The sequence below is a fragment of the Pempheris klunzingeri genome, chromosome 7 (assembly GCF_042242105.1).
Source record: "Pempheris klunzingeri isolate RE-2024b chromosome 7, fPemKlu1.hap1, whole genome shotgun sequence".
NCBI classification, from domain to species: domain Eukaryota; kingdom Metazoa; phylum Chordata; class Actinopteri; order Acropomatiformes; family Pempheridae; genus Pempheris; species Pempheris klunzingeri.
Window position 1 is genome coordinate 9,282,189 of NC_092018.1, and position 140,340 is coordinate 9,422,528.

Sequence of the window (140,340 nt, forward strand, 5' to 3'; positions counted from 1 at the left end):
GCTGACGTTTAACGAGCTACTCAACTTATATAGGGCAGGAAACTGGTCTTGAACATTCAAGAAACATTTATAATACTATTTAACACATCTCTGCCTCAGAAAACATAGTTTGTTGTAACATTTCATGGTTAGTTGTCATGATTACAAGAGGGTATGAAAAAATTTGGACGTAGTGATTTTTTGTTATTGCACTCTAAAAGGTGTTTGTGTAGTAATTCAAAATTAAATGGTGTGTGGCTGTAGACCTTCTTATATTATCTACCTATCGGCTTTGTCGGGTGGAGAGCTACTGTATAAATTAGAAAAATCAAAAACTCCTTAAAATTGACAAGGGTATGAATAATTTCAGGCTTAACTGTATGTATGGTTTCCCCAGATAGCCTCGTCTATAGATCTACTCTTTGAATCCTATTGTACAAATAAGTTATCAACAGAGGTGAAAAACTCAATTCCAAATACAATTTTATTCATTCAACACTTGAGTCCTTGATGGCTACGTGATGTTGATCTGTATCTTTCTGACAAACAACTGCTAAACAATCATCACTGCTTCTACTCTGGGGACACACAGAAATATCAAAAGAAAAAACAACACAGAAATCACATTTTACAGAGATTGGTCTTTTTTTATTTTATTTTACAGTGATTGTATAAATGTGGTAGAGGAAAAGGTATTCCCATCATTTACTGAAGTAAAAGGTGGTGGAGGTAGAGATGAGCTTAACCACTTTATGCACTGTTGTGCTTTCTTTATGGAAAATCTAATGTGAAAAGTAATTCCAGCTGTCACATTGTGTAGTTAAGTAGAAGTTTACAATAAAATGATAATACTCAAGTAAAGTACCTTCACATTGTGGGCCATTTAAGTACAGTACTTGAGTAAATATATTTTCCACCACTGCATAAATGTAGCAGGTTTCTGCTTTTAACAAGTTCATCTGGATATTTTACATAATCAATAAAAAGAAACAACCATAAGAGCTTCTGTATGACACAAACCCTTGAAACCAACTGTAGAAAAAAGGTGATACAAGGAGACATTTAATGAAACTGTTCATTCCACAGTTCAGTAAGATGCTTTCTGCCTGTTCTGCTTTATCCTCTCCTGAAGCCTCATCAGGACTGTCTTCACCTTGGGATGAGCACATATGGGCCTCCTCATGTCCCTTCCATACAGTCTGTGGACCCACAAGGACAGGGGAGTATGTGTCAGTGTTAGATAGCAGCAGAAATATACCATACATGCAGACATATATTCTGGAAATTATCCTTGAATTTAACTCAAGAAGTGACAGCTACTCAACAGCCTGGTGCAAGTCATGTGACCCAGTGTCAATGTTGTTATTAAAGGTAAGTCTGTCCTAGATTACAATGAACCTGTCCTGACCATATTTTATGAAAAGGTTGATATGGAACAACTTAAATTAACTTAATTAACTTAACTTAAATAATGCTGTGGAATATATTTAACATTTCAGATCTTGGACAGTAGGGGTAGTATCTCAAAAATAAGTTCAGAAATGTGTTCCTTGTGGTCCATTTAGTCTGTTTTATATCTCCCATAATTTTACTTAAAGGAGAAAAGGCTCCAGGGTATTATGGGTTAACCAAAGGTTACAGTTAAAGCATTTAATGTAATGCGTAGACTGTGTCTGCCTGTGCTGCTCTCATTCCTCTGGCTGAGCACTTCACTTGATTGCTAGTTTTCCACCAAGTGTAGGCAGAACAAACATTGTTGAAATAAGATATTTGATAACTACAAATCACTCACATCAGGGCAGGGATGTCACAGGCGCCGCTGCTTTGCTGCATCTCCCATCTCTGCACCTTCTGCAGCACTCGTGGATGGATGTATCTTTTTGTTGTGATGCAGCATCTTGGGATGCCAGCTGGAACGTGTGATTTAGAGCCATTATCATAATGTTGGAAACAAGGTAGAATGACATAATGTGGTGACTGACAAAGAAACTCTGTTCTTAGATTTGATGATGACAGATGAATTGTGTCTCTGCGCTATCAGTGCTCTGCAGACAACTTAAATCTTCAAAAATGAGCATTTTTAGGATTGGAGAATTATTACCATTTCAATTCGTACAAAACAATTTCAGTGGTTTGCCTTTTTTGCAAAATTATATTATTTGGCACTTAAGTTTGGCTTTTTTTTTTCTAAAGACAATATCAGATAAAATGGAAAAAATAATCCAAATATTGATGCAGGATACCATAAAACTAAAAAGGATTGAAAGATTTAGAGTGCAGGATGACAGTATAGTGAGGATTAAAATCATTAGGCCAGTTCACATGGAGGAACAGGTTTAATGTTATCTTTATAATTGAGGCAGTAAATCTAAAAAGCAAGCTAGATGAAATCAATTAAAAAAAAACTGTAACGGCTGCAAAATTATTCATTTACATTCTGTGCTTTTCCTACAGCACATGCATGTGCTCTTTTTTTTTTTTTTTACTTTGTAGGTTAAGAAATATACAGCTCAATAACTGTTTACAACACTACAGCTCTTTACATTTCATCTGTATTTGCACCATGCAGCCCTCAAAACATCTCTGATTGTCTGCTTTTATACTTATGCAAGCAATAAGTATAAAAACAATTCAGTCAGTACAATTGTACTTACCTTCAGTAGAGATGATGGCCAAAGCACACAGACAGACAACCGCAAATGCAACCTTCAGATCCATGATGGCAGAGCAAGTGAAGAGAGGGAATGTGTCCCTGCTACTTAAATACACACTGAGGGCATACACACAACTGTGCACCCACCCATCCACACACGCCGCCAAGTGTATGAGCATGACAAAGAAACTAACCCATGGCAGGTTAAAAGTCCTCATGAAAGCAAATGCTACTTTCATATTTTTTTCAAACTGTTGATACTGGATGAGTGTGTGCTACAGGTATGCTCCATCAGACAGGCTCCAACATGTTTAACAACCACTTTTTCCACGGGATCTTATGTGATTGACGGATGCAGAATGAGAGCTCGGCATGTGCCACACCCAGAGTCACGAAAGTTAGGGAATATCAGATAAGTACAGCGATGGAGATCTTTACACAGCTGAGTCAAACATCAGAATAAAAAGGAAAGGGGGAAATATTATGTTTTATTGTCAAAGTTATATTAGTATGTGAGGGTAGTGTGAGGCTGTGTAATAACGGGCAGCACTTTGGAGGACTGATCATGGCAACAATCCTTCAACCAGATGACCTGAACTCAAAAACAATCCATCAATAAGGGCCAAAGAAAACTGACTTTTGGCAACATAGTCCTCAAACAGTTGTAGAGAAAAATATTGCAGGTATTGACATGGACAAAATATTGTGTTGACATAACAATGCAGAAGCTGCAGCTTAGCAGTAAAAATCACATTTCACATTCACTGTGTGCTCAGGTGTGGCTTATACTTTCACATGTTGTGCAATTTACCTGAGAGTGTAACTGCACAGTGTAATTATTAGCCGTGAAAAAAACGTCAAACTGGTCCCCAGGGGATTTTTCGGTGGCACAGACTGACTTCTTATGTGTTTATCTAAAGCTGGGAAAGTTGGAGATGTGGTAACATTCAAAACAGTGTCTTTAGGTTGTTTCTTTAGCTTTTTATTCTGCATGAAACACGAAGTACCTGATCCCATACAAAGCCTTCAAATCACAGGACTTATTTTGTTTCCCTCCTCCCTGAGCCAGTTTGACAGAGATAGTAGTAATCTGAGGCTTGAAACACTCCGACATGTTTCTTTTTCAGCAATGAAATCTCAAGGATTTGTTTTGGACTTTAAAATGAGCCACTGTGGTCTGGTTTGATTACATTGGTAAAATAAATGATAAAAATATAGACAGCTCTCTTTAACCATTTAAATGTGTTAATACTAGATTTTGGATGTGTATAAAAGAAAGAAAGAAAGGTGTTCATTGGAGGTTTTGAGATACAGAACAGTAAATGCAGGTGTGCCCCTACTGACAGACAGCTTTTTTGACTGCCTCCATCTGAACATTGAATTTCACTCTTTCCTTTTGATTTATACTCGTTTCATCATCTGTAGTCATCAATCTTTTCTTTAGTTTGTTAGTTAGTACTTGCAATGCTAACAGAGACCAGCAAAAACTCACAAGTGAGTTGAGGAGTGAGTCCATTGCGTTCGTCACAGGTCAAATCACAGTTGTGTTACCTCATTTTGCAATATAAAGTGATTTAACAGACATTTATTTAAATAAAAACGTTCGATATGATCACTTTAATTTGTTTGAGTACACCATGAGATTATATTTATCTATAATTTGCGTCACTGATGCCACACTGGCATGGTGAACACATGTGCCAGAAACAAATCATTATGCGGTGCACTTATTGGAAAATAAAAGGAAACATAAAACACATCTGACAAACTTTTCAGACCTTTTTTTTTTTATGTGCCACACAGGAATTGAAATACTTAAAACATCTAACTGTCAAAATCTGGGAAGTCCTGCATCCTGTTCCAGCTGGATCTGGAACAGGTTACAGACAACCCGCCATCACACACACCGTCCTGGCACAAACATCAGCCCTCAATCATTACACACGATTAATCGAAAGTCGCTGTCTTTCAGCTACGTAGACTGGACAAGTTGATACACAGCAGAGAAAGTTATGCGCTCAAAGGGGATGAATGAACTGATTCCACATCTATGCCGTAAATCTGTGGTATCTCTGCAACTGAGTGACGCGTGTGCTGGGCTACTCAGTGAAAGATTTATAACAAGCTTAAAACACCAAATATTCTTTATCCAGCCTTTGTTTTCCCTCTCTTGACTGTCATACAAGTGTTAACATTAACTTTAGTTTGCTGTTAATGATGGCTCCCAAATAAACAGTTGCTTCTGGAAAAATAAGATGACAAAAGCTCAAGTAATTAGAACTAATCAAATAATCTACAACAATTATTATGGCTGATTTTACACAAGTAGTCATTTATGTACACACACACACACACACACACACACACAGACAGATGATAAGCAAGTTTTATCAGTGAAACATCTGTTAAAAGTATAATTATTTTGAGACTGGGAATAATGACAACAGACAGCAAAAGCTTTTTTTTTTTTTAGCAGTGATACATTCTGTATTTTTCTCACATTTTCAATGTACAAGTAATATTTGTACTACACAAGAAGAAACTGCTTAAGCATTGTCATTCAGCTGTTTTACACAGATGCCTGTAGCGACCTTAATCTCCAATCTCTGACTTATTTACAGTGATTTCTGCTGTAACTCGTTTATTTGAGGGTTATATATATTGTGGGTTATATCCGTTCATATAGAATACAATTTTGTTTACAGTATGTGCATCTTTATATACATTTCGAAGGAGGGAGAAAAAAAAAATGAAATCTACTTTTTTCATACCCACTGTCACGATTCATGTTCCCCAAGATCTGGACTTTAAAAAAGCCAATTACTTACGATAAGAATGGTTCTCTTTCTGTCTTTACAGATACAGAAATATCACAACAGCGGGGGGGCTAAGAGAGAACAAAGTTTAACTTGGCATTTCATTGGTTTAGGGTTCAAATCTCAAGGTTGTAGTGGAACAGGGATGATCTTCATTGTGGACCTCCAGGTCCTGAGGTGCAGAGGGAGCTCCACAGTCAACAGTATCAGTACTCAGTCTGTCCTCTGGTGGCCACGTGAAGCAGGCGCAGCAGCATCTCTGCAGGCAAACTCCCCACAGAGCTGTCGGCTGGATCCGAGGCCTCGCTCTCAGCCAGGCAGTCAGAGTCCACTGCACAGCTCTCTGAAAGGAACAATTTCATATCATAGTACTTACTTATTATATCAGTTATTAGCTTGCCTGAACACGACTAACATAAACAATCACAGCAGACCGCACCTGAGTTACAGCAGAGTCCTGAGGCGGCGCAGCGTCCTCCCTCAGATCCACAGGGTCTCCCTCCTGCCTGGCAGGGGGTGAGCAGGTAGTTCTCTTCCACACAGTGAGCCGTTTCTGGGGAGCCCAGCAGGCAGCCGAGGCCCTCCCCACAGCAGATACTGGGGCCGAAGCAGCGGCCCCTGTCTCTGGGGCCACAAGACATGCACTGGGGGAGAATTATGGCAGTAATAGATTTAAGATTTAAGCATCAAAAACAGGTACTTTGTTAGTTTTGTTTTGTCCACTGTTACTCTCTCTTTTGAAATGTTTTCTGATGTATATTTATTCTGACAGACCATTTTCTCAGATGATACTGACCTCTTATATTCAAACAGCATTAGTGATGGACGTGGTATTAGCTGAAAAGTGGATTCTTAAACACTGGACAGCAAATGGCTGCATGATTTCTTTTGCACTTCCAATTCACTATGTTTGCATATATATTATTGTTTAAGTGTTAACTTGCTGCTACACTAAATGTTGTAAGAATAATACATCAAATTCTGCAGCTTTTGTTTCTCTTATAAGCAACAATGGAAATTCATGTTTATCATAACCGCACATGCTTTTTAATACAAATATATTTAGATGATTTTATGCTACATAAAAAAAGAAAATATCCTCTGGAAAAACCTTGTCCTACACGCTCTGTACAATTTTACATTGTTTTTTATTGTTATTGATCATATTGACTTTTACTATGGTTTACTATGGTAGTTTTGTTCAGTTTACACTAAGTAAAATTGCTTGGCTGGTCTTTATGCATTTTGAACCCAATTCACGAAACCAATTATGTCATTATCAGTTTCCCATGTTTTACACTAAAAATGTCCTTATTTTGCACAGATAATTACATATTACTAGAATGTGCTCAAAGAAAGATTGTGAAATTTCCAAGTCACGACTTCCAAAGAAATGTGAGAAGAGAATCTAAGAAAGTCAAAGATGATTGTCCAAAAAAGAAAAGTAAGGATTTTGATCCTCACCTGTCTGAGCCCAGTTTCCGGCAGCGCTCGTTTCCCTCCTCGAGGGCAGTTCTGGATGTAGCAGGCAGACGAGAGGGCGACGAGTGCCAGGACGCACAGCGGGAGCAGGGAGTGAGACATGGCTGCTGGCTTTGGATGAGCACCGCGCACCGGTATGTCCTCCGCCTGGGTGGCTGTCTGACTGACGTCCCGGTCGGTCCCTCACTTATAAACGGACGGACATGATCGGACAAAGCGACTGACACTCGTGTCTGACGTCAGTGTCGCGCTGTTCTGCTCTCCACACGCACGCGCGCACGAAGGCCACCGGCGTGCGCGAGCGCGCGCGAGAGAGAGAGGTCGCAGCAGATATGGCTCTGCATCAGATGTGTGCCATCTAACAAATGTACACAAGAAAACAGCAATGAGCGCAGAAGATGCCCTTTTCTGTATTCAAGACTGCGCCACACTTATTTGGAATAAGTTTTGTGAATAATTTCAGGCTGGACGGCCCGCACTAAAAATGACAGAACGTGAAGAACTAATGAGGCTGGTGGACAACTAATTAGATTCACTGCAATAAGCGCACTGATTAAGTTCATTTCATGGTGATCATGCACAATCCAGCTGTAAAGCTAATCACTGTTGATCACTATGGGACACACATTTTTACTTCGGTCACATGAAGGCAACTGTGCTCCCATCATGACAACCTCCAGGTCACACAAATTATCCCCCCTGAAACTATTAATGAGCAAAACAAAATTAGCATGCCATTTAAACATAAATATCTTAAGTTCATTATTCGTCCAGTGTCTTGTTGCATGCTTGGGGTCGTATCTCACCAATTAGCTGTTGTGATGATGTAAATGATAAATGGCAAAATTGAGCATCAGAGGCTGCAAGTTAAAGGTGTAAAGCAGGTCTTTAATTATCATCACAGCAGTCAAGCTTGATCTTTCAATAAACACAAAGCCTGCTCTCATTTTGCACTGCCGTACCCAACAATACGAAATAAAAAAAAGTTTAACAAGCATTTCTTTTCACCAACAGAAAGAACTTATGATACCTGTAATAAATCTTGAAATAAACGTACTTTTCACAAGTACTGAAGTAAATTTCTGATATAAAAAGCAGAAAAATAAGATTGATAATAAGATGAGCATATATAGTCAGTTTAGAGGCAGTAGTTAATATCACTCCAGTACACAGTCTGATTTACTATCATTTGAGTGCTTTATTTACCCCTTGTAGCTGAAACAGTGAAGCTGATGTCTCCATTTCCAATGCAGACCAGTTCATTCCAGCTTTTTCCCTTACTGAGCGGATACAGGATCACGACCTTGGTTAAGCTTAATGTTGTCAGGGAAACCAACATATAAATTATTCTGTATGATTGCAAAGCCCAATAAATGTTGTTTTTCCTGACTTTGGTCTGTTTAACCCTTTAGTGTACATGATAACACACTCATCAGGGGTAGTTAGGGTGAAATATTAAGAGGTAGAAAATGAATGTGGCCAACAACACTCTGGAGGACTTATAGCTTCTGCTGGGAAACACTGTGCTAAAGAAATACTGTAAAAAGTAATAGGAAATAAAAAATAAAAATACAGAATCTAATAGGAGACAGACGCAGTCAATGGTGTAACAGGAACATGACTGAATTAGAACAAACAACAAATTCAGCTTTTCAATATCATCCAATTTAGTGTGAGAACTCAAAAATGTATAAATCAGTTTCCAAGAAGTCCTTATAGTGTTCTGCCTGGATTTACCTTCTTAAGACGAACCAGCCGATACAAAAGTGTAGGGAATGTAAAGTGGTGAATATTGTGAAGGAGGACGGAGTGGACGGCTGAGCACGACCCCGTCTGTTTCTCCATAATAACAGCAGCCTTGGGTTGACTTGGTTTCCTTTGTAACACCTCTGGCCTTTTGCTTTTGGTGCTTATGTCCCCCAACCTTTTCTTCATGCATCCTCAACACATCTAAACATCCAGGGTCTGTGCAAACTGGCTGCAGCACCAAGGCTGCAACAGCACTTGAGCGCTCAGTGAAAAGGCTAAGACGAGGAGAGGGGGTGGAGGACAAGAGAACAAGGTGTTTATTTGTTTTTAACATTCTTTTAGACACGCTTGTTAAAGGTCTTTGCTTTCAGTGATGTCGTTTATGCAGAGGTGGACAATAAAGTAATAAAAATAATAATTCGCTGCTAGACTTGAAGGTCTTATAATGCATGTGAATAAGAAATGATGCAAAAATATGACCAAATAATGCAAATATACACGATAAACGAGGAATGAATGAATAATGAGAATGAATACAGTAATGAAAAGTTGTTTTCATTACAAATTTGAAAATTGTTTAGAAAGAATTAGCCTCCTAAGCAGTTATTATATAATCCAACAACCCTCAGATACACAGTATGACACATCTGTAGGATGGAGGATTAACTCATCTCACTCCGAGTTCATCACGGTCACACGTCACATCTGGACTGGGATGCCGTGTTCTCACCTTGAGAACAATCCTCCTCGCTTCCCTACAGGCTTTGAAGACGTGGTTTCGCCTTTTAGGGCGTCTTGTCAGTGATGCACACGCATGACGTCACTGCGTGGGGTAGGCCTTTGGCAGGCGGGACACAAGATGTGATTGGATGCTGATATAGCGACAGAGTTTAGTGGTTGCGATTCCCTCCGCAGACAGGAACGGCAGAGCAAGTGACCGCAGGTTAGACGGTAGATGGACGATGCAGATTTAGAGTAAACGGAGACCGAGCAGGAACAGGCAGAGCAGATTTTCTCACCTGGCAAGCAAATGTGAGGGAAAATTGATTCATACTGATGTAACATTAGACATTGGAAAGCCTGAACACATTTGAATATTACTGTTAGAAAGACAGGAATGTGAGTTTTTGTTAAGTGCTGTAAATTACCTTCCCTTTATCTTAAACAACATCTTCAGTTTTTGATTTCCACCCTAGAAGTGTTTTGCACTTACATTTGTGAGAAAGAATGGGAATTTTTCCAGATAAAAACTCAACATATCTTTTAGTTGTACTAATTTTTTGTCTACCCAGGCCCCTAGTTAGTGTAAAAATTAAGTTACATTTTAAAAGGATCCTTTTGAAGCCTGACAAACCCCGTACTCTTACAAGCACCAAAAAGAATGTTGAGGCATTAGATACAATCCAGGAAGTCTAGTTTGAGTCACAGAACCGTGAATGTGTCTGTGGTCAATCTGATATCACTACTTTTCTAAATCCTACCTGTTAGCCTGCTTGGAGCGCCTGCAGTTTGTCGGTGCTGTGAGGTGTTCGGTGCTTCAGAGTCGGGAGTAACCCGTCTCTGCTGGGACAAGTTTGAGGTGAAGGTGGGTCGGCCCTGCAAGGCGGAGAAGAGGGCCTCGTCCAGGCTGGCTGACAAACGCTGCTCATGAGAGCTGCAGCTTGGGACTGAAGGAGTAAGAAAAACATCAAGACAAGACAAGTCCGCAGGAAAAAAAAACCCCAGCAGAGATGTATTTTAGAAACACTCTTACAGAACACAATACATTTACCTGAAACGCCATCATTCCTTGGTCTTTTTGTTTGAGGGAGTAGTTGCTGCTCAGCTGTTCTAGCTTCTGATGAATCTTTGGAAATTCCACTTAGACCTCGTTTCTTTCTTCTCTCTAATTCTGACTTACTATCGGTAGTAAGAGGATGGGGGTTAGAGGTGTGATTCCCATTATCTGATGAATGTACCAATTCCTCCATTTGTGTAGTCCTGTTTGTGTGCCTGGTGCCAGCATTACATTGATTAACAGTACTATTTATTGAGCTTTGACTGAAACATTTAGAGTTCTTCTCTTCATCTACATTTGAGGCCAGGAGCCTCGAGGCCTGTGGATTCTCTCCGCCCCCTTGTCTCCCCAACATCCCGTCTCTACCCATAATCCCTTTCTGCAGGAGGAAGTGGTCAATTCGGCTTTTCAGTTGGGGGTTAGGAAGAGGCTGGGAGGTTGAGGTGAACGGCACGCCAGTGAAGGGGTCGTTCGGGGGTCGACCCCAAGTGGCTTCCCTCTTCTGGTGTTCCTTCAGAGTGCTGTTGTCTACTGACACACCACTGGGCAGCAACATGGGCAGCATCATCACTTCCTGGGTTATCGGGTCAAGAAACTCTTCTGGGATGGAAAGATTGCTGGAGTCAGACAAAAAGCCGACAGATAAGTATGAACACTGGGAGAAAATGATTATGTTTTATTATTATAAGCTCTGTTTAATCAACAAGAACAGAAATTCCATTTTTAAAGGCTGCTTTAGAAACACGTACCTTGTCTCTGTAGCTCCTTGCAGGGGTGGTTTTGTCTGGCTGACTGAAGGGGCAAAAAACACAGGTCGTGGCACCCGTCTTTCACTGGCCTCGTGGAGTCTTTTAATCCTCTCCACTTCTTCTGCACGGCAGCAGCGAGCAGGTTGTCCCCACACGGCCAAAGCCTTGAGCCCCAGAGCAGACGCTGAACCGCCAAATGGCACAGTCACGCGAAGCTGTGTGACAGCGCCTAATGAGAGCAGACCCCGGCTCCACAGCTCCTCTTGCCGACAGTTTGCGCGCTGTGGGGGAGGTGGGGAAAGGAACGGGGGTCGGGGGCTGCAATTTGAGCGTGTGAAATAGACTAGGGTTTCCTCCCTTAGTTCACAACGACCTACCAGTTTAAACTCTGGTTCAGGATTACCGGATTCAGTCTTTGACTGATAGTTAAACACACGGCCTCTTTGTTCTGGCTGATTTAGAGCCTCTTCATCCCACTGCTGCACCTGAAGTCTCCACTGGTGGCCATTGCTCTGGAAAGACTTACTGTCATGCTCTTGTTGTTTTTCTCTGATCTGTTCACTCTGGTCCTTTACCTGCATCTGCATTTGTTCCTTTTGCTGAACCTGTTTGTGGCCTTGACCAAAATTCTGGGAGGGTAGCGAATCAGAGCTGGTGCTGATCTCCAGTTTCTTGCAGGTCTGTCCTCGGTCCATACCCCAGGGCCACAGCTCCACATCCACCCTGCACAGCTCCACTTGGAAGCCAAACTTCAATGTCACCTGGAGGGAATAGGGGAAGAAATATTGATAGATATTAGATATTAATTCATTAACTGTAGGGATGAAGGTATTATCAATGTTGCAACAGATCCTACCCACTTTTAAAGGTTTTGGAAATATTAAGATGCTAAAAAAATATAGTATAGACGTTGTTAAAATTATAAGTGCTACTGCACTCTGTCTCAAGAGTACTCGTGCCTTATGCCTGGGACACACTGCCTACCTGAGCAGCACATGTGCATTACATCATACACCTTTCAGTACAGTTTCAATGTCTGTACCTGTAAAATATATCATGAAAAAAAATGAAAAAACATTTTTTTTTTTTTTTTTAGAAATCAATAATTTCTGTATCCATTTAGAATTAAAAGCCCATTAGTGTTTCTGAGGACAGAATCCCCTCATTTGCAAACAAGCTTTTCATTTGATGGCCATAAACATAGGCAATGTACAAAGACAGGCTGGCTGACCTGACCCGCAGAGGCCTGTGTGGACACCACATGCATGAGGCAGTATGGCCCATGTATTAGGCTTTTAACTTGAATACTATAGAAAGTGACATTTTTAAAGACTGGAATGATATTCATTTTACAGTAAATTGTCTGATAATATGAGATATGAGTGTAGCCGCCTCTGTGAAAAATGATAATTAGGAACTTTATTGGCATAAGCTACAAATATCTTTAAATATTTGGTGTTACAGGAGACATTTGCTTTAGACACACCACAGTAGTGAAGATAAACTAGATAAGAAAAAAATTAAGATATCTAAATAGTTAAGTCCAGACCACAAGAGAAAAATTAGGTGCTCTTCTTTAATATATAACGGCTCATTGTCATTTTCCAAAATTCATGTTTTATAACACAAAGCAGGTGGTACCTCTTAGCAGTGACCACATTAGTGTCACACAGGACAGGACCTTTTCATATGTGAGGCTACAGGTGAGCATCTTTTAAAGGAATTCAACATTAGAAAATATGCTCAGTCACTTTCTTGCCATGAATTAAATGAGCATATTTACCAATCCTGTCTGTATGCTAAATATGAAGTTAGAGACATGAGAGAGCCATCAGTCTTCGCAAAAACTTCCAAGTACGACAGAGTCATTTTACCTGAACAGGCGGACGTAGGAAATACTCCAGCTTGAAGCCCCGCCTCCGGATAACAGGGTCAGCTGACACAAGGTTTGTGACATCATAGCCATCTGCACACAGCTGCCATTGAAAATAAATCAAATAAGTATTTATATTCTTAAGTGAAAGCTTAAAAATGATTTGCCTTTAATGGACAGTAGACAGTAAAGAGACAGGAAACAATGAAAAAATGTCAGCAAACATATGTCTCCACTGCTCCCAAGTGGTATCAAAGACATCAAAATAGTATAATTTTAATTCATTCATTTTTCATTCAATCATTTTAAAATGTCAGCTGCAGGTTTATCTGTTGTAATGCATTGTTTATTCAAGGCATGTTGTTAATACCAATTAACTTTTGTGGGCTTTTTGTGGCACATTCAAATCATACTTGACAACATGTATGCTGCAGACACCTGTGTAGAACATCACATGAAAGGAGATGTGAAAGGTTACAGTAGATGAGGAGTAGAAAAATATCATTAAAAAAAGAGGAGAAAGAACATCTTTCATGCCGTCTGTGGAGAAAAAAATCCAGCCAAATTACAAAATACCGGCAAAAAGAACATAACAAGGCCAGCTCTGATTCAGTCTCCCACACACCACTTTGCCCCTCTGCTTCTTACATCTTTGTTCTCCACCTCTATCCTTTCCTATTTTTGTGTCTATGTATGTTGATTCTTCCTGTTTGTCCAAGCACTTGTTGGACCTATTCTTTAACTTTTTCAAAGGGAAAATAAGGTACATGAAAAAATAAATAGGTTGAGGAAGGTTACGGTTACGTGATTGGTCCATGAGATGTGTCGCACCTTGTTGCAATGAACTGATGTATGAAAGTGTGGCAGACAGAGATCCACAACCATGTTCTCCAACCTGGAATGACACAAAAATCAATTTTAGAGCTACATAGATTCCCTTTTGTCACCTATAATTTAGCCTATAGGTCAAGGCAAAATGACACGTTCAGTGAATACAACTGTTGTCACATTGACATCCTACAATGTCCTGCATTATTCACAGAAAAGCACATTTCTGTTGCATTTACACCATTTAATTTAACCTTTCACCTCGTAAGCGAGTGACTGACTGACTCATTTCTCATCAACAATTTTCAACAGTGACTTCAAGGACTCACTCTCATACAATATTATAGTGTGTTAAGTAATGTAGTGATACAAAAAAGGAGATACAGGAAGATACTTATTTGACACGTGGGCAGTTAGTTATGATTCATGAGTGTGTGAAAAAGTCAACAGAGAAATAAAACTAACCGTGACGCAAAACATTCACTTCTGTGGCTGCTACTATGGTTAGTGCTGGAATGATTAGTTGATTACTGAGTTAGTCAATCAACATAAAGTTAACAAAAATTCTGATAACCAGATAAACAATTAAGTAATCAAAGGAGACTGCCAAACATTTACTGTTGCCAGCTTCTCAAAAGCTGCATTTCTGTGTTTTATATAACTGTATGTCTGCATAATATGTTTGGGTTTTACGGTGCTATATTGAACAAAAAAAAACCTGAATACCTGAAGACATTTTTTACAATTATCTGGCATTTTATTGTGTAAACTACTCTTGTCTACATGCATCAGATAATTAATGAAAGACACAATAAGTTAAAATGAGATCTTATTTTATTTATTAAACAATTAAAACCAAACGTACTCAATGCTACAATTATGAACATTTATAGTTATATGAAAATTATAAGAGAAAACATTATTATATCTGATATTCCATTAATTCATTTGTCAAGCTGTAATGTCAAATGTTTGATGGCTCCTGTTTTTCAGATGTGAGGATTTGCTGTTGTTATTCGTCATCTCTGATAATTAATTCAATTCACCTTTATTGATCCCCCCAAGGGGAGAAATTCCATTCCAAGGGGAGAAATTCCATTATTATCTGATTATCTAGATCTATGGGTTTTAGACTGTTGGTCAGACGAGACAAGCAGCTTGAATACATCACCTCTGTTGTACATAATTTAAGATTTTTACACTCGTTGTGAAAATTAACCTGCAAGATATAAAGAATATGACTCGAGAAAGTAACTGAAAGTGTAACAGATAATGAAAATGACTGCAGCCATAACTAAGTTCATTTCTTACAAGTGATACTGTGAATATATCATGATGGCTTATTTCTTTTACAACTAAAATACAAAGTTCAGAACTTCACCAAAGACACAGACTGATTGTAAATCATCACAGAAAAATATTATAGTCCCTACAGTAGCTACTTCACACACAGCGGTGAAAACATTACATTTTGAATCCTATCTCAAAGCTAAATGTTTGTATGGATCCTACCTGCTGTAATAGTATACGGACAGAGATGTTACTCAAAGCTATAGCTAACAATATAATGATAGCTAATATGTCTAATGCGGGCTAGACTCGCATTATTAACACTCGTTTAAGAAGGCAATACTTACTTTGCTTGTTTGTTGACGAACGTGAATGTTTTTACTTTTTATTTGGCCGCTCTGACCAAATATAGAAGGTAGCTAACAGCTACTAGCCGCCACCACCTAGCTTAGCCGGCACAACTAGGGAAGCCGAGGAGGGACATGCTTCATATGCGCAAACGCGAAATCCGTCAGTGTACAAGCCAGGCAACAGGCATTGAGCAGCATAAATTAAAGTGGTGACAGGCTGGATATATTTGCTTGTCCGCTGACATTTATGCCCCAATTACATTTTACACTGGTTAAAGTCTATGTTAAGTCTTTTAAAAATTTAACAGGTATGCCTTGACCATCTCTAATTATATCATTTTGTTTTGTCCTTTTCAGAGAAGTATCTCCTCCTACACTGGAGATCAATAAGGTCGCTCATCTTTATAAGACGCAATCCTGCAGCTTCCAACATCTCAAGGGCTCTGTAGGATGTTTGCTATACCCAGGAAAGAATACAGACTTCTGTGGTTTGAGTATTTACTCACTATTACACTTGTCCTTTTTAATTTATTAATTTCAGTGCCCAGCGTCCCCATTCTGCTGCATCAGCCTAGAGGACGTTTAGTCCAAATGGTATGAGGACTTGTGAGGGTGATACACATTTTACTGTATAATAAAAAATGGCTTCCCAAATGTTTTGGTTTTGGTGTCCCCATAAAACAATGCTATGTCATTTTGCAACCTCTCCTAAGAGGTTATATATGTTTAAGGATTTTATACAGCCGGGTCCAGGTCCATTTACTCAAGTACTGTAAATACAGTAGGTACAGTTTTGAGGTGCTTGAGCTTTTTGATTTTGTGGTACTTGATAATTCTATTTCACTACATTTCAGACAGAAACACTGTAGTTTTTATTTCACTACATTTATGTGACAACTGTAGTTCGTTGTCACGTTGAGGATTAAGATTTTACATACACATCATATAACTAGTCTATAGATGCATTACTACAGACTAAACTACTCATTAACAGACAAATACATAAGAACATAAACATAGTATAATAAAAATGGACTAAAAGAGACCTAACTATTAATACTTACTTACTGATAATTCTTCTGTACTTTTACTTAAGTAAGATCTTCAATGCGGGACTTACTTCCTCTAATGGAATATTTCGCCAGGGTCTTATTGCTACTTTTATCAAAGTACAAGATCTGACTGCCTCCCCACCTACCTAAAATTTACAGTAGTGCTTTTTATATAATGCTTTTCAGACGTGTGGAGGGGTAAAATTGCAGTAATTCATGAGAAATGGAATCAAACAATCAGTGATTAGACAGAAGTCTGAAAAGAAACCTAATTTTGTGTAGAAGAAGAAGAAGTAAACTGAGGGTGTCATTCTGAAAATACGTTCCTTTCATCTTTTTGTTTTTTTTGAGTAATACATATCCTGTGGCCAGTCTTTTCAAAACTGTTTGCCAGAATCAAATCTTAAAATCCAGCTGAGTCTGAACACCAGAACAAACAATTTGCTCAAAGACAAACAGTGCTGAATTATTCACATAACTTTATTAGTTCTGCTGAATTTTAACAAAGGGGTGGTTTTAATCAAGCCAGAACAGTACTAATAACATAAACGCAAACAATAATTTTGAAACATGTATAAAATTGGTAGCATTTTGTTCTCTAAACAATGCAATACTGTAACTACATTTATCACCTACATCAAAAGGAACATCATTTTTGGACAGGGTTGCTATGATTGCACCATTAATGGTAGGTCGAAAGGCTATCTACACAGTTAAAAAAAAACACATAAAGGAAAGCTCAAATGGCACATATTTTGTCTGTCAGTTCACCATAATATAATAACAGTAATAAAGATGATAATACTATGTAATACCTTAGAGATAAGTTAATATTCTTGAGCAACATCTTTGTATGCTGGCATAAACAACACATATAAAAGCCATGATATTCACATCTGAGTCTACTGTACATCATAACTTGTGTGTAGGACACTACATAGTGCAGTTAGCCTGAATGCTCCCTTTAATGAGGCAGACTCTCCACTTTTCAGATTTTTTTTTTTACTTCCTTTCCTCCTGCTTTGTCTAAATGATCTATACAGAAAAAAGTAGAGTTTTCCAGTTTGAATCTTCAGTCTCACTGCCCTTGTGTCAAGCTTTGATGTACATCTTATTGTACTTAAAGCCTCCGCAAAAAAAAAACCCCACTTGCTCCTAATATATCTTCACTTGCTGTATTGCCACTAGTCCCTCTATCCTCAATCTCATAAGCTGAAGCTTTTCATATGTATACACACATGCACACACACCCGGTCTCTCTCTCTCTCACACACTCACACACTCACGCATTTACAATCTATAACTATTATAAGTATTTCTTTCTAGTATATCATACATTCTATAAATTTGTTTCAACTTTGGGGATACTGACTGATTTCTCAGATTTCTTGGCTGTTAATGCACAAAGTGAATGACACAATTATCATAATAACTAAATTCAAATTGTGTGCTTCCATTCACATTCTCCTTGCAAATCAGTAACAAGAAAGTAGAGTTGGGAGTGCTGTGAAAGCTCTCTAACAACCTCTAGTGTTTGTATTTAGTCACCGCAGACATCCTGCAGTGAAGGCGAAACAGGTTCTCCCACATCTTAAAACTTATTCTATATTCAGTCGGGGCTGATTATCTACTAAACATATCTATTTAATTCAATTTGTAGAAAATATAAACTCTGTTGGTCTTAATGACGTGTTTAAATGGCTCATGCATGTTGGACCCTTTTGCATGAAATGAATCAAGAATCTGAGTCTGTGTGACCTTGTCAAGATCCGCTGGCATTTAAATGAAATAGTCCAGCCATGTGCAATGATGTTGTGTACACCGGTTTTCTGATATCATAATTAAAGCACTGAAAATGATAATCACACTCTTGATATTTTTTTTTCTCATCTATTCCCAGCATTAATTATTCTCTTATACATGCTGGACAGAATAGAGTAAGGCGCTCTCTGGCCAAAAAGTTAACATCACACACTCTGACCACTAATTCTACTTTCACATTACCAGTGACACAGACTTACAATGAATAAATACCGCGTAATATTCTTGTTGATAATTTCTGACAATATCCCTGATTGTCTTGGTCCTTTTCTGGAATGGGCATTAAATTACCCCTGTAGTAGTGCTGTAATCTAAACATTGTCATTTAACAAATTGTTTTTCTGCCATCCATCAGTGTGGCACACTTTTCATGAACACTGATTATGCAGGATGTAGTAGTGTGCAACTAGTGAGAGAAAGGCTGGTTAGGAGGCTGAAATAATCATTGATGGATTGAATGGAGGTCAGCTTCTGTTTAGATGATCTGCCGGCACTGATAATGTTGGATTTTGCAGTCGAATCTTTGTCACTGTTTAGTGTCTACAGTTAGAAAAGTATGTCAGACTGTACTGATTTATTCTATTGTAGACTGAAATGTTTTTCAGCTGTATGCTGAAGTGGTTTTGTGTGAGAGGCCTTGTCACTGTGAGTGTATTGAACTGGACAATTTGTTTCATGGAGCTGTCTCTATATCTCAGTGGACTCTATCCTCTCCAGGCGTGAGGGTCCTGCCCAGGGAGGGGCAAGCTGGTGGAGAGAAGGAGGGCCCTTCTGGTCTTCACAAGGTGGGGAGATGGTGAGGGCGATGGGGCCTGTGAGAGAGGGTGGGGGTTGAGGGGACAGAGGTGAGAGGGCTGGTGGTGGTGGTGGAGAATTGGAAGAGGTGGGCGAGGTGGTGGTGGTAGTGGTAATAGTGGTGGTGGTGGATGTGGTGGTGGGTTTGGCTCCCAACTGGCTCATTCGTTTTTCCAAAGCTTGGTTCTTCTGCAGCGTTTCCACGTAGCTGAGCTGCAGCTGTGCCTGGTATTTCAAAACCCGTTCTTTCTCGTCCTGCCAGGTGTGCCGCTCCTGGTCAAAGTTGAGGGCCTGACGTTCCCGTTGCTGCCGCTCCAGGCGCAGTGCGGCCTGCAGCTGCTCTAGTTGCCTGCGCAGCTCCCCTGCCTCGTCCCAGTGACCATCCTGGACTCTCTGTGGCTGGTGGGCATCCTGTCGCAGTTGCACCTCCTGGCAAAGTTGGGCCTCGTGACGCAGCTGGGCCTCTTGACGCATTTGGGCCTCATGGCAGAGCTGGGCCTCCTGACGGAGCTGGGCCTCCTGACGCAGTTGGGCCTCCTGACGGTGCTGCACCTCTTGGCGCAGCTGTGCTTCTTGGCGTATTTGGGCTTCATGGCGGAGATGAGCCTCCTGACGGAGCTGAGCCTCCTGGCGGAGTTGAGCCTCTGGACGAATTCTCATGTCCTGCTGCATGTGGGCATCTTGCCTATGCTCGCGCCATTGGGCTTCTTCACGTTGCTGCCTCTCCTGTCTTTGAGCTTCCTGCCTTTGAGCTTTGGCCTCATCACTTTGAAGGCTCAGCAGGGTGTCAGATGTGGGGGTGAGGGAGTTGGTTGAGGGCTCAGTGGGGTTGCGTGGGCAGTGGACAACTCCCCAGGGTGGCAACAGACCTGCAGCAGCTAAGTTAGGGCTCACGACAACTTCTGCCCCTCTGCTCACTTCATTCAGAGCCCGCTTTAAACTGAGCACCTCTGCCTCAAATACACCCAGCTTCTCTCTGAGGATGGACACCTGTAGAGACGAAAATATATATCACAGGAAAAAAAATCATTTGGAGTTATATGTAGTGTCAAATCAAGATGCACAATCACACACATGGAGTCTCCTACATTATTACAGAATAAAAGAACAAAACAGGACACAAAAACATTCGGCATAAATAGTGTACATAGTCATTAATGGGTAATGTGTAAAACGACAAAGACGTTTAAATAAATAAACATCCAGCTGCGTTCGTTGTACATACACACACGACTGCAAACCTGTTTAAGTATGCACATTCACTGTATACAGGCAGACTCTAATTGGGATTACATGGCTGATAGCCGTGACGAATTATTGTACCTTTATTTGTTGAACCAGTCGGTTGAATCAGGTGAGATGGTACCACTTTACAATAAGATTGCCCTTAGGTTCTAAGCAGTTCATACATCATTAATAAACAATTATTAACATGTTATACCACAGGTTTCATCAATGCAGGCTCACTATTTGGCAAGATACAGTTACTGCTTACTACTCATTAATCTTTCCAATGAACAAACAGGAGCCTTATTGCAAACCGTAAAACACATCGATTTATTAATGACTTGTGCGGATACTTTTTCTGTCGATGCTTGTGAAATGTTCACATATTTTACTGAGGCATAACTTGTAAATTGTACTTAACAGAAGAGGAGTACTTCTGTTAAACCTGCTGACTCTGGTAATGGAATTCCTAACTAATATACATATTATAGTATGTGTGTGAGCTGCTAATGAGTTCATACAGCACAAAGGAAAAAATGGTTGCAGCTGTAGCATAAAATGTTGCCGAATCCCCAATTTGTCCTAGTCTCCACGCCAAGTTTTTGGAATCCCTCCGAAGGATTTGGGGGATTAAACGCTCAACAATCTAGCTTTAGTGGTAAACATCCCAATCCTGCAATCTCACTTGTTGTAAACTATATTTTGATTGCTTCAGTTGTAATCAGCATTCTGCTGCTCTTTTCATAGGCCGCTCTACAGCTTTTGATAAAGTTATCCATTCCCTGCAACTACAAAAGCTTTTGATTCAAAGCCTAAAATAATGTAAGCTTTACCTCCTATAGCTTGGGGTGAATTTCATGCAGTTTTGGATGATGTATGACCACCGTTTTATTAACATAGCTGAGGGAGATGCACAAAATCCAGTCTTGTTCACCGTAGAGTGATGTGGTATGGTATATGGTATATTCTGTCTTGTCCATACATACTACAAAGGCACAATTCTACACTGATCACATAGATCTGACTTTTTTGTCGTCATCCTTCAGTCCCTGGTTGCTGTTTAGCCTATGGTGATTTAGGGTGAAAGTAAACATACTGGAACTGATGTTTTCAGGCGCTGGGCTGACACCGGGCTTTGTTCACTTGTAAATTCCCATCATGTCTTAAATCTCATAGTGATAGAGTTTTATAAGAGACACCTGCACAATGAAGTGGAGGAAACGGTGAAGCCCTACGTTTTGCTCGCAATGCTAGTTCAGAAATCTTATAAAGACCCTGACTAATTGTAAACTATTTCTAACATGTTTGAAAACCATTTGTTGCTGCTATCTGCTAATTGCAGTCCTCACTGTTTAAAGTCCTCCGCTTTGAGTGTCAATCAAAGTGTAATTGGAAACCTACCTCTGACAGCGTCCTCCTCAGCTCCACCTCACACTTCTCCAGCTCCAGACTCTTGGTGCTATAGGAGTCCTTCAGGCCCAGCATGGTCTCCTCCCGCTCCCTCAGCTGGGCGTTGAGCTCCTTCAGCTGGGTTCTCAGGGCCACCATCTCTCCAGCACGCTGGGTCACTTCAGCCTGACTCTCCCTCAGCTGCTGCTTCAGCAGGGAGATCTCTCCTGCCTTCTGACACACCTGCCACATGAAGAATGAGTGAGTGATATTTTTTTTTGTATATAAGTATTGTGTTAAATCTACTCCCTATCTCATTGTTTACAAGTGGGTTGCTTGTACACGCACACTTACAGACATAGCAGTTTCACATGCACCCTTATACTCCACTGCTCAGTCTACCATGATGTAAACCTGATAACATTTTACTGAACTAGTCAAGCGCAGCAACTCATATACTCATATCTCACCTCCCACTTGGTCTCCTCCAGACGAGGCAAGATGTCAGCCTGCTCCTTCCTATAATCCAGACACTTTCTCTCCAGATCCTCTCTCTGGGCCAACAGAGCTGCCATCTCCTCCTGGAGCCTCCTCTTGTCCTGGGACAGGCGGGTTATCTGGGCCTGCAGGGCAGTCTGGGAACGCTGAGCACGACGTGTAACCTGCAGACAAAATGTGCATATACGGGGTAGATTTGATGGTCTCCATCTATACATGGAACCTAGATGTAAAGATCCTGCAGTAACACTTCTGGTTTTGGGGGCAGCATATTTTACTTCCAATTTCTTAGACTTTTAAACTGTACTGTAAACTGGATGCAGGAATGAAATAAAACTTTGGCAGATACAACTTTAAGCCATTAACGTTATTTGTGGCCAATAATGCGATTTTCATCAAAGCTGGAATAGCCAATGTGGCTATTTAAACCCATGTGTGTGTTGGAGAACATTTTTACCCACATCTATGTGTTGTGTGTATGCTGCAGGGCCGGCCCTAGCACATTCGCTGCCCAAAATATGTGGTGACCTCACCTGCTGCAAGCGCGAGGCATAGTTCTGTCTCAGCTCGTCCATCTGTCGCTCCCAGACGCGTTGCTTCTCCTCAAACACCTGAATGATTGCTGCCTCACTTTGGTCCAGGTTTCTGCGCATGTGCTGCACCTAAAAGGAAAGAAGAAAGTTAAATAGTAAAAGCAGAAGAAATCCAACTTGCATGACAAAATGTGGGATGAGGAATAAGCCTTTTGTAGCCAACAGCCAAAAAAAAACAAGATACAAGATACAATTTTCCCAGAACAACACGCAAACTACATGAAGGCCATAATTTGTTTAGTGAGCAGCCTTTTCTCATCTGATATCACTGTTTTGAAAATTAAAAAGTGATAACAAAGTGTAACTTGAAGCTTGTTAGCATGTCTCTCTGACTTATGTACATTATTTGTGGGTTAAATGCATAGAATGCATTTACTGAGAGGCACAGTGATGTTAAAGGGTCATTTCACACAAATCAAACAATGTTCATTTTCTCTTAAAACGTAGTGGTGGCTAGCCATACGCATAGTTTGTATATGTTTGACAGAAAATGTTTTTGTTGGGATGACAAACAAATCCTGATCAATCTGTTTGTCTAACTTTCACTTTAATAAGTCAAGCAATGTTTGACTGGAATTAAACAACAGTAAATTGCCACATTTTTCAATACAAAAAGAAATGTTGTAAACAGAAACCTTAATACCTGGGAAAATTAGACCAAAATGTTCTATATTGTTGTAGTTTGGGTGAACTAACCCTTTAAATGCTGGGAAACTACCTTTTAAAAAATCCATATTTTTGTGCCCACTAGTGTGAAACAACTGCAAATCAGACATTTCTGAATGGCCTCTGACCTCTTGCTCTTTCTCCCATAAGCGGTCCTCGAGGTCCTGGATGATGTCATCAGAGGAGGGGGAGGGGCGAAGAGGTGCTGGGGCATCGCTCAGGTGGCTCAGCCTCTGATAGGACGAGGAGCTTTTTCCCGAGGACGACCGGCCACTGTCTGAGGCGCTGAGCCCGTTCTGGAGGAAAGAACCACATTACGTTTAAGATGATCATGGCAAGATGAATTGAGCACAAGACTAAGTGAGTATGGATGATGGCCTCACCTGGTAGCCAGGCTTTTCCAGCTTGTCCAGGCCTGCGGCTGCCCCGACCATGCCCAACCTGTTGATGTGGCTGGTGGAAGCACTGAGAGGCCCCAGGACTGCTGGGGGCCCACAACCAGACCCTGAGCCAGTATAGGTGGGCAGGCTGGTCAGGGAGTTCCTCCCTGAGTCAGACATCCCTCCCTGAACCACTTCATTACCATTTCCCCCGCCCTCACTCCTGCTGACCCTCACTGGGCTGTCCTGGTCCAGGAGCAGGGCCTCTGGGACCTCTCCTGATTCTCCTCCTGCTCCATCCCTGCCTCTCCTGCCTCCTCTGCTCTCACTGAACCCATCACTCCTTGCCTCAGTCTTGCCCTCGCTCCCTGCCCCTCCTGCCTGGCCTACCAGGTTCTGCATGGAGTGGAAGCTCTTGGGAACCACTGGCTTGAAGGCAGAGGGACGAACGAGGCCTGAGTTGTTCTGCATCGCCTACATAAGATGAGGGAAGAAAGACGTAAGAGAAATAGGAGGTACATTAATGTGCACATTGTGATGTGTAAACAGAACAACAGAATATGGGACATGCATTATACATATTATGATATATTTGCTTGAGATGCATTTGGTTTCTTTCTAAAGCACTTTAATCCTTGCAAACACATAAATATGCCACATAAATAACATTTTATAGAGTAGGTTTTAGAGATTTGCAAGTATCTTTTAATGCAATACTCATATGTCCATGAAGTACTTCAAGTGGCTAAAATCATCGCTCCTATCCACCCTGGTCATGAGATGATCCCTTTCTGATGTGAATCCATTGTAAGAGCCTGGGGACGAGGTTCACAGTTCTTGGTCTGTGCAAAAATGTATCCTTAGGTCCAGCCAAAGCTAATATGTAGCTTCAGTAGTCGTACATCACCAAATAAAGTGGGTATCTTTCAAATTTATAGTCTTTCTAATAAGAATTCTCTTCTGATGGTTACTAGGCCACAGCTGAGAAAGGTAACAAGGTTTAGGGAAATAAGGGAATTTACTCATAATACTGCAATTTTGTTCTGATTATTCTGCTCTGATATTTACTTTAGAATTCATGTCTGCATGCATACGAATATTGAATGGACACAGACTTGAAAAATATGATCCTATCGATTAAAAGTTCAAAATATATTTTCCACCCTGCTCCTCTAAATCAGTGATGCCTAAAACGTTTTTGCTTTTGACCACTCGTCACAGGTTGTATGTCTATGAGTGGTGAGCAGTTGAAGTAAAGAGTGATTTTCCCTTCTCAGATAGTTTCATTTCATTAGCTTTTAAAAGCCTGAAAAGCCTTAATGTTAGAAAGACTAGATGAAAAATACACATAATTTTGTGTGGCAGAATTTAGTTTTGTTTTCCCATCATGGTAATCGTCTCCTGTTCCCTTAGATTCATTTTAAAACTCCCTTTGAGGGTGCTGACCCTCAGGTTGGGAACCTCTGCCATAAATCTTGAAGTACCTGCTCCAGTTTTCCCGACACTGGCAGGATCTTGGGCGGGTTGTGGTTTGGTGGGTTGTGGCTGCCCGGATTGTTCTCACTGTCAGTTCTGGCGACCATCTCTCTGTGGTGGTGTTGGGACATGCCAACACCGTTCTTCTCGTTTCCTCCTCGGCACACAATGTTCCCACAAACATCTAAACCTGCAGCCTGCATTTCCCGCTCTCTCTCTCTTTCCAGCCTCTCATTCTCCAGCCTCTCTCTTTCCCTCTCTCTCTCCCTTTCCCTCTCTCTCTCCCTCTCCCTTTCTATCTTCTCCCTCTCGATTCTCTCTCTTTCCCTCTCTCTGGCTCTCTCCCTCTCTCGCTCCCTCTCTCGCTCCAACCTCTCCCTCTCCACTCGTTCCCGCTCCCTCTCCCGGTTCCTCTCCCTCTCTCGTTCCCTCTCCAACCTCTCTCGGTCCCAGTCTCTGTCCCGGTCCCTGTCTCTCCCCCTCTCGCGCTGCCTCTCCCTCTCCCTCTCCCTCTCCCACTCCCTCTCCCGCCTGCCTGCTCCATTGCCACACTCCAACTGGTTGTTGTTGGACGGGGCCGTCATGGTACATTCAGTGTTGGTGGAGGAGGCTGTTTCGGTGGGCCGGTCAGTACCCGTACAGGTCCCAGTCCCGACACTAACACTCCCTCGTTCATCACTAGAAGCCGTCCCGTCAGATATAGTCGCCGGGGGGCGCGGCAACCGTTCTGCACTGCAGCTGCGGTCAGCAGGGCAACGGCGAGAGAGAGGAGGGGCCCGGGGCAGGGTGGTCCTTGTGCCCACAGACTTCATGGCAAACTCCTGCTCTCCTGCCACCCCACTGCCAACACTGCCCATAGTGGGGGTCAAAGGTCAGGGATTAGAGGTTAGGAGTCAGGATTGGGGAGGGTCACAGAAACATTTGGAAGTAGTGTGGGTCATCACAACCTAATGCAGGTAGTGGGGGCACACACACTAGAGGAACACAGAAAAACGAAAGGAGTTATACAATATTGTAATTGCATAATAACTACTTATACAATAATAGTTAATGCAGAATAGATTCCAACCCACAGTGGAGCAGCGTGATCCTCCCACCACGATAAAAATGAAAAGGGTCCGATAGTTAAGTGTGGACAATTATGGGGGTAAAAAAATAACGTATATAAATGAAAACCTGTCCTCCAGTTTAATGATAAGATAACAAAGTTACATTCTGTTTGTGGCATCTGTTTACTATGCATACATTTTGTAGGAGCGAGTTATTTTTGATTATTTTGTTTGTGTGCATAAATTATGCCGGGTGAAGAGATCACTCACACTAGTGCTAAACAAAAATTCCACCAGATTTTGTGTCCATTAGCATCACTGAACCGGAGGAGGGTATTTGTTTGTTGTTTTGCATTTTTATATGGACACAAATTTAGGAAAATCTGCATAAAACAGGTCTAATACAATACAAAACCACAGCCCTGCAGCAGGTACAATTTTTGTGAAGCTTGTAATTAATTTGTGTTCACTCGTTATCAAATAGTTGTTGTTTTAACCGTTGTGTTTGCAGAAATTTGCTTTATGTCCTCATTGCTTAGGATACCACAGACCCCACTGCTGTATGTATTAAAGACATAATTATAATAATAATTCGTTTTATATTTTTTATTTTATTTTCACCCTCTTAAAAACCAATATGTAGAGAGCTATTTAAGAGGTAACCCTTCCTATCACCACAAACTGGGTTGAAAAAGGTGATAAAATATGGGCTGTGAAGAATTTCTGTTATCTATGCAAATACATCAAACAAGAAAATATTTCATGATTTATATATGGGTATATGGGCCATGTATTATATTTATTTTGGTCGCCAAAAAGTCATTCACAGACAAAGAAACATAAGGTGTATTATCCCACATTTGGGGTCAGTTACAGCTCAGAGAGGTCGAACTCCCTGTTGGACCACTTGTGAAATATTATTAACAGAAATCCAAGTAGGCTTAATTGGGATTTGGCTTTGTAGTGCAGTGTAATAAAAGTACTGTCAAAACTAACCACAGATATAGAATGTATGACGACCTAAAGTCGGTTTATAAGCACTTCTTGTAAAATTAGGCAAAGCATCACGCTGATAAAACATGTAAAGTAGGTTTTTAGAAGTGTTTAAGAAAATATTAGCCTTAAGCAGCTTCATGGCTACGGCAACTTTTTACGCTGCAAAAAAATAACAGGAACAACTTACATTAAAGTGTGGTCAAATTCAACAAAAAATACCACAAGCTATGGCCTATGAATGAAATGTCAACACCTCCCTATGCAGCCTCAGTATCAACATCTCAAACCCTAACCCTACTCAAAGGAACAGTTTACTGCAGGGCTGTTGTATTAGCTTGCATGAGGCTGCAGTGTACAGGTATTCCTCTTATTGTGTCCCACACTCTGAGTATACATTCAGTTCCCAGTTTATTAGGGAATGCCTAGCTAAAATGGATGCAATGTAGTGCATCAGCCCTGCAGTAAATCCTACCTTCATTAAGGTTATAACGATCTTTTTTTATTGAAGCTGTTTTAAAGAGGTGTTGATTCAACTTTGCTGTCATTTTGGAGTCTGTAGTTTGTGGTACCGTTGACTTTTAATGCTTCATACTCATGGCTGGATTACCAACTGGGCAACTGCTGAGGTTACTTTGCGGTGATCTGATTAACTGCAGTTTTGTTTGCTAATGTGCGCCAATAAAACACAATAAAAACCGAAATTGTAAATGCATGGTGGCGCTCACATTTAATTCCTGTCTTACAGAGAGGCTGTGCATCAAAATCTGGTATAACACCTTCATTATTTGCCACACTCTCAGCTCATACTGTGCTACACTGTGCATATTGTTAGCTTAGGTATGCCACTTGGTTTTTGGGGCTATACGCAAAATAGATTGGGGATCCCTTGGCGGGTTTATCTGTCCCTGGTTATACAGAGAGGTGTTTCTAATAACTACTCAACCCTTATTGATATAAATGACATGGGCAAAATATTAGAAACACCTCTCAGGATAACAGCACCACAAACTGCAGCCTCCAATATGACAACAAAATTGAATCAACAATTAAAACAGAATATATATATATACCCACCAAGAAAGTAGGATTTATTGTAGGACTCTTGTATTAGACCACGTTAGTATTATAAGGGAGTACCTAATAAACTGGCAGCACATATACATTTATACAGTATGTTTGGATATAGTCCATTCTGTTTCTATGGCTATATTTACACTGGAATACAACAGTAAGTATTAAAGAGCTTGCTCAAGTGAACATCCAAATGACCAAAATCACACATTAGCATATTAGATAGATAGATAGATAGATAGATAGATAGATAGATAGATAGATAGATAGATAGAGATGCAGTCATGCCAGTGCACCTCCCCTCCCCAGCCCATTTACTAGAGGTTTACTTCCACTTGGGTGAATAGTAGTAGTAGTAAAATACACTGCCTATCTATCTGCCGCTCTGCCTCAATCCCCTCCCCTCACGACTCCCCCTCTCTCTCCCTTTTTCTCTGCATCCCTGGGCGGCAAGGGCGGCTTTAGCAGCATCCGCATCAAGCCCTGAATCGACTGCGCTCCCAAACAATTACTCGCTAGGCCCGTGACAAGAAACAAACGCACGACCCTCGCCGATGAAAACAATACATCCAAATCAAAATGCACAGCGCCATTGACATTGACGACAGTAGCTTTGATTTACCGATTGTAGCATCCCGGCGGTCCATCATCAAAGGCTACTCACTATTTTGCAGCTCGGCGCGGTTTGTAAGATGGCAGCTTCAATAAATAATATTGTCACAAGACAGCAGCGTCAGTCGTGGTCGGCCGGGCTCTGAATTATCCTGCGATGTTCCGCGGGTGGGAAATATTAGGAATGCTGTCTTCGACCGCTGTCAGCGTCGGATGCTGATGATGGAGTCGGTCGGTTGATACGCGCATCAGCTGAGAGACACACACCCACCTCTGGTCCCGCCCCTCCGGCTGCATGATACAAACGCCCCCTTTTGGCATTCAGCCAGTGCTCTCCCTCTGGAAAAGCCAATAGAGTCATATACAGTCCCCAGGGATGGATGGATGGATGGGTGGATGGATGGATGGAGGTGGTCCAGTATTGATACTGGATGTATCACCAGATACAGATTTTTTAAATTCATGGTAATAGCTCATCAACCCTAATTATTACATGCTGTTTACAGTATTTGACATTTTACAGTTTATTTGTTTGACTCTCTCTTAGCATCATCTCAGTTTGGGTCACCCATCAATCATGCAGTTTCATCCATTCTGAAGAAAGACCATGTGTTTGCCCACAGATCATAAGTTAATTAGAGCAATTATTTTAACTTCAACCCACATTGACTGATTCTTGAACATTGACATATTATCACCATACAAAGTTGCTACGGTGAGTTGTTAGATGTTAGATTTGTTTCTGTTCACCTAATGAAAGGAATTCAAACATTCACTCCCTTTTAGTTCTATTTTGGATTCCACCGACTCCTTCCTGAGATAAATATCTGGCTCTTTAGCAGCTATATTCACCAGCAAGTCGCTAACTTTGCCAGTCTGTTTGTAGCTGCACATGTAACACACAGAGCTTTTTTGCAGCAGTCATCTGCTGCGTGTGGAAATAATGCTCATGAGAGCAGTGAGACAGAACCAAAACAGCTGAAACTGAACAATGAAACGGTTGTGGGTTGTAAAAACCAAAACAATGAGCTGAAAGATACTAGAACGCTCTGTAGAGCTAAAGGAAAGTAGACTTTGTGATGATCCTCTGTGTATTTGTAACTACCTGTGACACCCTTCACATTAAACAGTCATTTTATCTGTTGTTTATACAAGAACAAAAAATACAAAAGCTTCAATGTAGCCATAAAATAGTAATTTGTGTCAGGATAAGTGACAGTGATGGATATAATGGATAATGGATCATTGTGGACATAGCCTTATACACTGTATATCCTGGGCAGGTTTTCTGTTGGAAGAACTAGTTGGTTTAAAGTGATCAGTTCAACAGAGGGATTTGTTAATGTTTCAAATCAAAATATCAATAGTGCAGCAACTAACCTTGCCGTCACATTTAAGGGTGCGTCACCAAACCACCTAGTTTAACCATATTCCCTCCTAATACAGAATGACGTAACCAAAGAAAATCTGTGTGAACAGTCCAAACACTAGAAAACACGGTGGGAGTCACCAAATCTGCCCCAACTGGACGCCGCAGCAAGTTTGGGGACTTGTGAGTAGACAGATTTTTAAATGAAAGTTAAAATACGCTACTGCACAAGGCAGGATGTCTCGATTTTAGTCTCCGATATGGGTCGAGACGAGCTGCACAATGGATCTTAGCATCTTTCATTAAAAGGCCCTGTTCTTTAAAACTCCATTCCCCACATAATAATAATGTTATTAATATAATATTAAAATGTAATCAATAGATTTAACTATGAAGAGGGTTTTTATCCAATTTCTTTATTTTCTATGATTTTCATGTTTTGGAAAATGTTCAGTCCAATTACTGACTTGCTTGTGGTGACATAAGTTACTCAGTATTGAGTTGAACACAGTTCTTCAGCGGTCTGTAACACGTGTGTCAGTTCTCACTTGTGTTGTGTTGCACGTCTGCTTGTCATCTTTACTTTGTTACTTTATTTCTGTGTGACTTGAGCGTTTGTTAGAGAGCAGTTTTTTTTTACTTTTTGGTACTTTTGGCTTTTTTCAGACTTGTTTTGTCCAGATTAATACTTTTTGGTATTTGGCAGTTTGTGCACACACATCAATTCAATCTGAAGATTTACCAGATTATTTTTTCTTTTACTCAGAGTTTTCAACCCTACAACCCTTAAATGTGGAGCTCCTGTTTTGAATCACTTATATATGGCTTTGTGTGTTTTTGGCAGAAACATCTGAGCTTTTATGAATTATGTTGGCTTAAATGTTTCTCCTGTTCGTGATAAAATATTGTTAATTGCTTGTCTTAAATTAAGCGTTCTGGTAATGCCAGTAAAAAGCCTGCACACTACCAGGACCTCAGCAGGAACAGGTACACATACGGTAAATGCAGCCATTATTAATTATTAGAGACACCTCAGCTTTCCTATGTCATATGTCAAAATGTCTGCTCTGACCAACAAATACTGGGACAGGGTGAATGTAGAGGTGCACTATTAAATTGGCCAATCTCTCAAGCAGAAGCACTCTTTCTGTGACATTTGCTTGACTGTCCACGAGGGGGCAGTGGTGTGTGTTTGATACAGACTGTAGTGGGACCATCTCAGCTGCAATACTGCTGTAAACTCGGTGGTTAAAGACCGCTCAGGTCATTGGCCACTAAGGGGCGCTATAAGACTTCAGACTTTCTTTATTTAAATTTTTTTTATAATGTCTTCCACTCAGCTCAGCAACACTGGACCCCTGCTTATACTATATGTCTGTTCTTTGTTTTGAGTGTCTTTTGACTCAAGTGAGGCAGAATTGTAAAACCATGGTAACAAACGCTTTGTTTATTGAGAATCAGAAAATGTAATGTATAACTTCACTGTGCTTCCGTAACTTCCTTTAATGTCAGCTTTTAATTTTCTGTGCCCAAATTTGATCTGTTTTGGGTTAAAGGTTAAGGAGGAGAATGTCATATGAAGGTGATATGTTGGTCAAAAGAGTTGCAAATTAACACAGTGATATAAAATGGCAGGGCAGTATTGACAGGGCTACACTTTTTCTGTATCTTCAACACAGTGACATGCGTTGAGGTTATTGTGGCTGGTGAGGCACTGACTCTTTCAGAGTCAGATTTACAACAAGAGCATCCGAGAGGAAGCGTGTTGTTGAGCTGCGGATTTAAATTTTTTAAAAATGATTGAAATTATTGGAATCGTACAGAATTTACATTTATTGCACAGGTCAGTTAACGAATATTCATATTCATTTTATTGTATCATTATTTGTTTGTGTCCCCGTGGGACATGTGGCAGAGGAGCCTTTATTGTCCCTCATTGTCACAAGTCTCAGATCATCAGATTTTTGTAGCTTTAGGACTGTCATACCATTGTGTTCCCAAAAAAGGCTGAAAAGTTCCCTTTGTTATTATCTCTGCCAGCCATAAGCCTGGAGGGGATCATGCTTTTAGACTTAGACTTCTTTTATTGATCCCCCATAGGGGGAAATTTACATGTTACAGCAGCAACAATAGACAAGAAAGAGTGAATAAAAGCAACATTGGAAAGTAAAGCAATAGCAAAATAAATATGTGTTGTGATGATAAATAAATATTTACATTATGGAATATTTACACTATGTATCATAAAATAAAATGTGAAATGTACAAGTATGGACAGGAATATCAAGGAGTGGAATGATATGAATGGAAAAACAGTGTGTTAACATCAGCCAGTGATGCTGCTGTTGAAGAGTCTGATGGCTGATGGGAGAAATGACCTGCGGTAGCGTTCCTTCTTGCAGGGTGGGTGCCTCAGCCCGCTGCTGAAGGTTGTGAGTGTGAGTGTGTGTGTCTGCAGCTACTCTGGAAAACTACTGGACCAATCAGCCAAATATTTTTGGTGCACATGCCTGCATGCTGAGCAACGTTGTGCAGTTGCGGTGATTCACAAGTTTTGTAAAACATATTTCACTGATTCTTTTTTTTACCGTCATTAATTGTTGACTCCTCTTAACTGGCTGATAGCAACTGCAAGTCAGCAACAACTGCTTCAGTTTCAAAGGTTGTATTAAAAACAAGATTAAATCAAAAAATTAGATGAATATCCTGTAAGATTATGTAAGACTGTAAGACAGTGGTTACAGGTTTAGGTCAGATCGCCTGGCAGTGACCTGCATTCTGCTTTTCAGAGTGACTACTTTGGTTATTTGCTAATCCTACTGTGAAGTCTTTTCATTGTTTACCATTACATATTAAAGGCAACAGTTAACATCACATGCTTTGGAGATTCCGCTTGTCCTTGTTCTTGTTCCTTTGAACACGCAGGTCATGGTTTATTATCCCTTCTAGTTTAACACTGAGAGGCACAACTTCTTATAATTGATTTTGACGGTCATTGAACACACACAAGCTACCTACTAATTCAGTTGAACACAAGGAATGCATCACAGGATTATATCTCACTCTCATGTGTAAATACTACTTCACTCAAAAGACCATTCAGAGCCAACACTAACACTATTGTACATACAGCAGTAGGCCTACCTTTTTAATTTCCATCTGTGTTCATACTTCATTGTTTTGCAGTATTTTTATGTTTATTTCAGGTTATGCTCTTATCTTTCACTGATGTAATCAGTGCTGTTGCTGCTTCTTTCCTCCTCTGGTCATTGGTATTCTTTTAGTCAAAAACAGCTTTTTTGTTGAAAAAGTGATTCAATTATAATAAATTATAATTATTTTGTAATTTCATCAGTGTGTATCAGGTCACTCCCCCTTTCCCCCTCTCTCTAAATTTTCTTTTCACTGTGAAATATAATGCATGAAATTGATTAGCTTGACCTGCATATGATGGGTTATAAAAACAGCTCAGTGTTCACATCCTTCTCACAACCTGACAAAAGCAGTGCGCTCTTGTCTTCTCCGATCACATTAGCTGTAACCCTGTAGTAACATACTTTTTTTTCGCATTTTTCCACTGACCATCAGTATTTTCACCACCAGAGAAAATTTGACAGGATGGCAGACTTTTGCTCCACAAACCCTAGGACTCTGGGCCGGGCCGTCTGTATCATCACAGGAGCCTCCAAGGGATTCGGACGAGCGCTGGCACATGAGGTAAGAAAGGTAAAAATAGGATAAGACAACAACAGAGGTAAACAAACAAATGACTTTTGTCCATCCAGGTGTCCCACCTACTGAAACCTGGCTCTTTCCTCTTTCTGGTGGCCCGCTCTGAGACTAAGCTGCATGAGTTGAAGGAAGAGCTGCAGAGCTTCACTGGGGAACAGCTGGCAGTTCACTGCATAGCTGTCGATCTGAGCACAACAGAGGGGGTGAATGAAACAATCAGGATGGCAAAGCAGGAAGCTGGAAACGAAATAGATCACGTGCTTCTCATCAACAATGTTGGTGAGTCTTGAATCACACGCTTTGTTGAAATCTGTCACCTACTCAATGTGGATTTTGTATGTTGATCACTCATGTCTTCATCTCATGTTAATCCCTTTCTTGCATTACTCTCTACTTGCAGGCTCTTTGAGCAACCTTTCCCGGTTTACAAGTACCACTGATCTTCATGAGGTGAATTCCTATCTGTCCCTCAATGTTAGCTCTACTCTCGTGCTTACCTCAGGAATCATGCAGGCATTTCCACAAAGACCGGGCCTGCGATGGAGCGTGGTGAATGTCTCATCAATCTTGGCACAGCAGGCCATACCGTCCTGGGTGCTGTACTGCACTGGCAAAGCAGCCAGAAACATGATGTTCAGGGTTCTGGCTGAGGAGGAACCAAATATCAAAGTCCTCAGCTACTCTCCAGGTAGGCCTATATACAACTTTCCTGAGAGAGCTGTATTAATGGAAATATTTGTCTTATAATAAAGCAGTGACAAGAATCTTAGGACTTAAGGTGTATTCAACATCACTGTAAATGTGCTAGCCAATGTGTTAGATTAACCATTAAAAAATGTAAATTTATGGTTATGAATCAAATCTGGAATTATTTAGCTCATTGATGATGGTCCCTTACATGCACACATCTAAAAAGTTAGAAGGATTTGTGTCTTTAGCCACCTAGTGAGAGCACAAAAGGCAATGCCTGATATGTTTCCAATCCTTCTGGTTTCCTTCAGGTAGTTTGGATACAGACTTGCAGAAAGACATTCGGAGGCTGACAGGCGTCGAACATCATCTGGTGCCCTGTCAGGAGTCTGCGGCCAAACTGATGAAGCTGCTTCTGGACAATGAGTTCACCTCGGGCATACACCTTGACTTCTTTGACGTGTGATATTGTATGAGAAAGAGGAAAAATGTCCACTTAGTGTAAATTATTGCATGTCTCCACCTTGTTGCTTGTGACAATGAAATGTACAGAAATTACTGTGTGAGGTACAGTATGTTGATTATAATAAATGTAAAATTTTGTATTTGTTCTCTGGTACTCTGGAGTATAAATTTAACCTGTGATTTTGTCCGGAAGAGATCTATGAATAGCCCAGTTCAAATACGTTTTTATTATTTAAACCTGTTTCTTTTGCATTTTGTCTGTTGTCTGTTTGTTGTATACTTTGTTTGAGTCTCAACTGCCTTCGCCAAGTGAAGAAAAAAAAACTAAAACTAACACTGAAACTAATAAAAACTAAACCAAAACTAACGATTTTTAAACAATAAAAACTAAACTGAAATGAGCAAATACACTTTCGAAACTCACTGAAACAAAACCAAATTGAAAACAACAAAATTAGAATAAAAAAATAAAAACCAATTGAAATACAAAACTATAATTCTCTGGTGCTCACGTACATGAGGGAGTGTGTATACTTTGTCGTACATTGTGGGGACTCAAACTTGATAATCCACTCATGTTGTGGGGTCTGACCACCATTTTGGGGACCCTAAAGTGGGTCCCCCAACTGTGGGTTTGTTTGTGTTTGTGTGTTAACACAATGCTGTTCTGTTATGTCGTAACTTACGCTGCAATTGCTGAGCGAGAGGAAGAGAGAAAGTTAGAGAAAGCACCAGAACAGGATAGAGGCAGAGAGAAAGATCAGCTCGGTAGCTGTCAAACCTCTCGCAGCTGTCTAACGTCACCACAGTCTCCTGACAGACAGCAGCAACTGAGGGCCAAAAATAAACTGTGGGGACTAGGCACCTACCAATTCATGGTTGGATGTGGGGGGCTTTCTTTCCTAACAGACAGAGAAAAGGCAAAATGTGTGACCACAAATTCAAATAAATGAAAAGATCTGAGAAAACAACACTGAGTTTCAGTTGTGGCACTTTCAGACAGGGACGTTTTGAAGGTTTTATTCTGTCCTCTCAAGACATTTTATTTCCAGGTGGACTAATGACACAAATCACCACCAACCCATTTTCTGTGTGTGTTGGTACAGTTCAAGTGGTGGACGACTATTTTAGTACTTTGTGTGTGGAATGTGCAGTTGTCATTGAAGAACACAAAGGGCACAGATTGGTCTACGAGTTCCTCAACTACCCTGACTCTGTATTTAGCTCCTCGCCAACACTGAAACACTCTTCTTTCATCTGTTCACCGCTCACTGCTCATCAGCTTCTCAGGAACCAGTGCGGCAACTGTACCATGGAGAACGTGGCGATATTTGACTCACCTGGGAAGGGGAGGGGTCTGAAGGCCAGCAAGGAGTTTTGGGCTGGAGATGTCATTTTTTCTGATCCCAGTATCGCAGCTGTTGTGTTTGACAGGTACAGTGATGATGTGGACGCTCAGTGCTGGGGGATGTGCTCAGATGTGGTCATTGTGTGGACATTTGGGCAGCTGAACAATATGTTTTCTGTCATTTACTGCTCTAGATGTACAGTTAATCCGCAATATCTTGTGTTTTCCTGTTTTGGAAGGCAGTGAAGATTCATTTTACTCTGGTTTGATAAAGACACAAGAGTGCTGTATTCTTACAGTGTGTTACTTAGGCATGTTGATGTAATTTCACATAACATCACACAGAGCTGTGAAGGGGGTGTTTTTTACATACTGTAACTGTTACCAAATAAGTGCTGGTAGCATGAAAGAGAAAGCAAACACTAAATGACAATAACCTTATCTGGAACTATCAGAAACAAAGGGACTTAGAAATTGTGAGACCCCCCCAAACCCAAAGACTGGATATATTATTTTGCCACATTTTGTCATCAGTATTATTTGTGATAGATAGTGAAATGGACAAACTAAGCTCTGAGTGTGGGAGATAAAACTGTGACAGACTAAATCCTTGGCATTTGTAATGTTTAGCTGTGTTACCCTTGAGTGCCAGAATTTTGAATTATGACTTTTAAGGGATATGATATAAATGAAAATATATACAACATATAAAGTACCCATGATTGTAATTTTCCAAATCCTTGCATTTTATATAGCTTTTACAACAGTTACTAACTATCTCAGTCTCAAGACTTATTTTAATTCTGAGACACAATGTAGGAATGTTAAGTTGAAAATCCATCCATCCATCCATTTTCTATACCGCTTATCCGTCAGGGTCGTGGGGGGAGCTGGAGCCTATCCCAGCTGACTTCGGGCGAGAGGCGGGGTACACCCTGAACTGGTCACCAGCCAATCACAGGGCCACATACAGACAGACAACCACTCACTCTCACACTCACACCTATGGGCAATTTTTTTAGAGTTACCAATTAACCTAATGTGCATGTCTTTGGATTGTGGGAGGAAGCCGGAGTACCCAGAGAGAACCCACGCTAGCATGGGGAGAACATGCAAACTCCACACAGAAACACCCCGGGTTCAAACCGGGATTCGAACCCGAGACCTTCTTGCTGTGAGGCAACAGTGCTAACAACAGCACCACCATGCTGCCCTAAGTTGAAAATATTTTGAATATTTTTTTTTAAGATATGATATGTAATATATATTTAGTCAGGTACAAATATACATAAAACTTACTGTAACAGTGCATTTAACCACTGGTAATTTAAACCTCTTCCCTTGACAACTGTCTCTAGTTTCTACAATAGGCATGTGCTGTGATACATGGATCATAACATCTTTCCTTTTTCTGTCTCTTCTCTCTCTCTGCAGTCTAGCGGAACGTATTTGCCACAGTTGTTTCCGCAGTCAAGACAAGCTACAGAGGTGCGGCCAGTGCAAGTTTGCTCATTATTGTGACCGAACTTGCCAGCGTGCCGGATGGGCCGAACACAAGCATGAATGTAGTGCCATCAAAGCTTATGGCAAAGTACCAAATGAGAATATCCGGTAAGTGGAAGGATAAAGAAGTGAGGAAATACATTTTCCTTGAATAATTTTTTACAATTTGGGAATCTATCCGACTAAATCAGAAAGGAATAGGTCGTCTTGGTGCAAGGTTGATTTTGCTTGATGATTGAAGTTGGTTTTAAAGTGATTTTGACCAAAAATTGAATGAATACATAGAGATTTAATCAAGTGAGTTACTAGGATAAGCAAGTCTTTTTATCATGCCAGTGTGTGCAGTGTTTTTCTCAGTTGTAACTCTTTTGTTTAAACTTTCACAATCATGTTAAACAACAAGCCAGTGTCAGTAATTCCTGGAGTCTGGAGAGATAACGCATCTGATTTAACTCCTTCTTCATCGTTTTTCTTTTTGTGGTCAGTCTGGTGGCCCGGGTTATATGGCGCCTTGACAAGGATGGGAGCGTGATGTCTGACATGCAGCTGACCACACTGGACGAGCTGGAGAGCCACATTGCTGACATGCAAGAGGACGATCTGAAGGAGCTGAAAGTGGACATTCACAACTTCCTGGACTACTGGCCCCGTACCAGCAAGCAGCACACGATTGATGACATCTCACATATTTTTGGAGTGGTGTGTTTACACATGTCATTTTCATTTAATTTATTATACGTTTATTGGCCATTCCTCATTTTCCTATAATGTGTCTGGGTCTAAAACCGTAAAAATCTGGATCCTTTGAACTTTCCCCCCTGTTCCAAATTAGACAGTCTAACCTCACTGGCACCAGTAGTACTGTGTTCAGTCGTCCTTGTCAAATTGTAAAATCAAATATTTCCATCTTCGCCACCAGCAATGACTGTTTACAGCACACTTTGTGACATTTAACTTTCACAGTTGTAGGACAGCTCGAACACAATGTACCTGGTTATTTGTAAATGTTAAATATTCACAGAAGTTGTGCGGGCTGCTGGCAGTAACAAACAGTGGAGGCCATCTGATGTATTCATCAGTGGCTGACAGCTACCTGAAGGCAAATACGTGGTGAATATGTAGTTCTACTTCGTACTTTATGAGCTGGCGAGCCCAAATTAACCTTTAATCAAACCAGTTGAAAATATAAGTTATTATTTTTCTCAGTGTGCAAAGTCGTCTGGGAAAGAATGTGAAAAGTTGATTACTGTGATAACACAAACATGTCCATTATTTTTATCGAAGATTTTAACATCTCTGTGTTCTCATTAATATATTCTCTCTTTCTCCTAGATCAACTGTAATGGCTTCACTGTGAGCGACCAGAGGGGCCTTCAGGCAGTAGGAGTTGGTCTTTTCCCAAATTTGTGTCTAGTGAATCATGACTGCTGGCCAAACTGCACTGTGATCCTCAACCACGGCAAGTAAGTACACTCCTCTGTGATATTTGTCCTTTCAAAATTCTGTTTGAATTGAGTTTTTGTGTGTGTGTGTTTATGTGCAGTTGTGTATTTTGAGTGAATGTGTGTTTGTCAGGTTGCATTTTGTGTAAAACTGCTTCCTGTTTGTCTTTCAGTCAATCGGCTGTGAATACTATGTTTCATTCTCAACGGAGGTGCGTTACCTCAACCTAAGCCTTTTTTAAGTGTTATTTATCAGAGCACCATTAAAGCTATGACGTAATCAAATGCTTAATCAACACATTTCCATATATAACCACCATCCTCCCTCCCACTCCATCCGTTGTAGTGACAAAGTCCATTGTCACTCAGTTTTCACATCAACGGGTCAAAATGCTGTTTGAATGCTCTAACCTGTATTCAGCTCATTTAGTGTAACAAAAGGCTGGTACGTTTTTTTCTCTGCACATTTCCTCACCTGCTGAAAGCTCGTTTTTCAACTACACACAAGTATCTAACTGTTTGTCATGTCCACACAAAGTTTTACTCATGTGCTGCTGGTTTGTCACTTTGTGTGTTTGTCCATGTGTGATCACACATATTGCTGTGTGAGAGTGTATTAGCAACTCTTTCTTACACCAATCCCTCATTCCTGTTCATTCGCTTCTAACACCATGTAACACCAGGCTAAAACATGACAAGGACATGAAATATTCATTTATAAGCCAAATATAGTCAGAATCATACTTCATACTTTCATACTTAAGCCTTTAATTATCACTTTTGCATTAAAATTTACTAAAGTTGCATAGGCCGGTCACACATTTGTTACATGTGGAAAGATTCAAGTGGTTGAAAATTATCTGAACAATAAATAAAAGAAAATATCCACTAAAATCATCCAGACACAAATAAGATAATCTGCTGCTTTATAATTATCAAGAGAATATATTGAAATTGCGAAAAGTGGTACATTCTCAAAATGAATGAACTGAATTATGCCTTAAGTGTGAAATAATCTCTTTGATGTTCATTAATATCTATTCCTTCAGTCCTTCAAAGATTGACTAAACTGAAAGCCACACTATGGAGCAGGATTTCACCATCAATCGAAACACTAAATGAAAGGCAAAATGAAATAAACAAGTTATTCTGCCTGTATTTCAGTGTGCATCTGCATGCATTCAACTCTATGTCTCTTCCTTAGGATTGAGCTGCGTTCTCTTGGTAAGATCGCAGAGGGAGAGGAGCTGACAGTCTCATATGTGGACTTCTTGAATTTGTCAGAGGAGAGACAAAGACTGCTGAAATCACAGTACTTCTTTGACTGCACATGTGAGTACTGCAAGAACCGGATCAAAGATGACTTGAAGATGGCAGGAAAGGAAGTGGACGGAGTCAAGGTTTGTGTCTTTGTACACGTTCGTCTAGAAACGAGGACCAAACCCTCCCTACATTTAGTCCTGACTTGGTGATAAGTACAGATGGGAAACATGAGAAGCAGAGCCAAAGCGACTATTTTTAGCGAAGATAACGGATGGATCCAGCTTCTGAACTATGTGTGTGCATTAACACATGCATTCAAGAAACAGTGAAATGTGATTCAAGCAAACTTCATTTACTCAATGACATCGATTATGTCGAGGCTGTAACTGTATCTCAACCAAATAGCGGCAATTTCTCATTTTATGTTATACATATATATAATTCATACTCAACTTCCAATATCAATTTTCTTGCAATTTACCATTTAACTCTCTCAGATGTGTAAATCAATTCATCACACATCATAACATGTAATAATTCCATGGCCTTGAATGATCCAGCTTGACATTATCTACTGTTTATCTAATCTGTGAAACACGAGGCACTACACCTCTGTTCGTGTGACCATTACCAATTTGCTGTGTCTGTGTGTGTGTGTGTGTGTGTGTGTGTGTGTGTGTGTGTGTGTGTGTGTGTGTGTGTGTGTGTGTGTGTGTGTGGTAGATGTATGGGTAAGAAGTTATAAATAACATGTTCCAGGGACTATCTGCAGTAAAATGTTCATGGAATTTCTTACTCGATAACAATAGAAATCTGATATATTAACCAACACTGTGATGACATGCTGGATTTAGTGTCTAATAATAACCAAAATAACTAAGAATTATGTGCTAATCTTATCAGTCAAGCCTTGGCCAAAGTCCCTTTAGCAGGTCAAAGGTCTATAAACAAAAAGGCCTTCAATTGTATGGTGCATTTCACTGTCAGTTTGTTAATACTGAATAATGAGTAGTGCAAATCATTAAAGTTCTCTCATTAAAATGTGATCAATGTCTTCCATCTTTAACTCTTAGCCTTCAGAGGAAGAGGTGAAAGAGGCTACAGATTATTGCTTTGAAATGATGGACAAGATGGACAAGGCTCGATTAAAAGGCGACTACCATGAGGTATTGTATGACATCACCTGCAACACCAAGTAAAAACCAGATTAAGCTGCTTCAGAAAGATGTTGTTCTAATCACACAACAGGTTTTTCCTCCTCTCTCACCAGTGCTCTATACTACTTAATGTTGTTGTCTTTTTTCTCTTCAGGTGGTAAAAATCTGTAAGGAGTGCATAGCGAAAACAGAACTGGTGTTGGCTGACACTCACATCTACCAGCTGAGGATGTGGAGCACATTAAGTGAGGTGCAGGCTTACCTGCAGTACTTTAACGATGCTGCGGACTATGCTCGCAAAATGGTGGAGGGGTACATGTGAGTACAAATGAACTGTGAAGTCTGTTATGATACACATGAACATCTTGCACATCATAGCATATCCAAATGATTATGATAAACACACTGATAGAGTTACTCAAATAAATCAGACTTCTTCCCCTGTTAGAAAACTATACCACCCAAACAACGCTGCTCTCGGTATGGCTGCTATGAGAGCAGGAGTGGCTCACTGGCAAGCTGGGGAGATAGAGGTCGGCCATGGGATGGTCTGCAAGGCCTATGCCATTCTCATGGTCACCCATGGCCCGACACATCCCATCACCAAGGACCTGGAGGTAAATATCTGCATGCCAAACTGCATCTGGATGTGATTGAGCTCATCTTTGGCCCTGCTTATAAAACAGGTAGCAACATTAAATACCACCTCCTTAGTATCAAAGGACAGACAGATATGGTTAGATACTTGCTGGTGAACATAGCGAAGTATTTAACAGCTAAAGAGCAGCTCAGGAGTTGGTTGAGACCCAAACCAAGCTAAAAGGATAGTAAATATCAGAATTGGCCTGGTGGCCATGTTCACTGTGTTTGTACTTTATTTTATTAGAGTGGCTGAAAAATCAGTTATCCCGATATGTCCACAGGCGATGCGTATGCAGACAGAGATGGAACTGAGGATGTTCAAACAGAATGAATACGTTTACTACAGTATGAGAGAGGCAGCTCTGAAGAACAGACCGATGACCATGATGCACGAACCCACATCTGTGGAGGAGGGAATCAAGAATCTCTTCCACCGGAGGAAGTAATCACAGGACTGCAGCCATTAAACCATAAAAAAAACCCATATAGTTTACTGCTGACAGTGTTTTGAGTGTTGGGTGTGTGAGTTTACACATTTAGCCACACCATCATTTTCTGCATCGCTCACTTTTGTAGTTACACTTCATTAAAGAGATGTTGACCTTGTGCATTTTGTTTATTACTCCAAACTCAGTGGAACTACAGACAGTCATCTGAATGATGGAGGAAAAAAACAAAACAAAAAAACAGGAGTGCACCTGTTCATTACATTTCACACTAAGCCATGCTTACGTCAGATAAATTCTAACCAGGTTTACCAAGTACATGCCAACCTTCTCATGTACCAGAGCAGATCTTAAGTTACCAGAGTGGAATACTTTAACCCAGATTAATTGTTGCCTACACACAGCTAATAAGACAAAAATATAATATTTCATTTGTTTGGACTGATGGAAAAAAAAAATATATATATATATTTTTTTTTTTTGTTTAGGCCAGAATAGTGTCAGCCCCAGTTAGTTTGGAACTACTGGCTTGTGGATGTTGCCGCTGCAGGGTTAAGGTGAGATCAGTGATCAGGAGTAACCCTGACTCCCTGCAGCGTTCACTGAATGTTACTTTAGTCATATGACCCCTGCTGTCCATTTAGTGTTCCTACATCCAGACTCATTAAGTTTATAGCACCTAGAACTACACTGCTCAAGTTCTTTTTACTGAAGAGGTAAAAAGAGTCACAAGCCAGGTGCAGACCAGGTGAGCAATAGGTCTGCTTTTGCAGACATGTTGAATTAGCTCTTTAATTTCCTGTTGCGCACCATCAGTTCAGCTCCCTGCAGTCAGGAAGAAAACAGTCAATTTGAAAATTTCAACCACAGACAAAATGCTTACTTTACCTTGTTGAAACTGTAGTTTGATATTAACGGCCATCTAGATTAATTAATAAAAAAAGAGGACAGTTGTGCCTTTATACATTTTATTATCCCAAGTGCAGACATTTACAGACGTTTGCTTGTCCTCTTGTATACAATGCCACCAAGAGTCATAGTCTGGGAAGAAAGAAAAGTCACATTAGGAACATGTTAAGAGCCTGGTGACACTAAGAATCAGTAAAGTTGTGTCCACTTACATTGACAATTGTGTTCCCATCCACCAGTTCTGTAATGGACTCGATTCCCTTCAGGGAGACCTTCAACTTGTTGCCTTCACGCCGAACCACTGCCTGGAAGTGGACGAGTCCTGTTTAGATCTTTGAAATGCTGGCGAGACATTTTTAGTTAACCATGTATTGTTATGGGACACTAAATTTAGGGTCCTGGCTTACCTTGACCTTTTCCCCAGTGAGGGTCTCCAGCTCTGCCTCCCGTCCAATGGTGAAGGTGTTGGTGAGGACCTTTGAGCCAGTAGTGACCGTTACTTTGAAGTTGTCACCAGACTCCTCAATCTCAGAGATGCTCTTAATGTCTTTGCCTTTCTGGATGAGTTCATCAGGGAGACCTAAGATAGAAAACCACAACAAGAAAAGGTTGCATTCCCTTGGTTGACAGTCTTCAGTGAGGTCTGATTTAGCATTGAAGTTTAACATTGCTGGACAAGTTAAAGATTGCAAATATTACAATATTACAAAGATTACAATATTTTTTCCACACATGCAGTTATACAGATAGTTTACAATGATAGTGCAACAGCATTTTTTAAAACTAATGGTTAAAAAAACGACAAAAAATCAAGCTGAAACCTTGCTTACCAATGGCCTTCATGAAAGGCTCAAAGTTCTCCTGAGACTCCAGCTGGTATTTTCCAGAGAAAGACATGATTGCAGACAGTGAAGGGAAACATAGCTGGCTGCCTGTTTTATACTCTCAAACTCCAGCGCCACAATCATTAACCACAGCTGACTTCAATTAGCTCAGAGACGATCCACTAACACAGATAAGGACGGACTGAGAGATAAAAGCAGCACAGGGTGACTGGACTAAAGTTGGGTAACCCAAAGTGCAGGGGGGGAAAATGTGACAGTATTTTAAGTCATGCTAAAATATATTGGCATGTTTTTCTACCTTAAAAACAGCTGACTGGACATAATGTTGTTGTCAGTTGCTGCTGTTACCCTCAGCTTTGGTTTCTTGTTTTCTGTTCTTTTTTTTCATGCTTTTCCCTAGTTTTCCTCCTTTTTGTCTTTCCCTCATGACTTTCACTCTCTTCACAGGGCGCCTGTCATAAAAGTTTATTCAAAATACATATTTTGCCCTAATATCATATTTTCTCTTTTGTTACAGTGTTTAACATTGATGTTTATGCCATTTCTTTAGCAGCTGGTAAAATCCCTGCAGGAGTTCATAATCACTTCCACAGTGTGAACTATACTCGACATTACATTACAAAGGTACTTTACTCAGGTGATATCGCTGCTCAAGATAAGCTTCCTTAAAGAAACAGAGCACTCCAACAGAGCAGTTCAATACATGACAAAATAATCTAATGTGGCATCTAATGTGTCAATAATCTGTCATCAGTGTTTCAGTGTTAGTTAGTGCAAAGTGCTGTGTTTATAACTTATTTGTTTGGTGTTCACCTCAAACCCTGAACAAGAAGCTATGATGAACAGACAAAGGATCAAAGGTGATTGCTGCACAAGATAACCGTCATAACTGTCGCAACACAGATATTGTGTCATTGGGGTTGCCTCAAAAAACACACGCAGCATCATGTGAGGAGCTGTTGGATTCGCGGTGTTCTGCTACAGGATTATGTAAAGGTGAAGATCTGGCAGATACAGACGGCAGTGTGCTCTGTATTTGGTGATAGCGGAATATAGTGCGGCCTGATAAGCTTTGTGCTGACTTGTTCTTAACTGTGTACAGAAAAGGATTCAGAGGCTTTGAAGCTGTCTAGATTTCAGCCGTTTACACACAGAGTTCAGTCAGGTGGATTTACAATCATTTTTCTCTCTCAAAACTTTATTTCAGCATGCAGATATGTGGATGACCACTGTCAGTATTCATCCCTACTTTTATACATAAAAATATATTGACAAAGGCACTCTACAGAAGGGGAAAGAGCAAAGTCAGAGTGATGATGACGAACAGAGAATTACAACTATATGATATACGATTACAAGTCCCATGTTCGCCTGAAGAGTTTCCCATGAGACCTCGGTGTCAGGAGCAGCTCATTGGTGGATTCGATGAGTAGAAGTGTGACCAGCCAGATGCAGGAGCCTGAGGATGAAGTCACCGGGGTCGCCGCCTTCATACAGGCTGGTTTGGTCGTCGCCTTCCTCTTCAATGAGGCAGGATTGGTCTGTAGTGCAGCTCTCTGTGCCGGGGTTTCCAGAGGAACAATGCATAAAAAATAAAAGAAAGAGGGATTATCACTTAGAATATGGTTGTCTGTTGTTGCAAACATACATTATTACTTTACAATATCTTGTTATCAGCTTGTGTGACCCAGGAACATAAACCTTTTCACAGCAAGAGGGCAAATGATCAAAGCAAAAATAACAGTGACTGAAGTTGTTGAACTCAAAGTCACGGTGAGTTGCATATCCAATTGCAGCATTAGTAAAATAATGTTAAAATGTATATAAACTTAAAGAGTTGGTATCAAGCAGTAGTAATTTGTCACATTTAGCTAAATAAAAGCTTGCAACAGAATAGAAAAATACTAGAAAATCACACAGAAAATAACTAAGCATGTTTGCTTATATTGTATCTATGTACAATTCAGAGTCATATAGATAGAGTCATATCTACATTACAGGAGTATTTTTTATGTTGTGCAACTTTCTAGTTCCACTTATACCCACTCTACTAATACCTCTGTACTTTTACTTAAGTATAGTTTTGAATGCAGGACTTTGACATTGCTACTTTTACTTAAGCGAAGGCTCTTTCATCACTTTATGCACTCCAGTTCTTCCTGACCTGCATCACAGCAGAGTCCTGAGGCGGCGCAGCGTCCTCCCTCAGATCCACAGGGTCTCCCTCCTGCCTGGCAGGGGGTGAGCAGGTAGTTCTCTTCCACACAGTGAGCCGTTTCTGGGGAGCCCAGCAGGCAGCCGAGGCCCTCCCCGCAGCAGATACTGGGGCCGAAGCAGCGGCCCCTGTCTCCAGGCCCACATGACATGCACTGAGGGAGGAAATGATAAATTATTATTGCTGTTAATTAGATTTTAATGTCACAGCAATTTAGTGCCACATATTCTGCCCATTCTTATGGGCTAATGAGTTTGTTAAGCTTTCTGAGGTAAATTTTGGACTTTTATTTAAATGTTTTGGTCCAAACCCAACTGTTTTATGGTCAATTGCTGAGATTCAAATAAAGATTTCTAAGAAGGTGCTTTGACATGTAGCCATCAACTCTTAATATAATGTAATTTTACAGCAATTACTGCATGTTTTAGATGCATGAATGGGTCGTTTTCGGGCCTCTGCAGGGCTTTAGGTTAAATAGCAGTAAAAACAGCTCACCTTGCGTAGCGGTGCATCCATGATGGACCTCTTCCCACCGATAGGACAGTTGGAGATGTAACATGCAGAACACACAGACAAGAGAAAAAGTAGACACACGGACACAGCAGCTCCAGTCATTTCTGCTGAGAGAGTGAGGAAAAGATGTGAAGGTGAAAATAGTTAGCACCCAAACTTACAAAACAAAATGTCCTTTCTGAGCACAAAGGCTGAGATAGACAGGTATCCACAAATCTGCAGAGACAAAACTCACTTGTTACTTAATCGCTTGATGAGCAGTAGATTTTAAGCTTTCGTTTCAGATGCTCCAAGATGCTTCTTCTGTTCTCTGTGCCTCTGGCATGTCTTATATACTTCCAGAGCCTCATTTGAGAGTGACACAGAAACCCAAAAGCCACTTAGAGATCCTTAATGAGCCCGCTTTCGTTACGGACACCCCCGGTAATGAAGCTGACCACTGGGCAGGCTGGGTCAAAGGGCCAGGCAGCTCTGTGGCCCCTGTTTCTTCATGCTATTGAGAATCATTATAGAAGGGCTCGTGCTGCGTGACCGTGCATGTTGGAGATGACATGAATGTCAGAGAGGTCAAGAGGAGAATGAGGAAATGAAATCATTCAAAGCCTGAGTGGACACGAGTGTAATACAACTTTGATATGCTTTTTAAAAAATACATACATTTTAAGGATTTTCTTCGTTATGAAGTATCTTTTCCAAGATAGATATGGGAATGTGAGGAAAAAAGCCATTTTCAACATTTTTAAAGGTCAAGAGAATAAATCTGTCTCTGATCCTTGGCCTGCTGAGTCGCCATCTTGGATTGGAAGTTCTTTACACAGTTTTTTTGTTGTTGTAAACAAACAGACTGTTTGTAAAACACACACACACACACACACACACACACACACACACACACACACACACACACACACAATGTAGGCTTTCTATTAATAAAGTCCTTAATTCCTCACAGGAATTGATGCACACATTGTCCAGGTCTGAGGTTAATTGGTGTTATGAGCTAATTAACACAACTAATGATCGGCCACAACCCATAAAAGACAGTTTCACTGTTTCAATGATATGAGCTCAATTACAGCTGCCCCCAACTGCCACTTTATCTCAATTAAAAACAAGTTGATAACATTGCCTTTGTTCACTAACTTTTGTGCTGAAATGGCACTGGGACGTGGATTTCACCCCCACAGACAGTTCATAAAACCTAACTGAGATCACGGTTTGAAGGCAAAACAAGAAATAAGACAAGTTGGTTACAGAAAGTGGACTGTCACTCAGACAAAAGGCCACTCTTGCCTCCTAGTGGCTGTGTTGACACATTTAATCTCGTTATGCTGTAATTTTTCACTGTTACTGTTTTCATCTGTCGTGCTTTTGCAGTAGGATAAGAGGAACACTTATTACGATATTGTATACATTTCTGTTCAATCCATTATAATATTAAGACAAACAAGGCATGAGAAATTACTATTTAGTAAGAAAGTAAAACTGAGCATCAAAACTTTCACAGAGGTGTTTGCTGCAGGGATTTTCTGTAGGATTGCATTGTTTTATACAAGTGTTTATGTTTTAGTGCACAGCCCCTGCATGATAAACATTATGCACCTAAATGAAATTAAACCTTAAGGACCTAAAATATCTTTGAATTTCTGTTTTTCACAAGCTTAAATTTATTTTCTATCTAAAAACATAAAAGGTGTTACTCAGTTTTAATGTGAAGTCAGTCATTGTTAACATGCATTTTTTGAGCTGTATAAAGAGAAAGAGTTGGTTTTAACAGTCTGAGATCATCTTCCATCACAGCATGTCAGTTCACAGCTGGTAAGCATTCAAACTGCATTGTTTTTTTGTGCAACATCAGATCTCGCCTCCCCACGTTCCTCCAAAAGCTGTGCAAATCCCTATTTCATAGAGAAATGGAGATGTCTATCTAGTGTTTCCTTATTTTTCTGCAGGAAGGCACTAGGCTTGTTGACTTCCTCTCCCCTCCCTTCCTTCCTTCTCTCCGAAGGTACTCATCTGAAAAATGAGAACAAAGTGATTGTTCCTGTTCTCTTTCTTAAGTCACTTCAAATGCTATCCGTGGACGGGCGGCTCATTGTCAGGAGAGTTGCAGTGCGAGCAGGAGGGAGAGAACGCAGGTACAGGTACAAGAGCAGCAGCTGCAGCCAAACTTCAACCACAGCATCACAGACACACAACACACTCTGCTACGCTCAGCTGGTAAGTTCCACACACAGACTTCGCTACAGCCTCGCACAAACACATACACTTACATGGCACTGACTGGCATATGAGGAGGGGCTTCGATTTTAATGGGTCTTTTGGAATGCATGGTGTGGCAAAGTGTAGGCTGGGGTCTCTGCACAGTGCACCTTAAGTGGGGGAGGTGAAGAGGATAAAAGAACAGGATAATATCCAGGAGGGTGTTTGAAACTGGCTTAAAGAGAAACATCGAACATTTCAGTGTGCATCTGAAATTGTTACAAAACAGTCAGAATAAAATTCCTCTGAATGTGCTTTTATGTTTTCTTTTTATTGCTAACTGCAAATTTACATACAAATATTTCTGTTCCTGTAATATGTATTTCAATTATTTATTGATATGGAGCTATATATAGTATCCCTGTTTTTAGAGAGTGTGTTGCACTGCTTGGATGTTTTCAACAGATGTTTTTACAGAGTTACACAGTAAATTGAGTGAATGTAAATATGTGAATTTGTCTGAAATCCCAGAAAATTTCACTTATCTTCATCTGATCATCCAGAATTTTGTCATCCTTATGTGCTACCATCATCTTTTGAGCATGACTTGGAGATTATTTAATCAAGTATCACACTGTCCGCATGCCTGGTAATCTGGGTGTGTATGCTGAAGAGCATAAATAGATCAATCAATCGACACAAAATGAACCGTTGCAGTAATTGATGAATTGTTTGCAAGCAATAGCAAAATATTTTGCAGCTCCAGCCTCTAAATTATGAGAATTTGCTGCTTTTCTTTAACTTAAGTCAATGTAAACTGAATATCTAGATGGAGCAAAATATTTTAACAGAATATTTTGACCAAATGATGAAATGATTAATTGAGAAAAAAATGTACTGGTTAATCGACAATGAAAATAATCTGAAGTTGCAGCCCTATATATAGTAATTCATGTATTCTGTGCGTATTATTACATGGGAAGAGTAGCTGCTGCATCAGCCAGCATGAAACATATGAACATGCAACAGACAATAAAGTAGAACTTGTGGTCGTCCTACAGTTGATTGATATTGATCTCAGTAGTTTCTCATTGATAAACACTGAGCTATTTACAGGAATAGAATAGATATGTATAGCATTGCTGAGCACAAGTTAGATGTCATGCAGAAGTAAGACAGTTCCCCTCTGAGGAACTTTTCACCCATGATGATCACCTACACTAAATAATGCACATAGAAACTGCACTGGTGATGTTATTTCCAACCATGAGACATAATTACATATCGCAGTTTTGTGCTTATCAGTTATTTAATCAAATTCAGGCTTCAATCGAAGTCTGCTCACAGAGATCCAGATTATGTATGATTATCAGTGGTGTCGAAAAGGGGAAGCTCATCCTGTCTATCAGTGCAACAAAAAACAAAAAACAAAAGATGAACAGAGCAGAGAAAAAAACATGGAGAAGCGAAAAGTGTGCGGGATGTAGAGGTGAACATTTCACAGATAACTTCCTAATTTCAGGAGAGGAGGAGTTCTGTGAGAAAGGAAGAAGTGAAAAGTTTCAGGTTGAACACTGAAATGTGTGGGTGTCGACACTATACTGTGTGTGTATGCCTGATTACATTCCTTCCACAAAAACCTTCAGTTTCTTGTCATGAATAGAAACCAGACACAGAGGCATTGGACGTACTTTTGTCCAAATTTTCTTCAAATGACGTGTCTGCTTTTGGGGCTGCAGGCAAAAGTAGAGCAGAGGTGGAAAGTAGCTGAGTATGTTTACTCCAGTACTGGAGTTTGTATTTGCAAATGTAAATGAAACAGTTAAAACTACATTCTGATAATACTTTTGTGCTTTTATGAATTAGGATGTTGAATGCAGGACTTTTATTTGTAATGGAGTGTTTCTCATCATGGTTATGCTAATTTATGCTCAAAAAAGTATCCACCTTATTGAGCATTGCACTCCTACAACATTGCCAGACTCATGATAGACAGTTGATGGAGCAAAATCAGTCTTCTTTATTCCTTTTCTTTCTATTTCCTTAAGGACGATTAACTACTTCTTGTACTCTTTCTTACACAGAAAGAAGATGGAAACAGCCAGAGCAAATTTTTCAAGAGCAAGAAGATCTCCTCTCAGAGATGAGCTAAGACGAGCATCTCAGCACAGTTTATACCTAAGCCCACCTCTGTTTTATGACAAGCCCCCAAAATTCTCCCCTCCCAGTTATCTCAGCATGTCACCCAGCAGAGACACCTACAATGCATTCAGTCCGCCTGCTTTCTTTCCCATGCTTGGCCCTGGTTATACCCATAAGGAAGGATCCCAGAAACGTAAAAGAACTCCTTTCAAAATGGACGCCCAAGGAGGTGAGTCTCCTGACAGAGGAACAGAGGAGGCAAGCAGGAAGAAGACAGTGGATCTCTCCCACATCCCCTTCTCACCACCTCGCCCTATTCCCTCTCCATCTCCTAAGCCCATCCCTGGTATGATCGAGCTCAACAGACTGCAGCTTCACCACAGATCACCAGGTTTGAATCTACCAGTGCAGGTGAAACAGGAGCCTCTCAGTCCTTCCCCTGTTTGGCCTCCCTCTCCTCTCCTCCTCCACCCTCCCTACTTCCCATCTCTCCACCACAGCCTCCTTCCATACCCGTTCTTCATGCCTGGCCCTGTCATGCACCTCTCACCTGGTTCTTTCTATCCAAGAGAGGACCTCCGCCCAAGGCATCGTGGTCGTGACGGACCTCCTCGTGGTGGGACGACCAGTGCTGAGAAGCTTGGTCTCAACATCCATGTGGATGACAGTTACTACGTAGACGTGGGAGGAGACCAGAAGAGATGGAAGTGTCGTATGTGTGAGAAGTCGTACACCTCCAAGTACAACCTGGTCACACACATCCTGGGGCACAATGGCATCAAGCCGCATGGATGCCACCTGTGTGGGAAGCTGTTTAAGCAGCTGAGCCACCTGCACACACACCTGCTGACACACAAGGGAATGAGGCCCCATAAGTGCCAGGTGTGCCACAAGGCCTTCACTCAGACCAGCCACCTGAAGAGACACATGATGCAGCACAGTGATGTGAAGCCATACAGGTAAATGTTATGTAGTAAGTAGTTTTTGTACTTAATATTTTCACCTGTCCTCTTTTTAACCTAGTCTTTTACTCACCTTATCCTTCAGCTGCAGTGTGTGTGGCAGAGGTTTTGCTTACCCCAGTGAACTTCGCGCGCATGAGCTGAAGCACGAGAAAGGCCAGGAAAACATATGTGTGGAGTGTGGTCTTGATTTCCCCTCATTGGCCCAGCTGAAGAGGCACCTGACTGCCCACCGTGGCCCCACCTTGTACAGGCGAGCACAAATACTGTTCTTCCCTTTGTCTATATGACGTCCTCTTTGAAATACCCATATTCGTTTCATTGTCAAGAGTTAGGTGGGAAGAGTAATACCACTTCCATGTCTGTACACTAAATATGAAGATGGCAGCCAATTAGCTTAGCATAAGCATGGAATAAAGGGGGGGACAGCTATTGTAACAAAATAGCAAAATCTACCCACCAGCACCTTTAAAGCTCACTGATCAATATTTAATTTGTTTAATCAGTAGAAAAACTAAAAATAGTCCAGTGAAAAAAATAACAATCTTTTTTACACTTTGTTTTTTGTGCAGATTAAATAAGCAAGATATAACATATTAACTGGTAAGATTTAGAGGTGCTGGTAGGCAGATTTTGTTACACATGGACTTCAGCAGGCTTGCTGTTTTCCATCTTTATGCTAAGCTAAGCTAACTGGCTGCCTGCTGTAGCTTTCTACTCAGCGTACAAACATTGGAGTGGCATCGATCTTCTCACTCTCATTTAATTCTCAAAAACAAAGTGAACAAGTACATTTCCCAAAATGTCAAAGCACTGCTTTTACATTTCAGTTCTCCATTTGACTCTACAAAGCGGTAACTGTTTACCTTTGGTTCCTGTAGGTGTGCAGAGTGCCAGAAGACGTTCCAGTACCCGAGCCAGCTTCAGAACCACATGATGAAACACAAAGACATCAGACCGTACATCTGCAGCGAGTGTGGGATGGAGTTCATCCAGTCACACCACCTGAAACAGCACACGCTCACTCACAAAGTAGGTTTAATTAGGAAGGCAAAGAGAAAAGACACAGCATCCGTCAATGTTTTTTTGACAAGGGTTGGATGCAAAACCATAGGTCTTTGGCATCAAACAGAGTTATCAATTTTGCTGTCACATCAAGACATTTCCATTATTTTTTGTGCACATGTGGGATATTGACCAAGAGAGTTTGGACACGAGCCCAACAGGTGGTTTTGGCAGCTGTATCAGAGCAATTTCCTCCTACATTCTGTCTCCTGAAGCTATTTGTGACTCCTTAACAACCAGTTTTCATCTTTTATTTTGCCTTTAGTAGTTTTATGGTTAGGAGAAGCACTTCACTCCACACTGTTTAGCAGTATTACATATAAATATACGGTATGAGATTGACCGAAGTCTTCATTGAAGTAGTATGACCTGAGTGAGATTTTGAAACAAAGGATGTTTTTATGGCTGTTAATATTTCATTTCATTTTAGATATCTAAGATATATCTTAGGAAATGGTGAGAACTCCACAAAATAAAATAAAGACAATTAAATGACAATAAAATGAAGATGGAGATTTTAGAGGTTAAGCAGCAAACAAATCTGTTGACTGCATTTCTCAAACCCGTACTTCCACCTTCTCTTGTTCTTCAGGGGGTGAAGGAGCACAAATGTCGCATCTGTGGTCGTGAGTTCACCCTGTTAGCCAACATGAAGCGCCATGTCCTCATCCACACCAACATACGAGCCTACCAGTGCCACATGTGCTTCAAGAGTTTTGTCCAAAAGCAGACTCTCAAGGCTCACATGATTGTCCACTCAGACATCAAGCCCTATAAATGCAAGGTTGGTCAAATTCAACATGTCATGTGTGGCGTTCACAGATTTGATCAACATTTTGGGAAATACTCTTATTTCTTGCTTTCTTATCAGGAGTTGAGGAGATCGATACTGCTGCCGTGTATTTAGAGGCTGTCCTACCAAGAAAAACAACAGTATCAGTAGTTTCAACAAATGCGGCACATGTTCAAGTAACAGAGCCCTCTTGTGGCTGTGGCTATGATTCTTGTCTGTCTGGAGCAAAAAAGGAAGTCGGGTGACGTTATTAAAGAGCAACACAGTCCCTAGATGGAGGAGATTTGGGCAGATGGATGGGTCAACAAAATATTGAACTTTAACACCAATGAAACCACAATATTGGAAGGCAAATTAGATGGACCTGCCAATAGGGGCAAAAAAACACATCTCTGTGTTTTGTTAAAGGGCAGTTGCTGTATTTTGTTGATTGATTTGCAGGACTTGTTGGGTATTTATGAAACTACCGCCAGGAGCTAGCCTGTAACCAGCGTCTCTGAAGCTTGTTAATTAAGATGTTATATTTCATTTGTTTGACCCATGCAAAGCTATGCATTGTGGTATTACATGGGGTTATGAGGCAGATTTTGTTACCTTTTGATTCAGCACTTTGCCCTTGTTTCTAGTCTTTGTGCCAAGCTAATCATCTGCTGGCTCTAGCATCAACATTCAAGTGCTCCCTCTATTGTAAACTACATCAACCCACGTATTTACTGATAATCACAGCCAAGAACAGAACCTGTATTATTTAGTGGTAGCTGCTATAAAAGGATTTCCCCACTTTTCTGGAGTGTCTGTTTTGACCTTGGTGTTTGGTAGGAGGACTGAGACGATGACCAGATAGCAGAGAGGCTTCTGGCAGTAGGACCCTCCTTGTCCATAGGAAGGATATCGCCGCACAAACTGCCTCTCTAACAATGGACCCTCAGCCTCCCCGGAGAACAGGGCCCTCAAATAGATTTCATCTCGCTTTCTCTGCTGCTGGAGGGAGCTTCCTGTTTTCTCACGGCCCTCTTGGACAGTTTACAGTCCCTCTCTCCTCCTGAAGGAAAGGACCACCCTAATAAAAAAGAATGCAGAGGAAGGACAGCGCAGGAGTTGCCCTTCCCTGTTCTCCTCCTGGCTCTGTCTCGGTGCTGCTTCCTCTCTCTCTCTCTCTTTCTGTTTTTCTTGTGTGTGTGTGTCAGGGAGTGTGAGAGAGGGGGGAAGACAAAGAGGAAAAGAGGAAAACAAGGATAGAATGAGGGAGAACGGGGGGTGTGTGGGTTTGTCTATGTATATCTGAATGCCTGCACATTCATTCATGATTACGTGTAGCTTTACAACTTGGCATTCTGCAAAAATTAGTCATGTAACAAAGGAGTTTTGGCAGTGAAAGAAGAATAATAGGTGGCTGGTGTTGGCCTATTGTTTTTGTATCCTTGAATAGTGTACAGTGCAGTCAATGGTGGAAAGTAACAAAGTACATTTACTCAAGTACAGCGCTTGTCTATGGAATTTTGTTTAGACAGTTTGTACCTCTAATTTCTGCTACTGTTTACTTCTACTTTAATGCATTTGAGAGGGAAAATGTGCATAATATTCTTAACTAGGTTTATCTGACAGGAGGTTACTATACCCAGCTGATCTGCAGGGGATTTTCAGCCATTCAGAATGCAAAGCACATAGATTTTAGATGTTAGATTTTTTATGTGACTAATGACAGCTTACCTTGCTATACGTTCCTGTCTTTCAGCTTTGTGGGAAGGAGTTCAACAGGATGCACAACCTAATGGGCCACATGCATCTCCACTCAGACAGCAAACCCTTCAAATGCCTTTACTGCCCGAGCAAATTCACGCTGAAGGGAAACCTCACCCGACACATGAAGGTCAAACACGGCATCATGGACAGAGGGCTGGATGAAAGACGTAAGTATGCACATATTGTAGATGGTATATTCTTTTAACACGCAAAAGTTGCTTAATGTAATGGCTTATTTCTCTGACTTCAGTGTTTAGGCAAAGGGGACGATTCTGCCTGTCCACTCCCATGGGCCTCCTCAGCCACTTCAGCCAAGAAGAGCCGTTTGACCTTTCCCAGAAGCCCCCAGGCCTGCCTGGCCTCCGTCTCTCCCAGTCTGATGGCGAGAGCGTCCCTGGAAGCTCATGTCAGGAGGAGGATGAGGAGAGTTTGTACAGAAGGAGCCAGTACAGCCCCGAGGTGGACCAACATGAGCCCGCTGGCGAGGACCAGTACATCCCTGAGCTGGAAGAGAGAGAGCAGGAGTCTCCAGCTGAGCCGAGGCCGAATGAGAGGCAGAAACAATTGTGTCAGCAGAGCTCAGATGAACAGACGTATGAGAGGGAGTCAGCAGCAGAAGGAGACTCTGCAGATCCCAGAGGTGACAGGGTGCACCTCTTACAGTCAGACAAGACATCCGAGATGACTTATGATTCTGATTCAGAGCTAGGTGACCAAAGTGAGACAGGCCGCAGAGAGTCGTATGCTTATGACTCGGATTCAGAACTAGAAGATCATCACCAACGGTTAATTGAGCCAGAGCAAAGCAAGCAGGATGGCTTTTGTTTCATAGCAGAGAGGAACCAGAGCAGATCGGACAGGACAGGTGTAGATGAAGAAGAGGACAAAGAATTAGATGAAGAATGAGAAGCAGATGCAGGTTTTAGGGAAGGCAGATGGTTTTTTTTGACAGGAAAATGGAGAGGATGTCCAGGAGAAACGCCCCTGATGTGTGTAGGTTTCTAAATAAAACTGGATTGGTTGTAGTAGCTTAGCACAAAAATAGAAAAGTGAACATATCGTGTTTATTGATACGATTGAAATAACTGAAATACAAAGCTGTGAAACATAATGCATGTACAGAACGTATCATACGCTGATTTATAATTGCTGACAGGGCGTTAATGTGCATTTAGGAGTTGGAAGAGTAAGATTAATGTGTAGCTTTTTTGTAAATAAAATGCAAAAATGTATTTAATATTTTTGTTTTTATACAAATCATTTTGTAGTATCAACTCAAATATGCAATTTTGCTTTAACTTTGACTCATGTAATTTTGTTGAAACCATCGTGTTTTTTTTAATTATTTGTTTGTGGGACCCAAAGTAAGTAATAATGTAGTTTTGGCATATATGACAAAGCTTGAGTTTCTCAGGTCTTTGAGTGTCTTTATGAAATAAACTGTGATTTTGTTTTGTTTCTGTTTAATGTTTAGATTTTTTTTTCATCCACATACCTTTGTTAGTTCAGTTTTTGGAGAGTGGGTGTATTTTTTTTTTTGTATGTCAGTGTAATGATGGTCAGCTGAATATGATTCTGCTCGATAAACACAAAAATAAAAGATGGATGCATGAAACTTTGCAATGAACCCGTGGTTTGTGTTTTTAGACGTCTTAGAAATATCAAACATCAGTCTTGAAGTCCAGATATTAAATCCCAACCCTTCTGACACATAGTTCACCAAGCCAGAGATGATTGCTGTGAGTTTCAAAAAGCTTACTCCTGCTTCTCTTTCAAAGCAGAGGAAGAGGAAGAGAAAACACCTCTCCCCTTCTCTCTTTTAGGTTGTGATCAAACAGCAGTGACGGTCACAGTAGGTGTCCCAGACAAAGGCTTCGTATGTCTGTATGACTCAGACTAAAGCATTGTTTCTGCTCATTGCAGAAGCCCCACTGAAAATAGAAATACTACTGGAATGAAAGCGTGTCTGAAAACAGTTTTTTATCACAAAATTGAAAAAATATCACACAGTGCATCATGTGGGATGTCTCACATATATCTATCATGATAAAGTAACGTAGCAAATAGTCATTTAAAGAGTTGTGAAAGAGATAGATGTTTTAGTCCACACTGTGACATAACTTGTTCAGGTAAACAGGGTCATTTCTTGACAAATGAAATGCAGAACAGCAGCTTCTCTATTTCTACCAGTGAAGACCACCGTGTCCTAAAGGGCGAAACTGCAAACAGTTTGAGGAAGTTCTCACATCCTCCTCTCCTTTCCTTTCCTCACCTACGTGTTTCAATCCCAACCGCTGGTTCAGAGCAGAGCCACAGAGAGTGGATCTATGGTTTGTATTAACGTCCTCCGTCGAACCAGCACCTCTTTAGCAGCATCATATTGTGCAATCTATGAGGAACAAGAGGTATAACTGATCACAGATCAGGGAAGATGATGTTTCATAAGGTAAATCTATCTCTCCTGGGTTTTTTTTAATGAAGTGAAACTTTAGAGCCCCTGAGAATCTAAAGATCACGCACACGCACAGGAGAACAGGTAAATATGTGTCTGGTGGGAAAATGAATCCTGTGGTAAGACACGGTTGATGTGCTGCTTTGCAATGAAAACCAACACATCTGATCAAAACTTGAAAAGATGACAAGATAATTCCTCTTTAGGGAAAGGACAAATTGCAGTTTATGAACAAGTGATTTTAGGCAGAGCGTAGAGATAATTAAAGCAGCCAAAACCTTCTCATTCAAACGCAAAAAAAGTTTAAGAACACAGTTGACGTAAAGCTGAATGTTGGATGACCACATAATTGATGCTCAGGCTCTAAATATGAATTTAAATCTATCCACATGCGCTCCCTTCTGGCTGTTCACTGACTATTATATAAGTTCTTTCTTTCATAGATGTCCTTTTTTACCAGTCAGTGATGACTTAACTGACTAATTGCCGAGTCGATGCCTCAGTCACTTATTGAGCCAAAATGCCAAATATTTGTTGGTACCAGCCTTTTAAATGTGACAATTTGCTGCTTTGCTCTATTCAATATCACCATCAAAGGGATAGCTTTAGGTTTTGGGCAAAATAAGCATTTTGAAACGGTCACTTCTGGGAATTTGTTTGCACCGAATGATCGAACTAATCCCCAAAAAATAATTAATAAATTAATACAACATCAGAATATCCATTGCAGCCCTATTACTTATCTATTAACCCGATCCTCATCAATCCTTGGAGTTATTATTTATTTTATGTTAAACAAGGAAATGTCAAGAGTACATTTAATATATCTGACGCTGTCCTTTACTCTACAACTCTATAGCTGTGAAATAAAAAGGAAGCAGGCAGAGGATACACGTAACTGCGATACTGAAAACAAATACTTCTGATTTCTTTGCATCACAAACAATCACTTTTTTAGATCAGAGTGTGGGAGGACAAACCAGACAGCATTTTTGATGAAAATCTATTGCACACCAAGCACTGGCTCTTGCAAGATCAAAATTTTTTTATGCAGCACCAACAAGAGCACACAGTTCTCCAGCAACAAATCATGACAATAGAAGAGAGCAGAATAGACAAATATCAGACTCCATTCGTAGTAGCCTGTATTCCTGAAAAGATGGCTGTGCATGTAGAAATGTTTACTTCCTGTCAGTTCTCTCCAGCGCAGCTCGGGTGAGAGCTTCCTGTTTTGCTGGCGAGTGAGAAAACGAGATGGTGCTAAAATTCTTCCACGTTTTGTTTAACAAAACTGTCCCACCCCGGCCTCAACCTGTTACCTCCTTTGACCCACAGCCAAGGAGCTTACTGTAATTATAGCTGTCCTCCTGTAGAACGAAAGGAGAACAAAAACACTGGGAGGACAACACGTCAACGGCCCAAATAAACACATGTTTAAAAAGAATGAAGAGCACAGCTCCCAATTTAGGGTCCTACCATCCCTCCTGATTTATTTTGAGGGTGTGTTGCTGTTTTGAGGATTGTCTGCAATATTTTAAACATGACTGGACAAATCTAATGTCCTGACAAGCTCAAGGAGGCACTCATCCATGATGCTGAGTGAACAACAATGGTACTTTTCATGGCTTCCGATGCAGCGCCACAGGGTGAAGTGAGGCTGCTGCACTTCTACTTCAGTGTATTTATCTGGTCTGTCTCCTCTTTACATAAACAGCGCCCTCTATGGTCACCTCATCAGTACTGTCAAAGTGCCCTGCTCTCTTCTTTCATATTTAAACATTTTTATATTCAAGAGATTTCTCCTATAATTTGATTTTAAAGCATACTCCTGCAGATATCTATCATTTATGTGTGTGTTTTACTACTTCACAACTTTGCCCAAGAGCATTGTTTTAGGGAGATAAACACAGTTTTATGCATTATAAATGGCACAAGAGATTAAAATGTAACAAGCTTTATAGTATTAAAGCCTAGTTTTAAAACAGACAATTCAATGTAGACACTACATTAGTATAAAGGATGTGTTGGAAAGTATAGTCTATGAATTTTTTGTAGTTTGAATAAGGAAATGTTTATTTTCCTCACTGTATGATTATACTCATTTATGGGTGAACATGCACATTTTAGAAATTGTTATTAATAAGGTAAAAACTGATGTATGATGTATGATGCCTGATGGTTTGTGGATTGGATGTGAATATTTCCTACAGCAGTTGATAATCATTCAGGGTAAATTTCACACCCTTAAATCTAAACGAACGGGCGAGAAACTTTTCACCATGTTGTTGTACAGCTACATATATAATATATTTATAACTGCTAACAAAATACTATTTTCTGTGCAAAGGATTAATTAACAGAGATATAGATTTCCTTTATGTTTTCCAGGTCTCTCAGTTGGTATAAGCTTCTTCCTCATCGGAAATGTCATGTACACCCCCGCGCCAGATATGAAATGGTATCGTCCAAAGATGGCAGCCTCCGTGTGGAAACAGTGTGTGACCACTGCAGTCAAAGTTAAATGTTTATCTCCGTCTGTTTCAGGTAAACACATCTTACACCTGGCCACGAGGAAATTCAAGCCTTATTTAATTGCATTTTTTTATTTAACTTCGGTCGTTATTGTTCTTATTTGGACGTTTTGGCAGGACGAGCCAAGTGTCCCCAGTTCATATTATATGCTAGCTAACTGTATGTAGCAACATTAGCCTGCACAACTGAGGTTTCATCGTTGTCGTTAATGCCGCTTGGAGTGAAATATTTGTATCTCTATGACCTGGTGACACTGTTTGTCTTTGCAGCCAGAAGATGGTTGCTGTCAGCCGCTTACACAGATGCCAAAATATGGGAGGCAAGAGAGAAAGATCCTCAGAACCTGGGTGAGTTTAAAACTGGCTACAGTGTTCACATATCACATCTAATGAACGGTCCAGCTAGCAATAAGTAGAGTCTCAAACATGGAGGGAGGTGAGGATTGTGCTACATTGTCCAGGAGGACCTGTTCGATCACCTTGTTGATCCACACAAAGTCATTTTAATCCTGAAGTGGCACTGGGTTCAAATCCCTTTCATGTTCTCCTCATGCCTGGGAGGGTTGAAGTCCTCCCACAGTCCAAACAAAGGTGATGTAGAGACTCTAAATTACTCATTAGTCCATCTATATGTGTGTAGACTGGTCAGCACATAAAGACAATGATGGACAGGCCCTGAAGGCTGCACAGGAAACATCGGCTGTAAATGAGCGCACATTTCTCAGCTACATATGATCTATTTGGTCTTTAAGTATGAATTGCAAAAGATGCACCCCCCACATTGGGGGTGTCGTTGGTGATATCAAAGTTGAATATTGATTGCCGTAAAAAAATGAAAGTTGGCTAGAATGCCACTTTCTTTGTTGTGTTTTCTACTTTGATCCAATATTTCCAGATTTAATCTATTGCGTTGCCAATTTTATGTTCTATTTTTAGGGAAAGTTTTGATGAAGTGTAGCTTAATATTGTGTGTTTTGTTCTAGCACAAAATTAAGCACTCATTTAGGCCAAGTTTATTTTGTTGCATAGAAAATTAGGTTTTGATATTGTCAATATTGTCTGGATATTGGAGCTTAAACTCAAGTACACTAGCACAGATACTGAAAATGCTCTAACGATACCTTATGATAGCCCTACCTCAATCACCTACACTTGTGTCGGACATATATCCACATATAGAAGTATTGATTTCAGGTTATTTCATGTAAAAAGAATGGAGATGTGTTGCATGAGTCCAGCATTAAATGTTCACAGTGTGTGTGTACCTGATCAGCACAGGGTGGCAGTGTAACCCTGCAGCCACATGCAACACACAGATCAGTAACTGTCCAATACTGTGGCTGTGAATACACACAGCCTGTCATGGCTTAATTCAAATCAACAATACTTAAGCTTAAGTTTTAAATTGATCACAACTGATGATGAAGCACTTGATGATATAATTCAATACATTTCGCTTTCGTACTGTTTTGTCTCCTGCAAGTGTATTAAATTTGCATCTCATGCTGTAAAATGCCTTCTGGATAGTGAGTTCATTAGGCTACATGATAAACTGTATAATAGTGTTGTTGATGTTGTTTTTTAAATTATAGCTGTACTGGCCAGCGTAATGGACAGAACATATGACAGGAAGTTCCCAGTTAGCTCTCTGACTGTGTCACGGGTAAGCTGCATCTGGATAATCACTGATAGATCAGCGCATAAATTTGAATTTGATGGCAGTAGAGACAAGATAGTAGCATTTATATTTACTGTCTTTGTTTCAGTTTGTTGACAACGTTTCATCTCGAGAGGAAGTTGATCAAGCAGAGTACTACCTTTACAAGTAAGAGGAAACATTTTCACTCTTCCTGCATCAAGTTTCTGCATCTTCATTTCTGTGTCAGGTTTCTGCAGCTGTGTGGTACCAACTGTTGTGCTTTTCTTGGAATGAATTGTCTGTTTGGTTTGTCTGTTTTCGGTTTATGTTCGGTCACATGCTTTTCTTTGTTCGGGTCAACTCCAGACCTTTCCTGTTTACTCCTTCCTCTGGAGTCTGCACCCATTCTTCTGATTACAAGATTTTGTATATTTCCCAATCGCACCCTTGTTCAGACCACATTCATTTTCATAATCGGGTGAGAAGAAAATAACTACGTCTCCACTTTAGTTTATAAATAACATTAATTATTCTCACATCTAACTGTTTTTTATGTGTTTGGGCTGTATTTCAGTTCTTATTGGTGATTGTTTATATGAGGAAGCTGTCAAATTTGTTCCTCTCGTGGCTCAGGAACTTAAACGGTTTACCACAGACTTGTGACATCCAAATGTAGTTGCATATTATCTCTCTCTTCCTCACATCTTTCTTATTGTTTTATCTCTACACGTTGTGATGGATCTGTTTATCCCTCCAGGTTTCGTCACAGTCCAAACTGTTGGTACCTGAGAGACTGGACCGTTCATAGTTGGATCAGACAGTGTATAAAATACGGGGCCAGGGAGAAGGCCCTGCACACGCTTAAAAACAAGGTACACAACACATTATAATCCCTCCATTTATTCTTAAGACAATAAACTGGACACAGGTTCAAAATTGGAAGACTCCTTCGTCAATCTAAAGGAAATTCATCTTTATAAGCAGAAAGGAAATCTGATCAGAGGCTCCTTATCAGGGCTGACGGTTGCAGTTATCAGTGTGAGCGATCACAGATCCAATCTTAACCACCCAGATGCTTTCTCAAACTGATCTGAGCAGCATAAATAACATCAAACATGTTTGACATTTTCAGCCCAGCATGCATACTCTTCCTGAATGAGTAGTATGAGCCAATGACGTGCTTACAGTGAAATAAATGGGAGCATGAGTATGGCTGCCTCTGTTGTTAGTTTGATATAGGTCACGTTTCATGTGAGATTAGAGGTCTGACGTCAGTGATGCTTTAGGAATCAGCAGTGATGTCACAACCTTTACCAAATCATGTAAGGTAACAGTAAATGTTCACGGATAAATATGGATTAAAAAAATCATGTCCTACCTGTGCAATACATATTCAAAATCTGTGTTTGTATGTGTGCAGGTCCAGTATGGAATATTCCCAGATGACTTCACCTTCAACCTGCTCATAGATTCCTACATTAAGGAGGGGGATTTTAAAAGTAAGACTTATTTAAAGCACCTTTTCAGTCAAAACAATTGTGGCACAATACGGTTCAGACAGACTGAAATAAAGTACATCCCCCTGCAGTTTTTCAGACTCATTCTTGTTGACTTTGAAAATTGCCAGGAGTGGGAACAGACTGTCTGTCAAATCACTAAAATCAGATTTCAAACATTTCTTTCCTTGTTTGTAAAAGGCAGAGGTAAAGCGGAAGCCTGACAATTTTTTCTGTGATAACATTAGAGAGTAAACAGTACGTCGTCTTTCAACAAGTGAAAGCACATGTTGAAGTTTTGATTACATCTGATAAAATGATGAATTCAATGTTTGTTTAGCTGTTTATATACTGTGTAACTTCAGCATTGCACTCAAATGTAATGTTGTTTAATTTCTTTTAAGGGTGAATCTGATCTATATTTTTATTGTGAGCAAAACCAATGAAATAACTATAAACGACAATGAATTGATCCCACTAACAAGTACTGTCTGCTGTCTGCACGACTAAAACCTGATATATCTTATTCCTCAGTGTCATAGAGCTCCACTGTTGTCCAAGAACTATTTAAAACACATTGATGACATGTTTCATCATTACTATGAAGACTGGCACTGTAATGTATTTTCTTTCTCTGTGTGGAAATTAAGAAATATCCACAAACTTAGTTGCTTTTATTCATTTGAGGTTCGCCTGGCGCTCTTTTAGTCACGTCATTGTTTCGTTTCACCCTCTTCATCTACAATGGTTTAATGCCCCCTGACATGGTGAATTAGCCGCACCGACTGTCAATCTTGATGAACCAAGTGCGAATGTTCACATAACAGAAGTGGATGAAAATATGCATGGATTTGCAATAGTTAAATTTGGGTGGAAATATGGTGTTATTGTTGTTTTTGGTCTTTTTGTGGTATTTGTTGAAAATAAGAAAACAAAGAATAATGCCAGATGTGTCCTTTTAGCTTCACAAAAGGTGTCCAGGGTGTTTTGAAAGCTTGTGATTTTAAAGCTTTATTTTCTTTCTCCTCATTCTACTTTATGACCTCAAAGAAGAAATCCCTGAATTATTGTCTACAATTTGTTTTAGTAGTATAACAATATCTTATTTTACATAATGATGCACCTGAAAAAGTATTGTCTGGTATTGTAGCTTGAGAATTACAGAAAAGTAACGATAACATACATTATAGAAAGAAAAACACTAAAGTACCATGTAAAAGTGTTTTTGTTGTAATTGTACAGGTGCGTGCTCTGTGGTTGAAGAGGTGATGCTTCAGGAGGCCTTCGACCTTCCCTCCACACAAATCCTGTCTCTGTACACTCTGGGCAGTTACCTAGCAACCAGACCACAACTCCCTGTGAGTGCAGCAATGGCAACAACGGGGGCTGTTATGAACTTGAATGATCCCAGAATTTTCTTATGCAGTACATTATACAAATACAACTCCTTAGCTTGGGCACTACTACTCTAATTTATGAATATGTAATGAATTACCAGTACTTTCATCTGTTCCTCACTGTGTTCAGGTGTTGGAGGAGCGGGCACTGGGTGCATCACTGCTCATCTGTGGACTGAGGCAAGACAACACTGTTGGCCTCAGCGCTCAGCTGCTTGGCAATGCTCTCCTAGGTTTGTATATGAGTTTCTCTTCCCCCCACAGTGTTGTATTTTTTTTATTTCACATTAGCTCACTATGATTGACTCATCTAGCGTTCTGTCATTATTCTGTTTTTTCTCATTCATTCTCCTCCTCCCTCTCCATCCAGGCAAGGTGGAAATGTTAAAGGGCATACATGCCGTGTTCAAAGGGATGCCTCTCTTCTGGGGTCGTGGATATCTGGGCCGAGCGCTGGCTGTCATGGAAAGAGTGGCTGCTGCGTCTGGTGATGTCAAGCTGTCCAGAGACACGGTAAGAATTGAGAAAGTCAAAGGGATATTTCTGTGTGTGTGTGTGTGTGTGGTCATCGTACACAGATCATCGGAAAGAAGCTTTTGCAGAAAAACTGGTTTCAAGTTCTTGTTTATTATGTTTTATTTTGTTCATCACATGAACAAAACTTTGGTGAATATTGGATGTGCACTTGATGGCTTTATTCTGTACAGCTGGAACATCTAATACAATTCAATACAACTGTTCTTCCATAAATTCTACATTTTACAAATATAATAATGCTCAGTTTTTATTGTCACTGTCAGGGAGGTTAATTCAACTATATGTTTATTATGATTTGCAGTCGCGTTGAAATGGACTGAATGTTTTTCCTGCTCCATTTACAAACATGAAGAGGAAGAATAGTAGAAACATAACATAGCACCATGAAAAAAGCTAGAAATGCTCTGACTGTGGCTCATATTGACATTATCAAGTGTATGGGGTATCATCAGTGTCATCATTAATTTAATCATTTCTGCTTTTTTCTTCACAATGATTAAGTCACAGAGGGCTGGCAACTCAGTATTTAGCACCACAGCAATCCCTGGCAGCACGTTATCTTATGTAAAAATTATCCCAATGTTTCGCACACTATTTAGGGAAAAGGGAGCAGATTAATTCTCTGCATTAATATGTACCCTGAGTTGAGGTATTGGTATTACGACAATAAAAGTTGGATTGGTGCATCCCTTATTAACGTACAGCAACGGAAAACGTGAAACAAACGTAGTTTCGGAGTAGGTGAAAGGCATATTTTTCTCTTTTTGGGGGAAATAAGCTAGAATTTCCTACTACTTCGACAGCAGACACACTTGACAGGCTCCTGATTCCGAGCACGCTGTGCCAGACAGCATTGCTCCCCACACTCATTTGGGCTTTTGTTATCGATCTTCTCTACTGACTGCGGGTTTGACGTCAAACAAACATTTCCCAAAGTGTTGCTACCGCTGCTGTAAGATTAATGTGGACTAGACTTTTTTCCAACCAGATTCTGTGTTTAAAATAACAATGGTGCAAAGTCGAAAATATCGAGCATGATGGCTCTGAGTCACACAACAGTATTATTAACAACAGAGCATTATACACACACACACACAAACACAGAGTAGAGACCGTTGTTACTTTCCAGGTGGGCCGTACGACACAGACAGTCTTCATCTTCGGAGATGGAACACACACACGCTGTCATATTGCTGTTATTTTTACATATATGCACAAACACACAGTTGGGTGTAGAGCCTCTAATCCGGCCTGTGCTGTCCAGTTCAATAGTTCAACTTTGTCCACATCTAATTAGATTTTGAGGAGCCTGGAGCACCGAGGATGTTTGTGAGAATCACTGCAACAGGAACTAAGTGGCCTGTGCCAGACAGCGGCACAGCAATAATGTAGACAGAGCAGATAACACAGTAGGACAGAGAGGAAATATTACATCTCAAATGAAGGTGCTGGTGACTGCTGCCTCAGGTCACAGTTAATCTTTCCTCTTCTTAAGATTAAGAGGTGAGTTGTCAAGTGAGTTTTTCAGCCTCTTTTATCACGACATGCCTGTTCTGATGTAGTTTCAATAAGAAACTACATCTTAAATAGTTGAATTTATTTAACTTTCACTCTAGTAATTCAATACAAAACATATAAAGTCCTTACAGGCAGTGACTGTTTTTTTCAGAACAGCTCTTTATGTTAATTCTGCAAACATTAAAAGGTCATCTTTATGCATACTTAACATTTATTTTCATTATTTTCCAGCTAGAGTACATGAATGACTTGCTGCAGGAACTGTCGTCTACCTCAGACACCGACACATCTGGAGACGAGTCAGCAGGTGAAGAGGATAAGAAAGAAGACACCATAGAAGAAGATGCTCAGGCCGAGCAGGCTAAGCTACCTCAATATGCCAGCACATTTAAGGTGGGTGTTTGTTTGTGGTAACGGTCAGGGTGAGTCCGTAACATGTGATGCAGAAAAGAAATCAGCATACAAAGGGTTTTTCAATAGATTCTTTAAAATTGGATAAATCGTGTCACATCCAGGCTGGATGGGGCCCTTAATGTCTGAACTTCTCAAGGCAACAAGGATGGCTGACTGTGCCAACAGTTATAAGCAGTAGCACTTTTTTAAGGCCTTTTTTAAGCACTCATTTCTAAAATGAAATGCGCACACCCAGATTTCTTTGTTACAACATCAACAACTTAACGTTTTCATAGACTGATGAGAGATTACTGCTTTGGATGGTATTTCCCTCATTTATATGAAGTGATGAGGTCACTGTTAGGTGTTTCAATGTCTTTTTGTGTCCCTGCTTCTTCAGGAGCTGAGCAGCCAGCTGGAGTCTCAGGGTAAAGTGGAGTCGGCCTCCTTCCACACTTTAGTGACCGCTTTGGCCCAGCAGAACCTCGCCGCTGCCGAGAAACCCGACTTGGAGCAGTACGAGAGCCGGGTACAGGCTTGGGAGGCTGAGAGGAGGCAGCTGATGCAGAGAGAGAAAGAAATGAGGGAGAAGGCCGAGGAGGAGAAACGGGAGCGGTTAGCTGCCAGGGCTGCAGCCCAGCAGGCATAGAGACTCAAGATGAAGCTGAATCTGTCCATTGTTCATTAGAATTGTGTCCACTGTCAACATTGTCCACTTCTGCTCATCAGTAGATACTTTTATATATGACAATTATAATGTCCTTATGTGATAAGTATTACTCTGTCTTTATAGAATTAAACAGAGCACATATAAATATGTTGTCAAAAGTCTGTCACATTTATTTTCCTTCTGTTGCGAACTATGGGATGATATCATTATTGGAAAGTATGCACACATCAATTGTTAAGCCTGATGGTTGTGTGACCTCATGTAAGCAAAAAGAAGGGAAAGCTGGGGAGAGATCTTACCATCACATCCTCCCACTCCTTTTCCTCTCTGCCTGCAGATGTCTATGTGTATGTGTGTCTGTCAAAAACATCTTTGGAAGATTTCTCACAGGGATTAAAAGAGAATTGCACAGATGAATTTCCTGAACAAACCAAATTCTTTGCATGGAAGGGAATGCGATTATGCCCCGAGACCTTTCCGTTCACCAAGGAAAACATAAACCATGTACTATAGATCCTGATAACTGTAAGAATAGACACATAGTGCACTTCAGTGTTTGTTAGAAAGTGAAAATATCAACATGAGAGTGCAGCATCAGCTAATGCACAAACTGCACATGTTGGCTGGCAAATAGAGTAAAGCCTGGCTTGTTTTGACTGCACTGAAAGATAAGATAATAGATCTTTAGGGTAGAAAATGCTGTTGTGGTGCACATAATGCATTCATTCCACATTATGTGGCAGCTATTCAGTATTCAGAGCATGATCTTGGGAAACAGCCTGGTATGCAGTCCAGGATGAATAAGCAGCACAAAATGCTTAAAACAAAAACCATTGTGACCACCGGCTCCTTTTCCGAGAGCAGCTCCTCACTCATAGTCAGAGTTTTCTTTTCTAAGCAGCAGAAATGTAATTTAAAAATATTATTATTCGTATTTAGTCCATTCTGATTATCATATTATGAAGGTGTTACTTCTGAAAGTGAGCCTTTAAGTTTTTCACTTAACCTTGGAAACCGCAGTTGCTAAAACGATCTCATCTTAGTCCATGTAGCTCACTCGCTAGGAGCCGAAACTTACACTACTAGACTACACGATTAGTTATTGAATACATTTTATACGTCACTACATGAAAACATAATATATGATCTCTATAACATACAATACTCCATGTTTCCTTATTGTCAGGCAAATGTCAAATCATTTTGATTTCACCAGCCTTCTTTGTAGCACACAGCTCCAAGTCATTGGCTCCTACTGGAGACATACATCTTTAAAAAAAAAAAAGCATCACAAATATATACTTTTACTTTTGATATCTAAAATAATTCTCAGAACATGGTCACTGCGGTTTTTAGGAAATATTGGGAAGTATATGGGAACTATTTTCAGCTGCGGATTAATGCAGATTTGGTGCTTTAGTGAGTATTTACAGCAACAGGGTGATGTTTGACTGATTGAGTCAAACTAAACTAAAGTGCCCATGCCCATTCTAATAAATGAAGATGTTGCTTGCTCCCATTGAGGTATAAGCTTTGTCAGGCTTTGACTACACTACAAGCAAGCATTTGTTGTAGGATCAGTTCATCATTTTTCAAATGAGGAAATAGAAGATGATACAATGTAACATGTTTTTACTCAAATGCACAATTACATTTACATTTGTTGGTACAACTGCCCCATTAGATAAGGCTACATATGCATTGCTAAAGCGTAATTATCATCAAGAAAAGTGCACCTATCTTCTCAGTTTCAGTCTGAACAAAAGCTCCGGCTATTATTATTATGTATGATGTGTATCCCCCACTGATAAAGCTTTAACCTTGTAGCAGCTGTAGACAATGAATTAGCTCTAATCCTGCAATAAAAATTCTTTATTCTCTGTCAGCTTCTCGCTCAATTTAAAATCACTCGTTTAAAAGTAACCCCAGTGTTTCCATTTCTAGCTGTTGTCAGAGAGGGTTTTTGGCCGTCACTTTGGGTGTTTGAGGAAGTTTCAGACTGGTGTGCTAACCGTGCTGTTGAAGCCAGTCAGGTGAGATGTGATGAGGGGAAAAAGTCAGGAAGTTTGACATCCACATCACTGGTTATGTGATGCCCAGAGCCTTTTAAGTGTTTTAAAAGACCTGTGTGTGTTTTTGTGGTGGTGGAGGGTAGGGGAGACTTGTAGGGGAACTGTGTCGTGGATTATTCGAGATATGTAAATATTACAGAACCTGAAAGAGAAATGGGGATGCAGTGAACAACTGTACAAACCATTTATCTCTACCAGGAAATAGAATAAAGACTCTTGAGAGAATTTAGAATAAAGCCAGCACATCCTCGTATAACCTTTTAGTGCATGCTATCCACTCTAAACAGTACCTTCTACTAAAAGCCTAATTTGCACATTTTTAACCACTTAGCTTGTATGATTTTTCTTCCTGTGTTTTTCCCTCAACTTAAGTCAACAGGATCCAGTTCCTTTTTTTGATTTGTAACTGTCATTTGGCATTTGTCATGGGAGACCACTTTGTCTGTCCTGCTCTGTAAAGCAGATTACAGGATGAGATTATTATTCTTTCACTATTCATCAAGGTCAGCAGCTTCATGTTTAGGATTTTAGGGAGATAACTGAAAACAAATAATGTTTAATTTATTGGCCAGTTTGTTTTGAGGGTATGTTTGGGTTTTATGTGACCTGACATTGGTGTATTGCTCACATATTAAACTGTAATAAATTGGGCAGATGTGCGGTGGTAATTAGAAATTGGATTTATTTTCCGTCTGATTCATTTGTCGTCATTGGCTGATTATATATGAGTGTACGACCTTTTCAAGCTATTAAAGTGTTTGTATCAATGTGAAAACACTTTCTACAAAACATCAGCTTGTAAAATTCGAACCTTAAATAGTTTAGAGGACTTTGTGGACCTTATTTCTACTTTAATGGAAGACTTGGGCATTCTCAATTTGCCTGTACCTCTGCAAAACTCAGATGGTGATTGTCTGGACTTTTAATAAAGCCAACACTTAGTACCAATTATCCGCAAAAGTGTATTTGTTTTTTTCTAGCTGCTTTTACTTTTTTTTGTTTTACAACTGAATTGCTGGTGCATCAGTTGCAAATAGTTACTACGTATGCGATGTGGCATGGAGAAAATCCTGACCACACAAGCGTTATAAAATGTCGATGGCACGAGTGTTTAAAGCTGTTTCTAATAGCCTCATTCTCACACGGTGAAATGGCTGCCGTCGTAATGACGGGGGGTTTATGTGTAATCTGACCCCTCAAAATCGACATAAGATGAAAAACAGTTAGTTATTATTGTTATTTTTTTGCTTTTCCATAACAAAGGCACTTTAGCTAAAGGCATAAGGGTCAAATACAGTCGTCTTGTAATGTCCTATTTCACCACTCATCCTTCTCCAAACCACTGAACTATTGAAGACTCACCTCAGCCTGAAGTTAGCCTGATATCCAACAATCCACATTACAGACTGTGTACTGCATAACAGATGGTTCTTGTAAAAACATCGTCCTGCTTTTATTACGATTTCGATTTATGATTACCATTTATTATGACATTTGATGCCCTGATAGCATAAGCATTTCCAGCATCTCTGTCAACCTTTTTGAAAGAGTATTGACCCAACACTGAGGCTTTTAACGTGCATAAATTACATTTTTAAACATTTCAAAGCCATACAAATGCTAAAAGTGAGAAGTAAAATCAGGAAAAAGTGCAAAATTTAGAAATACAAATCAAATATAAAAGAGAGAACACTGATTTCATTAAAATATTAGGATGAGAATGATTACAAATCAGATGAGATACCATAAGCGTTACAATAAGGTGTAAAAATTAATTAGTACAGCAACAAGGAAAGTGTAGTCTAACTGTCAAATTAATTGCATTGTCCCACATACCAGGAAGTGTCACAGTAACAGTTTTTAACAGTCACAATTTTTTGAGCCCTCATAAGAGGTACAACGTTGGTCCTCAAGGTGCCAACAGTAAACTAACAGTTAGCTACTGAGAATGCTCTATTAACAGCAAATTAGCCTCAGGCAGCTTGTATAATTCTAGCTGCAGAATACAGTTAAAATGTCAGTGAGACTGCAGGTCATAAAGTGACAAAACAAACTTCTGCAACCTTTCTCGTTGACGTATGCATCACTAATCTTAATGGAACTGTACGTTCCCAGTCAAGTTACTTGCATTTCAATGAGCTGACGCAGCAGGAGTTAAAAATGCAGCAAAAGCATCCACCATGTCCAAATCTAATCCACAAAGACAGTAGTTAGAATATAAATGAGTTGATTAAATGATTAAATGAAATGCAGCGTTTTTTCTGGTTTTGCTCAGTTGTTTTTTGTCGCTTCAGGAGTAAGTTTATACCCTTAATTTATGCATCATCTGTAGTACAACATCCTGAATATTTTTTTCCATTGTGCTCTAATGGGCAGCCAGGGTCGCCTGGTCATGTAAAGATTAGCAGTAAATGCCCCTAATGTAGCTTTGAGTTTCTCTCCCAGTTAATGATTACCACAGTAATGTCTACAACCAGCGGTTGCAGTGATGTACGACTCACAGATTTTCCAACAAATCTGAAGTGTTTGGATGGATCAACACTTTTTAAAGCAACTCCTCATAATGTTGCTGTTTGACTGTTGCTATGATAAGAGTCACACCCTCTTTAGAGATAAACTGTCCTGCTGGAAGGACACAAAAATGATTGTGTAAAGTTTAATATTAAGAGCTTAATAGTGTTTTAGCCAGTCTGACTTGATTAAGCTTGCAGTCCCACAGCCTCAAGCGTAACCTGTCCTCTGGGTTGGATGTGTTCTGGCTGAGGACAGTCAATAACTGTATGAGCAGAGATGTTGACATTAGATGGATACTTTATGCTCAGATCATTCAAGGTCATATTTACAGTGGGCGTATACAGTGAATCTATATTTTCAAGGAGTTAGAGATTAGATATGATTATATGTGAGGACTTCATCAACATGCAAATTAGTGACAGAGTTTAATCAGATGCCTGCAGTGAATAATCTCAAAAAGCAGACAAAGTGTTTCTGTTTTCATGTTGGCATCACATGTCAAACTCGGTGCCAGTTCAAACAGTTTACATCTGATTCGCTGCACCGCAGCTTTGTTATGCTGAGTGAGATCGCATACGGATGTTATCTACAAATCTACCAGACTCCAGAATAAACACGTCCAATCTCTCTCTAAACTTTACATTTAAAAAACAAGCTGCTGGGACAACAAGCCGTCCACCTGGGGTTACTCTGTTGGGAATCCCAGACTAAATGCAAAACGGGAGGCTCAGCTGTGGGGTGAGTCAGCCTGATATAAACAAACTGTAAACTGCTTTATTAGAAAATACCAGATTAATGGTTAGCAATGTAGACCAATATCTTATCACGATTCGGGGTCAAGGTTCATGAAAACAAGTGCTCCTGTCAGGCATTTGTATCATTAAGCTCAAATGACCAGACCAATATTCGTTCATGTTTCAATCCATTCACTGCTATCACATATACTGCTGCTGGGGTTTTAAAATGAACATTAAGTTTGGGAATTCATTTAAAGAGATCTTTGCCCAACTTGTTTTCATTTGCTCCACTACACTATGAAAAAAGCAGCTGAAAACTTGAGATTTGAGAGTTAATTTTTGAAACAACTCAACGCAAAATGACTAGTTTGACATTTTGGAAAATGTCTCCCTTCATGCAGACTTAGATTCATATTGATACCACTCTCTGTAAATGCGTATCTGGAGCCAGCAGCTTTGCTCACATCAGACCAGCAACTTCCTGAAGTCTATGTTGGTTGCTTGGCAACAGCTCCCAGCTAAGATTTTGGTTTTTGTAAAGATTAAACAAACGTGATATAACATGTTTGCTAGTGAGCTTTAGAGGTGCTGGTAAGGGGAGTTCGTTACTTTTGGACAGAGCCAGGCTAGCCGTTTCCTCCTGTTTCCACTCTCTATGCTAAGCTGAGCTAACCAGAACACATGAGTGATATCAATCTTCTCATCTAATGCTCTGCAAGAAAGTAGACTGATGTATCACTCAATATGTTGAACTACTGATAAGTCCATAAAGAGTTCAGCAAATATGAAAACATCAATTCTTCCATTAAAACTGGACTCTGTCCGTGAGCGAAGCTTGTGTGATATGATCAAAAGTTCCAGAGCAGCTACTTAACGGACCTCATTGAAGCTTGATCGGGGCAGCTAACCACCCACTGGATTTCATTTCTGCTTTTATTATTGTCAAAGTTTAAATTATCCGCATGCGTGCAAGCCAGTTCCTTGACAAAAATCTAAAGTCAGTTCATAATGGATGGAGATTTAGCGACTTGAGTCGATTTTGTCAGTTATGAAATGTGTGGGCGTGTAAGCAATGCATTGTTTCACACATCCCGCGCAGAACTAAAGCAGGAATGAAGACAGTTTTCTTTGACCCGTCCCACACGCTACCGAATGTGCCTGTACCTGTCCACAGAGATTATGTCTCACTCTGCGTGTAGCTGTCTAAACAAAAAGGTCTGTGGAGAAGCATATCTGAGGTGATAAAGGATAGGCCCACTCTAGTTTTAAACCAGGACACAAATGCACTGTTGCAAGAGAACTCATCCAGAGCTACACCTAAAAACTGTTGCGTACAATACAGTGACACACACCTGTAATTGCATTTCTGGTTTCTCTCTCTTGTTCCCTAAGCACTAACAGCTTAGGGGACAACGGGAGAAAAGCGATGGAGTGTTTTCCACCAGCTGGCACTACTTTGAGGATTTAGGAATCTGTAGAGCCAACAAAACCTTTCCAAGACACAATGTAGTAATTGTTTGGCACAGGAATTAAAGCCCTGGAAGAAATGCTGTATTTGGGAAGTTGTTTTTTTTCTTTGCTTTCTTTAAACTACAAAGTCTACCAAAAAAACAAACACAAACAGAAAGACCCACTCGGCTGCGCAATTGTGTATCTGCAGAACACAAGCTGGAGATATATTTACAGGAAGATTGATTCTTTCGGGAGCACTGGCGGTCATTACTCTGAGTCTACAGTGTGGCCGCGCTACAGGTTATCTGACTTCGACAAACAAATCCAGGAAAAGCACATTCAGGAGAAGCCTTATCTTTCAAATCTACTTACAGAACATTCTGTGAGGCTTTAAACCAGACATGTACAGAAACACCCAACAGGAGGCTGAAATCATACTTGATACGTACGCACAGGGCGACACACACATACAAACACACAAACACAAACACATCACATAACAGCTGTTTTTCAAAGGATTGACATGTTAAGGCCAGCTATGTCATACAAAGTCCACGTATGAATGGCATGCCCAAGAAAATATTGTTTTTTCAAGGCTAAACCACGCCCACAATCTCAGAGGGTTTCCCCTCTCTCTCTCTAAATGCCAGAAATTGGCAACAAGGAAAACAAGTGTGTTTTTCAAGAGCACAGGGTCAGTGTGGTAGGATGACGTCAAGCAGCAGGACTCAGGGTCTCTGTTCGTCAGAGAGAGTTCAACATGTTCTGTGAGGGCAGTCTCAGTCTAGCTAAAGGGGGAAACAGCCCAAAGAGGGTCTGTAAAGTTTGTTAATCATGCAGATCTGTATTTGTTCATGTGCTTACTTAAGTTATTCAAATGTTGAAAATCCGACTGCCCATGCCCATACTGAGCCCAGCCAGAGAGAAGAAAGCAAGGTGAATCCAAAGTACTGGCACAGCGGGTCCTCTCCGGGCCACGAGCCTTTCACATAAGTAGCGATGGTGACCGGACTGGCCAGCAGTGTGCCCAGCAGGTCCGTGACTGCCAGAAGTTGTAAAATAAATCATGAATGAAAAGAGATTCTTATCTGGTTTTTAAGACCTGATTAATATTCGTCAACATGAATGTTCATGAGGGAGGGAGATTCGCTTCAAGTCCTCAGTTTGTTTCTCATGATCATCTGTATGATATTAATTACATTCAGTTTTTGCATTGGCGGAGGCGGAAAAAACAACTGATAAACAATTTCTCAAGGACACTTTTATCATGTGCTTCTTCACAGTTTATGCAAGTAAACAAGCCAGCAAGGCTACTAGAAACAAATTATTTATGAAAACATCCAAAGCTTGTTCTTACTTATCAGTTGAGTCATTAGACTCGATTATTAAAATGTATCTTGTTTAAAACAATGAATAACCCCTATGTTTAAAAAAAAGATTACTTTATGTTACATATACATATACATGTATTAACGTGACTTAGATCATCTTTTTATGTTTCAACTTTTTGTGTGTGTGTGTTTGGTTATTGCACTTTTTCGTTGTTGTACAAAATGGAATATTTGGATTTAACAAAGAACAATTTCTTGTTGGCTGCCATGTAATGGATGAAAATACAGAACAGTTATGACCATAAAAGGCTCTGGATACAAGCCAGGACTACCTGCCTAAAATACAAACACCAACATGATGTAAACAGAATATTAATATGGCTTGTGTTTCTGTTGCCCATTGTGATAACTTTGAATGCACAAATGTACATTATGAAAGAGTTTTAGTCTCACTTTTGTAACACTTTTGTTTTTTTTTACTTCATTATCTAAGTTTTGCTGTGTGTTTAGGTTAATCTCTGTGTGATGGGGTTAATGTCCAAGGCCTCTCAAGCACCAGACTGAACAGCTGATGAGGGCTGTGAAGTGAAATGAAGGGGAGGGACTGAAGCCTGCAGGAAGCTTGAAGGCAGAGCCTTATTACAATGAAGTCACTGATGTCTGTTGCCTGCCTTTATCACTGTCCTGGTGAGTGGAATCTGCTTGAGTCTTGCAAAGCCTGCAGAGGATCTGATACCAAAACAGGGCTGAACCGTCCGAAACCGTAGCAGGAGCCACGTGATGCTCTCCAAGGGAATGAACGCTTTTTAGAAGTTTGTTTTCAGACTAATTGCAAACTCTTCTTCTCTTACAATGTTGCACAGGCTTCTTTCAAATGCAAATACGTTTTTCGGCTCTGGACTGGAAATACTGGCGCTAAGAAAAGTTCTGTCACTCATCTTGAACTGCGCTTGAAGGACGTAAGAATGAATAATCAATCGATGACAGGGAAGACCATGGTCCCGACCATCCCGTCTATTATGTTCATTTTCGGGGTGGTTGGGAATGTCATTGCCATCGTGGTTCTTTGTAAATCTCGCAAAGAACAGAAAGAAACTACGTTTTACACGCTGGTGTGCGGACTGGCAGTCACGGACCTGCTGGGCACACTGCTGGCCAGTCCGGTCACCATCGCTACTTATGTGAAAGGCTCGTGGCCCGGAGAGGACCCGCTGTGCCAGTACTTTGGATTCACCTTGCTTTTCTTCTCTCTGGCTGGGCTCAGTATCATCTGTGCCATGTCGGTGGAGAGATACATCGCTATCAACCATGCCTACTTCTACAATGACTTTGTGGACCAAAAACTGGCCGGTTTGACCCTCCTGGCGATCTACATCTCCAACGCGGTTTTCTGCGCCCTGCCGATTATGGGCTTTGGACAGGTGAAGAAACAATACCCGCAAACATGGTGTTTTCTGGAGTGGAGGAGCAACATCACCAGCGATGCCGCCTACTCCTTCATGTATGCGGGATTCAGCTCTCTTCTTATTCTCGTCACTGTCATCTGTAACGTGCTGGTGTGCGTGGCTTTGATCCGGATGCACCGACGCTTCGTGCGCAGGATGTCGTTGGGAACCGATCTGGGGCGTAACGTGGACCCGCGCAGGAGGGGACGCAGCTTTGGGCGTCTGGCCGGCGCAGAGATTCAGATGGTCATTCTGCTCATAGGCACGTCGGCAGTGGTGCTTATCTGCTCCATCCCACTTGTTGTAAGTTCTCTTTCCTCCGCTCTCTGTGGGTTGTTCTATCCATTACGCACGTTTTACGCACAGCTCTTTCATGCACAAATGTCGCTCTTTTTGTACATGAAGCAAATTGGTCATGTATTTTTACCCAAATCCTAATGCATCTGCAAAATTAAAACAATTTATTCGCTAATTCATTTTACACTTCCATGCTGTTTTTAAACCAGCTCTCCACTGTTTGCTTATTCGATCCATTGCATACGTTTTGCGCATGGAGCAACTTATTCATGCAATTCGGTCTAAATCCAAGTATACTTCCTACAGCTGCACACTCACACACATTTATCCCCCCACTCTGCATGTATTCTCTCTTCCCTTGCAGGCTCAGGTGTTTTTGAATCAGTTGTACAAGACTCCAGTGGAGCTGCAATTGGAAAAGAATCCCGATCTACGAGCAATACGCTTTGCCTCCTTCAACCCCATTCTTGACCCCTGGATCTACATCCTGCTCCGCAAGGCTGTTCTCCTCAAGCTCATCGAGAAAATCAAGTGTTTATTTTGCAAGATGGGAGAACGGAGGCAACAGAGGCAGGGGAACTTTCACTGTATAGATGCTCATCAACTCTCCTCGGTCATCTCCAACCGGGACTCAAACTCCATGGTTTCCCACGACCTGCATGGCATCACCAGCAGCTCCCAGACCTTCCTCTACCTGCCAAAGGGATGCGAGGTGTGCACGGGACACAGACTCTCTGGTTCTTTTTCGCCTGAGCAAGGCAGCGTTGAGGCTCAGGACAGAGAGGGGGCGAACATAATCAGGGACCTTTCAGCCCCGCCATGCCCAAAAGACCGAGCACTTCAGGTGTCGCTGAGCACTGAGGCAGTGGAGGAGAAATGCATCTGAAAGTTCTGAGCTCACTCTGTGGCAGATTGTCCACTGGATGACTTCTACGAAACCAAACCTTTTTTAAACCTCTGAAAAATGGGGGAAGGCACATTAAGAAATGAACTCTCCTTGTGAAGTCAGCACATGAAGAGAGCGAAACTGTTACAGCACCCAGCTACCTCAAGTGATGACTGTCTCTGACTGTGTGAGCAGTTTCCCCAAAAATGTTGTTCCAACAGAGATGACTTCTTCATGACTCAAGTGTCAGTGATGGAAAATATATCAAAGTATTGAATCTGGTCCTTATGAGTAATCACTGGCATGTGTGCTGCCATTGTAAGGACTGATTTGTTTAACAAACTCTATTGTACAGTGCTTTTTGAAGGACATATTGTGTTAGTTCCATGACGAATGTACACTGCAGTATTATTATTGGTGAACACCAACATTTTTGTTCCTCGGCCCTGGAATGCTCACAAACGCCATCTCAAATTATGAAAACCTTGTTTTCCATCTTACAACGAGGGTACAAAGATTCCTGTGCTATTGTTATTAACTATTTCAATTTGAGTGGGAACATTGCACATTTTTTCCATCGCTACAGAAAATGTATTGTAAATCAGTGAACAGATGCGGCTTAATTGGAGTATTAAGATGAAGATATTTCAACACACCTGTTAGCTTGAGAAAAATGGTGTTCTAACTGATCAATGTTGTGTAATATATAATATGTAATAAAAATATTCTTCTCTAGGAGAAGGTTCGAGTTAAATAAATCACAACTCCAAAGGGATTATCCACCCTAAAGAAGTATTTGTGCTCTTATGTAAACTGTTTTAGTCATGTAGTTTTACCAGAACTGATCCTCATGAATTGTTATCTTCCAGCACTAACATTTTCATTTCAGCAATTTTTCTGCTGATTTTTTTTTTTTACTCAATCACTGAATTGTTTGGTCAAAATGTCAGACAGTTGTAAAATACTCCTCACAAGTTCTCTGCAAATAGCTCGCTTTGCCAAACCAGCAGTCAGTTTACAATGATATAAGCTGGTACCAGCAAGTCTTTGCCATTAACGCTTAAAATCAGCACAAATGGTCATTTATCAAAATGTGAAAATCTGAGGTCACTTAATTCTACGTCCCAAAGATTCCAAGTTTGTAAAAGTGCTACCGCTTTGTCAAACAATGACTGATGATATCTGATCTGATATCCTCAGATCAGCTTTTGCGTTTCTTTTCTGTGCCACATTTTTCCTGATGGCTGAACTCCACTTTTTAATGTCTTGCAATGTTAGATAGCTGACACCTTCTGCTGCAGTCATGCCAGTACATACTACACTGAACTTTTGAACTGTTTGTCTGAGCTTTTCCACTCAAATGAGCTTTATGTCTTAATTTCAGCAGCTTTGAAGCACACGGTCTACCTCCTTTTCCCTGTTTTTAAATCGGCTCCAGACTGTTGCTTAATGTCACGCCTTTCTTGCCTTTCTTGTTTCTCTTGTTGCTGTTAATTGTAGACAAGCTTGTTTGTGTGCACAAATGCTGAGATTCACACCCCTCAAGATTGTACATGATAATGATGTTGACTTAAAGGTAGAGGTTGTCATACAAGTGGCCTATAAACAAGATCATTTCATTCATTTTTTAGTCCGATATTTGAATTATGCACTTTATTTTGGATGTTGTTTATATTGTCGGTGGCGGCAGCTATTCCTATTCTTTCCTTCTTTTTTATTTCCTCGTTTCTTGTGTTGGTATTTCTGATGGTTTATATGGTAATTGGTAAATTAAACCTGTGGACATATAGTGTTATTACTTGCTCTTTTGTCACTTTTCATACATACGTGACTTAGTCCGTGCCAAAACTAAGCAGTAATAACTAAGAACTTTAGTGTGTTCAGGAATACAAATGTGTCCATTTTTTGAAGCAGCTGTAAATAACACCCACACTGTGCATGCCCTCACAGTAAACATGGCCTTTGACATGTCATTGTATGTTGTCAACATAAAGCGGAAGTTAATAATATGAGCAACAAGTTTCTCACACTCATTTTTTTCCTGCTAAGGTTTGGTGAAATCATCACATGACCCCCATTAGTAGAGACAAATGGCCCTGAGACAAGCAGATTGACACAAAGTTAATAAACAAATAAACAAAAATTTTACATTCCAGAGTAAGGTTAAATAAAATGTAGATGTTTGTAAATGTCCAAAAAAAAAGCCTCTGGATCTTGATAAAGTGTCAAGAAGCGGAAGCCAGACACACACAGAAGCAGCGAAAAACAGAGAGCGTCTTGATGGAAATCAGGGTCTCAGGAAGTAGACCTGGCCAAGAGAGCTTCTCTGCTGAAACAATAAACACAACCTAAGCTCCAATTCATTTCAATTAAGCTTAAACAAGCAATGCAGTGGCTTAGGCAAACACATTGCAAAGACGCCTAAAAGACATGAGTGTCAGAATATCCTCCAGACTCTGGGAACAACACACATTAATTGAATTCAACCGTGAAAAAGGAGATTGTACAGTAGTGGAACACTGTGATGCATCAAACATGCCCTCCACTTGCTCTCAGCAGAGTAGCTGATTAAATGTATGAATGGACAACCAATGAGGCTGATATTTACCATCTGTGTGAACAGGTGTACATTCACATCCAGTACAAAGAGCTCAAATAGACTCATTGACCTCAGCTCCAATCAGTCTAACATAAGTCTTCTCTAACAATCAGCAGTCAAGTGAGGATTTTGGTTGGAGGTGGTGATGCATGGAGTAAGATGATCCTGTGTCACATACAACTTGACATGAGCGTCATTACAACGGTGGAGGATACCTGCAAGGCTGCTTTACATCAGAAGGGTCCCTCAGTGACGTTCTGCACCCTGTCTCCTCTGTGCTCATTGATAAACAGCAGAAAACACCTGCTACTCCTGCACGTCTGCTGTCACCCTCAGTTGAAAAGGATGCTAAACAACCCCAGTCTGGAGATATGCCAGAACCAAAAGGCAGAAGTGACGCAGGAGCTGATAAACGGTGGCCTTCAGTGATGCAGAAAATAGGAATGAATTGTAATTCAGGGGGAAAGCGAGGTGTCTGGAGCAGTTTCTCTCACATTATTGCAAAGATTACCCTTTGTCCATGTGACACCTATGCGGCAATATGATCTCAGTGTTAATGTACTATGAGAACAATGAGGCCTTGTTTGGCGATAAATGTGAACGCTGTAACGGTCAGTTCACTCAAATTACTAACATTTATTTTCACACATACCAAGCAGATCGTTTACGTTTTATTTCCACAAGATCTGAGATTTCTGCTGTTACATCAGACAGTTTTGATTGGGATCATTTTTTTCTGTAGAGAAGACATAACAAAGAAAGCTGCTCACGCTGGATTAACTAGAGTGCCAGGGAAACTGTTTCTGTAAGGAAATGTTGATTTTTAACATCAAAATCCATTCAGTGACACTGTATTAAAAGGGCACTCCACCAATTTCACACACGAAGATCAGTTCACTCACTGTGCTGAGTGCCACTCAGTCTATGAAAACAGTTCTATGACGTTTTCTGTGACTCTGGAGAGATGTGTAATGGAAACACAATACTAAATTGCTGATGTGCTCCTTTAAAGTTGAGGCAGAAATCTCAGAGCTGAAAAATAAAGCAAACAAACTACTTGCACGTACATGTACCCCTAAAGGTAAAGGAGAACTGTCCCTGGAGCAAAAGTTTAAACAATAGCAACAGTACATTACTTTAGAATAGTTTATTTTTTTATGTACTCCAATAAAATAAATACTTTTCGCCCAAATATATCATATCTTAATAAACCTTTGTTGAACCAGCTGAGTCAAATTGTAGTCAGATTTATATTTATCTATTTATTTTCTTTTTACAGAATCTTGTCTTTATTATCACATTTATCTATTAAAATCATCTGAAATATCTCTTTTAGCAGCCCAGCTCAGTGCAGCCAGGCCGTGTGTTGGGCAGTGTGAACAGCTCCAGGCTAGGAATTAGTCCCCCTCCTGACTCCGTTGAATCCCACACAAATATACAGTATGTAGAGCGACTTATTTCAAAGGTTTTAAGGCAGACTTATGTACACCAGCAAGTTCCCATGAAATCAGCAGCTAATTGGTAACTTTGATCTCCGCTGTTATATAATACTCATGCAACTAGGAAAAACTTAACCACATGAGGTGACCTGTCAGACAACAAGCCAATCAGACACAGATAAATGGATCTTTAAATAAACCAATTGCATGTGTTTTGCCATATCTCTAATGATGTCCATTTGTTAAAGTGAAATAGTTGCAAGCCTTCTAAAGCCATCTGCACTCTAAGAAACTGCTGTAAATTTACGGTGAAATTTCAACAGTAAGATCCTGTTATGTTTAAATACAGGGTCACCCTGTATAATAACAGTTTATAACATTATTTTACTGTATTATTACTTCAAGAATAGAAAACAGTAATTTCTTGTATTTTTTGCAATGCATTTTGGGAACAAGAAGGTGAGAGAGCAGGAGACACGTTGGAGAGTGGAGTTTGAAGCCAAATTGTTTTCTAGTTCCATCACCACAACAAACAGGTGAGTTTCTTACTGCTTTGCTAATTAAAATAGGCAAAAACCATCACTTACTTAAGTTGGAGTCATTTGTAAGATTAGCATTAGCTAGGCACACCGTGAGTAAATTCTTTGCTAGCTAACTAGCTAGCGCGATCTTAACAGTTGCTGAAGGGGAAAACCCCACAAAACATTTTCTTGTAATTTCAAATGTTGGTAGAGGTTGTTATATGGGTATGCAATGCCTTGAGACATATTAATATTGGTTCAATTCATACCCTGGCTGGGCTTAGTAAATCAACTACAATATGGAATATCAAGAACATTAAACACATGTATATAATTACAGTATATTTTTGTCAACACCAACTCTGAACATGCACTCTTGTTTTTCAGGCGGTTCATCAGGATCAACCCTGAGCGGGGCACAAAGGCTGCAGGGGGCAAAGGAAAAGGCAAGAAGAGAGCTTCTCCCTCCGTCAGCCCTCCGGTCTCAAGTCTCCTGAAGAGACTGATGGATTTTGAGTGGGACTTCATATAGTCAGTTACACACATACACACACATAGACATGCACACACACACGCAGACACACAGACACACACGTAGTTGATGCTGTTCTCAGTTCTCAAGCAACTTTTTTGTTTTCTTATTTTAGTGTTTTAAGAAGAATTTAAGTTTGAAGTTATTCTCTATGTTATGAGAAAGTGTGTTAATCCTAAGAGCCACCAAACTCTTTTTGTTTAACCTTAAAAAGGTGACCTTTTCGCACAAGGTTTTGGCAAGGCAGTGCAATACTTGTTCTTGTTCTTGTTGATACTTTGTTCAGTTTCAATAAAGAGACATGGTTTGAGAAGACACTTTGAAGTTTTATTATTTGTCTTGGCATTTTAAGTTGCAGTTTCAAAGGCTATGTTTCTTTATCACATTAAAACATGGCGTTTATAACATGACATGCAAGACGTAATTTATCAAATCACTAGGTTTAGAAAAATAAATATATTGTCTATTTTGCTAGAAGGAAATGAATTAACAACAAGGTGTAGTATTTTGCTGAAATTCACAGTTAAAAGCTGCAAATATACGTCTTAAGAAAAAGTGTAAATAAACGGTAATAAACTGCTAATCTTTTCAACAGTACTTTCCTGTAAAGGTTTAAAATAACAGCTTTTTGCTGTATTTATACTAACAGTAGTTAACTAAATTTCAGCAACAGCAATATACCGTTAATTTTACAGTAATTTCCTGGCAACCCTACTGCCAGTTGTTTACCGTTTTTTAACAGGGGGCATTTCTAAGAGTGTGTGTGCGTGTGTGTTTGTGTGTGTGTGAGAGTCTGCGTAATCAGCAGTCATGGAATTCCTAAGAAAATGGTTGAAAGCAAACTACATATTTCAGAAGAAATAGACTGCAGGTCTAATCTGGTCTTAGTTGTGTATCATCCAAGAAACTGTGATAAAATAAATGAGAAATGGGGGAAAAAAATCATTGACACGTTAGATCTTATTTATTTGTTTAAGCTGTCCAAAAACTGAAGTTTAAAAGCGACATGCTGCAGTGTTACTGGGGGGTTATCTGTCTGTTTTCTTGGCCAGACACAGTAATTCCTGGAATTTTCAGGAAACTACAAGTTGTTGTTTTTAGATTTTTGGCTTTTGTACAGATTAAAATACGATATAATGTGTTAATTAGTGAGCTTTTGAGTTACTGGTGAGTGGATTTTGTTACTTTTGGACAGAACCAGCATAGCTGTTTTCCCCTGTTTCCGGACTTAATGCTGAGCGGCCTGGCTGCTGGCATTACCTTCACATTTTCTGCAATAGAGTCATTGATCTTCTTATCTAACTCACAAATGTTTACCCCTTTAACATTTGTTCAGCAATAATCAGAAAGATGCTGTTTCGAAGTTATGACAGATTTGAGCACAAAAGTGTCATGGTAAACAGAGAAACCACACAGTTTCAGTTCAGCAGAAAGGTGTTCCAACAGAAAGTCATGTGCCAACACATACTGGAAGCCCGCAGCGTTTCCCAGCTCGCACCACTGTCCCTGCCAAAACTCTGCGTCTGAGTAAGTGATTCTTGGAGCGCTCAGCATATGTTTTTTTTTTACAGCAACCCTGTTAGAACCATCATCCCCTGCGATCACTTATTATACTCTGAGTCGAATTTCTCCACACCATTAATTATTTATTTCAAAACAAGTTAGTCTGACCACAGAGCTTCTCCAGATACAGGAGGTTGAGCTGCTGCTCTGCCTAGGAATCAGATTACTTCGTCTCACTCTGAGGTTTTTTAATAGATGGTGCTCCAAAACAATGTTGACGGCTTTAATGCTGCTAAAATACTGAATTGTTTGAAGAGTTCAGCATCTCATAACTCAAACCCAGTCTTTTATGTGTGCCTGCATTAGATGTGACTAATGTATCAAACCAATTCATTAATCACATGCTGCACGAGCAGGAAAGCAAATATGGTTATGAATCATAGGGTCTTTAAAGGCATACATGTGTAAAGTTTAGTGTTCATTTCATTTGACTGTTATTCACCCAACTGAAATATGTTATTGTGCCAGTGTTAGAAGTTTTACCTGAAAAACTGCAAAAAAAAAGAAAGAAAATATGTCCACTTAACACTTAAAACTGTTTATTATCAACAACATTTAACTAATTGCAAAATATACATTACAAAAGAGCTACAGTGCATTAAAACATATATAATAAATACACACACAATAAAAACACATATTTCAGTTTGGGTAAATGACCCGACTGTAAACTTTTTTTCTACTCATTAGTTAAAGTTACTCATTATTTTAGTGTGCATACTTTTTAGGATATTGTGATTCATGTACAGAATTTGCCAAAACTTAAGTAAAGAGTCCCTGCTAGAGCTCTACTTGCCTGCTGCTGCAAAGATCATTTTTTTAATGTCGACCATTTGAAAACTGCCTGTATCTTGTCACATGAGCCTCTGAGCCAATGGCCTTCATGGGAACCTGTGGTGAAATGTGTAGTAAAGTAGAAAAGCATGATTTAGTAGACGGGTCATTCAAGCTATCAAAATAAAGCAACAGCAACAGGCCATAAATCTGCTGTTTCATGTCAACCTGAAATATTTTATGAAATCACTGACTTCAAAAGGGCAAGAAAATAGTGGGAACAGTGTGTTTCTGGGCATTTAATGAGGAAATTATTCTGAACATCATGCATGCTATTAATCATAATAAATGCATATTGCTTCTGTGTTTTTGCATGTGTGTTTAAAGAGGTATTGCCTGCACAGCTGGTGTTTCTTCCAATTGTGATTCTTGGGTTCAGTTCCTTGCCCCTTACCAAGGAAAAAGAGACACCATCCTCATTTTCAGTGCTTTACTGGGAACAGAGAACAAGTGCGCTTACTTGCACACACTATATCAGATGTCGCCTCTGAGTGCACTTTCAGCAGGCATGGGCGTGCTACAGACGTCACGACGTGAAGGAGTACAGATGTGGAGGGAGGTCCCTACATATACACTACTCACAAAAAGTTAGGGATATTTGGCTTTCAGGTGAAATTTCAGGATGAACCACCACCAATACATTTCCTGCTTCAGTTAGAATTGGTATTTTAACAGTCCTCCTCATCATGCTGTTCACATTCTGACATCATGAGTCCAAGACGACACCTAACTATTGATCAGCAGCACCTCAACACTGGAGGCTTCAAACAGGTCCTCAGACAGAAGTGTCCACTGAGCTTAGAGGGTCACAGAGTGTCATCAGCAGGTTGCAACAGAGATACAGAGACTGGAAGAGTCACAGAAAGGAGAGGAGTGGACGTCCTTTGGCCACATCCCAATTTTACATTTACCCTCGTTTACCCTCCACTGTTGTTAGATTTTCTTTCAATAAATTGTTTAAGATGAAGAAACTACCATTGCATGCTGATACTAAAATGCCCTACTTTCATGATATAATATCACTGTAGCATTCACTTTTTACATTTTCCATAAATTTCACCTGAAAGTGGAATATCCCTAACTTTTTGTGAACCCTGTATTTTCCAAACAGTTTCCCTCCAAGGGGAAGTGGAGCGTCCATGATGGCTCCACAGAGCCACTCCAGAAATATTTCAAAGTGTCCAAAATAGACTGCACCTTTTTTGTCACTTGTCCATTTTATCACCCTTTTATCATTAGGCGGTACCAGTTTCATATAACGTCCTTCCACAAGCTGAAACAGGCAGTACAGGCTAAACAGACCGACTCACATTCCCTGGGCTGAGCCATGTCGTTCTGAAAAGGTGCTAATTATCTATGAAATGACAGCAAACTAATTCACACATAAATCAGCCTGAATATGTGCTGTCAGATGTTATTCTGAGAAGAGGACATGTTGCCAACTTGCACTAAGATGCTGATATGAAAATACAGTTAAATGTTGACTGAAGACTACACGTGTTGGATAAAGTGATAGTGAGATTTAAGTCAGTTATTGTTGCTCCAGCAGCTGTTGCAAAAGTTCTTGTCTGACACATCTTTTACTAAATTACTCTAACATTACTTTTGACACATCTGTTTATTTCAGTAGAGTTTGCCCAACTTGATCTTTAGACCCAAACCGTCCTTTCAAACTATTAAAATGTGCACACAGGAGAGTGTTGGAGTGACTAATTTGGATAACACTGACCATGTTATTGACTTCACTTATGAAAAAGTGTCTTGTAGACTTGCTGTATCATCTTTTCTTTGTCATACTGTAAACTATACTATCAAACTGTACATTCATTTATGATGAGAGTGAGGATAAAGATAGCTAAGACCTGAAATCAAAAGATAAATCCTGTAGTCTGTGTGGATAAAAGTTGGGGTTTTAGAACCGATCTGCTCTGACCATACTTGGATCACACCGGGACTGTAGGCATCTTGCTTTGAGAAAGTTATTCTCAATTTAATTAGAAACTAAAAAAATAACAGGACGTTCAACTAGATTGAAATAGATACTGAAGCTTATATAACTCTCTGCCCTGCTTAAAAGGCCATAATATCATCCTGGCAGGTTGAGCACTAATGCCGCCCAGTTCACATTCTTTGTATTTTGGCTGGTCAAGCCCTGAACTTTGCATCACAACCTGCACTATGCTCAGATGTGATACTGTAATGTGTGGATCCAGGGCTGTTTTTAGCACCATTTTGCACTGTTTCTCTCCATGGAAAGCAGTTACTACAGTGGCAAAGTAGGAACCAAAGTTGGAGGAGAAGATCACAAACACACTGTGATCTGAATGTTACGCAACAGTGTGATGCTTAAAAACTTTGTTCATATCAGTATGCAGGAGGTGAGATCAATTGCTAAGGCTGACATTACATATTATTGAACACCTCTGGGAAAAGGATTTGCAAAGAAATCTACGACATGTTTGGTAAAAACCTGGATCTTAAACCTGTCTTTTATTCTTGGATTACATTCTGCACTGATGAATGTAATCATAAGTCAGAATTACTCCGTGTTCTTTTATTTTGGTGCGACAAGTTGTACTTTACTTGAGTGGATCTCTGGCAAACCTCCCAGGAGGGTTACTCTTTATAAAGCAGTGTATGTCCACTTAAAACGTAAAACCAATAAAGAGACTTAAAAAAGAAAACACGGTAGCTGCTATTTGTGCGAAGGCCTCTTCGGGTGAGAGTTGCCTTAGAGCTGGATCTGCTTTACCTCTGCACACAGAGAGGGATTTTTATGGGCAGTGATTGCTGATGGTCACTCGAGGCCAAGTCTGAGCTTCTGCACAAGACCTGTATTTGTAAAACTGTTCAATTCGAGAGCATGACTGGGTAATAAGCATAAGCATAACTGACTTGCGTTCAGTTGTGTGGCATTCAGTGCCTTGCATGAGAGAACTCCAGCAAGGTGGATTCTTGCCAAAGTAGCACCGATAACTTTCACACACTACACATTCACTTCTCACTATGTCACCTGTTTTTTCCACAGTATCAACACTCTGAACACTAACGGCGACCTCTTTCTGTGTTGCATAACGACCACACAAACGACTTACTGTGAGAAGGGACGAACCACCTTGCTCCTGTCAAATAAATCAGTGTTTAGGTTTCACCACGATCTGATCCCCTTGTCATAACATAATTCGACCACAATCACAGACTCCGAGGCTCTTGGCCGTGCAACATGACAGTGACTGTGTTCCTCACACATCCTGCTGTGACAATTTATTTCCTCCTCATTTCCTTCTGTGCATCCTTCATGAACCGTAGGACCCTCCAGTGTGTTTGTTTTGAGAGTCTTTGCAGAGTGTCTTCTGTGTCGCGGGGCCACAGCTATGTTATCATGAAGTTCCTTCTGCACTGGGGATAGAAAATAAACATTTGTAGCTTTGGGAAATCAATTTAGCTTATAATCTAAAGACTATGAAAGGATCTGAAGTCAGCATCAGATGTAGGGGACATTTCAGACTCCCAGCACAGTTTACATTGCTGCTTGATGTTTATATCTCTAAAATAAATCAGACTCAGTCAGTTCAGTTCGTTTCTCAGAGATGATCATGAATCAGAAAGTTGGAGGAGGTTTTTTTTTTTTTAATTGCCAGAACTTCAAGTGTATCACAGGCTCTGTATTGTTCATTAGGTGAACACCACATTACACAACCACATTAGTCTAAATGATTTGACCGTCTGCTTAAGAAGTAACACAAAAACAACACTGTAACAAAGCTAAACGTGTTTTAAGTGGTCTTAAAACTCTGAAATACCCGCACACATCTAACATGCAAACTCTGCAATTTCCTCCAAGAAAGATCTAAAGGCTCACTTACAGACAATTTATTTTAATGATGCCTTCTCATTACAACTATTTCTTGTTGCCCGTGAAATTAAGTGAAACTGGAAAATGAATTTTTATGTGAAGTCATAATGAAACTCTAAAGCGAAATAAACAAGACTCATGTGGTTTTTATGTACACTTGCATTATCTTATCGAATCATACTAAAACAAAAGTTGATACTAGACTTTGTTTACATGCATTTCTTTGAGTTGGCTTCACCCACAACCCCTTTTCCACTGTGGGCCACCTCAGTTTTCTAAATTGTGTTGTTTTGGTATCTTATTCAATAAGTTTGTAAACACTGTAATTTTATCATTTCCCTCCTAAAAATAAATGACTTCAGCTGTCTGATTACAACAGTCTTATGTAGCCTCCGTCTTATCTCTTTATAACAGAAACAGAAAATCATTTTAGCTACACTGTTCATAGGTTTGGGCACAAAAACTTCATTTGTAAAGTAGCAAATAGCTACAGTTAGTACGTAGTTGTATTGAAATAAAAAGTACAATATTTCCCTCTGAATGGTAGTGGAGTAGAAGTAATAAAGTGGCATGAAAATAAAAGATTAAAGTAAAGAATGAGCATCTTAAAATTGTCAATTTATCTGAATAAATGTACTTAGTTACTTTTCATTGTCTATATGTGTGAGCATGGTCGACTAAGTGGCAGCTCAATAATACTTTCACCACTGGAACTGGCTTAAATCATAGAAAATAATAACGACTTTCAGCACAGACACCATAATGTACACAGAATCAGACAGACTATCAACATGTTGGTACACGTCTCCCATTTGTCACTTAAAGATGACTCTGGTGAACCAAAGAGAAAAGACAAATATAGTTGGCGTGGCCTTTAGTTTGCTCCAGTGAACAATCTACAGTGATAACAAGCTGACCGATGACATGAACTTTGGGATTCAAAGCCTTTGAATCTATGTTCAAACAAACTACAGATAAACGCTGTGTCTGAAGTCCAGTATCTGGCCCCTATGGACATGTCCCCCCATCCATGGCGACCTATCTGCTCCTCTGTAGTCTGAAATGCTTCCTTCGCTCTCGATGAATCTGAAAGAAGTTTTAAAACTCTGATCTACTTCAGTCAGCTCGTTTAGGTTATCAGGACAAACATCTTGAACGATATGATGGAACTCCTTTTCCTGCATGCATCCCTGATATGCATCTGACAAACATGTCACTCTCCCGACCGATCAGCCTCATCCACAAGAGAGGTTACACAGCAGGGCACTGGGTTTCTCTTTTTAAAACAATGGCATCACCTAAACTAAGAGCTGGCAAAAGTATACGTTCAAAAAGAATTACCAGATACTTGTGTAAAAGTGACTCAAGAAAAAAGCACAAGTTGAAGAACTGATTCAATCCTCTGAAATCCACTGAAAATTATTGAAGTAAAAAGAGCTTTTCTCTTAAAGAGATGGGGAATGTCTTGCTGCTCTAATTCTGCTCTGTCGGCCATGTTGGTCATGTCACGACTAGTTTTCATTTGATGGCTTTTCTCCGTGGGTTGGGTCTCCCCTCTTTTGTTTGCTCTGTCTTGTTACATATGACGTGTATGATGTGCACAGATGGATACACCAAGGGATCATGTTTTCTACGTGTTGTTGTCCCATCCGTTGTGGTTTGATGATGCAAAATAAAAAATAACTGGTAATTTACCTGAAATGCATTAAACCAAACCCCCAAAGCCAGTAGAAAGTACAGCTATTTGTGTTCAAATGTGGAGAATAAAAGTAAAAAGTTGTAAAGCGCAGATACCTTAAAACTCTACTTAAGTGCAGAAACAACGCATTTGTACTTTGTTACTTTCCACCTCTGCCTAAACTGACGTGGGGCTCATTACTTTGATTCTTCTCATGTTATGAAACAGCTGTTTCTCCATATTGACTTGGTGATCCATTTTAATCTGCTCTTTGGAATCCAAACGTGTCTGCAAAAACAGTTAAAATATCACTTTCTTGTGTACATTGTGATTGCGCAACTGAACAGCAACAACTAATGGGGGTTTTAGGTGAATAACTATGACACTAACAGTAAAATGGAACACATTCAGTGACCCAAAATTGAGGTACCACTCTCTTACCCACGTTCTGCGAAAACAGTATTAGTATTCTAGTAATAAAACACTCATTTTGACCACAGTGGCCACTAACAGGTGCAAATATTACCAGTTAAAATGTCTGAAATTAGAGTAAAGCGCTGATTGAGCTGTCCCAACTCCCAGAGAGAGACGGACAGAAAGGCAGAGGGGGAGGAAGGGTGCGGGAAACAGAAGGAGGAAGATGAGGACAAGGAAGAGGAAGAGCATCCAAAGATTATTGTGGCTGAACCCATCATGCCAGGCAAAATGTCTACTGCTGCACAGCCAAAGGAAACATTGCTGAAAGCAGAGACAAAAGCACAGAAAATGAATACAAAGATGAAGTCGTATTCTGCAGCAGACAGTTGACACAATTTTCATATTTTCTACCATTCTGTTCTGTACGTAAAAGGTTTTACATATCAAAAAGAGTTCGTTAATGTATTCAGTATCTTGGCATTATATTTGTGTTTGTTTTGTATGTGTGTCTTTTAAACTGGAGTTTGGATATAATGTCCACATTTTATGCATGTGAAAGCTTTGCATAATGCATAGAGCCTGTTTGAACAGAGACAGTGTTTGTTTTTTGCTGTGGCAAACCAGCCGTGGGTGTTTTGATAAGACTGTCACAATCTGAGTGATGCAACCGGTGATCATCCTCTGCTGAATCAGTGTCATGGTTAATAATAATAATAATAAATAATAATAATAATACACACTGGATTACATGCAAATGATGGTGTCTCCCTCTGCTGGCTGCAGTGAAGTTTACACAATCAACCTGCAGAGGCTTTTTTTTCTCACTTTCACCTTATTTTCATTTTAACAGCTGATAAGCAGTTCAGGTCACTGTGGTCTGGCCATGATTACAATGTTGTCTCCTTTTGTACTTCTACAGACAAAAATAAAGAAGGCGAATACAACTAAGAGTTAAGTTACAGCCAATTAAAAATACAGTAATTACCTTCCACTTACAGTAATTTATATTTGGTTTAAAACATTTTCTTTAAGTACATTTAAGTACTGTACTGTACAAATAGTGACTTTGCTGAGTCAGATTATTTATAGAAAATATAATCAACAAATAAATAATCATGTATTATTAAAGGTTAAGATAAGAATTAATTCACAAGCTACCCAGCAGAATAAGAAGTGATTAAAATAAGCCCCACTTTTGCCAGCTACAACATTAAGTGCATTCTTGAATGGAGGACTTGTGCTTGTTGCCAGTTTTGTGACTGTGAGTAATATTTGTTTTTGGAATTTAATGATGATTTATGGATTATGGAGGTTTTATTCCCTTTGATTTACATTGAAATGGAGGATGAACATTTTTAGTAGGTGCCCCTCTTGTGTTACAATAGCAAAGTTAAAAGCTAAAGCTATAGCTTGTTCAAAAACAAGCAACAAAACCTTACACAACAGAAACAGCAACTGCTGTTGTAGAATGCACACAGTACACCTGCAGTTTGTGCCAGGAGCTACTGTTTTTTTAAGGTACATTTATTTGGACAACTGTAAATGCTGAATATGCATAATGCATTTGATTTACATTGAACATGTTTTGAGACGTTTACAGAGAAAAAAATAAATGTAAATCGTATTTTTTTTTTACAGTGTAATATTTTCAGTGTTCAGTGAAGTGATCCAAAAGTAATCCAATAGATTGATCAACTAATTACAAAAATTGCCATGTAATTTGTATTCAGAAATTGGCCATATTTAAAAGTAATCTGGCATTTCTGTGTTACCACCATAAACTGTATCAAAGAAGTGGACGGAAGTGTCTTAAACCTGCGTTCTTTCTACTGACCAGCAGGGGGCGAGTCCAACTGTGTGGAAGTCTATGAGAAAATGAGCCTACGTCTCACTTCATTTATTACCTCTGTAAACATTTTCCTAATGAGATTAAGGTCTCAGTCGCTAGTTTAACGTCTTCTTCAATACAGCATGATGTTCAATTTGCACTTTATGGTCCCATTTAGAGGAAAGTAAAACTTCAGGCTACGCTTTAGGGCGGAAGCATGCTGTGACTAACCAGTCAGAAGCGGGCTTGAATGAACGTCACTTCTGGCTCCAAAAAAAAAAACAAGATGGCGGCGCCTGTTCGCTGGGGTATTCAAATCGGTGAGCCACAAATCAATGGATGACATCAAGGTGGCGCCTTCCTTATTATAGACTAAGGGGTAAAACAAAAGGACAAATCAAGAAACAGCAGTTATGGTGTCTTATTAGCATGGTCTGGGTAGTTTAGTACACCAACTGTTCTCAAATACACCAGCTTCACTCAAACACTAGACGCACCATGTAAAATCAAAGCTTTGCTCTGCGATACCAACCACTTTATAGTTGCTTATAGGTCATCGTTTCCGTATCTTGGTCCTTCACCACCACTGAGAAATGTACTGTGAGTCACCTCCACCAACTGTCCATGGTGGCCATTTTCACCTGCTCTCTACTCTCAAAGGGTAACAAAATAATAAGACTTTATTCAAACCCCAACATGGTCCCTGTTTGGAGGTATTTGGATTTCATATTTCTCTTCTGTCTGACCAGAAAAGGCTAATGTTAACATCAAATGGTGGAAATCAAACCAAAGGGTGAGTGAGTTTGGTGGTTGGTGACTATTGCAAACAAATTAGCGAAACAAACTCAACATGTGAGACTTCATCTATAGAGCAGGATTGTGTAGTTTGGTTTTGTTTGTAGTGTTTCTTCACAGTGGCCAAAAGTCATAAGGATATTTCATATATATAATTGTTTATATGTTTTTCATATGTTATTTCGCTCATTATCTCTCAGCCATAGTTACACATATAGAGTTATCTATCAAAACCCCACTTTTAGGTTTATAATCTACCTGAGTGCAGTTTAAATTTATAAAAGGGAGATTACTGTATTTGTATTTGCATTTTCTAGCAGCTCTCTATGGGAGGGTTTCCTCCTCTGGTCAGGTGACAACAAGCAGATGATCATTTTTAATGAGGTCAGAGCATCTGCTGCTGTTGTAGGTCAGGATAGCCAGCAGAGAGGGGCTTCCCCAGCCGTCTTCCCCAGCAGCGTGTGAGCTCTAAGTCCGACCTGTCCTGCCAGCGGGTCACTCCTGCACGGGTCAGTTTAATCAAGTTTCACCGGAACACAGGAATCGGTTACTGTTACAAGGTAGTAAATAAATTAAAGATGCCCACAAAAAAGAAAAAAACAAGCCAGAGTGCAGCGAAGGAAACCAAAGATGTAGATGACGAGGACTCCGAGGATCAGGAACCAAAGCCCAAGAAGAAAAGCAAGCAGGTGGGAGAGTCAGAGGATGCTGGAAGATTGAAGAAGAAGTCTAAAGACAGCGATGAAGAAGGATACAATTCTGACTCATCAAGGCTTGCCGTGAGGAGCACCAAGAAAAAAGGGAGAGATAAAGAAAAAGTCAAGAAGAAGAGGAAAAAAGCCAAAGAGGAGAGCAGGGATGAGTTGAGCAATGCATCGCAGAGTACTGACGATGAGGACAACAACAATGACTCCAAGAGTGAAAAGAGAGGAGAAGGACTCCCTGATGTGATTGAAACCACCAAGAAAGGAGCAAAGAAGTTCTCGGTTAAAGACAAGATGGGGTCAAATGCTGCTGGGGATGATGAGGAGGGGACGAAGAAGAAAAAGAAAGAAAAGAAGAAGAAAGGTTCGGTGAAGGGAGATAGTGATGATGACACCAAGAAGACAAAAGGCAAGAAGAAGAAGGTTGAAAATTACGTTGAAATCTATGAGAATGAGCTTCGCAACTATGAGCCGGACAAGGTGGAGAACTACGAGGATGAGTACCACAAAAAGAAAGGTAACAGCAAACTTTTTATCTGTAAAATGTACAAAAGGCAAATCGTGAATTGACAGAAATGGAAAACGGTATAGAGAGCGAGCGTGTTGTATTGTCATTAATTTGATTGTGTGCTGTTTGAGGAAAGACATCTGACACTCGGGTCAGAGGGGGACCCTTGAATGCAATTACTGTACAGGAGTCTGAGTGGCCCCAGCAGTAATGCGCCCATGCTTTGGTTTGATGTTCATGGTAACATTACACTGAGTGAGGTAGTATCCATGTATCATCGGTATGTTATCCACATCCTACTGCTATATGACACCTGTCACTCACTGAAGTTTAGACAGGATGGTTTCACATCCCAATGTAAAACCACACTGAAGGGTCAGACCTAGTGTACTAATACGTTAATGTAATTAAACCATAAACACAATTATTTTCGCCACAATTTGGGCAAAATCTCCTTATGATTAGCTTGTTTGTTTTTAATTAATGCTTTCGTTTTCCAAGAAACACCTTAAGAAAATCTCTTTCTGCTCTTTACTTTCTAGTATAGAAATTTCAAGTTGACAGAAACCTCCCATTTAAAGTTGATTGTTATAAATATCTCTTATTTAAGGTTATTGAGCTAAGTACCCAGTATTTCAGTTAATGTGATGAATGTGATGTGTGTGTTGAAATAATAGTAGAATTTAATGAATTGAGTAAAATTATTGAGTAAAATAGACCTTTTTTTGTTTGATTTGATTTAATTCTACTTTTCACATTGAATATCTACAAATAACCTGCGTGAAAGACATTCAATACTTTAAAGTATGCCTCCAAGCCATGAATAAATTCCTCAACAACCCATGGTACTAACTCTTATTTATTGCACACACATCACCCACCTACACAGGCGTTTTAACTTACTTCTCCTGAAAAGATTTCTCTTAGGACTGTGTGGGCATGTACAGACACTTCATTGACTCCTCAGTAAGTTTTACTGCACCTGTTTTAAGTGCAACACATTTAATGATCTTAATGATCCTCAGTAGAAAATAAAAATTCTTATCCTCATAATGGCAGTCGCATGACAGCATGTTTACTCGTATATCTTAACATCCTGCTCCCACATCGCTTCTAACACACTTTCTCCTGCTGTAGTCACGCTTCCATTTGTATTATGTCATGAAACCCTTCAGTGTATGAGGTGGTGACCATCACTGGTGATGAGAGAGGAGCCGGCACTGACGCCAACGTGTTCATCACTCTGTTCGGAGAATATGGCATCACTCCCAAAGTCCACCTGGCTAGCAAGTAAGTCCTGGTCAAAACTTATTTTAATTTAGATGTTATTTCGTCAGTACTTGTTGTGAAATAAAGAGCTAAGATTTCATTTATTTATCATGCTGCTCTAGCCAGAGACCTCAGTTACAACCTTGACTAGTTGGTTCATTTGATTGAGTATGTTCTTGTGCTTGAGCTGAAACTTTGTGTTTTTTCTCCACTTTAACAGCACAGAAAAGAAGTATGTATTTTCTAAAATAGTTCGGTTGGTTGTGAAAGAAAGGACTGTGTGCTGTGATTTTGCTTTTAAATTTGCTTGACTTTATTCTCTGCATGATTTTGTCAAACGTTTGCAAGGCTGTTAGCTTCATTATGTACCTGGATTGAATGTGGAGTGTTTTCTTATTTTTACTAGATACTTAACACTTTCTCTTTTGGTTGTTTTGCATATATGTTGATGTGAAAAGTGACAAGATGATGGACCTCAAGGTGGCCCTAAAATTTCTACCTATTTGTGATTTCAGGAGTCGCACGGCATTCGAAAAGGCCAAAACTGATGTGTTCAGAATTAGAACCCACAATGTTGGACCTTTGAAAAAGATAAGGTGTGTCAGACTTGTAAGCTCTGACCCAGACTGTTTTTCTGTCTTCAAACTGAATGTTTTTCAGTATCGCACCCATCAGGTACAAGCAGCTTTTAGTTCAGCCTTGGCCAAACACTGTTGACCTTGGATCAGATTCAGGGAGATCTGTTTCCTCCCCTGCAGTAGTTTGCAAGAGGAGTTAGACTTATTTATGTAGATGTTTATTTTTCTGCTCCTTCAGGATCGAGCATGACAACACCGGTCTGAATGCCAGCTGGTTCCTGGACAGAGTGGTGGTGACGGATGTGATCAGGCCTCACCTGAGGTTCTACTTTGCTTGTAACAACTGGCTCAGTAAGGTGGAGGGAGATAGCCTTTTTATCAGAGACCTGCTGGGTAGCATGGACCCCATGGACATGCCCAAATGTATGTATACACAGATATGAGTATAACACTGTATAATTAGTAGAGTATATATTTACAAAGGTAATATCTGTTACATCCACGTTTCCTCCAGTGATTAAACAAGCCAATTAATGATTTATTCACACAGTGGTTGTGTGGCTGAGATACTCTTTTGAAGTTTTTATGTATAAAGTTTGGTTTTAAATTGCTCTTAAAAACTTTGGTCTTAATTTTCCAGATAATAAGTATGTAGTGAGTGTTTTCACTGCGGACATAAAAGGCAGTGGAACAGATGCAGATGTCTTCATCAATATCTTTGGGGAGTTTGGAGACACAGGTAAATTACAGCACAACAGGTAACACACATTTCTTTTACAGTATATGCCCCAAGTGAGTACTGGTTTTAATGCAGTCACTTATTTTTCACCTGGGTTAAAAGCAGGATTTTTTGTTGTTGTTGCTAGAACTGATCACTTGTTTTGTTGTTTAAGGTGAAAGACGACTTGACAATGACAAAGATAACTTTGAAAAGGGCACAGAGGACAAATTTACCATAGAGGCACCAAACTTGGGTAAAGTGAGGAAGATCACCATTGGCCACAATAACAAAGGCTCTTCAGCAGGATGGTTTGTGGACAAGGTGAGACACAGACAGACAAGACATTGATATTGCTTACAAGACTGTGGATCTTTAGGAAGCTAGAAATTAGAGACATATATTTGAAATAATTAATGATAATTAATGCTCAAAACTAATGCCTCATCCATACTTCTTAAGACAGATAACTAAAGAATAGTGCTCCCGTAGGGTGCTACATTATGTGTAACTCAGTGGTTTTTTTGGTACGTTAACTTGAAACTAAACTCTAACTGTACCTCATTCTGCTCAGTTCTGCCTCTGCAGAGGTACTTAAGACATGTGATCCTCTTATTTCCTCTCAGTCCTCTCATCTGAGACTGATGTCCCTGCTCCTCCAACACATACAGTGTGCTTACCTGCGAGATGAGTTCATTGAAACAGAGGCATACATGCACAAGCTCACACACACATGAATAACCACACAGGACACACATGTTGTCACCCTACCCTTTGTGTAAAGGGAAACCATGTCCCATTAAGGGATTACCTTTCAGTAAACAGACAGATGAGTCGGTAGATTTGTCGGTGACTGCAGCCTAGACGCCAAAGATCAACGGTTGCAGCAATACTGACAGCAAATATTCTTTTAGCTAAATTATTTGAGCTCGGCTTTGCTCTTTTTTGCTCTTCTAAAACATCTTACTATATGGTATGTTAGAAAATTATTATCTTACCAGCAAAGGTTTAAAGGAAACAAAGTCAAGACACAGCGAGCAAGAAAAAAACTGTTTATACAGCTCATAAATTCATTAACTTCAAAATTAAATTATATTATATATTATATGTCAGAATCAACTGATTTGTAACAAACAGACAACAGGAATCATTATCATCAGAATTTTACTCTTCAAATATATACATTTTTTATTTAATTTTCCAAGCTTTAAAGAAGAAACTGTCATTTGAAATACTGGAAAACTGTAACAGATAAATTAAATACACAAAGCGGCAACCTGTTGCACCTTCTGTCTCTCTTGACCCTTGCAGTAACTTTCTCACTAAGGTGGAAAATCATACTATCATCATTGTCAATAATGTGACCGGTATTCAGTACTAGAACGCAAAAGTCAATGGCACATTAAAACGTAATGAGAGACACCACTAATGGCACTAACAACAGTTCATCAGTATATATTTGCAGTCATCACAAGAGCCTCTGTAACATTTTCTTGTTTTTCTGTAACTTTTCATAACATACAGGCACTACAGATCTCAAATGTTGGCTATGATTGCATTCTTATTTTCTAATGTTTCTTTTTTATACAGGTGATTTTGGATGATCTAGGGAACAAGATAGTGTATGAATTCCCAATTAATCGTTGGTTTGCCATCGATGAGGATGATGGGAAGATCCAGAGAGACATTTTGGTGGGTGGAAGCCAGCCCACAGGTGAGGATGACATTTATTCATGAGCCTGGAAAAACTGCACTTAATCTTTTAATTACTAAGAAAAACTTCATGTCAGTGAATGCAATCATGAGGAATAAATATTATCTTAAGACCTGGCTGCCTCTCCAAATTATTTGCCTCATTTTATAATTATTAGCTGCTTGCCTTGTCTGAAAAATATTGGATAATGTTATTGGATGATGTAACGTTTCTATTGCCAAGACAAATTATTTGCTGTTTTATACCTTCTTATTCAGTCCAAAAAGAAAACTGTGTTTCTGTCCAGCTTGCCAGAGGCCCGCTGTGTAATCATTAATTCTTACTTCAGACTATCAATATTTAGATCTGGTTGATCTGGTTTCTGCTCCTTAGGGAGCGCTGTGAACCATAGTGACCTGCTGGCAGAGCCTCTGATAGCCTGACATGTAACTGTACCCACCAGGTATTGTGTACACCGTCCAGATTGTGACAGGAAACATCCGAGGTGCTGGGACCAACTCCAAAATCCACATTGTGATGCACGGCTCGAAAGGCATAAAGAACAGTGGCAGGGTAATAAGAAGATACTGCATGCGAGAAGCAGAGTAGACAACCTTTATTTAATGCAAAACACAATGGCTGCAGCAGTTGTAGTTAGCTTTCATTTTTATAAAACTGAGTAGATAAAGACCTCTAAAAATGAATGGCTGGCTGCAATAATTGTCTTTATTCAAGTGAAGCATTTGCTCTGGTTATAATCCAGATGGTTTTTATTTTGCTTTGGTGGCATTTATGCTGCTAATTGGTCATTACTTTGGTGTTTTCACTCTGCACCACCTGAAAGTAGCTTATCTTTTTCTGTTAATGAGTCTTGGTGTGCGCTGTTTTTTTGTTTGTCCAGCCGAGGAGGCTATTGCGCAATTTATTACCTAGGATGGCGAGAATTTGAGAACAAAGACCCAAACCTATGCAAATGAAAATGTTCCCTTAAAAACAAATGACCCAGTCTGTGTGTATGAATCCAAAGAGTATGAGTATGAATGTGATTAAATATCTTCTGGATACGTCTGTCTAAGGATGACCCAGCGTTTCCTTTAAGTTTTCATCGATGTATTTGATCCAGGTGTTTTTGGAGGGAGGAAAGTTTGAGCGGGGCCTGACAGATATCTTTACTGTTGAGATTGCTGCACTCCTCAGTCCCCTCAGCAGAGTCACCATTGGACATGACAACGGAGGTGTCAGTGCAGGGTGGTACTGCGAGAAGGTACATTGAGCATGCGCGCACACATGGACACACTACAGTCTGGCAATTTACTGTGAACTAATTCCTCTGAATGACTGTTTCCCACAGGTGGTGGTGTACTGTCCATTCACAGGGATAGAGCAGACCTTCCCATGTAGTAAATGGCTGGATGAGAAGGAGGGAGACGGGCTGATAGAGAGAGAGCTCTATGAGATGGTCTCACTCAGGCAGAAGAGACAGAAGAGTGAGTTGAATGTCAGTAATTATGGCTATTTTCACTCTTATTAACTGAAACACTGAGCAAAAACATTTAGAACACCGTCATATTTATTTATTCTATTTATTTATTCATCACATTTGCATAATGACTCAGCAGGCAGTGTACCTTCATTCTACTTTGTAATTTTAGTGTTTTGCTGTTCCCATTGCTTGTGAAATGAATTCCAATATCTCTTTTAGATAAAAGTAAATAGTGAGGACAGTTCTTTGTACTGTATTTGTTGTCATCTAGTCCACAAATTCATATAGCAAAATGCGTGGGTAAGCTTATTTTTTTTATCCACACAAATTTGAAGAGAGTATTCAATCACTGTCTTACTTTCTATCCACTCTAATCATTCAAAATCTTAGTCGGGAGCTGTCCACTGTAATCGCTGTCCTCAACATAATAGTTTCTTTTTGCAACAAGCAAAAATGCACTTCCACTGAGATGTTGAGGGAGTAGAACTACTTCTTTAAATTAGAAATATGCACTTAAACTCTGTTTGGGCCACACAAGGGGAGGGAGGAGCTACATTTACCTGTCAGTCACAGTAACAAGCAAATGATGAAGATAATTGGACTGCAGTAATATGATCTAAGGTATAATAAACCATGACAGTGTTCCTTATTCAAAGATGATGATGGTTCTCCTCAGAGCACCCCTGGTCTTTATGGATCTGGACGTCAGACCTGCCCAGTGCAGGAACCGATGCAGATATCTCCTTCCAGGTATACGGAGAGAAGGGCAAGAGTGATGAGATCAGACTGGATAACAAAACGGACAACTTTGAACAGGGACAGGTGGACAGGTTCATGGTAAGTGTCCCATATTATAGCATAAAGATAATGAGGTGTTGTAGGAAACTGTCTGTTTTATCTTGACGTGATCTTACAGGTAGAGCTGCCTGATTTAGGAAAATTGACCAAACTCCGTATCTGGCATGAGAAAAGAAATCCCTTTGCTGGATGGCATCTCAGTAAGGTGAAGAAATCTAATATCTAATAATTGTTGTATCTATCACACCAGTTAAATGAGTTCTGTAATTCAGTCACATGCATTCTACCAGTGTTTGATATTTTTGTGATTCTGTATTAATTATACTATTCCCACTGTTGTACACATGTTATTTAACGTGAAACCAAGGATAATAGAACAGTTTAGTTTATAACAGACGTGGAAAGGCATTAACAGATTATCTCAGGTTTAAATATTTCATTCAACCAAAAGGCAGATATAGATGATGTGCATTTCGAACATATCTTAGAAATAAAGACAGTCCAGAGGATTGTTCAGCTTTGAGTGTTTTGAATTAAATGATGATCCCGACACACCCTCACATATCATATCAGCAAATTGCATTTTTACCAATCAGGCAACTCTGATGAAGACATTAACGAAGGAGAAGTATCGGTTTCCTTGTGAGCGCTGGCTGGACGTAAATGAAGATGATAACGAGGTTGTGAGGGAGCTTCCTGCCAGCGGGGACCTGATCGCTGAGCCTCTGGCCCGTATGTAGATGCACCTGCAGTCACTATGAGCAACCAACATCTGCTTTTTACCAGATACAGAGAAGAATGTAAAACCTCACTAAAAGATGTTATTCTGTTCTGCAGTGATCAAGTACAGAGTGACAGTTTGCACAGGGACTATCAGCGGCGGCGGCACAGATGCATCCGTTTTTCTAAATCTGATTGGAGACCAGGGGAACACCGGAGATCGGGAACTGGTCATCTGCAAAAACAATGTCAACAAATTTGAGAAAGGAAATGTGGGTACATTCAGTACATTGTTGTTAGACAGAGAGCTTAATGTCCTCTTCTTTATCATATGTTAGATTTGTTTCTTTCTAATCTAATGAAAAATCTCCATCCAATCAACATACATTTAACTTATTCTTTTCTCTTACACACGCTAGAGCTAATCACTAATCAGTGTGCTTCTAATTAACCCAATTAGCTGCAACTCTAGCATGCTGCTCACTGTTCTGACTGCTTATGGATTTCCACGCAATAATCAGGCATAAACCCCTGATGGAGTCTACCCAATCTCTAATCTAGCCTAATTTTAATCAAATATATTTTATATGTATGAAATAGACTCTCATGTCATTATATCTGTGAATTGCTCTACTGCTGTGATGTTATTTACAGTTTTCTTTTGTCTCTCCAGTTGGATGAGTTTATAATCGAGGCAGTAACCATCGGGCAGGTCCGCAGGGTGAGGATTGGACATGATGGCAAAGGTGGAGGCTGTGGTTGGTTCCTCGATAAAGTGATTGTAAGGGAGGAAGGACAAGCTGAGGCCCACGCTATAGAGTTCCCCTGCAACAGGTGCAGTAGTCACAGTGCCAATACAGAAAAAACAAATCTTATTATAACCACAGATGTCCGTATGGCGTAGATGAGATGAGAGATTGCTCATTGGATGTGCTGTGCAGGTGGTTGGACCGCAATGAGGATGACGGACAGATTGTTAGAGAGTTAGTGCCATTCTCAGATGGACAGCGTCTTTACAGTAAGTTAGAGGAATTTTGAGTTTTTATTCCAACATTTGACTTTAAACTCCCCCTCTGAAGCTTATGTTTGTGTCTGTGTCAGATGTTGACTATCACATCGCAGTGAAGACAGGTAACATCCCTGGAGGCAGTTCAGACTCCAATGTGTTTGTCAAGCTCTACGGAGAGAAGGGCGACACCAGTAAGATGATGCTGGTGGTCTCTGACAACAACCTGGGGAACTACTTCGAGACGGGTCGCGTTGACATTTTCACCGTGGAAACCTTTGATATTGGACAGGTGACACAGCGGAGGCAAAAACATGTTGATTTCACCTGTTTGATGTTAACAGTACTATGAGAAGCTTTAGAAATCATCTGTTCTAGGCACACAGTCAAAGGTCCATTGGATGAACCACATGATAAATTTCAGGTTATTACTTTTAAGCAATTACATTATAGGAGATTACAATAATCAGTGGTCTAGATAAGGTCTTAACTCTGCATGTCTACATTTATAGCCCTTTTCCTGAGATGTGGCTCCCAGCACGAAGGGGTGATCACTTTATTTGTAGACAGTGACTAAAAAGAGTCCAAGCATGGGACTGTATTTGTTGCTTTTGTCTTATTTTATTATATTTTATAAGTATGTCTTCATCTGACTACTCTGTTAACATATGTATATCTTTTATTTATCAAATTTAAATAGTGTCGTCCATTTAACCTTCTTCCAGATCAGCCGTCTGATGATTGGCCACTCCAACCATGGCATGCGTGCAGGCTGGTTCTTGGACAGTGTTCAGATTATGGTTCCAATCCATGGAAAGCATTACATGTTCCCCAGCCACCGTTGGCTGGATGAGGATGAGGCTGATGGCAAGACAGAGGTGGAGATTTACCCAAGCGAGATCCTGGACATGGAACAATGTAGGCAACATTTTCACACCAAGAAACTACATATATACACCCACAACAGACTTTATCTGACATGAATTTTGTTCTAATTGGTCCTGTGTGTGCTTAGACCTTTGTCAATCTGTGTTTTCCAGTGGTTAACTATGAGGTAACATTAGTGACTGGAGATGTGACATTTTCTGGCACCAATGCCACAGTGTTCGCCCAGATTTATGGGGACAAGGGGAAGACGGAGATTATGACGCTTGGTAGCAGATCCAACAACTTTGAGCGGAACACCACAGAAATATTCAAGGTATCAAAGCTTGGATTCCATGCTTTCAGTGGCTCCAAAATGCATTTCTGTAGTCACATCCCTAGAAAAGAGTTCACGTTGAGACATTATGAGTTGAAATGTTTCAACTGTGCCCCAGATAGAGGCCAAAGATGTGGGGAAGGTCTTCAAGATCCGCATCGGTCACGATGGCTCGGGGATCGGATCTGGCTGGTTCCTGGAGACAGTGGATGTCAAACATCTAATAATGGCCATGGTGCCCAAAGAGAAGAAAAAGGAGGACAAAAAGAAGAAGAAGAAAAAGAAGAAAGATGATGAAGATGAGGACGAGGAGGGAGGAGAGGAGATGCAGCAAGTGGTGCTGACTTACCATTTCCCCTGCTCACGCTGGCTGGCTGGGGGAGAGGAAGACGGCGAGCTGGTGGTGGAGCTGCTGCCTGAGGATGCCGAGGAGCTGGAAGGTATGAAATAAATGTAACTGAGCGTAATGTTATAGTGTTGAAGGTAGTGTTGAAGATCTGAGTGCCAAGCATGGGGTTTTAAACACTTGCAGTCATGTTGGGTGGCATGACTACATTTGCAGTCTAAACTGCCTCTCTCTGTATACTGCACAAAATCACAGTCTTTTTGAATCATTACAAGCTAATTGCTAACCTGAATGGATGATGTTTATGCACTGATGAATCCAGAAGGGATAAACAGCAAATAAACAACTTAAGTCCCTGTTACTTGAACACAAAGCACTACATCAATTAGGTAAAATCAGCCTCCTATCACTATAAGAAATGATATTTAAGGTGTAATCCTTAAGGTTTTTTAATCATATCAAACCATATTTTTAATATTGAATTCTACGATAATTCTGCCACTGTCATTAAATGTATTTACACTCATTAGTTACCTCTCTGTAGTAGTTTGCATTGTCAGTGGCGGACTCTGCCATTCCTGATCTGAATTCATCCGCATGCATAAGGGATTCACAGGGAAAAACACATGCAGCCACTGTTTGAAATTCAGAAGACACGAGCTGGCTCATGTGCATAATTTGTGTCCATGAACATAATATTCTCTCATCTTGCTGACGGTCTTCTTTAGTCTTCTTTATTACTACAATGCAGTGTGATGAATCCTCTCACCCCGTGGTTTGGTACAGACAGCATAACTGCTCAAAATGTCTTTCCTGCTCCCAGTGATAGATTAACGTACATTTTAAATGGATCTCTGGGTCCAGTAAAATTAAAATGTTCTCAGCGTTACCATGATTGACCACAGGTGTCAAAATCTGAATTGAACTGATATCTTAAGGATTATAACTTTAAAACAAGGGGAAAAAAACCCAAGGAACCTTGTTGTTTGGAGTGAATACTGAGCATACATGAAGTCAGTTCATTTAAGTTTTTGACAGTGTAACCCAGGTATCCAATTATGTTTTATATAAGTCTTCAGACACTAAAAAACATACATTAATTACAGCTTAAACAAGATGAAAGAACAACATAATCAAAAAGATTAAAAGTCTCTTTTGCTGGAGAGTGGATTTCAATTGATTTAAGTGAAGTTTGTTTTGAGTGGATACCTTTAGTACTACATATATATATAAATAAATAAATATATATATATATATATATATATATATATATATATAAAGCAAATAAGCTTTTAACAATGCAGAACAGATATCCAACTTCTTTCTATGGTTTCTATCTTTTATCAAGTCTTGTGCATTGTTAATGACAAGGGTGTATGTATTCGTACAGTATATACACAGATGTATATAGATAGAATTGGTTGTTTTCTCCATTTATATGAATTTCAGTGTCTCTTGGCACATAGTTATATGCTGTGTTCAGTGTTGATGTTGTAGACATGCATGGTTTGATTTGACACAGTTTCCTGGCCCACATATGTTACTGGGCTAAAGAGGTGTTAGTTATTCATCCTTTGTATTGTCTGACAGTCAACACCTATGAAGTGTGCGTCTTCACTGGGAACATGCTGGGTGCTGGGACTGATGCCAACGTGTTCGTTAATATTTATGGAGAAAATGGAGACACCGGAGAGCGCTATCTGAAGAACTCTGACAACCTCAACAAATTTGAGCGGGGGCAGGTATGCTGGGTTAAACGAAGAGACAACCACTCATTTTTAAATCAGCTTGTTAAAAGTAAGTAAAAATTCTTATAAATTTTGAAGTTAGGCGGAAAATTGCTGGTAAAAATGTTCCAATATGGTTTACAAAAAAAGGCACATAGTAGACTGGCTCACGTTTTAAGAACTATTCTTTCATTGACTGAGATACATCAAACCAACAGCATAAAGACCATATAGCCATTAAGTAATTTCCCCACTTACAAGTGTAGAAATACACTTATATTGAGCCTGGATCGCAAACAATATTTCATTAGGGCTGTAGAATTTCACATCGTTTCAGAGTATCCTGCAGAAAATTAGCCAGCAGTTAGTCAAAGACTCAAGCACTTCCATGCAACATGAGCCTTGCACCGAGGTGTGGGTGGGAGTGTATTCTGGTAGGATTACAAGCTCTCCTGCAGGCTAGCTAGCGGTGACAGAGAGGAGCTATGAGGAGTCCTCTGTGTCATTGTACCTGTCCTACTTTTACTCATTACTTAATCCATACCTGTGAATTATTCATCTCTACATGAACACAAAACTCATGTCCACAGACAATTAGGTTTATTTCTTCCCGCAGAAAAAAGCAACAATGGTCTGCTGTCATTCAATGACAGGTAGGCATACTAAGGACACCCTCATATGCTGCATGTATATCCAACAAAAATCAGTAAACACATTACTGATTAAAACACCAAACATCATGAAAGATAGTTATAATTAGTTCCACCGCGTCCTGTAAACATTGAATGATTAATTGAGTATTCATTAATGTGTCAATCATTTTAATCCAATAATAAAATATAATTATACATATAAATATTATATTTGTAAAGGACCATTCTGTGTAATGGATACTGTGTTTTCCAGAGAACATTTGAAAGCAGCACTTTTACTTGTAATGAAGTATTATTACACTGTGGTACACATTTCCTGTTTATCTTCACTTTGAATCGTCAGAAAAAGCAAAAAATAACCCCCAAATCTTTAGAGCTATCAAAATAAAAAAAGCAAAAAATACTCCCGTCCTGCCAGAAGTCTTTACAATGTATTGTGTGTAACAGGCCTGTATTTTGGGTTGCTGCATTTGTAGGAGGATGTTTTCACTGTGACAGCTGTTGATCTGGGTCCTCTGAAGAAGCTACGAATTCGTCATGACAATAGTCAGTCGCATTCATCATGGTACCTGGATCGTGTTGAGATAGTGGACACAAAGGAAGATACAACGTAGGTGAAACCAACACACAGTTTTTAGGGGTCAGTTATTCAAGGTCCACTGTGCGCTAGTAAGAGTAATAATTTAATGTAATTGTAGAGCTAATGGTGATGTAATTACATGTTTGTGAGTTAGAGTGCTGATCAGAGGTATTTCTTGGGTCTATAGGTACTATTTCCCTTGTACCCGCTGGCTTGCAGTGGATGAGGACGATGGGCAGGTAGCAAGAGAGCTGGTTCCTGTGGACGAGGCCTTCATGAGGAAGGATGAGGATGAGGAGGGGACAGGCGCCACACTGGGCCTCGAGCAGAAATGTAACAGTTTCAAATTTGGTTCATGTCTGTAGTAAAGGGACAAGATAAAAGGGAGCCCTGTTCAAGTATTTATCGAAGTGCTGGAGAAAGAAGCAGGTGTACACCAGAAGAGAGAGGGAGTGTGAGATGAAAAGGATTAAAGTACTGACTTGTTAAATTTACCTTACAGCCATGTCTACGACATATACCCTCAAAATAAAAACCGGAGAAAAGAAGTATGCAGGATCTGATGCCAACGTCTTTGCCATCCTCTTTGGTGAAAATGATGACACAGGTGTGATGAGTCACCAGCATCCTGACGCTGTTGTAGCAATCTCCCACTGGTACGTTGTCAGCTAAATGGTAGCAATCTGAATGTAAAAATGTTAATGTCACTCACAGGGATCGTCAACTTAAAGGCTTGTAAAAACTATAAGAATAAGTTTGAACAGGGGATGATCAATGAATTCACTGTGGAGGCGGTGGATTTGGGCGAACTGGAAAAGCTTCGAATTGGGCATGACAACTCAGGTGAGGAAAGAAAATGTTATGTACATATATATATATATACACACACACACACACACACACACACACACACACACACACAAATATAACTGATATATGACTGACATGACATATGACTATTTTTCCACTGACAGGGGGTTCAGCTGGTTGGTTCTTGGACTGGGTCGAGGTGGACGCCCCATCACAGGGTCAGAGACTACGGTTCCCATGTGGCCGCTGGTTGGATAAAGGAGAGGATGATGGGGCGATTGTGAGAGATCTCTATCCCGCTGAGTTACAGACTGAACTCTACATGCCATGTGAGTGAACAGCCCTCTAATCCAAATCCATTAGTGTTAGTAGCAATGCACTAACTGAGAAATCTTCCTGTGAAAGTGCTTTATGCAAATTTTTACTCAGATAAAAGGGTGGAAGCAATGGCAGTAAAATGTATTTAAAGCACTCTATCTGGAGAAGGATGCTTGTCAGGGCACTGACTCTTTGGTGCTTCCTGTAATGAGCGTTAGATATACTGCAACAGGACTCTTCTTGGCTTCATGTGTAAGCTTCTTGGCTTACACATCAAGGCTGCAGCGGTAGATCCTGTTCCATCCATATTGACTTTTCGCTCCTAACAAACAAATTAAAGGTTCACAGTACAACATTCAGAACATAAATCTAGCATTAAATACCAGTTTTGCTATCTAAAGATGCAGCGGAGCAATGGTGACCTGAGTAAAGAATGAAATCACACTGTGTCGGTTGTAATCCAAGCTTCTCTGTCCTTTGTTTTGGTTGTTTGGACAGCCACATGTGCATGTTAGTGTGCTCGGGTTCAGAGAGTGAACCTGTAGCACGGTGAAATAGAGCAGAAAAATTAAGAAAAAAATAAAAAAGTTAAGCTACTTCACTCAGTAGCATGAAGGCTAACAGAAGTTGTCAGTCAGCAGTTGTGCCCAGAATGAACAAGAATCAATGACCCAGCCGTGTTTTGGTCTAAGATGCTGAAATATCATATCGAGAACCTTCTGCATTACAAATTATAATGAGATCAAAGGCTGAACCAGTTTTTTGTCTGCATTCACTCACTAATCTACATGCTGGCTCTTCAGTTCCTTCTGCAGCAGGTGATCATCATCATCACCACCAACATCATCTAAGTAACCAAAATGAATCCAAACGTGACAAAAAGTATTAAAAAACAATTAGATTCTTTCAATATTACGGCATCTTGAGAAATGTTGAAACTTTGACCTAAAATGACCCTAACACTCTTTTTACATAGCGCTTACCAATCATCTTATTCTATTAGATCATAAATCATCAGTTTTGAATATAAAACCTTATTAAAATATCCACCGAGTGCAGCCATCAAATAAAAAATATAGTTACAATATGTAAAATATTTCTGTCTGAATTATGGTGGGGTGCAGTTCTAATAAAATGTTGAAGTCCTGCTTACAAAGCTCCAGAGGTACCCAAAATAGGATATATATTTTTTTATCTTGAGTAACTTCACTTTCTAACTGATGACCTCTCTATGTCTAAGCATGTGAACTGAATTTTTATATATTCTATCTTACTCGTGTCATCCAAACAAGCCTGTCACCTTCTCATCTGTTTTTCAGTTGTGCCGTACGAGATAAAGTTATACACCAGTGATGTGTTTGGTGCGGGAACTGACGCCGATGTGTTCATAGTCTTGTACGGACAAAAGGGGGTGTGCACACAGCAGAAACACCTGTGTGTCAACAAGAGAGAGAGACGTCTGTACTTTGAGAGGGGAGCTGAGGACATGTTTATTGTGGAGGTGAGTGTGTTGTTTTGGTACGACAAATCATTCATGACAGCTGCTGCAGCTCTGTAAACACCATGTTGTCTTTTCCCAGCTGGAGGATATCGGTGACGTTATAGAGAAAATCAGGATAGGACACGACAACAGGGGCACCAACCCAGGCTGGCACCTTGACAGAGTGGAAATCAGACGACAGCTCAGGAAAGCAAAGGTAGTAAAAATCCACTTGAGAATTCACCTGCGTAGATAAGTGCATCATTAAGGTTCCCGTGTCCGTGCACTCATTAAATTATTAACAGATTAATAATGTAATACCATTTGGCTCACTCATCTCTTAGAGGCAGATATACTTTCCTTCAGTGTCAGACACAGCCTGGCCCAGTTTGGGGGTTTGTTTGTGTTTGATGGCAGGGTTCAGAGACAACCATCTTCCCATGTGAGAGTTGGCTGGCCAAGTCTGAAGATGATGGGGAAACGGTGAGGGAGCTTGTCGCCTCGGAGATCATCACAGAGAAACTCCTCAGGGATGGGAAGCTGAAAACAACTGAAACAGAGGTGGAAGATGCTTTGGAAAGTAGGTTTACCCTGATTTTAGTGGTAAAATGTACCTTTACGCAAGTGAGGAAGTACAGTATTTACTCAGTTTAGTTAAGTATTTCAGTTTAATGCCAGATTATACATTTACTCCTCTACAATTCAGAGGAAAATATTGTAGTTTTTATTATTATTTAACAGTTTCCGTCAGAAGTTTGTCTGTAGAGACCAAACGCAGAGCTAATAGAGAATGCATCTTTCATCAGGTGGCAGACACACAACTCCAAATGAATGATAATGTTGCTCTGTGACTCTCTGATGTGTAAATAAGGAAGTGTTTGCTAACAAGTTCGCCATGTCAGCTTAGTGATAATGTTTCAGTGTTGCATTCACAACTATTTCTATTGCCTATCTATATGTCCTATGTCCATCTATATCATTTTACCACTTTTACTCAGTTAAAGGATCTGATTACGTTCACCACCACTGTCTGACTGCAATGTGTATTGGATTGGAAGCTTCTCAATTCATATAAACATGGACATTCCAGTACACCAGGAATGTCTAAATTGTCTGAAATTTCTTCTTCAATCATACATAATTTTAACAATTTGTACATTGACTTAATTGATAATGAGTTTTTTCCTCCGTCTCAGCTCACACGTACAAGGTGTCTGTGCGGACAGGTGATATGTACGGAGCAGGAACTGATGCCAACGTTTTCCTCACCATCTACGGAGACCTGGGAGACACGGGAGAACGCAAACTTGCCAAATCTGAGACTAACAAGAACAAGTTTGAGAGAGGAGAGGTATGTGAAGAAAGGTTGATGCATTATGCCACATTACTGCCGATGTCCAGAGGTGTCAAAATGTGTTATATTCTCTTCGCCTCTTAGGTGGACAAGTTCACTATTGAAGCAGTGGACTTGGGCCAAGTGTTTAAGATTCGTATTCGTCATGACAACTCCATGATCGCGCCCGATTGGTACCTGGACCAGGTGGAGGTACTGGATGTAGAAACAGAAGAGGTGTACATGTTCCTGTGTGAACGCTGGCTGTCAACCAAGAAAGAGGACAAATGCATAGAGAGGACCTTCTTCGCAAAGGTTGTTAAACTGGTGTTATAGTTATAGAGAGTGCCAAATGTCTTTGTTTTTAGTATTTGATTCCTTTTTAGCTGCTGCTGCTGTAAAATTCTGCGAAGGAAATGAGCGGATTAATAGTCTGTTGTATAATTTCATACTATTATGATAATATAATAGTCTGTGTCTGGTTCAGGGGTATGAAGGCGAAAGAAACACTGATCCAAATTCCAAGAAGATGCTTCAGGCCAAACTGGGGCTGGACAGAAATGCCAACAAGAAGAAAAAGAAGAAAAAAGTGGCCGTGGTGGAAGAAGGTCCAAGTAAGGCCACAAAACTATTTCAAAATGGGGTTATGTGTGATGACATCAATGTACTTTCTTGCAGCAAAGACAAACTCAAAGGAACCTTTTGAAAAGTGCCTCATATCATTAAGTTGAGAAAAGGCAGCAGTGCCAGCAAGGAAGAACACTCTGAAATATAAATTTTAGAATTTATTTTAGAAATAATTAAAAATCTTCTGTAAGATTCATCTGTTCACAGTTTTGTGTATAACTCTAAAGTTTGAACAGAATAGCTGAAATTAAAGAAATAGTTCAACATTGCGGGGAATATTGTTTGAGTTTCATGACACCACACTCCTGTCTGTTCACTAAATATGAAGCCACAGCCTTCAGCAGGTTAGTTAAGTTAAGTTTAATGAGAGAAGGAGAAACGGCTTGCCTGGCTCAGGGGATAACACAACCGCCTACAAACACCTTAAAAGCTCACGAATTAACATGCTATTATCTTGTTTGTTTAATCCAAAGAAGTGTAAGAAGTGTAAAAACAATGATTTATAGTTTTGCAGGGGATAATGTCTATTATATAACTAGGACCATATCTTGGCCACTAGTAGTATCTAACAGTGATGGCAAGACTGTTATATTTGTACAGATCAAATAAGTAAGATATAACATGTTTTAGAGGTGCTGGTAGGAGGATTTCCTTACCATCAGACAGAGCCAGGCTACTTGTTTCAACTTGTTCCCAGTCTTAATACTAAGCTAAGATAACCGACTGCCGGCTATAGCTTTAGGTTTACTGTACACTGTCAATATTTAGTATTATTATCATTTATTTATTCAATAAATAGTCTTATTTCCCAAAACGGCCAACTTTTCCTTTAACTTAAATGAAATTTTAAACTGATTTGTCTCATCTACCCAGTCATCACCTATCACTTCACCTTGTCCACGGGGATGGACCGTGACGCCAGCACTACAGCCAGGGTCTATGTCATCATAATCGGCCACAACGACGTCGAGACAGACCGACTGTGGCTGGACCTGCCAGAGGGAAAGACAGCCTTCACAGTTGGCACCATGGAGCACTTTGTGTGTTATGGAACTGATGTAGGAGAGATCAAGAGGGTGGAAGTGAGAATCTTGGACTGTCTCTGTTGTTAAATCTGTGAAACGGTCTCCTCTGCGCTGCCTCTCTAAATGTAGTGGTGTTGAAAATTTAAATAAAGCCGCACTAGATCAGCAATAATTAATTCTAGCAGAGCCTTCTGGAGCCGAGATCAAACAAAATCAAATGATATAGAAATTCCCTGTTCTATTTCCCCCCTTTGTCTCTCCCTCCTCTCCCTTGTCTTTCTCTCTCTCTCCTCCTCAGCTTGGCCATAACGGTGTCACACCAGAGAGCTGCTGGTTGGTGAATGAGCTGTCGGTTGCCGTGCCAACCAAAGGTATCAAGTACATCTTTCCATGTAAGTGCTGGCTCGCTAAAGACAGGGGAGATGGTCTGACTGCCAGACTGTTCAATGTGCTGGACTCCAGCACGATCAACATTATCCGCAAAGTGAGTCACAGCAGCGTCAGTATGAAACGTTCAGTAATTATGTTATATAAACACAGAATTAGTCTCTTCTTTACTTGGGTTTTCTGCCGTATATTGTAGGTTATTTATTCAGCAACAGTTGTCACTGGTGACACTCAGTATGCAGGGACTGATACCAACATTTTCCTGACGGTGTACGGAGCCAACGGGTGCACGGAGGAAATGCTGTTGCCTAAAAACGGGGACAGGTCAGTCCTCATGATTGTACTGATCACTTTTCATTAAAGGAATAGTTCTATGTTTTGGGAATTGCAGTTGTTCCCTTAGACTTAAAGCTGCTATAATTTATATTTCTATAATAACAATGTACCAAATGACAGTGTGATGAAACGTAGTGATAAAACCTAAACTAAATGATCTCCTCTGTCTGCACACATAATGTTTTCATTTAGGTTTGAAAGGGACCAAGAGGACACATTCAGTCTGGAGATAGATGACATTGCTCCTCTGAAGAAGATCAGAGTTCGGATTGATGGCTCTGGAAGTCGTCCTGACTGGTTTCTGGACAGGGTAACATAAATACGACTGGGGTCACAGTCTATGGGAGAACAATTTTTATCAACAACTATCAAAATACAGTATGTAATAAAAAATTGAAATGAAAATAATTTGCGTCGTAGAGCTGTGATTCTTAATTAAGTCACAGAATCTGGTGAGGTGTGTTATGCTACTAAACTGATCTGTTAACGGTCAAGTTGTGGGTAATGTAGGTGCCACATTTGACCAGTAAGAAGAATGTGTGGAATAAAAAAAGGAATATCTCTGGTTCAGCTGCATCAGTCTTGATCTTATTTCTTTTAACAGTGACATAGGAGCACAATGCTAATCAGAATACTCTTAAGTTAGTGTCAATCATGTAAGGTGGTATTAAAATTATGTCTTTTTCATCTTTTCAAATCACAATTTTGACAAAAAAAACCAAGCGAAAATGTAAGAAACAGCTGAATTATTATATCTGATTCTATTTATGTGGAAACAAGATCAAGAATTTGTGATCATGCTTGGTATAGTCTTCTCTTATTCAATACTATGTAGAGCTTGCATACAGGCAAATAGAAAGAAAATGCATTTGAAATCACTATATTGGTCAGAAAAATAGCAATGGCAGATATTTTCCTGAAATCATTCAGCCCCAAAGACTATTAACGTTGGTCTGTTTCGGCCATATCCATGATATTCAACAAGAAAACACAAAAAAATGTCTTCATTTGTACATTTGCTGCACCTGAAATGTGGTCCATGCATGTCTCAATGAACGCTTTTAGATCGTGATGCGGAACCTGACCACAGAGGAGACGTACCTTTTCACCTATGAGAACTGGCTGTCAAAGACAAAAGGGCCCAAGAGGACAAAGGTGTGTGAGCTGGCAGCCGTGGTGGATGAGGAGGAGATGGTGGAGAAAACAAACTACATCATACAAGTCCAGACAAGCGATGTCGGAGGTGGGCACCCAAGTTTTTCCCCTGACCTATCAAAAGATATACTCACGTACATATTTCTGACTCAAAGACTCATCACTTGAATAATTATACATATATTATGATTGTTACTGATAACACACATGTTATATCCATGTCATAGTAGCATTATTATTATCAATGTTATCAGGAGAATCTAAAGATCTGTTGTCCTCAGCAAATGTCATCTGATATTTTAGGTGCCGGCACCGATGCCAATGTGTTTCTGATGGTGTTTGGGGAGTACGGGGACACTGGCACGCTGCCTCTGAAGGAGAGCACCAACAGGAACAAGTTTGAGCGTAAAATGAAAGATGTGTTCAGGTTCGCCGACATGCTCAGTCTGGGCGACCTGTCCAAGGTCCGAGTGTGGCATGATAACAAAGGTGAGGAGGAAAGGAGCGTCAGAACAGCATAACAGACAGCAGCTAGGGCGATCTTCGTTCTCTAGAACAGCATGACAATGTGATTTTTGTGTTTTGCCACAGTGGTGATGATGATTTGGCTTTTTGTTTTAGACTTTGAGGGCTTGTCTGTTAATCTGAGTAGGTTTACATGTCTGAGACCATCTATTCAAACAATGGGGAACATTTATTGCATTTCTAAGTATTTTTTCTGCTTCTTTTGTTAAATTGTTTCTGTTGAGAAAATTAAATGAAATTTTACTGTAAACACTGAAGCTGGAGTCAGCAGCTGGTACATAACCCCCTGTAACAGTGCATTGTGCCATTTCTCTCTCCTTTGTTTATGTATGGATCAATTAAACAATATGTAGCATGTTCATATGTAAGCTTTAGAGGTGCTGGTAGGCAGATTTCATCAGAACAACATTAGCTGTTTACCAATTTCAATTGTTCATGCTAAGCTAAGACAGCTGGCTGCTCACTTTTAGCTTCATATTTACCACGAGACGTGATCTAACTCGTCAAGAAAGCAAATACGCACATTTCACATCCTGTCAAATAATTACTTCAAGGTGTAGAAAGGAGTTTCTCGGCCTGTTTCAGTCAGTGTATGTATCATCACATTTTATAGCTGCAGCGCACAGAGGGGTTTTATCATTACACTGTAGGAAGAAAAATGCCAATAATAAATGCCAACTACAAAACATTATGTATTTAAAGGATAAAACCATAATGGACTTTGCTGCACTGTTAACAGGCCCTGCTCCTGGCTGGCACCTGGAGTACATTGACGTGAAAGATGAGACCATGGACAAGACCTTCAGGTTCCCGTGCGACCGCTGGTTGGCTAAAAATGAAGACGACGGGCAGATAATGAGGGAGCTGGCCTGTGCCAACAACGACTCCGTGGACCTCAGTGACAAAACCAGTTAGTAAAAATGGAAGCTCGTGGGCATAATTACAAGCTTTCTAATTGTTGGTGATGAACGACTTGCAGCTAATTACAACCATTTGCCAGATGTGAAATGACAAGACAGCGACAATCTCTGCCTCTCTGCATTGCCACAGAATACGAAATATCCACAACAACAGCGAACACAGACGACGCCTCCACCACGGAAAACGCCTGGATCGTGTTGGAGGGAAGGAAAGCCCGCTCCAAGGAGTTTGTTCTGGAGAATAAGAAAAAGAAGTTCTTAAGGTAGGTCTTCAAAGAGAGTCTAGGTGCCTCGGCTCACAGTAAAACCCTATTACGTGGCCTTACGCAATCTCCTCTCTTTCACAAGTTTTGTTTCTCTACCCTCTTTTATCTTGGAGCTTCACTCTCTGCTCCCAGGAGAGTTAATCCCATGAGACACACAAAAGAAAAACTCTCTGGCAACCCTAGGAACTGAACTGTTGAGAATCAAACCCAGCACAAACTCTGCCAGTAGTTGTAATTTTTTTCCCCCTTTTTTTAATCTTTCACAGCAGTGCCACCGACACGTTTGAGTTCTCGTCCAAGCACGTGGGGGAGATTGCCGGGATCTGCATCGGCCACATAACGAAAGACGGAAAGAAGGTGAAGAACGAAGCTTTCTGGCACGTTATGGAAGTGGTGGTGACAGAAAAGGAGCTGGGAAACAAGTGAGTAGCCTCTCATACCCTCTACATGATGTTTTATGAAATGTTAAGTCGATGGTGTTCATGTGACTCCAAACCTTCCCTCCTGTTCAGGTATTTCTTCAACTGTGATGCACAAATCCCCCTGGCAGCCAAAAAGGACCAATTCCTGACATTCGAGTGCTATAAGTCCATCGAGAGCTTCGCAAGCAAAGTCCGCAACCTGGTCCCTGTAAAGTATGAAATCATCGTCATCACCGGGGATGTAAAAGGGGCTGGCACAGACGCCAACGTTTTCATCACCATCTATGGCGTCAACGGTGACTCAGGCAAGCGTCCTCTGCGGCAGAAGTTGCGCAACCTTTTTGAGCGAGGGCGAACGGACCGCTTTGTTCTGGAGATGCTGGACCTCGGGGAGCTGCTGAGGGTCAAAATGGAGCACGACAGCGCCAGCTCCAACTGTGGGTGGTTCTTGGAGTGTGTGGAGGTGACCAACACAGCCAACTCGGTGACAACCATCTTCCAGTGTGGAAAGTGGCTGGACCGATATAAGGCCGACAGACAGATTCAGCGCGTGCTCTACCCCAGATATTAGGAGGAGGACGAGTGAAACTAAGAGTGGGTGAGCATTGTTTTAGAGATTTTTTGGTCACTTATGTTTTTTTTACTGCATGTTAGACAAGCTTAGACAAGAGCAAAAAGATTGAAATTAACGGACTTGAATGTAACTTTGTCAACTTTTAAAGGAAAACACAAGTGTAATTTTATAAGTTTGTGCCAACTGTTTAGGTTGCCCCTTTGCCCCATTTGCCACTGTCTTCTCTTGTACAATTAAAAAGAATAAACTTTGAACAGACCTGAATATTGCCCAGAACAGATAATCTAACACAATAAACATTTAATCTTAACTTTTTTTTTTCTTTATCTTGATTTGTTGATTATGTTACACCAAGTAAGAATGGACACAGTCCCATAAAATCGAAACCCCTCCTTCAACTTGTAGTGTGTAGAGTGGATTTTGAACAGAAAACCATACTACATACTCATTGAAGGGAGGTTTAGAACATGAAGTGTCAAAGTGGAAAAGTAAGCATACAAAAAAATACTAACTACCTTTGAGTGTGCTGTTGATGTGCAGGGGAAATGGAATAGCTGCTCACTACTTCAAAACAGATTAACTAATTGCAAATTGCGGTGAAACGGCTCACACAGAAAGCAAAAGATAACTTAGAAAAACATTTTACTTTGTCAAATTTAATTGAAAGTAGCGTTCGAGAGCTGCAGTTTGATAGGCATCTGATGCAGCAGGTAGGTATTGTATCATTCCCTGTTGGTATAAACAGTAAAGTATGCTATATCAAGTTATTATGTAGTGTGGAATTGGGACACAGTATCATGTCTCTTCCTGTGTCTTTATTTAAAACATTTTCATGTTCTGTGACTGCTGGTTTGACGCAAATGCCACGATGAAATTGTTACAAAGAATATTTTATTTTAGGTTCAAGTTGGGCAGCTTATTAAGGATTGAATTAATAATAAAATGTAAATGTGGATATTAGTGATTAAGTCCATTATGTGCAGGCTTAGAAAATATTCACATTAATTTTCACAAATTCACATAATAGCCCACAGGTAAAGGTGATGTTTGAAGCTACAGATAATGATATATTGGCCAATATTAATGTTTATCAAAACCTGTTTGAGAGGGATGCGTTTGATTTGTTTTTTTAAAAGAAGAGTAGGAGATACTGAGCAAGACAAGAACACCGTTTCGAAATGAATTTCAAGCATATAATTGGCATTTCTGTGCAGCCTACATATACACTGCTACATATTTATCTGTGATGGGCTAATAATGGCGAATACATGTAATTCAAACTGTTGACACAACTAAACAGTAAATGTGGCTTCAGCAGAGGACATGATTATAACAGGACAACGAATATCACCATAAATTTGATTAGCATTTTAGGCAGTTTATTTGAAAAACACATACAAAAAGATCATATACAAGACAATAAATAAAAAAGAGACAGAACAGTTTGGGTTAAGCTATGCAACTTTTTGCATCATCATTAGTAATAAATACAGTACAAAATCCACCCAGAGTGAATCTAAAGATTTTCCACAATATTCACTGATCATGTTATTCTTCGTTATGATTTAGCTATTGCTTTCATATTATTGATACATACTTCTACTTTTCTATAAAATACTCAAGATCATAAAACATTGCGCGGTTACAGCAAAACAGCAGTGTGTTGTACAAAGATGGCCACTTCCCTTTTTCACTGGCAGGTTAATAATCAACATTTTTTCAGCAGCAAAGAAACATCTGAAATATTCAAGAAGGTACAGCATCATATTAAACACATCTACAGAGCTACTCCCACATACACATAGGAAAACCTGAGAAGGACATGCATTAAAAAGCTTGTGCTTTAAGTTCTACTGTTCATTCCGGTTCATCAGCTTGAGTTAATACTATGGCTACTGTCCAGTTCGCTCTGGAGTAATGGGGTACACTGTGGAGGACGTGGGGTAAGGCCAGTGAGAGCACGAAATGAAATAATAATAATAGTAAGACCAGCCAGCGTCATTCCAATCCAATAAATGTTATAATAATTTGCAGGATTAGTAGAGTATTAATAAGAAATGCACACCGAAAAACGCAGTTAGCTTATTATACCCAGGTGTAAAACACGCTATCTATATTGTATACCACAGTACACCAGAAATTTGCTCAAGAAGACCAATGGCTCAAGTTAGCATGTTAGATACTTCCCAAAATCCCACACAAAGCAATTGCCAGCAATACATAAGAACAAATAATACAGCTCATTATGTGGGTCCTAAAATAACAAGCACTAAATTGAGATCCAGATGTGATAGAATGTCATGAACGTGGTCAAAATAAAAGGAAAAAAATATCAAAAAATGATTCAAAAAGTGACTGATTATGGGAAGCAAAGCGGTATCGTATAACAAAAGCAAGCTAATTGTGGAGCCACACTAAGACAAAATGGGGTTGCACCCCGTCATCTGCTTTAGACCAAAGCAGGGATGGTATTTAAAACAAACATTTTTAAAGTAAAATCAAGAAGTGACATGAATGGAATGTATTCCAGATCAACAGCACCATGCTGGCTAGAAAACGTGTTGGGAAACACCGCCCAAGTCAGATTTTCAACAAGTTTCTTTTTTTCTCCTTTGAAAAAGAAAACACAGACGGCATGCAAAAGCATCCCCACCGACCAATGCATAATGAGGTATTCTTTTTTTTAATATTTTGTGTTATTTTAAATAAATATATTGATTAAATTGCAAAGTTATGAGATAGAGACATTAAATATTCCACCACGATAGCTAGCTAGCTACAGTTAGTAATAAATAATGATTGTTAAATACTTAAGGCATCTTTAATCACAGCATTCTATGTGAACTAGCAAACCTCCATTGTCATCCATCTATAGTTTTTTGGATGGAGGTTTCATACAAAAAGAAAAAAAAAACGCAACACAAACAGTCAAGTTACCCTCCAATAACACACAAGGAAGCATGAAAATACTTTGCAACTGAATAGAAACACAAAATCTAGGACAAGAGGAACCCACACCACCAAACCAAAAATCAGGCAACTCCATATTATAGTGCATTTACAAAACACAAGCTACATTATAACAACAATAAATATGGTTTTGCAGCATTGCAGCTTTTTCTTCACTATGGTTAAAATGGACAAGGACTCGGCATATTAGTACCATGTCCAAATTGGCATGTGAGCAAAAGAAAAAAAAAAAAAGATTACAAGTAATAAGGAAGAGAAAACAAATGGCAAAAAAAAAGACATCTGAAATAAAAATTAATTAAGAACAATTGTTTGGTATTTTTCAAATGGATGGCTTTTTCTCCCTTTCACCCTCCTTCAAGTGAACTACGCCGACATGGTTCATGCATGATATAGAGAAAACGGCTTCTATCACTGAACGTATCACAGTTGTTCTAGCAATACCATACACTACTACCATGGGAGAGGGGGGTGGGGACAATCATACACATTCTAGCACATATCACAGGCAAACTAGTTTGTATTTTCCCTGTAACACCAGACACAGTCTTTTTATCAAACAGTGGGAGCAACTTAGATTGAAATGAAAAGGAGCCGATACACAACATAGGCGATTCACTGTATATAGAAATCACATGTGCTTGTTCGATAGGCAATAAGGTTCTGGTAATAGGTATGTCAGATTTTATTCACTCTGATGGCAAGACTCAGGCACTGCATCCTCAAGCCCATGCCGGCCTCTCATGCCACGATCATGCCATGAGCGAGGCAACAGAGAGGAGTTGCAGTTAGACACGGATCTGCTGGCAGCTCTTTGAATCCCGACCTCGGACATCGGGAGAGAAATGCTACATTGGTGTGAGATCGGTGTCTAAGGGCAACTTTGGTCTACTCGGGGATGAGTGGGAGAGGGGTGCGGGGAGGTGGGGAGGGGTATCAGGTGCATTCTTGTCCTCCTCTATGAATGAGTGGGATCGTCAGAGTCATAGTATACGGTTCACATGCACAGACACAGTCCCTGTTTCTACTGCTCCACAATATTAACGACACAGCCCAAGCCTGCCATACAGCATGCACATCTGAGGCCTCTGCTCTAGATTATAGAGGCCCGACTACGACACTACACAGATCACTGGAAGCCATGCCTGCAGTTAGCGGGTTTAGCATCAACTCTGATGGCATCTACTAACTGTAAATCCAAAAACCATGTTAGACGAGAAAGAGGGGTTTTTGGCCTTTTTTTTTTTTTTACACGACTAGCTCTTCCCTCATTGCCTATGATTTAACACGCTGAATATTCTCTCTGCTAGAGCTGTGGTCACCCTCTCTGTAGGTTTATTTTTCACAAACATATTTCTCAAAAGGCTTTTGCTTGCTACACAACACTGTTACTCTGTAAATACTTTTTCAGTACTATACTCCATTACACCACAAGCGTTCAGCTACAAGAGTTCACACCAAACAACCTCATGCTAATCATTTGATAATGTTCTGTACAGATGTGCTGAGGGCTTGGGCAGAGTGCAGCTTAAAGGATTTTTCACAGGCGTGGGGGGGGTGGGGGGGGCAGAGGGTTTAGATGTAGTGGCAGAGAAAGGGCCTTAATACACCACACTGAGCTGGGGAGGTTGGTAGTCAGTGTCCTCACTTGGTGGCTGTATGGAGAAATGTACACAGGGTGCACAATCTGAAAGAATCGTGTGAAGCCTCAGCACATCTGTCCATACATGTCCACTCCTACCTTTTACATCCATCCAGCAAGTCCATCCAACCAACCTTCAGTCCAGCCGCCTATCAATGCATCAACCCCCCGTTCCCTTGTTGTGTTGTAGGTGAGTGTGCTTTGTTGATCCCTCTATCACAGCTGTCTCAAAAGGCAGGCTCGTTGAGCGATGCAGAGGGGAAGAGGGGTGTTTGGCAGAGCTTCCCCCGCAGGGAGGCAATGGAGAATTAACAAGACCAGATCCAAAGCTGCAGGAGTCGACAGGAGCTATCAACTGTCGGGGTTCAGCTGGGTCTCAATGTCCACTCTGCAGATTGGGCATTTCCTGCTGGTGGCCAGCCACTGGTCCACACACGCCTGGTGGAAGAGGTGCATGCAGGGTAATCTCCTACGGACACAGAGGAGACACGGTCGGGATTTAAAAATAAATGAGGGACTTAACTTAAAGGAAACGTTCAGCGTTCATTTAATCACTGCGATTTAAAAAGTGTGTTCAGGTTTCTATGAGCTGAGAAAAACAGCAATGTTTTCTGCTTTGTTAGGATGCTTTTTGTTGACTGTTGTTGAACCCAAGCAACTTTTTTTATTTCATTTTGTGGGAAAACATAGTAGGCATTCTTTCTGAAATTTCATAGACAACAACATAGTTATAGACATGATTATCTGAGGAAATCTGCAGATTACTCCATAATGAGACTGTTTGTCTCAACAGCCGAGACAAACAATGGAAGACTTTGTCGTTCCATCTCTTATGTTGTATTTCATAAATATATCAAAGTGTTGTCAACAAACCAAACTAAATAGAGTTCTAAAAACTGGATGAAACAGCTGTGGTTGCTCTGCTTAGTTACACCAAGTTAAAGGCATTTAAAGTCATCTATGTGCGTCTGATTCACGAGTCCTATCATGTCTGGCATCCAGATCATGTCTTGAATAGATCCAGTTGTCTGACTGTGGTTCACATTTGACATCAGAAATCATCTCAAGTGACTTATTGTGATCAAATTTCTCTTCACAACTCACAGTGTCGGGAAACAGCAGCTGCTGCTAAAAATCCACATTTGTGTTTTATGTGTTAGAGGAAACATTTCTGCATATTTAGATGCATATTTAGGTGTTTTTAGATCTGTCACTTTGTATCGAATCACACAGGAAGCATTTAAATACCAAAGAAGAAACCGTTGTCTTCTTTAATCTTAGCATTGTGATTACAGAATAACCAAAGCCTGAAATCTCATGAATGAGAAAGAACAGTGAATTTTTGTATTCCTGCCATAACAGGTGACATAAACAAAGTAAATCAACAAGCACAACCAAACTCTCATCACATCATTGCTCCATTTCCTTCTTCCAATGCAATCACTACACCCCCAAACCCAGAAAACCTGAAGTTTTCACCTCCTTTATTCTTCTTCCCTCCCTTTTCTTTTCATAGAGTAAAATGCCCTGCTTGGTGACTGCCAGTTACACAGATCCCAACACTGGACACACACCAGAAGATTTTGTGAAATACTAATGTTGCCTTTGGGCAGCATTTTCAAGATGAGGTGCTGGAAGAAATCGTGTGATAGGATTTTCAAACCTGATGCTTTGAACTTGCGTGGCAGGACTGATTTAGGGTTAAAAACTGTTTATAGACTCTGGCTGTGTGTCCGATCTGAAGGAAGGCACTGTGAATATATATAAATTAGGAAATGTGGAGACGTTTCTCTGAGGTCATCAGCAGGGAAAGTGTTGCCTGGGGAGACACAAGACCTCAACCAGCTTTCCCTAAACAACCTCCAGAGTAAATAATGGTCACAACACTGCGTCTAAGTCCACTACATTGTAGAGGCTGGATGTAAAAACAAATATTATGGACAAATGAGACATTCCATAATGTCTCAAGAAGTCATAAAGCCAATCTAAAACCTGACCAGGCAAGAAACTTTTAAGGCCAACAAACTCCCCAAAATGCCCTTTTGGAGAACATGGCTTATGCTTGACTAATTCTGCATTCACGTCATAGTCGATGGATGGTTAAGATGTGAAAGATTCCCATTTTAACGACTTTTGAGAGTCATCAAGGCGGCACTTAAAATACAGGACACTGACATCAAATTTAGGTTTAATTACACCGAATTACACTTTGGCTGATGTGAGGCATCAATATTTCTTGGGTTTTCAGGCACTTCTTTAGTAAAGTTAAATGATAACGTTAACATGCTGACGTTGAGCAGGACTAATGTTTATGAGTGTTACCTTATCTAACCAATTGGAGGCAGGCAGTCTTTGAACATCACCTCTGGCTCCAAAACCAAGATGGCGACAACCAAAATGCCAAACTCGGCCAAACCACATGTATGGGTCAAATTGAAATTTTGACCTGATGGTGGTGCTAGATAAAAGTCAGATAAAACTGTCAACCTGCTGGTGGTGTTAGAGGAAAAGTCAGGGGATCACCAAAATCAGTAGGATTCATCCTTTGGGGGCCATGAACATTTGTACAATATTTCATGGCAATCAATTCAATAGTTGAGATGATTCAGTCCAGATTAAAAGTGGTGGACTGACACAACTACCATCAGACGGACTAGACATCACCATACTAGTACTTTAAAACTGCTAAAAGCTGCATGTGACTGAGGACCAGGACAGGTAGAACAAATATATCCCACAGGAAATAACATATTTCATGCACAGCTCATGTTCACATCTCTATAACCAGTATTTCAACCTTCCAAAAAAAGCAAAAGGGCATCTAGTTGTACCTGACATCCTCTCCATCCTCCAGCATTGACAGACAGATGGTGCACTTCTCATCAGTGTCCAGCTCCTCGTCATCCAGACACATCTTCAGGTCCTGGGGTATTCTCTGCAGGAGAAAAGGCAAACAGACTTTAATTAATAGAGTGTGTCATGCAGCTGCATGTTCGGAGCTGTTATGTTAATGCATCAGCCAAGACAAGACGAGACGAGTCACCTAATCACGCTTCCCAGAAAAAAAGAAAAGAAAAAAAAAAGAGACTCAACTACTTCTTCTCACTCTCGGTGTACCAAATGATCTGACACTGTGTGTGTATGTGGGTCATATTCACTGTAGACGGTTTTTTAAATTCATTCCACGCACATATCTGCAGACAGCTGGATGAGTCATCCCTCGCCTTGAATTGTGCACTTTGCAGACCTGTCTCACTAATCTGCTGGCGGAAATTAGTTTGACCTTTGAACTACTGAGAGAGTCATGACCCGCTTTCCACTCTCGTCGTAGCTCTTTGAACCTTTTTCTACCCAGAGCGGCTCTTTTCCCCTCCTGTCTTTCACGTCTAGCTCAACTTAGTTTTTTCATCTCTACCAGACAACATCAAAAAGCTAGCTAGCAGGTAAAAAAAAACAGCCATTTTACCTTTTTGTATTTATGGGGGAAGGTGAATCTCTCTATGGTGGTTTGGATTGCTCCACGGTTTACACTGCCCAGTCTGTCCTCCAGCTGCAGAAGCTCCTACAAAGGAAACAACACATGGATGCCTCTTTTAATTCTTTTAGCTAAACATTTATGGTCTTACAAAAGGTAGTTCTCTATATGTCTCTTAAGATAAATAAAATAAACATTTGTATAGTAAGATATTCAAATGAGACATATAAGTGTGGAATACTTTGTTAAAGTAAATTAATTAGTGCTTCGAGGAACGGGAACGAGCCCCTCTGAAAACGCTTACATTTTGCTCAAATGAAAACAAATCTCATGAGATTAAAGGCAGTTGGACCATTTGAGGCATCTGGAAGCCGGAGTAATTGGAAATAAGAAAATCAGTTGCACACTCAAGCCTGTCCACAGCTTTAGTCACGGAGGAAACAATGATAAATTAGTGTAGACTGGCGTGTCTGCTGAGGGAGAGAGAGGGAGCAGCAGCACAAACCTCGTAGCTCTCTCTAACAGCAGACGCGTGGCGGGAGGGGTTGAGACTCTGCAGAGCCAGCAAGTGCAACTGGGGATATGGGTAGTTTCTGATCTCATGGACAACCTGGGAGATGACAGATAAAAGAAGCTAGCGTCAGCTCTGCGGCAGAAAAAGCACAGGTCATCCCCGGTTGCTGGGAGACCCAGAGGAGAATCGCTGGAGTTTATTGAGACGAGCATGATTGATTGTACTGAGGCAGCAGGGGCTCACCACTTGTGTTGAGGCATTGTTTCTAGGGAAGTGGTGCATCCTAGGAGAGGTCAAGTAGTGCTGATAGTGCTGCGGCAGCGGATGGATGTGATACTGGTGCGGAGGCAGCCCAGCATCTACACTTAGATCCCTTGACAGACACCAAAAAACAAGTCGGTTAATGGCAGTGAAGTCATTATTTAATCGTTTTTTTTCTTGCAAATTGTTTTTTGACAACAGTTGGATTCTAGACAGCACATTGGCCCTCAGCCTCCTCAGTGATTCCCAACCAGGCGTACTTGAAGGCTTAATTGGACTGGTCTGACAGGGCTGTGGGGGTATCTCAGACAGACAGACAGCTTTAGCCCAGTCTTGACTACATTTCCCATTTTTAATCTTGAGATGTCAGCTTTCCCCCTTTGTCTTCCACAAGTTCTTCTCAAGATTTGTGTCAGTTTTTCCATTAAGATTTCTTCAAGCAATTTTATGTCTTGTTTTTATTGTATTTTATGTCAGTGCTATGGTGCTATATAAATAAATTTGCCTTGCCTTGACTTCAACAATTGCTAGCCATCAATCCTATCTGTAGGCACTACTTTTCAATAATTTCACATTAAAAGCACATTTACTTGCTATTAATCAGGTATCCAATGCTTCCTAGTACAACTTCTTAAGAGAAATTGCAAAGATTAAGTACCATACAACTCATAGGGACTTCATATCTTAATATTTGGTGGGACAATTTACATAAAATTTCCCACCAATTTATTTCCAGTTTGAGTGTCAAATAGGAGGTTTCTCTTTTTTTCTTCTTTCTTCTTCTCTTTTTTCAACTTTGCCTTAAACCACTTTCATCTAATCTTAACTTTGATTTAAAATTAAATTATCAGTGATGTGAAAATGTGCTTTCTATTACTTTGAATAACTGAAGAAGACTTTGTTGATACAAAATCTAAACTTGCATCATGACAATGTACTTTTCTAAAACTTTATTTTTAAAGGGCCTGTGTCAGATTCAAAGCCAGGCCACTGTGGTAAGGACTCAGCTGTAGTGTTGTGCACTTTATCAGGTGAGCTTCTAGGGCACCCCATAACAATGTGCTTTTCAAACAAATTAAAATATAGCTGGTACTGTTTGTATCATAAGAGGAATACTCCTTACCAGTCTGTTCCCTCAGCCAGGTAGCGGGGCTGCTGCACCACAGGCTGAGGAGGGACATGAAGAGGGGGAGCAAACTCATAGCCGGGCCGCAGTCTGTGGGGCTGGTGAGGAACTCTCTCTGGGGTGCGCCTACTAAGACAAATAACCAAGCATTTGAAAACATCCTGGCAAAAAAAAAGAGTAACAGATATGGTCTTGAATATGATGTTACTACAAACCCTCCCCCCAAAGGTCTGCCTGAACCACGAGTTTAACTGGTAACTTTAATTGGAAACCATCTTGTAGCTTTAGAATTTCCCTGCAAACCCGTGTGGGTACCTGGAGGGTGGCAGGATGTGTCGGTGCTGGGCCTCGAGGATCTGCTGCTGGAGGAGGTATTGCTGGTGTAATGCCTGAGGTAGGAAGGGAGGGGCAGGGATGTCCTGGAACTGCGGAGCGGGCAGGGGGTTGAGGGGCGGGTGGAGCGGGGGGCCATGCTGGTGGCCGGGAGGGGCCAGGTGGGGGTTAATGCCTGACTGTGGCTGCCCTGGGTGGGGCATGGGAAAGTCCATGGGCAGCGGCGCCTGAGGACCTAACTGGAAGTGCCGGCAAGAGGTAGCATGACTGTGCTGCTGCTGCTGCTGCTGTTGCTGTTGCCGGTTGAAATGGGATCCTGTGGAGGATAAGGAGAAGTTGTCAGGCACCTGAGGGGAGAGATTAGCTGGAATTAATTGTGGGTGAAATGTGGTGTCACTGTGTGTGTGATATAGCATGTTAATGAAGCCCTACCTCTTACCTAGGGTGAAAAATACTTCTGTGGGGGTGGGAAAATGATGGTTACCACAAGTACCATGAGCATGACAATCATTTTTCGTCTTGCACACAAAACGCGAGCTTTATTTCTTTAATTGCATTTCCGACCTCTGGATCGACTCCTGGTCTTCTGATTCACAGACAAGCGAACTGGATCAGAACAGATGAAATCTACCAGTAAATGGTCTTCAACGCAGCTCAGTTCTTGTAAATTCTGCAGCTGACAGTGGGTCAGTGCACTCAAGAGTAAAACCTTTAGTGCCTGGCTGTCTATAAGATATAAATTACACTCTTTAGATGCAAAGTGTCTGTCTATAGAGCAATAAAGAACAATTCCTTACTTCTTAAAAATAAAACAGTCAGTAAATTCACACTATTATACATCGGTGCCTCACTGAAACCCTCTGTGTCTTTGTGTCTTACACATACACTATAGCTCTACTTGTTCTTCTCCCATGTGAACATCCAGGAGTTTAGAGGAAATAGCTTGAATGCTTTTTTTATTCTCTCCAACCACAGCTATTTGGCAAATGCAGCAAACAGACCGCTGAGGAGACTCAATGGGAAGAAAAAGACAAGCTAACTTGTGCTGTAGTGCAGTATGGTTTTAATGCCGTGCTTATGCTTAAAAATGCCTTTTTGATTGTGGTGGAGCTGAAAAACTACAACAAATGTAGCTTTGATTAGAAAAACTTTTGAGGAAATTCTGGCCAAAGGAAGCCTGCAGTGGAGCAGGATTCAATGTCCTGTGCTCAGTTATGTCCATCTGGCAGAAACTGAAGCAGTGAAACTAAACTAAAGAACTTCCGATTTACAAAGTAACATTGTGCACTTCTAATGGCAAAACCCCAGTACAAGATTCAAGTTTGATCTGCCTTGACAGTGTAAAAGACATGACAAGTTCTGATGTAAACAGTGGAAGTGCCTTTTAAATAATCATGAGGAAATAGGTCTACATTGCATTTACTAGGAGTACGCTTGAAAAACACAGTATGGTTTCAAAAACACCCAGTTCAGGTGAGTGGTAAGACTTTCCTGCAATATTTTTTTTCAGCGTGACAAGTCGTCAGTGTGGCCGGGCAGACAAGAGATGACCTTGTTGCCGTGGGTCAGAGGCTCAAGTCTAGACTGCGACTAGCACACTGCTTTTTCAAGCGTCTCGGTGGAAACAATCACCATGAATGACAGCAGATAGACTCATTCAGGCCCTGTGATGGAGGAAGCGTGGAAATTGTCTATCTTTGTCACAGCGGGAGAGGAGGTAGGTGGGTGGGTGGGTGGGTTGGTGGGAGGGGGGAGGAGGTAGGTGGAGGGGGGCAGGTTGGGACAAGGGAGAGGGAGGACAATAAATGGAAATCAGCAAGAAGCACACTGAAGGTTAGGAAAAACACTATATTCTTTATTGAAAAATATTAGTATATGTGAAATTTGTGTTTTCTTTCTTGTTTGTTTGTAATAATAGTATAAATCCATGCAACAAAAATAAACAACATAGACTGAAGGCAAGGCCCACCATGCTCCATATAGGGTTAAAAAGAACAAAAGCGGCATCCAATGAGCAGACGTGTTGGCTACAGCACATGATTCCAGTACAGCAGGGTACATCTTTACTACAGAAAGATTACATTGGATTTTCACTAGTCAATGTAGAAAAAACAAAAACCAAAAATTATGAATCATAAATGTGACCATGCATTGAAAGTACTATTACCAGAACAAAAGGTAAAGAGAGACCACAACCAAACAATAAAGACGTTATTACTAATAGAGGATCTCTTTAGCAGTGCAGGAAAATAGGCATCCCTGTGAAATGGATAGCATTTTGGCCTCATGTTAGTGGGGATAATTGGGAAGTGATGAACCACCAGTGCGCATGTTTTGCTTATTTAAATCTTTAGAGTTTCATTTGCCCATAAGAGGCAAACAGCCCTGACAATTCAGTGTGATTCGAAGCTTGAAATTTGCAAAGGGAACAAAAGGATTACACAAAAAATGGAGACAGTTATGGCAGGTTGTTGTGTGCAGGTGCAGTGTACCTTCGGTCATTTCAAGTGATCACATGACAGCATTTGCCGAAATGCTGAGTTTAACAATAACAATGGCATGCACATGGTTCCAATTTGCATGCTTTCTTTTTTTTTTCTTTTTAGTTATAGGTCAATCTAATCATGTACATTGCACCTTGTGTGAAGAGAAGGAAGATGAGCCAAATTCTGGTGTTCAACAATGCAGTGCAGTATTTAAGATCATGCAAAATGTATCCACTTTACAGGAATTTACAGCATGTTGTCTATCAAGACTGGATGGGAGGTACACAATGACATTCAACTGATAGGAGCTAAAATGTTTACTCAGTGCTACAGCAATTTGACAGAAAAAAGACAAAAAGGTGCTCTGTTCTAGGTGTTAGCTATTGTTTTAGTCTGCTTAACATGGAAAGTCTACGGCTGAATACATCTTGGGAGGGGGTGCTTTTTAATACCAATGTCGTCTTCTGATGGAAAGAGGAAATGAAGAAGGGATTCACAATACAGCTAAATGCAGAGAACAGGCAGAGGCCACGCCACACCACACAGCAGCAGATGATCATTAGCTACACAATGGGGGGGACGACAAAGATCTGATAAATGCAGAATGTAGAGCCAGCCTCCATACTATGAAACAGGGAAATAAGAACAGAAATAAAAGCACAATGAAATCACTGACGCCACTGTTATGAAATTAATGTTACACTGTAGCTTTATCATTGTTAAACTATGACCGCACACTCGGGTCTTTTTGCAATTCGGCAGCTCCAAACGAACAGCTGCTGAATTGCCCATTAGCAAATAATAGGAAAAGGCGACTGATACATTGATGGCTCGGAGGTCCACGCTGCCGGGGCAATTGGCCATGCATCGATTAGTACATTGGCCAATTGACACGGATAATAATCAGTGAAATCACGGTGGAGAAAACGGCGAGCGCTAGCAGAAGAAGGTGATCTTCAAATGACATCATCCAGGCACAGATAAGCTGACTGGCTGGAAAGGCTACGTCTATTTTGCGGTATTTTTACAGTGCAAATAAACGATAGCGCCCTCGGGGAAATAACAATGCAACATCGTAATGTTGCTGAAGTTAAAAAACAAACAAACGCACTAGTAAAAAATATCTAAAATGAATATCCTCGGACAAAATTGGTCTATGAGGGAATGTTTTTGACATCAAGTATTTTTGACCGCACGCCCCGTGCATGTGGAATCCTTTGTGAGAGATGTTTCCGTTCCAGGATATAGCCTGAGCCAACGAGCCAGTTAGCTTATCCTTAGCGGCGGTGTTCCGTTTTAAATTGGGCGTAAAACACCGGGCAAACTACATCACTCGATGGTTTATGTTAAAATGCAATAAAGCGAAATTAAAGTAGCATCACGTAACGCGGTGTTTGGCGAATAATTTGGCCGTTCGTTTTACGCTAGCTAACGCGAGCTAGCCAAACTGCTAACTCGAGCTAGCAAGCTAGCTAACAGCTGCAGTGAATATTAAGATAAACAGGGCACATGTTTTGGATCGATATGAATATTAATACCGTACCTCTGTTTCTTACTGAGCCGAATACAGGAAGAACCAGGTATCCGACATGCACTAAGACCATCCTGGGATCCTTATCTTATGATTCCGCTGGGTTATTTGGAGAGACAGAGTGGTAGTAGCCCATGCGGATCTACATTCAGGCGGCTGGTTGTTGCTGGCTGTTTAGCACCACGGGCGAACCGAGCGAAACGACTGTCTGACTCTCCGGGCTGGCGTTGACAAAAGCAGACATGTAATTTGGTGTCCGGAGCAAAAGAGGGCGATGTTGCGGCGCTGCACGTTAAACCTGCAAGTGTCTCCTGGTGAAACATACCCAGCCTTGTCTTATTACAGATTTATAAGTCTATAAATCGGCTCTTGTTTCATTTTTGGGAGAAAACATACATAATGCATCAGTGTAGTCCCAAACCACAAGTGGGTGCCTTAACGCTAGATTTTTGTACACTTACTCCATGAGTACTCACAAGTGGCTAATTGTGAAGGTCCTGTGTTATGCAAAGCAAAGCACTTTTTTTAATGTCTTTTCACCTTAAATATGTGACCCCTGTGTGTTTACAGACTGCTGAGCTATGAAGAGAGACCATCTTTCCATGGATGTATAAAGAGAACTGGATACAGCTTTGGAGGCAGGGCTCTGTTTATTGCTATGAAAGTTGCTCAGAGGCGCATGAAGTCAAAAAAAGTTCCACTTCTCGGGCATTAAAGTACCTGCATCCTCCACGTTAATGAATGGGAATAAAATTATTTAATCGTGAATAAATCAAACTATTTATCTGCTGATTTACAATGTAAGTCAATGGAAAAAAAGTATTTTTGGGCCCAATAGCGTCATGTGACAGACACCATTGTTGTAACTACACGGTTTGGCCGCTGTAAAATTGGCTTCAACACCTGCTGCACTTCCTGGGGGCTTGTATCTTTGAGTAAATGTTTGTGAAAACACACTGTTTGGATTCGGCCCCTTTTATGATGTCATAAGGGGATCTGTTGATCACGTGACCTCCTCCAACCCCTCAGCAGGCCGACTCTCTCCGTCTACTGAAAACCCTCTGAATCCACCGCGTTGTCAAAGCAGCAGAAGCTAAAATATCCTGACTTTTATTCAGGAATCCTACATTTCCCATGGTGCAACTCAATAGCATCTGTCATTAGCATCTGTCTGTCAGCAGTTAAATCAATGTCTCAGTAGAGTAACTATTTACTATCCAACTATTTTTGATTATCCATTTGAACGGATTTTTCTCTTTTGTTTGTTGTCGAGTCAGATTGTGACTGTACTTTTCTTTTTGTTATTTGATTTATTGTTTGCTTTGTTGTATGATGTATTAGCCTATCGTGTCTCATACTGTACTGTTTTCCATTTATTTTGTGAATGTTTGTTTGGGACCCAAACGGGATGATACATCTCAAGGGGTTTATCCTGATATATACTGAATTTCTGTCAATATCAATTTAATGATTATTTTCTCAATTAAATAATGTCTTAAAATGCCCATCATAATTTCAAAGAGATACATTAAAACTCTATTAAGACTCTATTTTCTGTCACACAAACAAAGTTCCAAAGATTTACAATCAAATAAAACAAAGAGGAGAAAATCTTAGCATTTTAGAAGGTGGAATCAGAGAAAGTTTTGCAATTTTGCTTAAAAAATGTCTTAAACATGAATCAATTATCAAAGTAGTTGCCATTTCATTTGACATTTCTGTCTATCAACTAATACCAAACTAGTTGTTTCAGTTCCAGTCCAAGCTGTAATAACCTTAATAAGATCATGTTTTCAAAGGAGGAAAAAAAAAGGCGTATTTTCACAGGCTGAGTCATCATGATATGTAAACATACATGTATGTCAATGAGTTCATTTCTCTGTACCGCCATATGGTTACTGATTTATCAACACAAGTTTAGTCCACACAAGCATTTTATGTAAAATAAAAATAAGAACAGAAAAGATTGTCTTTTAATTTTATTTTTCTGTTTCTTGTAGAGAATCTCTGTTACACTGGATCTCATATGACTTGATCTCTTAAAGTTTAAAGATAACCTATCCCCTTTTAACCTATTATTAACCCTATTATACTAATATAATTATTATTGTACTAATAACCCTATTAGTCCGCATGTGAGGAAAATAGGTTTTCCTTTTACGTCAAAGAATTATCGTGGAGCCATCAGGTCGCTAACCAATGTACCTGTGTATGTGCTGGAATATATGGATATTATCCCATAAATAATAGATCACAAATAAGATAAGGATATTTATAAACATAGAGCGTTGCATATCAAAGTGTAAACCTGACAGCGATGTAAATTATTCATTTTGTAAATATCAGTCTGAAACACAGCAATATTTATTTTGTGTATGTTCTCACGCTAGAGAAGTGATGGATTTATTATCAATACATGTAATAAATTGGAATAATGTAATAACTTGTAATAATGCATTTTTGTTGCCGTAATTTTCAAGAAATAAAGACAATTTTACTCTATGAATGTAGTTATATTATTATCCAAATAGACCAAATTGTCTATTTAAAGGAATTCAACATTTAAAACATTTGATTGCAAATAGGCTTTAAAAACTGTGTGTGTCTGAAACACAACAGCACCAATGGCTGCTTCTTTTTGTCTGAATTACTGTTTAAATGATTTCCATTACATTGATTTTTTTTTCGTTTGTTGACCACTTCAGGTACTTTATTATCATTTCTGCCCTGTTTTTGGTAGCACTCTATAATTGCATTATATTGGAAGGTGTTTCTAATCTTTTTTCCAGCCATCTACATGCACACATACAATAAAATATTCTGATAAGTTTGTCCAAACTACAGTTTGTGTGGGGAAAATATTGCGGCAATAACAGCAGTAACATCTCCGTGCCGGCAGGGGGCAGAGCTGGTGAGCACAGCAGGAAACTTGACATCAGTGTCTCATAAATAGAAGAAGAGCTTATTCAGCCATTACATTCTCACTACCAGGCAGGTCGAAGCCGCTAGTGGTGGAGGACAGGTCATTAGCAACCCGACAAGATGTTATCCGTGAGAGTTGCAGCAGCTTTGGCCAGAAGCCTGCCCAGAAGGGCTGGATTTGTGAGTATTTTAATTGAATAATGTATATTTGATGGGGATGTTGCAGCAAGTTTATTAAATATCACTGTAAACCTTGTGGGCGTGAAGGGTAATGTTAACGGCACAGGCCGCTAGCTAACTTGTCAATGCGGCCCTCAACTCCAGTGGTCTCTCCTGAGTCATAATTCGTCTTAATGCTCTCTGAATCGTCGTATTAAATGTGTTTGTTGAAGTTGCCCTTGTGAAGCGGCGTCCTTACTGCAAGCAGCGCATTGGTTAGCACGCAAGCTAAAGCTAGCTACAAGCTACAGCTAGCTGCCAGCTAACGGCTCATTCAGCCACGCTTTGAAGGTCAGCAAGCCTGACAGCGCATGTCGTCTCCGCTGCAACGCGTTGTACCACTCAGCTTTTAAAGTGTACATTTTTTAACCCCCCACCAAAATGTTTAGCGGAATTTTATTGTCAATCGCTGTTTGGTGAATCAAATCCGTTTGTCATTATTTCAGGTGGCTAAGACTGTACCGGCCGCCTGCGTTGGGGTCAACCACCTCCACACACACAGACCATGGCTGCAGAAGACAGGTGAGAAAGCCAATAACAACACGACAGACACTTTATCCTCCACACTGTGGGTCAGCACCCAAAGGTGATCGAGGAAGGTCATTATTGAGCATACTTAATTTCCAGAGTTTGTAGTTATGTTCAAATAAAGAGAGTAGCACGCCTTAGGTTTTCTCATCAGTATTCACGTTTAGGAAAAAAGAGAAATAAATGTTGTCTGCAGTCAATTTTATGTGACCTTTGTGTAGAAGAGAGCCACACCGGCTAAATCAGAGCAATGTCACAGCATTTGTGACTTGAAATTGAGTTATGATTTGTGTTTGCCTTTATGAAATTGGACTAAGCTACAGACGAATGAAAAGTCTTTCTAATAATGTGACTCTAGTGGCCTTTTGCATTCAGAAAATTGTATGCATTTAATAATTTCAATTAAACCCAAGGAAAGACAACATTTATGAAATATCACTACTGTAATTGAAGTCCCAAACATCTAGCTTCAAGATTTTAACATCAGTCTTTTTTTTTTTCTTTTTTTTTTAAGAGGCAAAGTGATCCTATAACATGCATGACTTGTCTTTCACAGGCACAGCCGAAGTGTCCTCAATCCTGGAGGAGAAGATCATGGGAGCTGACACCTCTGCAGACCTGGAGGAGACGGGACGTGTGCTGTCCATTGGTGACGGTATTGCCAGAGTGTACGGGCTGAGGAATGTCCAGGCTGAAGAGATGGTGGAATTCTCCTCTGGACTGAAGGTTTGTATAAAAGGGTGCCATAAAACACATTGGTTTCATTTTTAGGCTTAAGACTAGCCTATCACAATTTATAAACGATAACAATCGTTCTGCTAATGTGGTTGCTTTGTTTTTCTTCCCTCGCCCCCTCCAGGGCATGTCTCTTAACTTGGAGCCTGACAACGTTGGTGTTGTGGTGTTCGGTAATGACAAGCTGATCAAGGAGGGTGACATCGTGAAGAGGACTGGTGCCATTGTGGACGTCCCCGTTGGTGAGGAGCTGCTCGGCCGTGTGGTGGACGCTCTGGGAAATGCCATCGATGGAAAGGTAATTTTAGCCTTGTTTAAGGAGAAAATCAACTACATTTATTTTAGATACAATTTCTCAGATTGGTATGTTTTTGTTTTAGTTAACCACTTAAAGCTGTGGTATCCACTTCTCAAAAAGGTTAAAAAGCACCAGAATTTGCTAAAAATGCAGCGCTCCCTTTTCTATCCTAAGCCCCTTCCACCAGACACACAGGAAAATGCTATCCTCTCGATGGTGATCCCAAATTCGTTTTACTGTATAGGAATAATTTCATAATAATTAGATCATGTTTTCTTTGCCTGTAAGGCTCTTTGAGATGATGTACTGTGATTTGAAGCTCTTGTGTTATCTCCATAAACTAGAATTGGCCACAGCAGAGTTTTTGGCTAATGTTACAGTTGGCAGGAAGCTAAACTTCTACCAACTCTGCCTGTTTCATGGTAAATCTACAATCACGATGTGTGGATGTTTTTATAGGAGGAGGTCTTATCATAATGTTACATCCATAAAACAACCCACAACGAACCACTGCAACACATTTAGATATTATAGGAAAGTGAAGATTGGCAGCTTTGTCATTCTAGTTCTCTTCATCACTGGAGCGCTTCGCTGATACTGATTGACTGTTACGTTAATTGTCAGCTTCTTAAGACTTTTTGATAAGTCTGTCTTCCTTCTCATTTGAGTTGCTTTGTAGTGTAGACAGTTGAATGAAATCGGTCCTCTACCCCAGCTCTGATTGTTTAACCTAGTGCCGGTTTAATAAAATCCAACACTAGTTCTAAACCAGTGCCCTTGATGGTAGGCTTGGCTACAAGAAAAAGCTTCATAAAGGACAAATCCCTGTCCCAGGTTGGTAAGCATCTGCTTTAATGGTGGGAAAGAGGATGTTAATATCTGGACAACCTGATATGACCAAATCTTGCATATTTTAATACATAATTCATATATTAATTGAACTAGATATAGTGTAACTTTCTTAACACAAACAGTACACAAAATTCTAGATTATTTAATCAAATTGTTTGTACATTAAATTTCTTAATTAGTGTGTCTTTAAGATGCCTATTTTTTTTTTCTCAGGGTCCCCTGGGCTCCAGCATCCGTCGT

At 40.2% G+C, this 140,340-nt stretch overlaps 14 protein-coding genes across 17 annotated transcripts in view; 7 read left to right on the top strand and 7 right to left on the bottom strand.

Moving 5' to 3' along the window:
* Positions 1-445: 445 nt before the first annotated feature.
* On the bottom strand, positions 446-2,744 carry ccl27a (chemokine (C-C motif) ligand 27a). Its single transcript, XM_070834349.1, has 3 exons — positions 2,634-2,744; positions 1,772-1,889; positions 446-1,178 (listed from the first exon to the last, which is right to left on the bottom strand). The coding sequence occupies exons 1-3, from the start codon at positions 2,695-2,697 to the stop codon at positions 1,067-1,069; spliced, it is 294 nt and encodes a 97-aa protein (XP_070690450.1). The 5' UTR covers positions 2,698-2,744; the 3' UTR covers positions 446-1,066.
* Positions 2,745-5,654: 2,910 nt separating this feature from the next.
* On the bottom strand, positions 5,655-7,071 carry avp (arginine vasopressin). The gene is made up of 3 exons (XM_070833500.1): positions 6,913-7,071; positions 5,888-6,092; positions 5,655-5,791 (listed from the first exon to the last, which is right to left on the bottom strand). Exons 1-3 carry the CDS (start codon positions 7,030-7,032, stop codon positions 5,655-5,657), a joined length of 462 nt encoding a protein of 153 aa, XP_070689601.1. The 5' UTR covers positions 7,033-7,071.
* A 1,585-nt stretch (positions 7,072-8,656) lies between these two features.
* Positions 8,657-15,590, bottom strand: ubox5 (U-box domain containing 5). 2 transcript variants are annotated; one of them, XR_011584417.1, is made up of 8 exons: positions 15,544-15,590; positions 13,910-13,973; positions 13,080-13,181; positions 11,206-11,966; positions 10,451-11,073; positions 10,161-10,346; positions 9,410-9,698; positions 8,657-8,954 (listed from the first exon to the last, which is right to left on the bottom strand). XR_011584417.1 is itself a non-coding variant. In XM_070834126.1 (7 exons), exons 2-7 carry the CDS (start codon positions 13,961-13,963, stop codon positions 9,478-9,480), a joined length of 1,947 nt encoding a protein of 648 aa, XP_070690227.1. In that variant the 5' UTR covers positions 13,964-13,973; positions 15,544-15,590; the 3' UTR covers positions 9,225-9,477. The 2 variants fall into 2 exon arrangements, 1 of the variants encoding a protein (XP_070690227.1); XM_070834126.1 differs by lacking the exon at positions 8,657-8,954 and having other exon boundaries at positions 9,225-9,698.
* A 3,516-nt stretch (positions 15,591-19,106) lies between these two features.
* lzts3b (leucine zipper, putative tumor suppressor family member 3b) lies at positions 19,107-26,300 on the bottom strand. Its single transcript, XM_070833401.1, has 10 exons — positions 25,452-26,300; positions 24,302-24,441; positions 23,971-24,268; positions 23,716-23,883; positions 22,862-22,990; positions 22,301-22,492; positions 21,843-22,073; positions 19,953-20,204; positions 19,352-19,580; positions 19,107-19,267 (listed from the first exon to the last, which is right to left on the bottom strand). The coding sequence occupies exons 1-10, from the start codon at positions 26,298-26,300 to the stop codon at positions 19,107-19,109; spliced, it is 2,649 nt and encodes an 882-aa protein (XP_070689502.1).
* A 7,858-nt stretch (positions 26,301-34,158) lies between these two features.
* sprb (sepiapterin reductase b) lies at positions 34,159-35,428 on the top strand. Its single transcript, XM_070834472.1, has 4 exons — positions 34,159-34,257; positions 34,326-34,551; positions 34,673-34,960; positions 35,274-35,428. The coding sequence occupies exons 1-4, from the start codon at positions 34,159-34,161 to the stop codon at positions 35,426-35,428; spliced, it is 768 nt and encodes a 255-aa protein (XP_070690573.1).
* Positions 35,429-36,487: 1,059 nt separating this feature from the next.
* Positions 36,488-43,388, top strand: smyd1b (SET and MYND domain containing 1b). Its single transcript, XM_070833635.1, has 9 exons — positions 36,488-36,861; positions 38,210-38,386; positions 38,764-38,977; positions 39,611-39,741; positions 40,925-41,120; positions 42,057-42,149; positions 42,295-42,458; positions 42,589-42,757; positions 43,064-43,388. Exons 1-9 carry the CDS (start codon positions 36,488-36,490, stop codon positions 43,226-43,228), a joined length of 1,683 nt encoding a protein of 560 aa, XP_070689736.1. The 3' UTR covers positions 43,229-43,388.
* Positions 43,389-44,179: 791 nt separating this feature from the next.
* LOC139204105 (fatty acid-binding protein, liver-type) lies at positions 44,180-45,036 on the bottom strand. Its single transcript, XM_070834070.1, has 4 exons — positions 44,968-45,036; positions 44,545-44,717; positions 44,350-44,442; positions 44,180-44,269 (listed from the first exon to the last, which is right to left on the bottom strand). Exons 1-4 carry the CDS (start codon positions 45,032-45,034, stop codon positions 44,219-44,221), a joined length of 384 nt encoding a protein of 127 aa, XP_070690171.1. The 5' UTR covers positions 45,035-45,036; the 3' UTR covers positions 44,180-44,218.
* Positions 45,037-46,392: 1,356 nt separating this feature from the next.
* On the bottom strand, positions 46,393-47,812 carry oxt (oxytocin). Its single transcript, XM_070833265.1, has 3 exons — positions 47,693-47,812; positions 47,147-47,351; positions 46,393-46,538 (listed from the first exon to the last, which is right to left on the bottom strand). Exons 1-3 carry the CDS (start codon positions 47,810-47,812, stop codon positions 46,393-46,395), a joined length of 471 nt encoding a protein of 156 aa, XP_070689366.1.
* A 2,024-nt stretch (positions 47,813-49,836) lies between these two features.
* znf366 (zinc finger protein 366) lies at positions 49,837-58,230 on the top strand. 2 transcript variants are annotated; one of them, XM_070833262.1, is made up of 7 exons: positions 49,837-49,930; positions 51,997-53,013; positions 53,102-53,269; positions 53,898-54,048; positions 54,674-54,865; positions 56,610-56,784; positions 56,868-58,230. In XM_070833262.1, the coding sequence occupies exons 2-7, from the start codon at positions 52,004-52,006 to the stop codon at positions 57,521-57,523; spliced, it is 2,352 nt and encodes a 783-aa protein (XP_070689363.1). In that variant the 5' UTR covers positions 49,837-49,930; positions 51,997-52,003; the 3' UTR covers positions 57,524-58,230. The 2 variants fall into 2 exon arrangements, with proteins under 2 accessions (XP_070689363.1, XP_070689364.1); XM_070833263.1 differs by lacking the exon at positions 54,674-54,865.
* A 3,310-nt stretch (positions 58,231-61,540) lies between these two features.
* On the top strand, positions 61,541-69,355 carry mrps27 (mitochondrial ribosomal protein S27). Its single transcript, XM_070833264.1, has 11 exons — positions 61,541-61,613; positions 61,871-61,948; positions 63,193-63,263; positions 63,367-63,425; positions 63,997-64,111; positions 64,660-64,738; positions 65,978-66,093; positions 66,263-66,365; positions 66,503-66,645; positions 68,419-68,580; positions 68,981-69,355. Exons 1-11 carry the CDS (start codon positions 61,541-61,543, stop codon positions 69,227-69,229), a joined length of 1,248 nt encoding a protein of 415 aa, XP_070689365.1. The 3' UTR covers positions 69,230-69,355.
* An 8,966-nt stretch (positions 69,356-78,321) lies between these two features.
* ptger4a (prostaglandin E receptor 4 (subtype EP4) a) lies at positions 78,322-79,984 on the top strand. Its single transcript, XM_070833700.1, has 2 exons — positions 78,322-79,104; positions 79,463-79,984. Exons 1-2 carry the CDS (start codon positions 78,322-78,324, stop codon positions 79,982-79,984), a joined length of 1,305 nt encoding a protein of 434 aa, XP_070689801.1.
* Positions 79,985-96,624: 16,640 nt separating this feature from the next.
* loxhd1b (lipoxygenase homology PLAT domains 1b) lies at positions 96,625-120,205 on the top strand. Its single transcript, XM_070833402.1, has 42 exons — positions 96,625-97,267; positions 98,434-98,548; positions 99,043-99,123; positions 99,344-99,528; positions 99,746-99,844; positions 99,999-100,147; positions 101,414-101,537; positions 101,980-102,089; positions 102,640-102,780; positions 102,868-103,003; positions 103,676-103,836; positions 103,916-104,002; positions 104,394-104,529; positions 104,635-104,789; positions 105,191-105,351; positions 105,459-105,535; positions 105,619-105,815; positions 106,249-106,441; positions 106,564-106,724; positions 106,843-107,164; positions 108,661-108,812; positions 109,927-110,060; positions 110,218-110,363; positions 110,533-110,637; positions 110,745-110,873; positions 111,005-111,169; positions 112,478-112,659; positions 112,739-112,855; positions 113,056-113,218; positions 113,835-113,989; positions 114,077-114,286; positions 114,459-114,585; positions 115,472-115,680; positions 115,922-116,107; positions 116,207-116,334; positions 116,539-116,656; positions 117,412-117,589; positions 117,805-117,990; positions 118,766-118,936; positions 119,077-119,209; positions 119,479-119,634; positions 119,725-120,205. The coding sequence occupies exons 1-42, from the start codon at positions 96,625-96,627 to the stop codon at positions 120,203-120,205; spliced, it is 7,164 nt and encodes a 2,387-aa protein (XP_070689503.1).
* A 1,383-nt stretch (positions 120,206-121,588) lies between these two features.
* Positions 121,589-134,760, bottom strand: ark2cb (arkadia (RNF111) C-terminal like ring finger ubiquitin ligase 2Cb). Of its 2 annotated transcripts, XM_070833709.1 has the most exons (8): positions 134,559-134,760; positions 130,512-130,845; positions 130,194-130,325; positions 129,053-129,182; positions 128,801-128,905; positions 128,287-128,382; positions 127,652-127,755; positions 121,589-125,289 (listed from the first exon to the last, which is right to left on the bottom strand). In XM_070833709.1, the coding sequence occupies exons 1-8, from the start codon at positions 134,617-134,619 to the stop codon at positions 125,172-125,174; spliced, it is 1,080 nt and encodes a 359-aa protein (XP_070689810.1). In that variant the 5' UTR covers positions 134,620-134,760; the 3' UTR covers positions 121,589-125,171. The 2 variants fall into 2 exon arrangements, with proteins under 2 accessions (XP_070689810.1, XP_070689809.1); XM_070833708.1 differs by lacking the exon at positions 134,559-134,760 and having other exon boundaries at positions 130,512-132,186.
* A 2,756-nt stretch (positions 134,761-137,516) lies between these two features.
* Positions 137,517-140,340, top strand: part of LOC139203713 (ATP synthase subunit alpha, mitochondrial-like) — a 5,270-nt gene continuing 2,446 nt past the window's right edge. Inside the window, exons 1-5 of the mRNA XM_070833558.1 lie at positions 137,517-137,648; positions 138,134-138,209; positions 138,772-138,941; positions 139,075-139,248; positions 140,314-140,340. The exon at positions 140,314-140,340 is cut by the window's right edge and continues 140 nt beyond it. Of these exons, the coding sequence (XP_070689659.1) occupies positions 137,589-137,648; positions 138,134-138,209; positions 138,772-138,941; positions 139,075-139,248; positions 140,314-140,340 (507 nt within the window). The 5' untranslated portion in view covers positions 137,517-137,588. The remainder of the gene's footprint in view (positions 137,649-138,133; positions 138,210-138,771; positions 138,942-139,074; positions 139,249-140,313) is intronic.

Bases quoted from the DNA above. Each gene is read 5' to 3' on its own strand.
- oxt (XM_070833265.1), bottom strand. From the start codon at position 47,812: ATGACTGGAGCTGCTGTGTCCGTGTGTCTACTTTTTCTCTTGTCTGTG. The intron at 47,352-47,692 runs GTGAGCTGTTTT...TTCCTCCCTCAG, and splicing joins TGGATGCACCGCTACGCAAG to TGCATGTCATGTGGGCCTGG. The intron at 46,539-47,146 runs GTCAGGAAGAAC...ACCCCGGCACAG, and splicing joins AGGACTCTGCTGTGATGCAG to AGAGCTGCACTACAGACCAA.
- LOC139204105 (XM_070834070.1), bottom strand. From the start codon at position 45,034: ATGTCTTTCTCTGGAAAATACCAGCTGGAGTCTCAGGAGAACTTTGAG. The intron at 44,443-44,544 runs GTAAGCCAGGAC...GTCCACTTCCAG, and splicing joins TCACTGGGGAAAAGGTCAAG to GCAGTGGTTCGGCGTGAAGG. The intron at 44,270-44,349 runs GTAAGTGGACAC...CTTTCTTCCCAG, and splicing joins ATGGGAACACAATTGTCAAT to ACTATGACTCTTGGTGGCAT.
- ccl27a (XM_070834349.1), bottom strand. From the start codon at position 2,697: ATGGATCTGAAGGTTGCATTTGCGGTTGTCTGTCTGTGTGCTTTGGCC. The intron at 1,890-2,633 runs GTAAGTACAATT...CACACGTTCCAG, and splicing joins GGCCATCATCTCTACTGAAG to CTGGCATCCCAAGATGCTGC. The intron at 1,179-1,771 runs GTGAGTGATTTG...GTGGGTCCACAG, and splicing joins TGTGACATCCCTGCCCTGAT to ACTGTATGGAAGGGACATGA.
- mrps27 (XM_070833264.1), top strand. From the start codon at position 61,541: ATGGCAGCCTCCGTGTGGAAACAGTGTGTGACCACTGCAGTCAAAGTT. The intron at 66,366-66,502 runs GTTTGTATATGA...CTCTCCATCCAG, and splicing joins GCTTGGCAATGCTCTCCTAG to GCAAGGTGGAAATGTTAAAG. The intron at 66,646-68,418 runs GTAAGAATTGAG...ATTATTTTCCAG, and splicing joins TCAAGCTGTCCAGAGACACG to CTAGAGTACATGAATGACTT.
- smyd1b (XM_070833635.1), top strand. From the start codon at position 36,488: ATGACACAAATCACCACCAACCCATTTTCTGTGTGTGTTGGTACAGTT. The intron at 38,387-38,763 runs GTAAGTGGAAGG...TTTTGTGGTCAG, and splicing joins GTACCAAATGAGAATATCCG to TCTGGTGGCCCGGGTTATAT. The intron at 38,978-39,610 runs GTGTGTTTACAC...TCTTTCTCCTAG, and splicing joins TCTCACATATTTTTGGAGTG to ATCAACTGTAATGGCTTCAC.
- ark2cb (XM_070833708.1), bottom strand. From the start codon at position 130,945: ATGCTATATCACACACACAGTGACACCACATTTCACCCACAATTAATT. The intron at 130,326-130,511 runs GTACCCACACGG...TATTTGTCTTAG, and splicing joins CACATCCTGCCACCCTCCAG to TAGGCGCACCCCAGAGAGAG. The intron at 125,290-127,651 runs GTACAACTAGAT...CTGTGTCCGTAG, and splicing joins GAGGATGGAGAGGATGTCAG to GAGATTACCCTGCATGCACC.
- sprb (XM_070834472.1), top strand. From the start codon at position 34,159: ATGGCAGACTTTTGCTCCACAAACCCTAGGACTCTGGGCCGGGCCGTC. The intron at 34,552-34,672 runs GTGAGTCTTGAA...CTCTACTTGCAG, and splicing joins GCTTCTCATCAACAATGTTG to GCTCTTTGAGCAACCTTTCC. The intron at 34,961-35,273 runs GTAGGCCTATAT...GGTTTCCTTCAG, and splicing joins AGTCCTCAGCTACTCTCCAG to GTAGTTTGGATACAGACTTG.
- lzts3b (XM_070833401.1), bottom strand. From the start codon at position 26,300: ATGGGCAGTGTTGGCAGTGGGGTGGCAGGAGAGCAGGAGTTTGCCATG. The intron at 24,269-24,301 runs GTTCAGTGAGAG...CAGGAGAGGCAG, and splicing joins ACTGAGGCAAGGAGTGATGG to GGATGGAGCAGGAGGAGAAT. The intron at 22,493-22,861 runs GTGAGGTCACCA...TTTTGTCTGCAG, and splicing joins ATGCCTCGCGCTTGCAGCAG to GTTACACGTCGTGCTCAGCG.
- loxhd1b (XM_070833402.1), top strand. From the start codon at position 96,625: ATGCCCACAAAAAAGAAAAAAACAAGCCAGAGTGCAGCGAAGGAAACC. The intron at 104,003-104,393 runs GTGAAGAAATCT...TTTACCAATCAG, and splicing joins CTGGATGGCATCTCAGTAAG to GCAACTCTGATGAAGACATT. The intron at 110,874-111,004 runs GTGAGGAAAGAA...TTCCACTGACAG, and splicing joins AATTGGGCATGACAACTCAG to GGGGTTCAGCTGGTTGGTTC.
- znf366 (XM_070833262.1), top strand. From the start codon at position 52,004: ATGGAAACAGCCAGAGCAAATTTTTCAAGAGCAAGAAGATCTCCTCTC. The intron at 53,014-53,101 runs GTAAATGTTATG...CTTATCCTTCAG, and splicing joins AGTGATGTGAAGCCATACAG to CTGCAGTGTGTGTGGCAGAG. The intron at 56,785-56,867 runs GTAAGTATGCAC...CTCTGACTTCAG, and splicing joins CAGAGGGCTGGATGAAAGAC to TGTTTAGGCAAAGGGGACGA.
- avp (XM_070833500.1), bottom strand. From the start codon at position 7,032: ATGTCTCACTCCCTGCTCCCGCTGTGCGTCCTGGCACTCGTCGCCCTC. The intron at 6,093-6,912 runs GTGAGGATCAAA...ATTCTCCCCCAG, and splicing joins CGGAAACTGGGCTCAGACAG to TGCATGTCTTGTGGCCCCAG. The intron at 5,792-5,887 runs GTGCGGTCTGCT...TGTTCCTTTCAG, and splicing joins AGGACTCTGCTGTAACTCAG to AGAGCTGTGCAGTGGACTCT.
- ubox5 (XM_070834126.1), bottom strand. From the start codon at position 13,963: ATGGTTGTGGATCTCTGTCTGCCACACTTTCATACATCAGTTCATTGC. The intron at 11,074-11,205 runs GTACGTGTTTCT...GTCTGACTCCAG, and splicing joins CAAGGAGCTACAGAGACAAG to CAATCTTTCCATCCCAGAAG. The intron at 9,699-10,160 runs GTAGGATTTAGA...TTTGCTTGCCAG, and splicing joins CGCTCCAAGCAGGCTAACAG to GTGAGAAAATCTGCTCTGCC.
- ptger4a (XM_070833700.1), top strand. From the start codon at position 78,322: ATGAATAATCAATCGATGACAGGGAAGACCATGGTCCCGACCATCCCG. The intron at 79,105-79,462 runs GTAAGTTCTCTT...CTTCCCTTGCAG, and splicing joins TCTGCTCCATCCCACTTGTT to GCTCAGGTGTTTTTGAATCA.